This window comes from Mugil cephalus, chromosome 3 (assembly GCF_022458985.1).
Source record: "Mugil cephalus isolate CIBA_MC_2020 chromosome 3, CIBA_Mcephalus_1.1, whole genome shotgun sequence".
NCBI lineage: Eukaryota > Metazoa > Chordata > Actinopteri > Mugiliformes > Mugilidae > Mugil > Mugil cephalus.
In genome coordinates, this window is record NC_061772.1 from 29,087,752 (window position 1) to 29,210,347 (window position 122,596).

The 122,596-nt window shown below is 41.3% G+C and overlaps 9 protein-coding genes and 1 long non-coding RNA gene across 12 annotated transcripts; 6 read left to right on the forward strand and 4 right to left on the reverse strand.

Moving 5' to 3' along the window:
• Positions 1-19,479: 19,479 nt before the first annotated feature.
• Positions 19,480-20,790, forward strand: LOC125005867. Its single transcript, XR_007112496.1, has 4 exons — positions 19,480-19,561; positions 19,686-19,733; positions 19,889-19,960; positions 20,746-20,790. It is a non-coding gene; the product is annotated as an uncharacterized LOC125005867 (long non-coding RNA).
• Positions 20,791-21,454: 664 nt separating this feature from the next.
• Positions 21,455-34,275, forward strand: psmd13 (proteasome 26S subunit, non-ATPase 13). Of its 2 annotated transcripts, XM_047581568.1 has the most exons (14): positions 21,455-21,530; positions 28,574-28,675; positions 29,284-29,362; positions 29,877-29,911; positions 30,004-30,059; positions 30,149-30,192; positions 30,275-30,361; positions 31,627-31,798; positions 31,889-31,968; positions 32,059-32,184; positions 32,352-32,414; positions 33,225-33,305; positions 33,421-33,537; positions 33,907-34,275. In XM_047581568.1, exons 2-14 carry the CDS (start codon positions 28,575-28,577, stop codon positions 34,000-34,002), a joined length of 1,137 nt encoding a protein of 378 aa, XP_047437524.1. In that variant the 5' UTR covers positions 21,455-21,530; position 28,574; the 3' UTR covers positions 34,003-34,275. The 2 variants fall into 2 exon arrangements, with proteins under 2 accessions (XP_047437524.1, XP_047437522.1); XM_047581566.1 differs by lacking the exon at positions 21,455-21,530 and having other exon boundaries at positions 28,469-28,675.
• A 5,409-nt stretch (positions 34,276-39,684) lies between these two features.
• On the forward strand, positions 39,685-57,399 carry jph3a (junctophilin 3a). Its single transcript, XM_047580306.1, has 5 exons — positions 39,685-41,066; positions 47,421-48,201; positions 49,271-49,395; positions 51,151-52,403; positions 55,705-57,399. The coding sequence occupies exons 1-5, from the start codon at positions 40,685-40,687 to the stop codon at positions 55,783-55,785; spliced, it is 2,622 nt and encodes an 873-aa protein (XP_047436262.1). The 5' UTR covers positions 39,685-40,684; the 3' UTR covers positions 55,786-57,399.
• A 1,614-nt stretch (positions 57,400-59,013) lies between these two features.
• LOC125005195 (zinc finger protein 319) lies at positions 59,014-63,781 on the forward strand. Its single transcript, XM_047580308.1, has 2 exons — positions 59,014-59,367; positions 60,376-63,781. Exon 2 carries the CDS (start codon positions 60,571-60,573, stop codon positions 62,329-62,331), a length of 1,761 nt encoding a protein of 586 aa, XP_047436264.1. The 5' UTR covers positions 59,014-59,367; positions 60,376-60,570; the 3' UTR covers positions 62,332-63,781.
• Positions 63,782-66,659: 2,878 nt separating this feature from the next.
• LOC125005927 (casein kinase II subunit alpha'-like) lies at positions 66,660-77,322 on the forward strand. Of its 2 annotated transcripts, none has more exons than XM_047581587.1 (13): positions 66,660-66,892; positions 69,356-69,735; positions 69,838-69,949; positions 70,774-70,875; positions 71,018-71,068; positions 71,240-71,299; positions 71,509-71,592; positions 72,268-72,378; positions 72,829-72,930; positions 73,759-73,859; positions 75,171-75,319; positions 75,442-75,531; positions 77,215-77,322. In XM_047581587.1, the coding sequence occupies exons 2-12, from the start codon at positions 69,629-69,631 to the stop codon at positions 75,513-75,515; spliced, it is 1,053 nt and encodes a 350-aa protein (XP_047437543.1). In that variant the 5' UTR covers positions 66,660-66,892; positions 69,356-69,628; the 3' UTR covers positions 75,516-75,531; positions 77,215-77,322. The 2 variants fall into 2 exon arrangements, with proteins under 2 accessions (XP_047437543.1, XP_047437542.1); XM_047581586.1 differs by lacking the exon at positions 66,660-66,892 and adding an exon at positions 68,670-68,738.
• A 4,452-nt stretch (positions 77,323-81,774) lies between these two features.
• On the reverse strand, positions 81,775-92,585 carry kiaa0895l (uncharacterized protein KIAA0895-like). Its single transcript, XM_047579763.1, has 7 exons — positions 92,381-92,585; positions 90,347-91,119; positions 90,132-90,275; positions 89,761-89,893; positions 85,638-85,943; positions 84,590-84,687; positions 81,775-82,647 (listed from the first exon to the last, which is right to left on the reverse strand). Exons 2-7 carry the CDS (start codon positions 91,070-91,072, stop codon positions 82,486-82,488), a joined length of 1,569 nt encoding a protein of 522 aa, XP_047435719.1. The 5' UTR covers positions 91,073-91,119; positions 92,381-92,585; the 3' UTR covers positions 81,775-82,485.
• A 5,259-nt stretch (positions 92,586-97,844) lies between these two features.
• LOC125005966 (beta-1,3-galactosyltransferase 1-like) lies at positions 97,845-100,098 on the reverse strand. Its single transcript, XM_047581657.1, has 2 exons — positions 99,962-100,098; positions 97,845-99,852 (listed from the first exon to the last, which is right to left on the reverse strand). The coding sequence occupies exon 2, from the start codon at positions 99,843-99,845 to the stop codon at positions 98,685-98,687; it is 1,161 nt and encodes a 386-aa protein (XP_047437613.1). The 5' UTR covers positions 99,846-99,852; positions 99,962-100,098; the 3' UTR covers positions 97,845-98,684.
• Positions 100,099-100,429: 331 nt separating this feature from the next.
• LOC125005968 (beta-1,3-galactosyltransferase 5-like) lies at positions 100,430-102,572 on the forward strand. The gene is made up of 2 exons (XM_047581659.1): positions 100,430-100,602; positions 100,749-102,572. The coding sequence occupies exon 2, from the start codon at positions 100,756-100,758 to the stop codon at positions 101,914-101,916; it is 1,161 nt and encodes a 386-aa protein (XP_047437615.1). The 5' UTR covers positions 100,430-100,602; positions 100,749-100,755; the 3' UTR covers positions 101,917-102,572.
• A 4,335-nt stretch (positions 102,573-106,907) lies between these two features.
• On the reverse strand, positions 106,908-108,860 carry LOC125005967 (beta-1,3-galactosyltransferase 1-like). Its single transcript, XM_047581658.1, has 2 exons — positions 108,769-108,860; positions 106,908-108,630 (listed from the first exon to the last, which is right to left on the reverse strand). The coding sequence occupies exon 2, from the start codon at positions 108,604-108,606 to the stop codon at positions 107,446-107,448; it is 1,161 nt and encodes a 386-aa protein (XP_047437614.1). The 5' UTR covers positions 108,607-108,630; positions 108,769-108,860; the 3' UTR covers positions 106,908-107,445.
• A 7,539-nt stretch (positions 108,861-116,399) lies between these two features.
• Positions 116,400-118,407, reverse strand: LOC125005970 (beta-1,3-galactosyltransferase 1-like). Its single transcript, XM_047581660.1, has one exon. It carries the CDS (start codon positions 118,387-118,389, stop codon positions 117,286-117,288), a length of 1,104 nt encoding a protein of 367 aa, XP_047437616.1. The 5' UTR covers positions 118,390-118,407; the 3' UTR covers positions 116,400-117,285.
• Positions 118,408-122,596: the final 4,189 nt, after the last annotated feature.

The window sequence follows — 122,596 nt, forward strand, 5'->3', positions numbered from 1 at the left end:
ACCATAAAATGATCACCTTACTGAGAGACTCAGCTGGTTCCCAGTCAATCATCAAGGACGGTGTCTTACCTTTGTCATCTACTACCTCCTGTCAGTCTAGTGTTAAAGTACGGGTAGTCGGGTTGGTTAATGTGCTTGCTCCACTACACAGAATCCATCTCCAGTGTCCTCTACTTAGTGGGTGGTTCGACGTAACAGTTCTCCCCGACTTGCCCATTGCAGGTGTTGATTTCCTCCTTTGTAATGACATTGCTGGGGGAAAAGTGAGTCCATCTCCAGTGATAGTGAAGGGTCCTGATGCACTCAGCACTTCTTGTGACAGCCAAGAATCTCTTGAAATTTTTCCAGCTTGTGTAGTCACCAGGGCTCAGACAAAGAAATATGGAACGGGCCTGGCTGACTCCTTATTTGTAGATCAGCCGGCTGGTACTGAAACTCCAGAGTCTGAGGATCTGCCAGTGTTCCAAGCCAATCATGAGCAATTCGGTTTCTCAAGTACAAAGGCAGTGGAGCTGCCGGCCACGAGAGAGGAGTTTATGTCAGCCCAACAAAGTGATAAAACACTAAAAAACTGTTTGTCTTCTGTTCTTGGTATTAAAGAAGCAAAGGGGAAGAAAGTGGCCTACCTCATGGACCCTTGATTGCTGGTCCGCCGTTGGAGTAGTGATGTCTCGGATGGGGGAGACTGGAATGTAACTTATCAAATTGTGGTCCCAACAGAATGTCGCTCTCAGGTACTGTCCCTGGCTCATGACAATCTGTGGGCTGGACATTTAGGTGTCAAAAAGACTTATGATAGAGTCCTTAGACATTTCTTCTGGCCATGACTCAAGTCTGATGTGGTGCAACTTGCCGCTCGTGTCACGTATGTCAGGTAACTGGCAAGCCACACCAAATGGTTCCTCCTGCGCCACTCTGTCCCATACCCGTGATGGGTGAACCGTTCGAAAAAGTCAATGTTGACTGTGTGGGCCCGTTGCCAAAGACTAAATCTGGCAACCAATTTCTTCTCTTATGTGTGTTTCCACTTGGTTCCCAGAGGCTGTTCCGCTACGGAAGATCACCGCTCCAGTTGTCAGTAAGGCACTTATGAAATTCTTTACAGTTCCAGGATGTACAACACTAACTACCGCTTAATGCGTTGGTCCCTGATTGCGCAAAACTACAACCTGGAGATTGTTCATAAAAAGGGGTCTGAGAATGTACTTGCTGATGCCTTGTCTCATGCATTATAGGCAGGATTAGTTAAATTGTCCAAACTTTTGGTTGGACTTATATGGGTGGGGGTGTTATGTGTATAGATTTGTGTGTGTCTTTCTCTTGCTCTCTCTGCTGTAGTCCTGCAGGTGAGAGGCGGAAGGTTGGATGCCAGCCTGTTGATCGGCTCATACTCCAGCCAATCAGAGAAAGAGGGACATTTGAAAAGCTTCAGTTGTGTTTCTCTCTCTCTCTGACTTCTTTGTTGGATAGGTAGGTTTGTGGTGGGGACTAGGGACCAAGGTAAGACCGGGATACCCTCTACATCTGCACACGTAGACGGACGATGTTATCACACTAGGTCATGAGTTGCTGCCATGACTGTATTTTTATTATTTTTGGATGTTTTGTAGCTCGTACAGTCAGGTCTTTTGTTTTCTTTTATTTTCACACAGAGATAGTTGAGCTAGGCTCATTTTGATTGTAATTTGTCTATTTTATTTGGCACAAGCCCCACCGGTCCCTCTCTACCCCCACATTGTTTGGAACCTGCATCTGTTGTGTAGCTTTTCATTTAAGTATTGTAAATAAATCTCTTTTCTTTAACTGTCTCCCATCATCTCTGAGTTTTTCTTTGTTGGTTGTCAGCGTTACCGTTTCCAAATAAATGGAAACGTAACATATGAACGATCCTGCTCAGTATCTTCGGATGATTGACACCGTTTACCATGCTTCTTTGAGGTTCATTACTAATTGTAAGACGTGCACTCACCATTGTGAATTATACTCTCGAGTAGGATGGCCTGCTCTGGCCACTCGAAGGGCTAGTCATTGGTACACATTTATAAGGCAATGTTGAAAAAAAAAAAAAAATTTGAAAAAATGGTTCGACAGAAACAGATTAAATTTGAGTAAGACTAAAATAATGTTGTTTGGTCAATGTACATTAAATATTCAGGCAATACTTGGAGTTGAAATAGAAAGAGTTCATGAAATTAAATTTTTGGGGGTAATCATAGATGATAGAATCAACTGGAAATCACACAACATGTACAAAGTAAAGTCTCAAGAGCCATTGCAATAATAAATAAAGCTAAAAAGATTTTGGATCAGAAATCACTCCACACTCTTTACTGTTCTCTGGTCTCACTGTATTTTCAAAACTGTGCAGAAGTTTGGGGCAACAACTACAAAACATCTCTACGGCCACTAACTATCATGCAAAAAGTGTCAGGCCGAGACTCAAAGCAGGACTCAGGACTCAGAACGCAGAGATGACAAAAGGCTTTATTTGGATTCCTCAGAGATCCCTCATAGAGGGACAAACAAATGGCCACAAAAAACCTAGACGTTAATCTGACTACTGAAAACAAAAAAACTCTCCAGAAGGAGGAAAACTCAAATCAAAGTATCAAATCAAAAAAATAACACAAAACACTCCGAATGGAGGAAAACCTCAGGACTGAGGAACTAACTAAGAAAAGACTAAAACAAAAACTCTCGAGAGGATTCACAGGCTTACTTGAAACTTCTTTGGTTGAAGACATGAAGCAAGGCACGAGAACAGGTCGAAGACGACACTCTGGCACGAGGCAAGGGGAACACAGACTACTTAAACACATGGAGGGAAATAGGGGACAGGTGGACACAATCAGGAATCAGGGAAGACAATCAGACTGGTGACACATGAGGAAGGGCAAGTGACCTGAAACGAGGGGAAAGTTACTTTTCAAAATAAAACAGGAAATGACAGGACAAAACAACCCCAAGACAAGACACCCTCACCACGGTGTGACAGAACCCCCCCCCTTAGGACCGGCTACCAGACGGTCCAGGCTGTTCAGGATGGTCGTGGTCGAAGTCAGCAATAAGGGTACGGTCCACAATGAACCGTGATGGGATCCACTGTCTCTTCTCCGGATCGTACCCCTCCTAATCCACCAGGTACTGTCTGCTCCGGCCCCTGTTGCGTACAGCCAGCAGCCGTTTAACCTTGTAGACCGGACCCCCGTCAAACCCTTTGACCTGGCTGGTATGCAGGTGCGGGTCGCCTCTTGCGGTCCGCCGCTTTCTTGGTCCGGTCCCCTTGGCGGATAAGCACTTGCCGTGCAGCGGCCCAGATGCGTCGGCAGCGGCGGATCATGGCGTGGCCGGATGGGACCGTGACTTCAGGCTCCTGGGCAGCGAACACAGGAGGTTCATAACCATAAACACACTTGAAGGGCGAAAACCCTGTGGCAGACGTAGGCAGGGAGTTGTGGGCGTACTCGACCCAGACCAGGTGTTTGCTCCATGTCGAGGAGTTCTGGGACACTAGACAACGGAGGCCGGTTTCCAACTGCTGGTTAAGGCGTTCGGTCTGGCCGTTAGCCTCCGGGTGGTAGCCCGAGGTCAGACTGGCCTTAGCGCCGATGAGCCGGCAAAATTCCCTCCAGAACCGTGACACGAACTGGGGCCCCCGGTCTGAGACGATGTCCTTGGGAAACCCGTGAATCTTGAAAACATGGTCAATCATAATTTCAGCTGTTTCCTTGGCTGAAGGCAGTTTGGGCAGGGCAATAAATCTGACCATTTTAGAGAATCTATCCACCACAGTGAGGACTGTGGCGTTACCTTGAGAGACCGGGAGCCCCGTGACGAAATCCATCGATATATTGGCCCATGGTCTGGAGGGGATAGGCAGTGGTTGCAGAAGTCCCATACGTGACCTCCGATTCCATGGATGGCCACCAGAACCTCCGAGAGATGGCGAACACCGTCCGCCGAACTCTCGGATGACAGGAAAGCAGCGAGGAATGGGCCCAATGAATCACCTGTGGGCACAAATCGACAGGGACAAACAATCGATTCTCGGGGCACCCACTAGGTGGCGGAGCCTCACCATTAGCTTGCTTAACCTCATTTTCTATCTGCCAAGTCACCGCTCCAACCACACAGGTCAGTGGAAGGATAGGCTCTGGTTCTTTGGCTACAGGCTCAGGGTCGTATAGACGTGACAGGGCATCAGGCTTGACGTTTCGGGACCCCGGCCTGTAAGAAAGAGAAAAAGAAAAGCGGTTAAAGAACAGCGCCCACCTGGCCTGGCGAGAACTGAGTCTCTTTGCCCTGCGTATATATTCCAGGTTCTTGTGGTCAGTCCAAACGATGAACGGGTGCTCAGCTCCCTCCAACCAGTGTCTCCACTCCTCCAACGCCACCTTAACCACCAACAGCTCCCGGTTGCCGACATCGTAATTCCGCTCCGCTCTGGACAGTCGTCGCGACAGGAAGGCGCAGGGATGCATCTTCCCATCCTGCTCTGACCGCTGTGAAAGGACGGCCCCTATACCCTCGTTGGAAGCATCCACCTCTACAACGAATTGCCGCTGTGTGTCCGGCATGATGAGGATGGGCGCCGTGGTGAAGCGGGACTTCAGCTTCTGGAAGGCAGCTCCTGCCTCTGGTGACCAGGAGAAATAAACCTTCGAAGAGGTGAGTGCGTGCAGAGGAGCCGCTATTGCGCTGAAGCCTCTGATGAACCGCCTGTAAAAATTAGCAAAACCAAGGAATTGCTGAACTTTTTTGCGGCTATCAGGAGTGGGCCAATTGACCACAGCGCTAACTTTAGCCGGATCCATCTGCACCCTTCCAGGGGCTACGATGAAGCCCAGGAAGGAGACGGTATCGGCGTGAAACTCGCTCTTTTCAGCTTTGACGTAAAGTTTATGGTTTAATAGTCTCTGTAATACAGCTGCTACCTGTTTTTTTATGGGTGTCCAGGTCAGGTGAGTAGATGAGAATGTCGTCAAGGTAAACATACACAAAATGGTCAAGGAAGTCCCTTAGCACGTCATTAATCATGGCCTGGAACACAGCAGGAGCATAAGTGAGCCCGAACGGCACAACCAGATATTCATAATGACCGCTAGGGGTGTTGAACCCCGTCTTCCATTCGTCCCCCTCCCTGATCCTGACCAGATGGTATGCATTTCGAAGGTCTAGTTTTGTAAATATTTTGGCCTGTTGTAGTTGATCAAACACAGATGACATGAGGGGCAAAGGGTAGCGGTTCTTGATAGTAATGTCATTGAGGGAGCTGTAGTCAATACATGGTCTTAAGGTCCCATCTTTCTTGTTTACAAAGAAAAAACCAGCTCCAGCAGGTGACGAAGACGGACGAATGAGTCCCGCCTTTAGAGAAGACTCTATGTAGTCTTTCATGGCCTGCCGCTCGGGCCCTGACACAGAGTACAGCCGCCCCTTGGGAATGGTGGACCCGGGGATGAGGTCGATGGCGCAGTCATATGGTCTATGAGGTGGAAGTGACGTGGCCTTGATTTTATTAAAAACCTCCTTGAGGTGGTGGTAACAGGTGGGTATCGAAGTCAAATCGGGGTACTTGGAGTCTGTCACAGGGTGAGCAGAAACAGAATTTATGACAGTGGTAGCCTTCTCCTGTGTCTTGTCCCGCAGACACTCTTTCTCACAAAGCTCCCCCATCCCAAGATCTTGCCCGTAGGCCAGTCTATATGGGGGTTGTGGCGCGTGAGCCATGGATGTCCCAATACCAGGGTGCGTGTCGGTGATTTAAACAGATAAAAGTTCATTAATTCGCTGTGGTTATCTATGGTAATGCTATGGGTTCTGTGATGTGGGCCATAGTAAACAGAGCATTACCATCTAAGGCCCTTGCCAGGATGGGTTGTGAGATAGCCTCAGTTTTCAATCCCAGTTTCTTGGCTAATCCCCAGTCCATTAAACTCTCATCAGCCCCAGAGTCAATTAAAACATTCATCTCCATGACTGTGGTGTTGTGTTTTACCTTTATGGCGGTCAAACTGCGTGAAGGAGAACCTGAGGTTGAGAACCTCAGTTCAGTTTGGTTCAGCCTCTCCTGCCGTGGATAAGGAAGGAGGACGTTCGGGAGTCGGGCCCCGGGCTTCCTGCCCACCCCGAACCAGCGGTTGTCGGTACCTCTCCCACGATGGTCGGCCCTTCTGATGCCGATGTAGTTCTTGGATCCGGTTATCAGTCCGGATGACTAGGGCGATGAGGGAATCCAGGTCCGCAGGCAGGTCCAAGGGCACCAGTAGCTTCCGTATGGGAATAGACAGTCCATCCAAGAAAGCATCATAGAGGGCTGTGGAGTTCCATCCGCTCTCCATTGCCAGGGTGCGGAAGCGGATGGCGTAGTCGCTTACCGAGTCGTTTCCCTGCTTCAACCCGCTCAATTCCCTAGCTTTCTCTCTGTCCGTTGACACCGGATCAAAAGTCTTCTGAAGAGCGGTTTGAAACTGTCGAAGCGAGTGGCACAGTGAAGAGTCACGCTCCCATTCCGCTGTGGCCCATGCTCTTGCTCTTCCGGTCAAGTGAGACATCATGAAGGCGATCTGTGGTAAATGCAAGGGGGGAATGTTCAAAGTGAATGGCACAGTCCGAGAAAAGCCTTACAAGATCCTGGTTCTCCGGAAAAGCGCTCCGGGGGTGCCAGCCTGATCCCTGCTCTGGCAATGGGTACCGTCTGAACAGGAGCAACTGCTGTGACTGGAGGCTCCGGCACAATTGGCGGGTTGTGGGTCTGTTGTAGGTGTCCAAGCAGATCCTGCACTTGGGATGAAAGTTGACCCAACTGCGTGACTACTGTTACGTCCGACCTAGGGGAACCGAATGTAACATGGAAAGGACGCCCCCCTCTCTCTCCCACTCCCAAGGAAGACCATACAACAGAGCTGCAGACCAACAAAAATTATTTATTTAATCAACAATGGTAGTGATAGGCTTCAGGGTGAGCATGGCCCAAAACAACAAACAAAAAAAACACTGTGCCCCCAAGCTGACTTACCTAATCAAAAATAAAGGAAATCAAAATACAGGTTTCTAACCTGACTCCCTATAAAAATAAACAGGAGAAAAAGGTCCCAACCAAAAAGAGCTACTCACCCTTACTACTACCTGGTCTGCTAACAAATACAAATTGCCAAATCACACACAAATGCCTGGTTCAGTTGGGAGGAGGGTCAAGAGGAGAGGAAGAACTCCAAAACGACGGCCATTTTATAGGGTTTCCTCCCGCCCATTCACCAATTGCCAGCCAGCACCTGGAGACCAACAGAGGTGGCACCACCCTCAGGCAGGGAGGAACAGCACATGGAAAAGGGGGAAAAAAAAAAAAAAAAAAAGCACAGACAAGTCATACATCCAAAAACAAATATTACACAATGACCCTGGGTCATAACACCCCCCCATCTAAGAACAAACATTTCCTCTCCACAGGACATGTTTGATGCACTAAGTCCTGGACAGCGCATCGGCCATGACATTGTCTAACCCCTTTTTATACCGAATGTTTACATTAAAGTCCTGGAGCAACAAGGACCAGCGCATGAGGCGCTGATTGCTATTCTGCATCCTATTGAGGAACACGAGCGGATTGTGGTCAGAGAAAACAACGGTTGGCTCAGCATTAGACCCAAGGTACACTTCAAAGTGTTGCAACGCTAACAGTAAGGCTAAAGCCTCTTTTTCGATCGTGCTGTAGTGCAGTTGGTGCTTTTTGAGCTTTTTGGAAAAGTAGGATATGGGATGGTCAATGCCACGCCCATCTTCCTGGAAAAGCACTGCACCGACGCCAAGTGCACTGGCATCCACCTCCAGTTTGAAGGGATGCCCGAAATCTGGGGCGGCAAGTACAGGCGCACTACAGAGGAGAGCTTTAGCGGCCTCAAAAGAAAACTGACATTCCTCTGACCACTGGAAGGGAACTTTGGGGCTTGCTAAACTTGTCAGTGGAGCCACTACATCTGAGAAGTTTTTACAAAACCCACGGTAGTATCCAGCCATACCCAGAAAACGCCGGAGCTCACGGCGCGTTCGGGGGGCTGGAAAATCTACGATGGCCTGCACCTTGGCAGTCACGGGACAGACACGTCCTTGTCCGACTATCTTACCTAGATAGGTAACAACAGCCTTCCCAAACTCACATTTGGCCAGATTGAGAGTTAAGGAAGCTTTACACAAACGTTCAAAAATCTCCGAAAGGGTTTTCACATGTTCAGTCCAGTTGGATGAATAGGCCACAATGTCATCCAAATAAACCTCAGTTTCTCACCCCGCAAAGAACTGTGCTCATGAGCCTCTGGAAAGTGGCTGGGGCGTTTCTCAGACCAAAGGGCATAACAGTGTACTGTAAGAAATGGTCGGGGGTGACAAACGCACTTATCTCAGAGGCGCGTGGGCTCAGGGGGACCTGCCAATATCCTTTTAGAAGATCTAACTTACTGACATATTTAGCTGAACCCACCCGATCGACGCAGTCCTCCATGCGAGGAAGTGGAAAGGAGTCTGGTTTAGTCACGGCATTTACCTTACGGAAATCATTACAGAAACGGGGAGTTTGGTCAGATTTAGGAACCAGGAGCGAGGGAGAGCTCCATGGACTAGTACTCGGCACAGCAAAACCATTTTCAACAAGGTATGATGCTTCTTGTCGCATGATGGCACGTTTTGTTGGAGGCACCCTGTAGGCGTGCTGTTTTATCGGGGGGTGATCTCCCACATCAATATCATGATATAACACCGTAGTTTGAGTGGGGATGTCGCCAAATAGGGTTGGGTAACTTTTTACCAGTTTGCTAATATCAGATCTGGCAGAGTCAGACAGGTGCGCCAAATGGGTCTCTAGATTTGACAGGATTTCGGAGTTTCTCAGGTGCGCGCAGGCAAAGGAGCTGTGTCTGTCACTCAGCCCGTCATCACAGGGATCGTATGGAGGCTGTGCAACCGACACTGCGGCAACAGGCGTAACCATGGGAGGTGGAACACTCTTCTCACGGTCAACATAAGACTTCAGCATGTTAATGTGACACACGCGAGTCTTCTTTCTGCGATCGGGAGTGTGGATTACATAATCGGTCTCGCTGAGCTTCCGGTCAACCACATATGGACCACAGAACTTTGCCTGTAGACCAGAACCAGCAAGAGGTAGGAGAACTAGTACGCGCTCACCAGGGGCGAAGGTCCGCGCAACAGACTTTTGGTCAAAACGCGTTTTCATTTTGGACTGAGCAGTGGAGAGTGAATCACGGGCCAAATCACAAGCGTGATGCAATCTCTCCCTAAAGGAACTAACGTAGTCAAGGATGTTTTCACTTGAACTAGTTTTGTTTGAGAGAACTTTCTCTCGCAACAGACGGAGAGGGCCGCGCACGGTGTGGCCAAACACCCAATCGACTGGGCTAAAACCTAACGCTTCCTGCAACGTTTCCCTCACAGCGAACAACAACAGGGGCAGTCCCTCATCCCACTCACGATTGTTCTCGGTACAATATTTGCGGAGCATAGCTTTCAGAGTTCGATGAAAGCGCTCTAACGCACCCTGACTTTCAGGATGATAGGCGCTGGAAGTGTGGTGTTTCACGTTTAGCTCTGACATGACCTGGGTGAAAATTTTTGACATGAAATTCGATCCCTGGTCACTTTGGATGCGCCTTGGAAGGCCGAATGTGGAAAAAAACTTGACGAGCGCTTTTACAATGGCGCGCGCTTTTAAGGAGCGCAACGGGACACCCTCAGGGTAACGGGTCGCGGCACACATCACAGTGAGGATGTACTGATTTCCAGACTTTGTTTTTGGCAGAGGACCCACGCAGTCCACGATGACATGTTCGAATGGCTCTCCAACAATAGGGATTGGCTTTAATGGAGCTACAGGGATTACTTGATTGGGTTTTCCTGAGACCTGACATGTGTGGCATGAACGGCAAAACTTCGCAACATCTGACTTAAGCCCTGGCCAAAAGAAATAACGGATGATACGGTTGTAGGTTTTTCTGATACCTAAATGACCGGACATGCGATGGTCATGAGCCAAACCTAGCACCTGGGAACGAAACTGCTGTGGCACTACAACCTGAGTCACAGACTCATATGCTGGACCAGGATGAGGGGACCAGCGGCGCATCAGAACTCCATCAGCTATCAGGTAGGACCCAGACTTATCACATTTTGGATCTGTTGCAGGAGAGAAACATGGAGACAAAGTGGGATCAGTTTTCTGTGCTTTGATTAGTTGTTCTCTGTCTATTGAAAGTGTGAGGGTTTCAACATCTGGCTGGAGCTCAACAACAACATTCTCTTTAGCATCTGAGAGAGAATCTGTGGGGTCAGAGGACATAAAAGAGTCACTGAGATCCACCAAGTCTCCAAGTTTCCGGGCCTGAGCACGGGTTACAGCACACACAGGAAATAAAGGAGGTGAACCGGGTGCAGCAGAGCTGGAAACGCACAAATCTGTTACTGGGTTTTCAGTTACCTCTGGGGATGGAAAAACCTTACCACCTGCCAAATCATTGCCAAGGATCAGATCAATACCAACTATTGGCAGCTGGGGTCTCACAGCGACTTTGAATTTGCCTGACACAATCTTGGAGGTGAGCTGAATGAAATGCAATGGGGCCCGCACAGCACTTAGCTTAACCCCCCATGCTATGATGTCAGAACCACAGTATGACTGAGCTGAAAAGGGAAGAATGCCTTCACACATAAGGGACTGTTTTGCACCGGTGTCCCGAAGGATAGTGATAGGAACTGGTTTATCTACTCCCTCAAGAGAAACAGACCCTTGAGTTACAAATGGTTTGAAATCCTCATCAATTCCATCTACTACATCCAATTGTTGCTGGTGATGTGGCTTGGTGTGTATGAAACTGATAGGGGATGGTGATTTGACATTCTTAGATTGGTCTTTTCTTCGAAGAGTGGGACAGACCGCAATGAGGTGACCCTGCTCATGGCAGTAGAAACACTCTCGTCTCTCAGTGTCACCAGAAGCAGCAGTGGAGTTACGACGGGAGTTTTTGAGTGGTCTAGGGCTCCGGCCACTGGGGACTGGTTCACGGCACACTGGGGGAGAAAAAACACTTGTGTGTTAACAAAAATTCATCAGCAAGCACAGCAGCATCAGTGAGTGAGGTGACTTTTTGCTCATTCAGATAAATAACAATTTTCTCAGGTAACCGGTTTTTAAATTCCTCCAGCAAAATGAGCTCCCTCAAATGATCAAAAGTAGTTACCTTACTGGCCTGACACCACTTGCCAAACAGAGCACTCTTCTCCCTCGCAAACTCAACATGTGTCTGGTTGGCAGTTTTTCCACAGTTCCTGAATTTTTGTCTATATGCCTCTGGTACCAATTCATAGGCTCTAAGGACAGTGGCTTTAACTGAGTCATAATTGAGGCTGTCTTTAATAGACAAAGAGTTGCACACTTCCTGTGCTTTCCCAACTAGCTTACACTGAAGTAGCAGAGGCCACACACTCTTTGGCCAATGTAGTGTAGCAGCGATGCGTTCAAATGCACTAAAATATGAATCGACTTCAGATTCCCTGAATGGAGGAACTAGTGCAATGTGCCTGCTCACATCAAAGCTGTCATGGGGACTGGGCGTGGTTGTCTGCGTGGGTACAGGGCTGGCAGTTACAGCAGTTCCCCGCTCTAACTCCAGAGCCCTTACTCTCAGGTGCATAGTCTCCACCTCCAGCTGTCTCAACTCAACCTCCTTTATACGCAGGGTGAGCCTCAGCTCCTCTGCATTCATGCCAGCTTGGGCCTGGGCGGTTGGGAGTGGGGCAGAAACACCTGCAAGATCACCTGGCTCAGCTCCGACCATGGGAGCTGGCCCGCCGATTAATCCCCTCTCACTCAGCTTCACATAGAGTAGATCATGTATCTCCTCTTTCTTTGCACCAGTTGGCACATGCACCTCAAACGAACTGGCAATAAGGCCCAAATCAGCCTTTTTACACCTTCTTAAAACCTCTGCGGTTGGATTAGCCACAAACTCCTCCAATTTGAACTCCATTCCACTTACACATCTGCCCCCACCACAAAAGAAAACTGCCAAACAGACAAGCAGAGACCATGAGAGAGAAAAGGTCAATTCACTTTACACAACAAAACAGAGAAAGAACGACGAGCCCCCATTCATGTTACGTCCGACCTAGGGGAACCGAATGTAACATGGAAAGGACGCCCCCCTCTCTCTCCCACTCCCAAGGAAGACCATACAACAGAGCTGCAGACCAACAAAAAATATTTATTTAATCAACAATGGTAGTGATAGGCTTCAGGGTGAGCATGGCCCAAAACAACAAACAAAAAAAACACTGTGCCCCCAAGCTGACTTACCTAATCAAAAATAAAGGAAATCAAAATACAGGTTTCTAACCTGACTCCCTATAAAAATAAACAGGAGAAAAAGGTCCCAACCAAAAAGAGCTACTCACCCTTACTACTACCTGGTCTGCTAACAAATACAAATTGCCAAATCACACACAAATGCCTGGTTCAGTTGGGAGGAGGGTCAAGAGGAGAGGAAGAACTCCAAAACGACGGCCATTTTATAGGGTTTCCTCCCGCCCATTCACCAATTGCCAGCCAGCACCTGGAGACCAACAGAGGTGGCACCACCCTCAGGCAGGGAGGAACAGCACATGGAAAAGGGGAAAAAAAAAAAAAAAAAAAAAAAAAAAAAAAAAAAAAAAAAAAAAAAAAGCACAGACAAGTCATACATCCAAAAACAAATATTACACAATGACCCTGGGTCATAACACTACCGCCACCTGAAACTCCTCCTGGCGGGAGAGTCGGGTCTCGTGAGCGTGGAGCGCGGCCGTTATCGGGTCAGTCTCTGCTGAGTCCATACTGGCCAGAGTGTACTGTCAGGCCGAGACTCAAAGCAGGACTCAGGATGCAGAGATGACAAAAGGCTTTATTTGGATTCCTCAGAGATCCCTCACAGAGGGACAAACAAATGGCCACAAAAAACCTAGACGCTAATCTGACCAGTGAAAACAAAAAAACTCTCCAGAAGGAGGAAAACTCAAATCAAAGTATCAAATCAAAAAAATAACACAAAACACTCCGAATGGAGGAAAAACTCAGGACTGAGGAACTAACTAAGAAAAGACTAAACAAACAAAAACTCTCTCTTCAAGAGGATTCACAGGCTTACTTGAAACTTCTTTGGTTGAAGACATGAAGCGAAGCACGAGAACAGGTTGACGAAGACAACACTCTGGCACAAGACAAGGGGAACACAGACTACTTAAACACATGGAGGGAAATAGGGGACAGGTGGACACAATCAGGAATCAGGGAAGACAATCAGACTGGTGACACATGAGGAAGGGCAAGTGACCTGAAACGAGGGGAAAGTTACTTTTCAAAATAAAACAGGAAATGACAGGACAAAACAACCCCAAGACAAGACGCCCTCACCACGGTGTGACAAAAAGGGCAATACGAATAATTCACAATGCTGACTACCAGGAACACACAAACTCATTATTCCTAAAGTCCAAATTACTAAAATTTACAGACATCGTGGGCTATCAAACAGCTCAAGTAATGTTTAAAGCAAAAAATAATCTGTTCATGAGGGGACATATAATTTAAGGGGTAAAAGTAACTTTAATTTAACATTAATTTGCACAAACAGGAAAGGTTTTTGTGTTTCAGTCAGCAGGGTGAGACTATGGAACAAGTTGAAGCAATGTCCAAATATGAAACAGTTTAAAATAAAGTACAAAGACACTATTTTTCAGAAGTACAGGGATGAGGAAGATGTTTGGGTGCACCAAGTGTGATGAGATACGGTGTTTACTTATTTTTTCTTTTTATACTGGTTAGTATCTTGTGTTGTTGTTTTGTTTTGTTTTCTCTGTTTGTATACGTGTTGTGTGTTTGTGTATGTACAGTATGGATATGTGTGCCTATGTATGTATACATATAAGTAAGTACTGGTATGTATGTATGTGTGTATGTATTTATACGTGTATGCGTGTGTGTGTGTGTGTGTGTGTGTGTGTGTGTGTGTGTGTGTGTGTGTATAATTACTGTGTATAGGTAATATTCATGTTTTCGTAACATAAAACAGATTTAGACAAGGATTTGAGTTCGTCATATTTAAGGAGAGGGGCTGAGAGTTTTTAAGTTTTACTTCTTCTCACTCCTTTTCAAATATGTGCTCTCTTTCTCATGTTTGTCTTATTGTCTTTTTTTATAATGTTGTTTCATATTTGAAATAAACACTTAAATCAAAAAGAAAATCAATGTCATCTAATGGCTTTGTAGTACATGCATTTCTCACCAATATAACACTTTATGTTTCCCATGCAGCAGTGCAGGTTCATCAGTGTCCTCCACTGACCAAGATGTCGTCCCAATGGAGGTAGATGAGCAGAACAACTGGTATGTGAATAATGGCTAGAGCCTAATAGAGTTTAATATGGCTGATTTGAAATGACCTTCCCCAAAGGCCCACGATGCAGCAGCTGAACAAAACATGGAAACAAAATGTGCAAACGTTGAGAATATAACATATAAAAAATATATCCTGTATATACAAAATAGACTAAAAAAAGAGACATGACATAGTGGATGACAATATACAACATACATGAAGTGACTGATACAATCCTGAGTTGAATGGTGCAGAATTGGTGGAGAGAATGAATTTATACATATATACACAGTATGACATAGATGTCATTGATGAACTCTGAGGCATAAATGAGAGCGGTTACTGTGACCAGTAAAGTCCAGAGAGAAGTGAAAGTAATTTTCAGAGGGAAGTGAAAGTAATTTTCAGAGGGAAGTGACAGTAATGTTCACAGAGGTGCTGGACATTCCTGCTTATGGAAATGTATTAGTGATTTTAGGTTTAGTATTTGATACATGCATGTCTCACCAATATAACGTTTTATGTTTCCCATGCAGCAGTGCAGGACCATCAGTGTCCTCCTCTGATCAAAATGCTCGTCCCATTGGAGGCGGATGAGCAGAGCAGCAGGTACATAATCAACAACTCCAAGGTTCATTTTGCTGAGAGATCTGTAAACATTTACATGCACCCTTTGTGTTATATGATGCATATAGCACATTCAGAACATGCATCTCAGTTGGAGTTTGTTGGAGCTCAATGCACTGGTTTATGTTTAAAGTGCCAAGACCAAAGAAATTATATTAATTATATTGTGTGATTTAAATCCTCAACGTGTGATTTTAATCAATATGTGAACTTCAAATACTAAATAATCAATCATTTGTTTTATATTGGATTTACAGTCGAATTTCTCTTCTTCATGTCTTTCAGCTCTCCGCCTTCGGCTGCGCAGGAGAATTTAATGATTTTCCTATCAGTTTGTTGTTGTTTTTTGTTTTTAATTAAATAAAAACAACAAACTGAGACATTTTTACTGTTGTGTAATTTATTTTAATATAGAAAAGGTCAACAAAGTGACCTGCCCTTATGCAGCAAGTTTATGTGTAAGAAATACAAAAAATGAAAAAGATAATGAGAAAGCAGATGAGAAAATGTAAAATGTATTCTTCTTCTTCTTCTTCTTATTATTATTATTATTATTATTATTAGTATTATTATTATTGCACAGGATTGAAAGCAACTCTCAATTTGATGGGAAATTCATGTGTAAATTTCATGTGTGAAGAGTTAGTGAAAATGTTGAACATGATCATGAAATGTAAATAAGAAAAGGAAAGAAAGGAATTTAGAAATCATTATTATTGTTGTTGTTATTATTATTGCACAGGATTGAAAGCAACTCTCAATTTGATGGGAAATGTCTGACAGATAAATTTCATGTGTGTAGAGTTAGTGAAAATGTTGAACATGATTATGAAATGTAAATAAGAAAAGGAGAGAAAGGAATTTAGAAACAGAATACGTGAATTACAGCGTTGATGGAGTCTGAAAGAGATTTTAGGAATAAGTGAGGAACTTGAACTTTTTGAAAGTTACAAGTTTAGGGAAAGTTTTTTTTAAAACAAAACAAAACATTTTATTACATTTAGATTGTAACCTGAAGCTCATCCTGAGATGAGATTACACACTCTACTGCAGTAGGTGGCGATATACAAGGTAATGAGAAAGAAGACGAAGAAGAAAAAGAAGAAGAAGAAGAAGACCCTCCTCCGGAAGTGTCCATAACACAGCAAGGCTACTTGACGTTAGCTAAAAATTCAACAACACTCATCAGTCCACACGTGAATTAAACTTCTTTTGCTACCATGAAAGATGTTGCCGGGTACCTCAAGCAGCAGCAGAGCAACAGCTCCACGCCGGAGATGGCGGCGGTTTGCATGTTCTCCCTGTGTCTGTGTGGGTTTTCTTGCACTGATTGCCCTGTATTGTCTGTTTAAGCTTGCAGAAGCATTCTTTACACCCAGTCCCTTGTATTGCACTTAGTTCTATGTCCTCATGTAGATCCATGGTCCTGGAGGAACGTCCTCTCCATTCACTGTGGACTGCACCTGCTGCTATATATAGAGAAGGCTGCACCAAGGACTGCTGGAGTCAGCTTCTCCACAACAACAGACATTTACACCTCCAGGTGGAGGAGGAGGCCAACCTGCATCAGAAAGGACCCCAGTCACATACACTCTTTTTGTCCCCCTCCCCTCAGGCAAGAGGCTGCAGAGCATAAAGAGCAGGACCACCAGGCTGAGGAAGAGCTTCTTCCCAGAGGCTGCAAAACTGTTAAACTCTGGTGGAGCTGTGTGAACTGAACAAACTCATGCTGCTATGTTGATGTTTTTATTTATCACCTTTTATCTTATTATTTTATCTATACTGTTTTTATTTAGTATCTATATACTATAGTTACTTATGGGAAATAATCTGGGAGTTCATAATTTCGTTCCATCTCACATAAAAATTCTCGAATCCTTGAAATGACAATAAAAACCTTTTTGACCTTTGGCTTGTTTGGGCCAGTCATCCAGGTCATGGTAATCCAAAGCAACTGGACTTGTAGAGTTTCTCGAAGATGTTTCACTATCAGGGAACTCTGGGTAAAACAGACGCTTGTTTGACTTGTTTCAAATTCCATTTGTTATCATTAAAGGAAGATTGTTGTGCCTAAGCTTCACACATGAAATATATTCTGATGAAGCCATTGATTATGATGTGGTTGCAGCGAAAAAAAACACTAACTTCCCTATTCCTTGGTGTCACATCCCATGAATCTATCTACTCATGATACACTTTACACTGGACAGACAGACAGAGACACAGACAGAGACTGCTTTCCTGTGAACATCCACTGTTGTTGGGATACTTCTTAGATCTTCTTTTACATTTAGTTAAATTGTGTCAGAAGTGAACGAGGATAATTAAAAAAACAACAACAAAAAAACAAACATGGGAAACTCCAACTCCGTCTACTTTGATCAGTCTGGGCTTGGGCCAGATTGGAATCAGGACTTTGTGAGAATTAGGACTAACACAGAGAAGATGCCACCGTACAGGTAAGTGGTTTTATATGCTATATACTAATTAGTTTAGCCAGTTTGTTTTCTTTGACCGAGTTTCCCTGAACGGTGGGAAGCTCCTACTCCTTTCTTTCGAACACACAGCTTCAGCACATTCACTTTGGAAAGTTCATACATTTATGGCATAGTTTTCTTGTATATGTTGTGTATCATTCTATTTCATAGACACAAAGACTAATTTATTAATTAGACAAAGCAGTAGAGCAGCCTTGTGTGCCTAATGTATTAAATAATCAAAGCAGTACAGCTGTTAACTGAAAATTACTCAAAAAAAGGAACGTCTTTACAACGTTCCCAGAGTGTTACGATAGTTCTATGGCAACATGAGAACCAAAAATCTGCCATTCTCGAACTATTACAGATTTGTAGAGCTAAGGAAAATGATGACAGAAGCTGGAGTCATTTACTTTTGCACTCTCAATAGGCGAGATTACACTAAACACATGAAAAACAAAGATGGCTCTCGCCCTAGTGCCACGGCGCCATACCAGTATGACGGTACAGCACGTATTACGTAGTATGCAGTGTGCCACATGGGGTACTTAGCATGCCGTACGCATTGCTGCTACAACTGAACACAGCTACAACTCAACCCAAACTTTTCATGGTAAGGATCAAATAGTTCTGTTGTGGTTTATGGAAGAGTTAAAGTGAGGAATGATCAGTCACTGTGTTAGAGATGTTTATTGAGAAACAGGAACAGACACTGACTGGCGAACACTCTGTTGTACATCGGTTAAGAGGCTAGGTTATCGTGTTAGCAGTACGCTATCGTCTTGCATGGTCGTCGTGTTGGTTAATAAGAATAATGTGAATAATAAGCCTGCCATTCATTCATGTCATTCATGAGATCATGAGACATGAGTTGAATAAAATGAGGGAAAAGATTATGAAACAACTTTGTTGACACACGTTCAAAATAACCGACCGATGAGACAATGATGTACAACATGCTTGTCGTTACTTTTGGTGCACGTCTAGTAACAATTCTAATAACAATAATAATAATAATAAGAAGAAGAAGAAGAAGAATAATACATTTTCAGGTATTAGTGAAATAAAAAGGTGAAATACAAAATAAAATAAACTTGAAAACAATAATATATAACGGAACACCAAAATAAGTAATTAAATAAACAAGAACACGATAGTATAGAGAGACCATAAAATCAAGAGTCAGATTGATGGTGGGTAGGTCAAAGTGAATAGATGAGTCTTTAAGGTGGTTTTGAATGTGGTGACTGAGTTAATGTTCTGGATATGGGGAGGAAGATAGTTCCAAAGGCGGGCTGCTGAGTGGCTAAATGATCGGTGGCCGAAGGGCTTTGAAAGTTAGAAGAAGGATCTTAAATGTGATGCGGTAACGGGTGGGTAGCCAGTGGAGTTGCTGTAAAACTGGTGTGATGTGACTGGTGTTGGGAGTTCTGGTTATGATACGGGCTGCAGTGTTCTGGACAACTTGAAGTTTGTGAAGTGATTTGAGGGGGAGACCGGAGAGCAGAGAGTTGCAATAACCAAGACGGGATGTGACTAGCGAGTGGATGAGGATGGCGGTGGACTCCGGTGTGAGGGAGGGGTGAAGGCAATACATGCTTTAATGTGAAAAATATGAAATATTTATGAAATATGTATCAGTGTAAGTGAACATGTGCTCAAAGTTGTGTGCCAACCCCTCAGAGTTGTTGCTTTATGGGGTACATGCACAGCAGGAAATTACACATTACACAAATACTACACATGGTGAGTCCAGAGTAAATATATAAAGAAATATATACAAGTACATGAAAAGAAAGTGAACATGAGTTATTGCACAGTGTCAGTATAAAACAATACTACTGACAATGTAGTGAATATTAGTGATTTTTGGCAGTTTTATGACCTTGTAACTGTTGTTTTATGTTGTATTTCATGTTTGTATTTATCTGCTCAGGCTTTTAAAAGAAAGACGCCAAGCCACCCTGTCACAAGTGACACGGGCCCTGATGCTAAGAGGAGGCGCATAGACCCTGCAGTGAAGGTGCAAGGCCCTAACAGGTTAGTGGAATCTAAGTTATTTCTACATTCAATGTTTGTGTGTGGACTTGATTTTCTTTTTTATTCACATATTATTTCTGTCACTATCTCACACTAATACTCTAACAATATGGTTATACTGTAGGTCCTTCCAGCATGATGGGGATTCTGCTATGGACTGGGAACCTTCTGTGTAAGTGGCCTCAGAATGAAACCTTAGTTTCAGAGTTCCCTTCAGGCCAGTGCTGATAAACTGGACAGTTTAGGACAGTTACTACATGATGTCATCTAATGGCTTTGTAGTATATGCATGGCTCAACAATATAACACTTTATGTTTCCCATGCAGCAGTGCAGGTCCATCAGTGTCCTCCACTGACCAAGATGTCGTCCCAATGGAGGTAGATGAGCAGAGCAGCAGGTATGTGAATAATGGCTAGAGCCCACGATGCAGTACATAGTGTATGACAATATACAACATACATAAAGTGGCTGATACAACCCTGAGTTGAAGAATGGATGGAAATAATGAATATACATATATACATAGTATGACATAGATGCCATTGATGAACTCTGAGGCATAAATGAGAGCAGTGACCAGTAAAGTCCAGAGAGTCTCAAACCCAAACTGGGAGCTGGTTCCACAGGAGAGGAGCCTGATAGCTGAAGGCTCCACCTCCCATTCTCCTTTAAAAAACTCCAGGAATGGTCATGTTCAGAGAGAAGTGACCAGTAATGTCCAGAGAGGTGCTGGACATTACTGCTTATGGAAATGTATCAGTGATATTAGGTTTAGTATTTGATACATGCATGTCTCACCAATAGAACGTTTTATGTTTCCCATGCAGCAGTGCAGGTTCATCAGTGTCCTCCACTGATCAAGATGTCGTCCCAATGGAGGTAGATGAGCAGAGCAGCAGGTACGTAATCAACAACCCCAAGGTTCATTTTAAAGACCTACTGCAGCTCCCTTATGCTGAGAGATCTGTAAACATTTACATGCACAATTTGTGTTATATGATGCATATAGCACATTGAGAACATGCATCTCAGTTGGAGTTTGTTGGAGCTCAATGCACTGGTTTATGTTTAAAGTGCCAAGACCAAAGAAATTATATTAATTATATTGTGTGATTTAAATCCTTAACGTAGGACTTTAATCAATATGTGAACAGTGGAATTTCTCTCCTTCATGTCTTTCAGCTCTCCGCCTTCGGCTGCGCAGAAGAATTTAAAGATTTCTCTATCAGTTTGTTGTTGTGTTTTTTTTAATGAATTTCAAGTAAATGAAAATGACATGCTGAGACATTTTTACTGTTGTGTAATTTATTTTAATATAGAAAAGGTCAACAAAGTGACCTGCCCTTATGCAGCAAGTTTATGTGTAAGAAATATAAAAAATGAAAAAGATAATGAGAAAGCAGATGAGAAAATGTAAAATGTATTCTTCTTATTATTATTATTATTGCACAGGATTGAAAGCAACTCTCAATTTGATGGGAAATGTCTGACAGATAAATTTCATGTGTGTAGAGTTAGTGAAAATGTTAAACATGATCATGAAATGTAAATAAGAAAAGGAAAGAAAGGAATTTAGAAACAGAATGTGTGAATTACAGCGTTGATGGAGTCTGAAAGAGATTTTAGGAATAAGCGAAGAAATGAGAGAGTGTTTTAAGGCTCTTTTGAACTTTTTGAAAGTTACAGGTTTAGGTTTTTAGTTTTTTTTTTACACATTTTATTACGTTGAGATTGTAACCTGAAGCTCATCCTGAGATGAGATTACACACTCTACTGCAGTAGGTGGCGATATACAAGGTAATGACGAAGAAGAAGACGAAGAAGAAGAAGAAGACGAAGAGGAAGACGAAGACGAAGAAGAAGACCCTCCTCCGGAAGTGTCCATAACACAGCAAGGCTACCTGACGTTAGCTAAAAAATTCAACAACACTTATCAGTCCACATGTGAATTAAACTTGTTTCGCTACCATGAAAGATGTTGCCGGGTACCTCAAGCAGCAGCAGAGCAACAGCTCCACGCCGGAGATGGCGGCGGTTTGCATTTTCTCTCTGTGTCTGTGTGGGTTTTCTTGCACTGATTGCCCTGTATTGTCTGTTTAAGCTTGCACAAGCATTCTTTATACCCAGTCCCTTGTATTGCACTTAGTTCTATGTCCTCATGTAGATCCATGGTCCTGGAGGAACGTCCTCTCCATTCACTGTGGACTGCACCTGCTGCTATATATAGATAAAAAGATATAGATAGATATAGAGAAGATTTAGAGAAGGCTGCACCAAGGACTGCTGGAGTCAGCTTCTCCACAACAACAGACATTTACACCTCCAGGTGGAGGAGGAGGCCAACCTGCATCAGAAAGGACCCCAGTCACATACACTCTTTTTGCCTCCCTCCCCTCAGGCAAGAAGCTGCCAGACTGTTAAATTCTGGTGAAGCTGTGTGAACTGCACAAGCTCATGCTGCTTTGTTGCTGTTTTTATTTATCACCTTTTATCACTTATTATTTTATCTATACTGTTTTGATTTAGTGTCTATATACTATAGTTACTTATGGGAAGTAAGCTGGGTGAACATAATTTTGTTCCATCTCATGCTTCTGTGTGGTCATGAGTGACACAGAAAAATCCTCAAATCCTTGAAATGACAATAAAAACCTTTTTGACCTTGGGCTTGTTTAGGCCAGTCATCAGGGAACTCTGTGGGTAAAACAGAAGCTTGTTTGACTTGTTTCACATTCTTGTCTTGTTTCGAATTCCATTTATTATCATTAAAGGAAGATTGTTTTGCCTAAGCTACACCCATGAAATATATGCTGATGAAGCCATTGTTTCCACTTCCCTATTTCACAACATCCCATATGACACACTCTAACCTGGACAGACGGACAGAGAGACAGACTGAGACTGCTTTCCTGTTAATATCCACTGTTTTTGGGATACTTCTTAGATCTTCTTTTACATTTAGTTAAATTGTGTCAGAAGTGAACGAGGATAATTAAAAAAACAACAACAAAAAAACAAACATGGCAAACTCCAACTCCGTCTACTTTGATAAGTCTGGGTTTGGGCCAGATTGGAATCAGGACTTTGTAAGAATTAGGACTACCACAGAGAAGATGCCACCGTACAGGTAAGTGGTTTTATATGCTATATACTAATTAGTTTAGCCAGTTTGTTTTCTTTGACTGACTTCCCTGAACGGTGGGAAGCTCCTACTCCTTTCTTTCGAACACACAGCCTCAGCACATTCACTTTGTAAAGTTCATACATTTATGGCATAGTTTTCTTGTGTATGTTGTGTATCGTTCTATTTCATAGACACAAAGACTAATTTATTAAATAGACAAAGCAGTAGAGCAGCCTTGTGTGCCTAATGTATTAAATAATCAAAGCAGTACAGCTGTTAACTGAAAATTACTCAAAAAAAGGAACGTCTTTACAACGTTCCCAGAGTGTTACGATAGTTCTTTGGCAACATGAGAACCAAAAATCTGCCATTCTCGAACTATTACAGATTTGTAGAGCTAAGGAAAATGACGACAGAAGCTGGAGTCATTTACTTTTGCACTCTCAAGGCGAGATTACACCAAACACATATAAAACATAGACGGTCTCGCCCTAGTGCCACGGCGCCATACCAGTATGACTGTACAGCACGCAGCCCGCAACACGTAGTATGTAGTACGTATTACGTATATGAAGTGCGTAGTCCGTACGTATTACGTAATAGGAAGCGCGACACTATAGATTAGCTCGCATAGCATTTTATCAAGCCCTGTTTAACCGCACACAGCTACAAATTAAGTTTTCATGGTAAGGATCAAATAGTCCTGTTTGTGGTTTATGGAAGAGTTAAAGTGAGGAATGATCAGTCACTTTGTTAGAAATGTTTGTTGAGAAACAGCAACAGACGCTGACTAGGGAACACTCGGTTAAGAGGCTAGGTTATCGTGTTAGCAGTATGCTATCGTCTTGCATGCTTCTCGTGTTGGTTAATAAGAGTAATGTGAATAATAAGCCTGCCATTCATTCATGTCATTCATGAGATCGTGAGACATGAGTTGAATAAAATGAGGGAAAAGATTATGAAACAACTTTGTTGACACACGTTCAAAATAACCGACCGATGAGACAATGATGTACAACATGCTTGTCGTTACTTTTGGTGCACGTCTAGTAACAATTCTAATAACAACAATAATAATAATAATAATAATAATAATAACAATAATAATAATAATAAGAAGAAGAAGAAGAAGAATAATACATTTTCAGGTATTAGTGAAATAAAAAGGTGAAATACAAAATAAAATAAACTTGAAAACAATAATATATAACAGAACACCAAAATAAGTAATTAAATAAACAAGAAGATGATAGTATAGAGAGACCATAAAATCAAGAGTCAGATTGATGGTGCGTAGGCCAAAGTGAATAGATGAGTCTTTAAGGTGGTTTTGAATGTGGTGAGTGAGTTAATGTTCCGGATATGGGGAGGAAGATAGTTCCAAAGGCGGGCTGCTGAGTGGCTAAATGATCGGTGGCCGAAGGGCTTTGAAAGTTAGAAGAAGGATCTTAAATGTGATGCGGTAACGGGTGGGTAGCCAGTGGAGTTGCTGTAAAACTGGTGTGATGTGACTGGTGTTGGGAGTTCTGGTTATGATACGGGCTGCAGTGTTCTGGACAACTTGAAGTTTGTGAAGTGATTTGAGGGGGAGACCGGAGAGCAGAGAGTTGCAATAACCAAGACGGGATGTGACTAGCGAGTGGATGAGGATGGCGGTGGACTCCGGTGTGAGGGAGGGGTGAAGGCAATACATGCTTCAATGTGAAAAATATGAAATATTTATAAAATATGTATCAGTGTAAGTGAACATGTGCTCAAAGTTGTGTGCCAACCCCTCAGAGTTGTTGCTTTATGGGGTACATGCACAGCAGGAAATTACACATTACACAAATACTACACATGGTGAGTCCAGAGTAAATATATAAAGAAATATATACAAGTACATGAAAAGAAAGTGAACATGAGTTATTGCACAGTGTCAGTATAAAACAATACTACTGACAATGTAGTGAATATTAGTGATTTTTGGCAGTTTTATGACCTTGTAACTGTTGTTTTATGTTGTATTTCATGTTTGTATTTATCTGCTCAGGCTTTTAAAAGAAAGACGCCAAGCCACCCTGTCACAAGTGACACCGGCCCTGATTCTAAGAGGAGGCGCATAGACCCTGCAGTGAAGGTGCAAAGCCCTAACAGGTTAGTGGAATCCTAAGAAGTTATTTCTACATTTAATGTTTGTGTGTGGACTTGCTTTTCTTTTTTATTCACATATTGTTTCTGTCACTATCTCACACTAATACTCTAACAATATGGTTATACTGTAGGTCCTTCCAGCATGATGATGATTCTACTATGGACTGGGAACCTTCTATGTAAGTGGCCTCAGAATGAAATCTTAGTTTCAGAGTTCCCTTCAGGCCAGCGCTGATAAACTGGACAGTTTAGGACAGTTACTACATGATGCCATCTAATGGCTTTGTAGTATATGCATGTCTCAACAATATAACACTTTATGTTTCCCATGCAGCAGTGCAGGTCCATCAGTGTCCTCCACTGACCAAGATGTCGTCCCAATGGAGGTAGATGAGCAGAACAGCAGGTATGTGAATAATGGCTAGAGCCCACGATGCAGTACATGGTGTATGACAATATACAACATACATAAAGTGTCTGATACAACCCTGAGTTGAAGAATGGATGGAAAGAATGAATATATACATATATACACAGTATGACATAGATGCCATTGGTGAACTCTGAGGCATAAATGAGAGCAGTGACCAGTAAAGTCCAGAGAGTCTCAAACCCAAACTGGGAGCTGGTTCCACAGGAGAGGAGTCTGATAGCTGAAGGCTCCACCTCCCATTCTCCTTTAAAAAACTCCAGGAATGGTCATGTTCAGAGAGAAGTGACCAGTAATGTTCAGAGAGAAGTGACAGTAATGTTCAGAGAGAAGTGACCAGTAATGTTCAGAGAGAAGTGACCAGTAATGTTCACAGAGGTGCTGGACATTACTGCTTATGGACATGTATCAGTGATTTTAGGTTTTAGTATTTGATACATGCATGTCACACCAATATAACACTTTATGTTTCCCATGCAGCAGTGCAGGACCGTCAGTGTCCTCCACTGACCAAGATGTCGTCCCAATGGAGGTAGATGAGCAGAGCAACTGGTACGTAATCAACAACTCCAACCCCAAGGTTGATTTTAAAGACGTACTGTAGCTCCCTTAATCTGAGAGATCTGTAAACATTTACATGTACAATTTGTGTTATATGATGCATATAGCACATTCAGAACATGCATCTCAGTTGGAGTTTGTTGGAGCTCAATGCACTGGTTTATGTTTAAAGTGCCAAGACCAAAGAAATTATATTAATTATATTGTGTAATTTAAATCCTTAACGTAGGATTTTAATTAATGTGTGAGTTTAATATGTGTGTTTTGTATCACATTTAAAGTCAATTTTCTCTTCTTGATGTCTTTCAGCTCTCCGCCTTCAACTGTGTGGCAGAGGAAGAAGATTTCCTTATCAGTTTCAATTCTCTTTTATTCGGACCAGAAAATGAATAGAAAAGGTCAATGAAGTAACCTGCCCTTATGCAGCAAAACCAAATCCAAGAGGTCCACTGTGCCAGTCGCCAAGGGTCAGCACCGACTTGTCCACCAACGATGGGAGAGTTAAGTCTAAACCACAACTCCTCCCACCTGTAGCCAACCAATCATATTTCTGGGACGTTGGCCAGAAGTCGTGTGGTGGTTTTTCCAGAGGGATTAACGAACGCGCTGTCAAAGATGAAAGTAACATGAGGTGACACTAGAGCAAGTAGTCGTTTGTTCAGATTCAGCTGCGACTGTTATAAATTAGAATAATAATAAGAAAAGTAAATAAATGTAAAACCAAACAAGGAACATTTATGCATTTATTTTGGTTTATTGTAAATCATTAAAACTTTTTGGGCTTCAGTTAATCTTTTTACCAAATCAGTTTTAGAATAAGAGTTTGATTTAAACCCATGTTTTTTAATTTACTTCATGACATGTCTGGTTTCTATTTGGACAATAAAAAAATGCAGATTTCTAATAATTATTTCATATCATGCAAAAAAAATAAATTAAAACAATTATGGAAAGATGAATTACCTCCTTCGTTTAAACTGTTTGTACACCAGCTTACATTTTTTTTCACTTGAAAAGACTGAAAAGTTTTGGTCCATTATTGAATTTGGTTTACCTGGGCTTTTTTCTTTCTTTTTCTTTCGGCATTGTGTGTATGTCTCTACATCCATATGACTGAATAAAAAAGATTTAAAATGAGAGAAATGTTAAGGGATCCATTCATTCATTATACATTATTTTTATTCTTATTATGACACAGGATTGATACTCATGGAAAGGGGGCACCACTTACAGGCATACACTGTATCCTGTAAGAATTCATCAATTAATATTAGCTCAATCTTAATTTCTAGTAATAAATGCATTTCATCATATCTGAGGCGTCAGCTCTCAGTTCAGAGATCATCTATTTCCAGCTCACAAAGACCTTCTGACAACGACTTAAGTGAAATAAGTGGTTTATTTACGACGGTGAATAGTGAATAATAAACAATATAATGAATAATATAACAGAGTAATGGGAAATGATGAGAATACCAAAGTAAATGAGTTTTAACGAAAGTGAGAAGTACGAAAATGAGAACGCAAACCGAACCTAATTTCTTAAATTAGTTATTTATTTATGTTTGTTTAAGGTTGCTTTATTTATCACACGCATCAACTCTGCTCAAATATGAAGGTGATTGTCTACTTATGGAAACTCCTTGGACGCTGCTCTGAACAACTGGATCGGGACCAAACGCTGTCCTGGTGACCTCGATCTTCCACAGCGGTATTGTTGGGGAAACCAGCTGTACTGAAGCGTTGAGAGCAGAGTGAAGGAAAAGGTTACGTAGACAAAGTGGACAAAGTGGACAAAGTGGTTGTCGTGCAGCAGAGTCTGATGGCTTGTGTTGAAAATTGTTTGTCAGTGATGGAATTGAAAAAATACTTCCGATGGCTGATCGAAAATATCTATAAAAATATTATTAGTGTGTGACTGTCTTGACAGTTAAAATAAAATTCACCTTGTACTTTGAAAAAGCCGTGCGTTAAATGTCACGAGAATAATTCAAAAATCAACTGGTGGGCAACAGAAACTTTGAGTTGAATGTAAAAAGTATCAGGACAAAAAAAAAAAAAAAAAAAAGAGAGACTCGGAGATGGAGAAAGAACAACTTGAAAGAGATCTTTATCTGCCACAGGTGGTCCAAGACTCCTTTTAGTCTGGTTGTTCTTATATTTGGTGCCAGAATGTGGATTCCGGCGAAGTGACCCCTCTGGTGGGTCAGGGAGGAAAACGATGTTCTCCTACAAAAGCAACCGTCAGTTTGATGGGGAAATGTCTAACATGTTATGTATGTAGAGCCAGTGAAAATGCTGAACATGATCATGAAATGTAGTGAATATGAAAATGGGAGAAAGAAATTTTAAAACTGAATACATTGCAGTGTCCATGGAGTCTGAAAGGGATTTTAGGAATAAGTGAGGAAATGAGAGTGTTTTAAGGCCCTTTTGAACTTTTTAAAAGTTACAGGTTTAGGAAAAGTTTTTTTTTTTTTTTTTTTCCAGAATATATGAATTACAGCGCTCATGGAGTCTGAAAGAAATTTTAGGGAATGCGAGTAGAAATATGGGGGTTTTGTCTTTATCGTTTCATCCTGAGATTACACACTCCCTGCAGTAGGTGGCGATATAAAGGTAATGACGAAGAAGAAGACGAAGAAGAAGAAGAAGAAGACCCTCCTCCGGAAGTGTCCATAACACAGCAAGGCTACCTGACGTTAGCTAAAAAAATCAACAACACTCATCAGTCAACACGTGAATTAAACTTCTTTCGCTACCATGAAAGATGTTGCCGGGTACCTCAAGCAGCAGCAGAGCAACAGCTCCACGCCGGAGATGGCGGCGGAGTGGCACGGACTGGAGGAGCTGTACAACAAGAGGTAAAATAGTCGTTAGCTGCCGGATTAGCTGCCGTTAGCTCCCTCATTCATTGGAATTGACGCTGAGTCATGCGCGAAGCTAACGAACTTAACGCTCGTAACCGGCTATTAATATTAGTTTGTTACCGAATAGATAGTATCAGGTAAGATAAAAAATACTTTGTGTGTTTTAGGTTTGACCTCAGCACCTGGTATTTAAAATAAAATGTATTGGCCTGTCACAAGTTTCCTGTAGCTGCTAGCATGGAAGCTATGCATGAGTTTACATTACTTCACCATAATAATACAAGTCTTAGTATTTTACCGACTAGTATTGGAGTTTGTAGAGCTATTAAATAGGAGACTTATTGTTTTTTTTCACCCATTGACACGTTAAAAACAAAACTTGTTTGCTTGTTAAACAAACTAAAGTCCCAGAATAATCATTAAATCTTAACAGCATGAACTTGTTTACAATATACAGGAGCACATTCAGGATATATGATTCAAATTTAGCTTCTCAGGGCTCTGACTAGTTTGTCAATTCTTGTACTTGCTGATAATGGGAAGTAATTCAGAGAAACTGTTCACTGTTGAAACGCTTTGTTTGCTTGTTTTTTTTCTGACAGGTTGTGGCATCAGTTGACTCTGAAGCTGACAGACTTTGTTAAAGATCCTTGCTTCAAAACAGGAGATGGCCTCATACAGGTACCTGCACCTCGCTCACAGACATTAAAGAGTATACGCTGATTTTTATGCATCCGTTAATATCCGGTAGTGACTTATCTTTAATATATGTGTGCATGTGCTTGTAATTTTCTTATTTTTCTGCTTTTTATTGCTTTTATAAACTGAGTCAAAGTCAATCATTTGACTCGGTTTAGAAGATGTTTGAAGCATAAATATTTATAAATGACCTTATACTGAATCTCGCCATCAAAGCTGTGGTCGAAAAGTAGTGGGTGTAATAATATAGAATTAAATTAGTATGAAACATATCAGATATATCAGAAAGATCAGGGGGTTGTTTGGGTTTGGACACGAGGCAGGAACTCAAAAAAAAAATGCTTCAATTTTCGGTCAGATACTAAACATCAAGTTATTATTTTGTATGTGATCGTAATGACTTCAAAACACGACCATTTAAAAACTAAACGGACTAAAAGTATTGGTTCAGATGTGGAGTATTTTTTTTTTAATTGTCATTTTTTTCTTCTTGCAGCTTTATGAAAACTTCATCAGCGACTTTGAACACAGGTGAGATGAAAACCGTGCGATCAGTCTGAAAATGTAACTGGATCCTGTTGTTCTGCCGCTAATTATTTTTATTTATCGTATTTATTGTACAGAATCAACCCACTGTCGCTGGTGGAGATTATTCTGTACGTTGCCAGACAGATGTCAGGTGAGAACAGGAGGGAACGTTTTCTTTCGGTCATTCTTATTTTCATGTTGACGTTTCATTAAAATTAGTTTTTTCCCTTTAATGTTTAGATCCAAAAGACGCCATCACTTTTCTGGAGAAGACCAAGGAAAAGGTAAGTTCAAAGCCGACAGGACATCTGTTTCTAAACGTACATTTCGTGAACCGTGTTTCTGATCAGACTTTGTCTCCTTCAGGTGAAAAGCAGCGACGAAGCCGTCATCCTCTGCAAGACTTCGATCGGCAGCCTCAAGTTGGAAATCAGCGATCTTCCTGCCACAAAGGTGAAACCTTTTAAACTCTCAGCTCTGTCTTCGTTTGCAGGCTGCTGATGCAAACGCTCTTCACGCCTCATTTAGAAATAACGCTGCGCCGTGATGTTCACACGCGATGCGTCTGTGAAGCTGAGCGCCAAAAAAAAACCAACAGCCGTCAAACACAAAATCACCTCAGATTTACAACTCACACGTGGCTGCGCAACTCGGGCTCCTACCAAAATAAACTGGAGGTGTTGGAACTTCGTTTCCCTTCATATCTGAGATTTTAAACATCAGTCACAGTAGAAACTTGATTGAAGTTGTTCTGCTGCTGTAAACGAGCACATCATGTTTTAATCAAGGTTTAAATAAATCTAAATAATAAATCAGACTTAATTTAGCTCTAGCTTAATTCAGATTTGGTTCTGAGTTGGAGAAAATCCACCCGATTAGAGATTATGTGCAGATTTTGAACCCGTCACAAAACAATTCAATGTTTATTATGTCTAATAACTGGTTTTGATTTAAAAGATGCGATGTTCTAGCTCATTGTGCCTCGACCTGAGTCTCCACAGATCTCTCTCTTACTAGTTTCTTTGACTAAATTCAGTTGTACCAACAAAACGTGAACATTTGCTGTGTCCGAAATTTGCAAAAAAGTAGTGACCATCCCATCGTCACTCAACGGGAGGTGGATATCCCATCATGCATCGTGTCTCCAGCGCCACTAACGCCATTAATGAACATTAGTGGCACCAGTTTCTGGTTGTTACAGAAACAAGTCAAGCACAGATAAGTGGCGAAATGTCCTCAGTCTACAGTTAAAGAAAAATAAAGACAGATATGTCCCAAATTTCCCCAGGAGACTGTTTATTTCCACAGAAAACACAAATGAAGTGATGAATTTTCTCATCAAAATCTGATTCATGAAAAGTACAACAAGGTCCAGACGTCTGTCAGGAAACATTTACACGGATCAAAAAGTATTTTGAAAGTATTTTTTGCTGTGTTTATATGTTGAATACTCGGCAGGAGACACATTTTGAAGTTTTGCTGCTTCTCTTTCATGAACATCACACGCATTTGTTTACAAAATCATCACGTTTTAGTGACGTCAGGTTGCATCGAAGCTCCTCTAACTGAACCGTATCAAACCGACACAAATCGTTCCTTTTAAAAGTGACTCGTATCTTACCCCGTGTACTGAGATCTATATATACATCAGATCGTCTTGTATTGGAGAGGTTCACCCTCCGCCCCAACTAATAACGTTTCTGCTTCAAAACCTTCAGAAAATCATTGAAGAGGTGGAGGAAATGTTGAACAACTTGCCCGGGGTGACGTCGGTCCACGGCCGGTTTTACGACCTCTCCAGCAAATACTACCGCATCATCGGGAACCACGCCTCCTACTACAAGGACGCTCTGCGCTACCTCGGCTGCGTGGACATCAAAGACCTTCCAGGTGAGCGCGACGGGCGTCAAAACCGATTTAAAAAAAAATAAAAAACCAATACGAAGCACGGTGCTCACATCTCTGAGTTATTCTCCACAGAGACAGAGAAGCAGGAGAGGGCGTTCACACTCGGACTGGCTGGACTCTTGGGAGAAGGCGTTTACAACTTTGGAGAACTGGTGGGTTTTCCTCTGAGCAAAGTGGTTTTTGTGTTGTACAGCTGAAGAGCAGAGTCATAACGGCCACGTTTCTTGTTTTGTCTTTTGCAGCTCATGCATCCTGTGCTGGAGTCTCTGAGGAACACGGACAAACAGTGGCTCATCGACACGTTATACGCCTTCAATGGGGGCAACGTGGAGAAGTTCCAGGGCTTCAAGTCGGCCTGGGGCCAACAGGTGAGTCACGTTATATCAGACTTTCACTCACAGTCCTCTCGTCAAAACAAATAATAAAACTTAGGACTTTTCTGGAGACTTTTGTTTTGGTTGAATGAGCTAAATTTCACTGCTTCCCACACGTGGATCAACCTTTTTAACCGGTTCGTTTTCTCTCTTGAATGCAGCCTGACCTTGCAGCACATGAAGCCAAACTAATGCAGAAGATCCAGCTGCTCTGTGTGATGGAGGTGAGTCACATTTAAGCTTTTTCCTCTCGACCAGTTTTACTCTAGTAATGAGTAGTAATTGCACAGAGGTCGTCTGTGATTTTAATCCTTAAAAATCGAACACAAGCGTCATTTGTGAAGTGAAACTTGCTTGTTACCCAACACATTTATCCTGACTGTTATGAAACAAATCCAGTGAGAAGTTTTATTTTTGAGAATCCTGTTAAATTTCTGCCTCTCTTTATGAATTGTGAAGAGGATGATGAGATTGGTGACGTGCGTGGCAACATGTTTAGATGTGTTGGATTTAATTTAGTGGCGTTTTAATGTGTTCATCACGTCAGTAAAGGTGAAGACCTGATTTAAATACTGTTAGTTTGTAAATTCTCCCCCAGGATCAACACATCATGTTTTTTTTGTTTTAAATCTTTATTGATCAAAAACTGCAAAATAACAAAAGCTGTGAATCAGCCGCTTTATTTCCAGATGCTCGTGCATCATCATCATCAAGTTCTGCCTTGCAGATTTTGTATTGCACATTCTTCTCTTTTATATTTCTGGTGAAATGCTCCCAAACGTTTGAGCTCTGTTGCCAGTTATGACATCTCATGATGCCATTTGGCCACAGCTGCACGACTGCGTAACTGCGTCAAGGCCAGAAACTAAGAAGGTACAGAGGCAGGAAAACAAAGTAAACAATGACGTTGTTCATTAAATTAGTCGATGTAATCGTGGCTGGTCGACTAGTCTGTGCAGCCCCCAGACTGAAGCTCAAATACATTCAGAAGTTCTGATTTGCTGCTAACTGCAGACGTCTCCTCTTCTTCCCAGATGACCTTCACCCGTCCGGCGAATCACAGACAGCTGACGTTCACCGAGATCGGTCAGAGCGCCAAGATCCCCGTTAACGAGGTCACTACGGAGGGAATAATGTCACCGCTCGGTTTCTGATGACGCAGCAGAGCCGATGTCATTTCATCTTTTTCCTCTTTAACTGAAGGCTGCGGTTTATTTTTCATTCCTGCAGGTGGAGCTCCTGGTGATGAAGGCTCTGTCCGTGGGGCTGATCAAGGGGAACATCGATGAGGTGGACCAGAAGGTGCAGATGACCTGGGTGCAGCCCAGAGTACTGGACCTGCCACAGGTTCGTTTTTTTCAGAGGACGTATCACACGTGACATTTGCTGTGTTTCCATTCCCCCCCTGGATGAGAGCGAAACATAAATATCTCGATAAAAAAAAATAGTAAATCCTCTCAAATATCAGTCAACGCTCTCATGAGGTGGTTTTTCCAGACGTATTGATATAAAAGTTTATTGCAAACGTGCAATGGAAACACAGTTCACTGGAGGTGATGCAGGGGGTCATGTGACCAGTTCATTTTGAGGTTCATCTTCCTCAAAGTGACGAGAATTTAAGAGAATTAAAACACCTTTCTGTTCATGTATTTTTATTTATTTATTTCCTCCTGCTCGGCTGCACGTCAGGACTAATAGTTGGCGTCTTGGTTTCAGATCAAAGGGATGAAGGAGCGTCTGGACTTCTGGTGTGGTGACGTGAAGAACATGGCCATGCTGGTGGAGCAGCAGGCCCACGACATCCTCACCTAGACCCGGACCCGGACCCGGACCCGGACCTGGACCTGGACCTGGACCTGGACCCGGACCCGGACCTGGACCCCTCCAGTCCTGACGACAGAGAGCTCACACTTTTTTTTTTTTTCATAATTTACTTTTGTTTTGTTTCTACGCGACGTTCATTCTTCTGTTACTGTCACTGTTTATTACCAATCTGTAAATTACACCGTGGTATTTTACAAATAAACAACGGGTTGGTACATCACTGCATGAGCTGTACAAACGTAATAAAATATCTACAAAAACCACACTCAAGTCTGTTATTATTTCCTATTAATTATTGATTCTCAAGTGTCTTTAAATATGAAACTGTGTTGATACTTGTGCATCTTAATTAATTTATTTGTTTTAATTTGTACTTTACAATTCAAGATGGACGTCCTTCACAGTGCAAACTAAAAAAAGCAATAACACGTAAAAATAAACTGTTTACTTCCTATGTTTTCTACTAGCAAGCTGCTTTGTCTGCTAATGCTAATATCGCATCAACACTTTTTTATCCTTGGTGTTAATTGAACTGCAGCAATTTAAACCTCCAAAAAAATGATCAAAGTTAAAATATTTTCCCAAGTTTATGTGTCCAATGCTTTATATTTGTTGACTACCTAAATAGCTCTTTAAATAAAAATAAAATAATTATAATTATAATAATTGATCTTAAATTGGAGAGAGATATGTTTATGTGACTATATCATTTCTAAGTTCAAATTCTCATCTTTAATATAAGAATAATAACATTATGTCAGGGTCAGTGTCACCGTTAAATAAATAAAAGTAATTAAATATCAAGCACAAAAATTGACTCCAAAGGTAAATAATAGGACGGTTAAAATGTTTTTTTAAATAATCTTATATAGAAGTTATATATTTATTTACTTTTAATCAAGTCATGCACCATTCTTTAAACTTGTAAAAATCTGAAAACCTATCAAGACCAACTCTGAGATCTCAAATAAAATCATCCCACCGAGCAGGAAAGTACAATAATGACTTGTGACGTGGATTCGGTTAAAACAAAGACTTTTTTCTGTGGCGGACTCGTTAAATATTGATGTGTTGTTGAATTTTAAATAAAGCGGCTGCACCGTTGTTAACGCTGGAGGACGGACTTGGTGCCGAGTCCTCTTTCATTAGCGTCACGTAACTACAGACCTGTGCATAAGCTACGGAGGACAAAAAGTGACTTAAATACATGTAGAAATAATTACAAATAATTAAATAAAACGTTGAATCCACATCCCTCCATTTTAATCCCTTTATCTGTTGTCAAGGTATTCTGCATATACACAGATAAGCCATAACATTATGACCGGCTGCCTGATAATGCGTCTGTTCCACTTTTGCCACCAAAGCAGCTCTGACCCATCCAGGTGAGGACTCTGACCCCTAGTGGCCTGTGATGTAATTACAAGGGGTCAGTTAAAATAAAATATTGTTTAAAAAAAAAACTTCATACAAATAGGATTATTTTACTCCCATGTGTCTGAAACCTTAATCTACCTAAACTATAGAGAGTAACAGGACTTTTTATTCTCTATCTACATCTGTTTGACGAGTTTTTGTCGTTTTGTCGACGTTGTTTTTGTCTAGAACATCCAACAAGATGCTGGACTGGATTGAGAGCTGGTGATTGGTTCCCAATGTGTCCCAGAAGACTTTGTTAAAGCATCACGCTGACTCCACTGGTCCACTGCCTTCTTCTCACGATGCATCCTGGTGCCATGTGGACTTCAGGTAACAGGAAGCATCCTCACTGAGACATCCAGTATCTTCTCATCAGTACTCAAACTTCATGAGGGTTGTGATATAGATCCAATGGTAAAAATAAAGCTTTGCCTTGTAGCGCCAGTTTTCCTTTTCACCACAACGTTCTGGCCAGAAGAAACCAACCAACTCGTCACAGACTGGTTCAAGGTTCAAGGAAACTGGAGAATCTTACTGAGAAATTATGCTTAGACAGTTTTATTAAATGGATTTTATATCTTTGTCATTTGTCACCATTGAGCTGTCAGGGAATTTGTGTTCTTGTAATCGTGAGACAAAAAAAGAAGAAGCATGAGACGGTGATAAAGACGCTTGTATTTGCCTTTTAGTGAGTTTGCCTCAGACGTTTTTCTGCATCATTTGCGTCTTTTGGACGTTAACTCGTGTCCTTCATTTGTCCTCATTGTTGATGGACACAAAAAGAGCTCCACTGAGGACTGATGTGCGTTTGTTAAGCTTCAATGGACACCCGCGTCTCGTTCTGCAGAGGATGACTTTTACCAGAGTTTAAATTAAAAAGGGAAATGTCAAACACAAAATGCCAACTGGAAAATGTCACATCTGCGCTAACATCTTAACATTACTCCATGAGCTGATTATCCTCCATAAATATAGTAAAAAAAACAAAACAAACAAACAACCTTTTTCTTTTTATTTAATTCCGGGTGATTCTTCTCCATAATGTCCACATCTGACAAAGATCAGCTGACTTGATTTAATTTGATTTCATGATTTACTACATTGGGTTAATGTGTCTCATGTCCGTCAGTCCTAGAAAATGTGGAAATTGGAAAAGCTAGCAATAATAGTAATGATAAAAAAGCATAAGCATGTGTGTGTGTATATATATATATTTATAATATATATATAATTAATATATCTTATTATATTTATCAATTAAATTGTCATGGCAACTCTGGTCGTCATCATTATGTCTCATCCTATTTGTATAACGTCAAACAACGAACTAAAATTCAAATAATTGTCACCTGAACATTCATCAACATGATATTAACTACGTAAAATGACAGAAACTATTATTGAAAAAAAATAAATAAATCAAATATTTGACGAGTATTTTAGTTTGGTCCAAGTCCCGCCCACTAACATGGAGGAGGCGGGGCTTATTAGTCTCCATGGTTACGCCCACTGAGTGGTAAAAAAGTGACTGTTGAACATGGAGATTAGCAGCATTAGCTTAAATCGTAGATTTTAATGGCGTTTTAGCTGTAAAACTAAATTTTTAAAAAAGGTGAGAGGCTGTTTGTGCGATTGACTGTAGCAACAGATTTGAAAAGCAGCCAGAGATATATTTTATATTTTTACAGGTTATCGAAAGTCAAAGAAAAGAGAAGTAAATGGATCGATGCATTACGGGAAACAACTGGAATCAAGGCACAGAAACCTGCTGTTGTGGTTCATTTAGTGTCAGGTAACGTTAATTTATGCTGTATTTTTTTTTCTTTTGATAAAGTTATACCTTAAGTTATTTCCTAAGTTCTGGAGGGCTGGATATTTGTGATGACTCCTCGTCATCCTTGAAAAGCTACAGTATTGTGTGGCTAACGTTAGCTACTTCTTAGTAAAGCTATTACCTAATTTCCCTACTGGGATGAATAAAGTAATCTATCTATCTATCTATCTATCTATCTATCTATCTATCTATCTATCTATCTATCTATCTATCTATCTATCTATCTATCTGTCTGTCTATTAGCATTAGCATCTTTTATTTGGTGACATTTATTATAAGTGAAAAGACCTAAAACTAACTTAAACTATCTGAAACTGAGGCTAATCCACTTTTCCAAATTCATACTAGTTCTTATGGATCATTGTTGAGTCCAGTTGTCTTTAATTTGATCTGATAATCCACATTTTTTCCCAGTTCTTGCTGTGTTTACTGCTACCATGGAGAGGGAGGAGCTAATGACCTATATTGCAGCCTCCAGCCACCAGGGGGAGCTCTACTTGCTTTGGCTTAGCTTTTGAGGAGCTGTTCCATAGTGACATATATTTATATGTCTTTCCGTCTTTATTTATGTTAATTATGTGCAGCTGTTGCTAGTTTGTCTGCTAACGTCTGCATGTATGACATCTTATTTATTTTATATTTTTTTTCCCCGATCTCTTGCTCCAGAGGAAAAACGGCGTCATTTATTGTGGCGTTATTGTGTACGTTCTGGAGGGCTGGATATTTGTGATCACTCCTCGTCATCCTTGTAAAGCTACAGCATTGTACGGCTAACGTTAGCTACTTCTTAGTAAAGCTATCACCTAAGTTCCCTACTGGGATGAATAAAATTATCTATCTATCTATCTATCTATCTATCTATCTATCTATCTATCTATTAGCGTTAGCATCTTTTATTTAGTGACATTTATCATAGGTGAAAAGACCTAAAGCTAACTTAAACTATCTGAATCTGAGGCTAATCCACTTTTCCAAATTCATACTAATTCTTATGGATCATTGTTGAGTCCAGTCGTCTTTAATTTGATCTGATAATCCACATTTTTACTGCTACCATAGCGAGGGAGGAGCTAATGACCTATATTGCAGCCTCCAGCCACCAGGGGGAGCTCTACTTGCTTTGGCTTTGCTTTTGAGGAGCTGTTCCATAGTGACATATATTTATATGTCTTTCACTCTTAATTTATGTTAATTATGTGCAGCTGTTGCTAGTTTGTCTGCTAACGTCTGCATGTATGACATCTTATTTTTGTTTTTTTTCTCCGATCTCTTGCTCCAGAGGAAAACGGCGTCATTTATTGTGGCGTTATTGTGTACGTTCTGGAGGGCTGGATATTTGTGATCACTCCTCGTCATCCTTGTAAAGCTACAGCATGGTATGGCTAACGTTAGCTACTTCTTAGTAAAGCTATTACCTAATTTCCCTACTGGGATGAATACAATTATCTATCTATCTATCTATCTATCTATCTATCTATCTATCTATCTATCTATCTATCTATCTATCTATCTATCTATCTATCTATCTGTCTATCTATTAGCATTAGCATCTTTTATTTAGTGACATTTATCATAGGTGAAAAGACCTAAAACTAACTTAAACTATCTGAAACTGAGGCTAATCCACTTTTCCAAATTCATACTAATTCTTATGGATCATTGTTGGGTCCAGTTGTCTTTAATTTGATCTGATAATCCAAATTTTTACTGCTACCATGGAGAGGGAGGAGCTAATGACCTATATTGCAGCCTCCAGCCACCAGGGGGAGCTCTACTTGCTTTTGGCTTTACTTTTGAGGAGCTCTTCCATAGTGACATATATTTATATGTCTTTCAGTCTTTTTATTTATGTTAATTATGTGGAGCTGGTGCTAGTTTGTCTGCTTACGTCTGCATGTATGACATCTTATTTTTGTTTTTGTTTTTTCCCCCATCTCTTGCTCCAGAGGAAAACGGCGTCATTTATTGTGGCTGCTGAAGAAGAAGGGTCAGCCCAGGTCTCTGTGGTCTCCAGTGGAAGCTCAGTCAAGTGACAGCTCCAGTCCATTGGTTTACCTTCCAGATGACAGCGAAAAGAGACTAACAACAATTAGCGAGGGAGAGATCAATGATACGTGCAAACCCCCCCACCTCCCCGTTATCAGGGAAAACAGATTGCTGACTGACCAGATTTGAGTCTGGGAAGAAGAGAGCGAGTGAAATGAGGCTGGATAATTAGGAGAAGGAGGCTGAATCCCCGAAGGGAAACGATGCGAGCGAGCAGCTCTGTGCATGCAGCTCATCGCACCATCCCTCCGTCTCTATCTCTTTAAGAGGGAAGGAGTGTGCGTGGGGGAGGGGTATTGGCTGGGGTGGAACAGTCCTGTAATGAGCAGGTTTTAGAGAGAGAGAGAGAGAGAGAGAGAGAGAGGGAGGGAGGGAGAGAGGAAAAAAAACAAGAGGGGGGACAGATGACTTGGTGGAATTGGGATATCACAACAACAATCCGGATTTGAAATGGCGAAGCGGAGAGGACGAGGAAAAGGAGAAGAGGAGTAACGTTGCTGTCCTCCGATTCTGCATCCTCATCCCCTTCAGATCACAGCCGAGCCGAGAGGAGGAGGAGGAGGAGGAGGAGGTGGAGGAGGAGGAGGAAAAAAAAAAACAAAAAAACATAGGAGCCGGAGAGAGATTTTCACACTCCTCACTATGTCTACGTCTGCCGAGGCGTGTGCGTCGGTCTGTGTGTGTCTCTGAGCTTGTTTCCAGGCCATGCTGCTGCTGTAGGGGAATATCTTCAACTTCTCTGTGTTTTTTTGTTTTTTAATGGCGTATGAGTGCAGCAGCAGCAGCAGCAGCAGCAGCAGCAGCATCATCATCCCCGTCCTGTATCCGTCGGGATGTGGGGATGCTCTTAACGTCTGATTGAGCCGAGCTGCTCTTCCGAGGGGCCTTGTGGGACCGCTGGAAAAAGAAGCCTAGGCCTCGCTTGTCTGGAGCGCCCCGACTGCACGGCTGAGGCGACGGGCCTGCACGGCTGCGCGGAGCAGGAAGGTGGAGGAGGAAGTTGAGGAGGAGGAGGAGGAGGAGGAGGAGGAGGAGGTGGTGGTGGTGGAGGATGAGAAGCACTCTGAGCCTGCATGCCCATGGGAAGCAGCATGCACGGTCGCTTCTTCTTCGCGTTTGTCACTCCAGACCTGTCGCTGAGGCTCGGATTGCTTCTTCAATCGTGAGGTGATGCTCTTTACAAAAAAGCCGGCGTTTTACATCCTAAACTGAGAGGAGAGAGGGACAGTCGAGGGAGCCCCCCCCACACCTCCACGCTACCTGCTTCAAACCAGGCCTCCTCCCTCCTCGCTCCCTCTGAGTGAACCGGGAGTTCTTGTTTTTTCTTTTTTTCTTGACGTTCTAAGGATTTGCCCTAAACCTGTTTCATGCATGTCCACTGGAGGCAGGTTTGACTTTGATGACGGGGGGTCGTACTGCGGGGGGTGGGAGCAGGGTAAGGCCCATGGCCGGGGGGTCTGCACGGGGCCCCAGGGTCAGGGCGAGTACGCGGGGGCCTGGAGCCACGGCTTCGAGGTCCTGGGCGTGTACACGTGGCCCAGCGGGAACAGCTACCAGGGCACCTGGGCGCAGGGCAAGCGGCACGGCATCGGCGTGGAGAGCAAAGGCCGCTGGGAGTACAGAGGGGAGTGGACGCAGGGTTTCAAAGGTCGCTACGGGCAGCTGGAGAGCACGGCCAGCGGGGCCCGGTACGAGGGAACGTGGAGCAACGGGCTGCAGGATGGGTACGGCACCGAAACCTACTCTGACGGAGGTAAGAGCCACTTTACACCCCCCCTCCTCCTCCTACCCTCCGTATCCTCCCCCAGCTTCTGTTTCAAGACCTTACACCAGCTCATAGATCAGAGAACCAGACTCACTGCTGCTCCTCGGCCCTGCAAGTGGAGCAACTTGCTTACCTCGCCCACTGCTGGAACCAACTGTAACACATCTCCGATGCAGGCTACATAAATAACATGTAGGTCACATCCACACACACGGATAGATTACTGAAGAGGCCTACCAGGCACAGCACCAGCAGCACCAGGGGGTCAAGCCCTGTTCTGTAGCATCATATATGTGTAGAGGAGTGCCAGTGTGTATCTTCTGTGGCAGGAAGCACTGTGGAACAAATACTGAAGTTATAAGCCACAGTTTTTTCCACCAACAGCAGCACCAGAGGGTTCAAAGCAAAAATAAAAGCCACGACAGACTCCAAAACATCCGTAAAGAGACCAAACTGCTACAAAAAGACGCAAAAAAGCTGAGTGAAATGGCTTCAAAGAGATCCAAAGAATTGCGGGTGAAAAAAAAAATACAAAAAAGAGTCGAACAACCACAAAATAAAGTAAAATGAGCATAAAGAGACTCAAGAGGTTCAAAAGATGCACACAATTACCAGAAAAGAGGCGCAAATAGGTTGAAAACAACCACAAAGTGGCAACAAAAAGACGTAGACACACAAAAGAGACGCCAAAAAAATCTTAATTTCCCCGCTCACAACTCGAAAGTAAAGTACACAGGCTGTAAAGAGACACAAAAAGGCTCAAAATAGAATCAAAAAACACTTCAACTGACAACAAAGGCAAAAAGGAAAAAGAGACACGCAAAGAGACAAAGTAGCAACAAAGAGAGAGTGAAAAATATGTAAAACAGCTACAAAGTTGAATAAAATGACCACAAATAACAGAAAATGTGACTAAAAAGCTTCAGGACAAGCACAAAGAAAATGCAACTGACTATAAAATGAAGTAAAAACACACAAAACAACCACAAAAACTACAAAAAGCAACTAAAAAGGCACAAAAATAAGACAGCACATAAAGTAATGACAAAGACACATAAAACCGATCACAAGAAATCCACAAAGAGATCAAACAAAAAAAAATCAAAATGCAAAGAAACAAAAGCAACACAACTACACGGAAGAAAAAGAACAACTATAAAAGTTGAGTAAAATGACCACAAACACAAATGTCATCAAAAAGGTTCAAGACAACAATAAAGTAATGGATCCGACACACAAAACAACCACAAAAAACTCAACTCTTGAGACAAAGAGACACAAAAAGAATCCAAACAGCGCCAACAACACGTAGAGCGATGACAAGGACACAAAAAATCTGTCAAGAGATAAAACAACTGCAAAGTGGCACAAAGAAAATCAAGACACAAAAATACAAAAACAAACAAAGAGACAAAACAGCAATAGAGAGATGAGAAATCAGTAGAAAAACAAAATGACCACAAAGAGACACAAAAAAAAAACTACAAAAAGACACAAAACAACTTCAAAAAGAAGTCAAATGACAATAAAGATGCAAGACGACAAAAAAGTGATGCAAAGAGGTTAAAAAAAGATTTCAGGTGACAACGAAGAGACGCAAACTGACAACAAAAGATAAAACATATAAGACACACAGACTGACAGAGGGCATTTTGTTGGGTCTCACATGACAGGGGTGTGGCTTCACTTCCTGGTTGCGTTGCATTTCCAGGCGTGGCCCCGGTGGTGACATCACAAAAACAACACAAACGTCTTTAAACGAGGTCGAAATTAAAAAAATCTCCTGTTTATCAAATCACACCTTCCCTCTCCCCCCTCCGCATCACTGTGATGCAGCGTCGCCATGGCAACGCGGAGACAGCAGGTCAGCGTGTCACTAGAGACCAGCTCGCGGCTCTCCTGCTCTCTGATTGGCTCCCCATCCCACCCCCCCCCACCCCCGCCCCACTCCTGGACATAATTGAGGCCGTTTGACAACCGCCTCCAAGGACCCAGATCATGGAGCTCAGTAAATAAATAAATAAATTAATAAATACATGCAGACAGATAATGAAATCACACCACACCTGCATCCTAACCCCCCCCCCAAAAAAAAAGATGGAGAAAAGAGCAAAGAAGAAGAAGAAGTAGAAGAAGAAAAAAAAAAAAGAGACTGCGTCACGGGACAGCTCTGCCTCTCTCTTCCGCTCACGTGGACGACCGCCGACAGATGAATATAGCACGCACGAGCTGACACATTTTCCACAACCCAGTAAATGTGCAGGTTTTCTCCCTCAACACACACACACAAAGTGACGGGCTCATCAACAGAGGAAACGCTCAGTAAAAAACAACAATAAGGAGAAGAACATAGAGTGTTATGCTGCTATATTATAAGAGGTTTCAGCACCACGGAGGTTTCAGCACCACGGACAGCTCCTGGTCCACGAAGCTGTAAATGGAGCTATGGAAGACAGAAGGTGACTTTTAAAATGGTAAACAGGAGTTACATGAATCTGAAAAGAAAGGATGGGATCTTTTTTTGGATAAAACCGACAAAAAGACACTGCTATGAGAGAAACTGGGACTGTTCCAGAGTTTTTGGAGGCTTGACAAAGGTTCCTGATCAATTTGTGTTGATGCTTAAAGAAAGAATGATAATAAAGAAGAAATATAGAAATAACCTGGGTGACACTGGGACACAAAAAGGTTTTATTGGGTAATAAAAGAAGAAAATTGTAAATATTTACAACAATTATATAGAAGAAATATAGAAATAACCCAGTAAATAATAGAGAATAATAAGAAATAAGAAATATAGAAAGTGGTAACTGATAACCCGGGAATGGACTTTGATAAAAAAGAAAGAAAGAAAGAGGAAATACTGAGAGCGAAACTGGGTGCGTTCCAGAGATTCTGGAGGCTTGAGAAAGGTTCCTGATCGATTAGAGTTGGTGCATAAAAGAGAAAATTTTAATATTTACAATAACAATAAAGACAAAATATAGAAATAACCCAGAAAATGCTATTATCAAGAGGCAAACTAGGACATGGAAGGGTTCCTAATATAATAAGTTTGGGAATATTTAAAATAATAATAAATAATAATGAGAGACGTGCATGTCAAAGCAGATAACCTGGTAAAATGTCAGCATTTCAATTTCCCTATTGCCATCAGACTTAGACTAAAAAATGTGGAAACTGTAAACTTGGGCATGGATTTTAATAACAACAATAACAAATACTACGAGTAAAATTGGGTCCATTCCAGAGATTCTGGAGGCTTGAAAAAGGTTCCTGATCGATTAGTGTTGGTGCATATAAGAGAAAATGGAAATATTTACAATAATAATATAGTAGATATATAGAAATAATCCAGAAAACACCACAATCAAGAGTCAAACTGGGACACAAAAAGGTTTCTGACATAAGTAATAAGGAGAGACCTGCAAATAAAAGCAGATAAACTATTCCAGAGCTTTTGGAGGCTTGAAAAACGTTCCTGATCAATTTCGGAATGGGCAAGAAAAGAAAAACTACTATCAAGAGTGAAACTGGGACAGAATAATCTTATTTTATAGCTTCTGGAGGATTGAAACTGTTAGTTGGGAATTAAAATTGTAAATTTAAACGTGTAAATATTCTGAAAGAAAACCTGGTGCAAAGGCAACACAGGAATATTAAGTTTGTTTAACAAGGTGTGATTTTAAAAGTGTTAATTAAAACTGCTCAAAGCTTAAAAGAAGATGTGAAAGAACATCTGTGAATTTTGCTTATTTACATGTGTGGAGTTAAAATAATCAAGCTTTTTAAAAAAATGAATAAATAAACAAATTCCCATATGCAAACTAAAGAAAAAAAAAACAGACGCCTGAAACTGGGTCACAATAAACCTATATTTGGTTGCAACACTACCAATAACAACAGATAATAGGCAGAAGTATGCAAAGATAATAAATAAATAAATAAAATGTTAATAAATCAACATTAGAAGTTTATTGTACAGAGTGAATTCTGTCAGTTTATTGAAAAAGTGCTTTACTGTTATATTATATTGATTTTATTATATGCATCAGTTGCCGCGCAGGACAACTTTTACCTTCAAAAGCATCAACACAAGCGGCTAATTTATTTAAATTTACATTTAATTAGTAAAGTGCAATTACTTTAAAACGTTTAATGAAAGTAAACTGCAGATTACTTTTCTGTTATGATTAAAACCGACCCACCAGTCTCTGTTTTAGAAGTTTTGGAGGCATGAAAATGTCCCTGACAGATGGTAAATGGGAATTAAATAAAAAAAGGAAAAGAAAACATTTAAAATAGTAACAGATGATAATAGTGTTATAGTGTTTGGTTTTACGTTTTAACACCAAAGATCTGATCCAACAAAAAGCTTCAAAATGACGAATTACACTTTTTTAAAATGCATTTTAAGTTTGGATGTAGAATTATCCAAATTTGGATATTTTAAGAGCTTTTGCGTTTCAAAATATTTGTAGTAGATTAGCTAAGAAATTAAACTAAAACATCTAAATATTTACAATAACAGCAGATGATAAGGAAAGTTCTGCAAACATGAACGAAGATGATAGACAAGGGAAAGACGTCCTTCCTGTCCGGAGATTCTTTGGCTCATGTTTCACAATAAATAGGATCATACAAAACAATCATCAGTTTCTTTAGCAGCTAATTGTAAAACGCACTGAGACTGAGGCCAAGAAAACTCCAAACTATTAAGAATTAGAAGACTTGGCTTCGTTTAGTTAGAGTTTTAAAGGCACGTTCATCTCTTTGTGGAGACCAGAGTTTGTCTGAGCCTCTCTGAGCTGGAAGCTAATTGTCTGCGTTGATGACTGTCGAGCTTCCTGCCCAGAAACATGAAACTCTGCCTCACCTCTTGCTCTGGCCACCTCTGGGAATTTGAGGAAGGATGTGAGGACGGCGGCTGGAAGACGTCGACCTACACAAGACCTGCAGTGTTTAAAAGCTTCTCCTGAGAGCTCACCTCCGCTCTGAAGGTCCAAGTGTCCGTTTCAGCCTTTATTTCATCCTATTTGTTGTTGTTGTTGTTGTTGGTGCAGATGGAGACGAGGACGCGGGGAGAAAACGCGACACTCCTCTCTTTGTGTTGTTGTACTTTGTGCTGTTCATCTTCCGCACGCCCCCTCCTTCGAATATGCCAAAACGCTGCGGCTCGGCCTGTTTTCCAACAAAGCACATATGGGCCTTTCTGCCAGATTCCTTGGTTTATTTCAAGTGTTTCATTTATTTATTTTCACAGCTTCAATGTTGAGCCAATATGTGCTTCCAGTTGGTTCTGTAGTATTTCTAACATTTCTAACCCTTCTGAAGAGACTGGCAATATGGCGTCTATCTATACACTTTCAACAAACCAGAATATGTTAAAATGCCCAACGTTTCTAAATGTTCATAGGCTTAATGAATCTCATCTCAATGAGAAAAAAGGTCTTGTTCTGTGGTGTGGTTTGTACTTGTACTTGGCTAGGCCACTACTGCTCAGTGCTGCCCCTGTGGCCAAGCAGCATTACTACAACTGCCATGTGGTAGTAAACAGATTGGATGTTTTTTTTTTGGCAAAAGCACCAAGTGAACAGATTTAACTAAGCGTACTCGATATTGGCTTTTTTTTTGCCGATATTGTCCAACTCTTCATTTCAGATTCGGATATCGGCTGATACCAAAATGTGCAAGCTTTTTTTACACCAAAAATTGTGAAATGAACACAGTCTGCCTAATTTTACTGTGATGTCCTACTGGATGCATTCATAACTTCCAAATGTAAACATTCTCTGTGCAAAATAAGACACAAGCTTCAACATGAGTTATGGAAAACTGATATTTTATTTATTTATTTCAATCGAAAGTGGCTGGTTACACTCCATGATTTTCAGATTGATATCTTTCCACCTCAGATTGTTTTTCTCAGTTAAAGGAAGGGTTGTGTCACTGAAAATTGCAAATTTACCACCCATAGGACACACTTGGAGATAATTCCAACCCAAAGACACAACTTTAGTCGGCCACTGGGTGAGCTAGCTTGTTGTTCCACGTGTTGTTATTGTAAGTGTGTGCTGGTAAACATCATATGCTGCATTCATGGAGGCATCAGCTACAAAACCCAATACCAATATTTCCAGATATTAAATTTTTATGCCAATATAACCTTTATGCACATCATTCCTGTTAAGTTTAGGGATGTAGGCGTCAGGTTTTCCTCAACTCATTATAGTTGTGTCTGAAATTAACCTCCAGTTCACGAACCACTGCTTCACTTATTTCTTTAGTCCAGTATCGATATCATGTCTGACTCTTTCCGATCTCCCTCTATCCGTCTCCCAGGAACCTACCAAGGCCAGTGGCTGGGAGGGATGCGTCACGGCTATGGCGTACGGCAGAGCGTCCCGTACGGCATGGCCGCCGTCATCCTCTTCCCTCTGCGAACGTCCATAAACTCCCTCCGCTCCGAGCACAGCCACGGCCCTCCCGCTGTGCTGGAGGACGGCGCCGCCACCACGCCCACGGACAGCGTGGTGGCCGGGCTGGCGGGGAGCCCAGTGGGCCGGGGAGGGTTCGCCCTGACGGCTCCGAGCGAGGCCGAACGCCAGAGGAAGAGGAAAGGCCGCTTCCGGCAGTCCATCCTGAGCGGCCTGAAGCTTCGGCGGTCGGAGTCCAAGAGCTCTTTGGCCAGTCAGCTCAGCAAGCAGAGCTCCTTCTGCAGCGAGGCCGGCATGAGCACCGTCAGCTCCGCCGCCTCCGACATCCACTCCAACGCCAGCGAGAGCGAGCAGGGCGCCCCCGTCGACGCCACCGTCACCGAGATGTACGCCGGAGAGTGGCGCAGCGACCAGAGGGCCGGCTGGGGCGTGAGTCGGCGCTCGGACGGCCTGCATTACGAAGGCGAATGGGCCGCGAACAAGAGGCACGGGTACGGGTGCACCACCTTCCCAGACGGCACCAAAGAGGAAGGAAAGTACAAGCAGAACGTGCTCGTGAGTGGAAAACGCAAGAACCTGATCCCACTGAGGGCCAGTAAGATCAGAGAGAAGGTGGACCGGGCTGTGGAGGCGGCTGAGAAAGCCGCAGACATCGCCAAGCAGAAAGCAGAGATCGCCATGTCGAGGTAGGATGTTCAGGAAATCAGGAAATTATCAGGTCTTTTTATTGTCTTACAGTTTTTTTATGTTTTAAATATTTAGGACTGAATGGGGTCTGTGGGGGCCCTTTACAAATTCCCCTCTGAAAAGGCTGATCTGGCCGTGTTTTTAAATACTTCTAAAGATATTTTAACCCCAGACATTAAATTGTATCATTGGTTTTTATCCCAGTTACAATTGAACAGCTTTAACAAGGATGGTCTCCACTTATGGAATCATTTCTGTGCCAAGATTCATTAACCTCCTGAGACCGGAGCTTTTATTTGCTATGTGTTTTTAATTCCTCCAAGAGGAAAACTAAGCACCATCTTTGAACAGGAAGTAGTAGTTTTTGGAAAAAAAAAAAAAAAAAGTCCTCATATGTGGACACTGGGATTATGTCATTATTTAAATTATACAAAATACAAAGCTGTTTATTTTAATACCTGAACATGGCTGTGCAAAGACAGAATTGCAAACAGTCCCAACGTCCTCATACGAGTACTTGCTAACTAACAAAAATTGCTAATTTGTTAAATTTGGTTAATAAGCAAGTTTTAGCCTTTGCTAACACTAGATGACAGACTAAAGCGTCCACTAATGAGGACAATCGGTTTAAATGAAGCTGAAATAAGCTGCAATAAAACCCAAAACTTAACGTACCCATATGAGGACGCAGGGTCTCAGGAGGTAAATAAATAAGCCAAAAACAGCAATTCATTATAATTAAAAAACACCATTAAACGTGTCTGTTAATGGCTGAATGTTATGATGAACACACACATTTATCATTGTGCATTTATTCATGGATTTAGGCACAGAAGAGATTCCATACGTTTAGGGTTGGACGGCGAATTTATTTGTTTTTATCTTGATGGGACATTTTTAAGAAAGGAACTTCCATTTACTTCCATTTGTTTAGAGAACCTGAAGTTTGTTGTTCCTTGGTTATAAACAAGGCCAAATAAAGCAGAACTCCACGGATGAGGACGATCAATAAACCCTAAAATGGAAAAGTCCTCTTCTGACCGCAGTGTTTCTACCTGTGCCGTTCAGGATGAGCCACGCTCGTGGGAAGGCGGAGGCAGCTGAAGGGGTGGCGCAGAAAGCCACGGAGGAGTGTCGCCTGGCTCGGATCGCTGCCAAAGAGCTCTCGCCCTCCTTTCACATCTACGGCAATGGTGAGTGGACGAAATGTTACGACATATATGATCAGCGGCAGAGGGTAGGAACAAAAATCTATCAAAATCAACCTTAATATAATATAATATAATATAATATATAAAAACATACATTTATTACACTTAGTAATAAGCCGATATTCTACCTATTGTATGTTTTGTCCATTAGGATTCACAAAAAACAGCTGTGATACCAGAATCTAAGACTAATTTACTTTTCTGGTAGTTTGATTGTTTTAATTACAGCATAATATGAGGTGGTTAAAGCTAAGAAAAATGTAGCATCTTATTAACCAGCTGTGCTAAAAGCTAACTAGCCTAAATAATGTTTTGTTTTGTTTAGCCTATGATAATTAAAATTAAAAATAATTTAAAAAAGTTTTTTTCACATGTTTATTTATTACACTCTCTGCTATGCTACATGCTAATATGAATGAATGAATGAATAATTTTATTTCAAAATAAAAATGTATAAGCAAGAGGAAGTAATGATTATAAACCAATAAAACAAAGTAGTATCATAATTTATTCTTTATAAATATCCATATAAATATATAGCATATGCTTTACATAAATATCTATATAAATGTGCTACATACATATCCATAAATGCTACAACATACTAGCGTATACTAATGCAGCAATGGATAAACTAGCTGGGCTGAAAGCTAATTAGCTAACTAGCTGCAATCGAAGCTCCAGACTTTGTGTAATTTTATTTGAAAAAACCTCATTTGAATGCTACCATTATTAAGCTAGTTCGTTAGATCGAAATAGCAAGAAAGCGATTTAGATTATTTAACTCTCTGTCACACAGTTTGGCTCAAATGGTTCTGTTTGAAATTAATGCTAACGCAATGAATACTGTTATATGCTAACATGCTAATGGACACTACTTTTGTTGTTCCATCTAGATATTTTTTACACACAGAGAAAACGTGTTTAGCAGGTTTAGGCTAATGTTTACCTTATTATAGGTCTTTGCTTAATATGCTAACAGGTGCTAATTTTGTTGTTTGGAAAGTTTAAACGTGATGGAAGCGCTAGAAGAAATGTCTGATGTGTATTTAATCAGTTAAAGCTTTAATTCTATTACACGAACATGAACTAAATTAAATAAAAATGTCATTTCTTATTTGCCAGTTCAGTTTAAATAAACAATAAAGTGTAAATAAACACCAGCATCCTACAAAATACTTACATGCTAATGCTAAGTGTTAGCATAATGAAAGTAAAGTTAATTTCATCATGTTTTTGCAGGTTCAAAAAAAAAAAAAAGTAAATAAAACCTCATAGTTTTACAGTTCAGCCTGAAAACTACAAACCCTTTTTTTGCAGCTTCACTGCTTCTATTACACTGCTTCTATTTTTTTAGTTCCCCACAGAGACCTGCTTTGTAACAATTAGTCACGAGTCGTGACTAAACGATGGAGCTGCACTCATTATCTTAAAGTGAAATCTACATAAACGGATAAGTATCTGAAAGTTAGCACAACAGTCACATGTCAAATATGTGCATTCGCTGCGGAGTGTGCAAACATCCTGATCTCGGAATAAACTACAAAAGGATAAGCCTGAGAGAATTCAAATTAAATCAGTTCAGTTAATCCACAGAGCTCCTCTCTCTTCCCTCCGTTTTGTTCCCGCTGCATGCCAGTAACGCTCAGACACACACACTCGTAGTGGAGTTTTTTTTTTTTTGTTGCTGTGGATCTGAGCCAAATATCACTTCACCGGTTCTCTCTGTTTTCACAGGGCTCGAATGTCAGAGGCCCAAGCACCAGGACGCCAAGGACAAAGACCACGAGGTCATCTCCACGGGAACGGACAGTCCGGAGCTGTGCACTCCGGACACCACGCCGCCCGTGATAACGCCCGATCTCAGCCCGGTGCTGAGCGTGCCCGCCTCGCCCCCCCGCAGCCCCCCCAGACACGCCCACCGCCCCAGAAACGCTTGCTTCATGCGGCAGAGCGCCGTGGACGATCAGGGCGGGGCCGAGATCCAGGTGCTGGTGGAGGGGCGGGGCGTGGACCTGCCGAGGGGAGGGGCCAACAACTGGACGGACGACATGTACCCGGACCGAGGGGGGGGCAGCAGCCGCTCCACCACGCCGTCCCTCCTGGAGGAGCAGGAGGGCCAGATCAACGGCCACGAGCAAGCCCCTTTACCCAACCACAAGCCGCGGGAGAAATCCTCGTCCAATCACAAGTCCACAAGGGAGCACGCTTCCTCCTACCGAGCGTGGGAGCACTCCTCATCCAACCAAAAGCCCTCCAAGCACGCCTCCTCCAACCACAAGTCGAGGGAGTACTCGTCCTCCAACCACAAAACATGGGATCACTCTTCCACCAATCACAAGGCCTGCGGGCATACCTCTTCCAACTACAAGCCGCAGGTGCACATTTTATCCAATCACAAGGCCTTGGAGCATAACATGTCCAATCACAAGACTTCTGAGCATGCTTCTTCCAATCACAAGCCCCAAGACTATATCTCCTCCAATCACAATGCAAAGGACCACGTCTCGTCTAGTTACAGCCCTCGAGAGCATGTCTACTCCAACCACCACCCAAAGCAGCACAACCCCTCCAACCACAAGCTTAGCGAGCATGCTGTTATCGACCAAAGGCTGGACGGCCTCACCGGGGGCTGGACCGCTGAGAGCACCCTGAGGTGGAGCCCCGCCCACTCGCGCCTCACGGAGCAGGACGAGGAGAGGATGAACGACTACACGGTGGACATGAGGCTCCAGTGTCCCGACTCGGGCCGTGACCGGCTGGGTCAGGAGTCCCCGGCGGCCCCCAAAAACAGCCGGCTCCGATCCCGAGGCCTCCGGCCGGTCAGAGAGGGATCCATGGACTCTGTGCAGATGCTGGACAACCTGAATGTGGGGGCGGAGCTGGAGGAGTGGCCGCTGCACAGGGACCTCACCCTCTCCCCGCCCCTCAAGTCTCAGCCCATCACTCTGGAGCAGGAAGGAGAGCATCTCACCCTCAAATCAAACTCAGTGAGTTCAAAAGGCAAAAAGACTGTGATCTAAACCTGCCCTTTAATCCACCCTCAGTCAACTCAACACTCTTCACTTTAGCAGCTTAATAGTAATTACAGTTCAGAGACCTGTTAAAGCCTGAACGTATCGCTGCTCATATGTTAAAGCACGTGGTATTTCAATTACAGTAACTCACTGTGGTTCCTACAAACAGCTCTCTCTTCCTGGGTTTTGCGTCGCTCCCCAATTTGCAGCCAACAGCAGTGATGCTTCATCATTACCGTAATGGCAGCTTTGTTTTTTCCCCAGTGTTCCGCCACACTTTGAATTTTGTGCATCACTGAGTTACGGTAATTCAAATACCGCAAGCTTTTTTTTTTATGTGCAGGTGCAGATGCTCAGGTCATAAAGGGGTTAAGATCTAAAAGCTATAAAAACAAGCTTGTGGTATTTGAATTACCGTAACTCACTGATGCACAAAATTCAAAGTGTGTCTGAATACTGGGAAGTTTTGCTTTCTGGAAAAAAAAGATGCCATTACGGTAATGATGATGCTATTGGGGGGAGACCCAGGAAGAGAAAGTTGTTTGGAGGAATTTGTCGGTAAAAAACTACGTTAGTTAAACCCTTTGAAACTTCCCAGTGTTCAGCCACACTTAGAGTTTTGTCCATTGTTGAGTTACGGTAATTAAAAAAAAAAAAAACACAAGCTTTTTGGGTTCTGAAGGATTAACAACAACATCAAAAATCTAAAGAATTAGGAATTCGCTTTATGTCGTCCATTTTCAGCTGGAAGTATTTTCAGGGCCTGGATGGACACGAGACTCTACTAGTAGTAATTAAACATATAACAAGATAAAGACAAAAGTAAACATAAAAAACAACAACAACCCAAACGCGTTTGTTCAAAAAGGAGTGGGAGGAAGTCGGAACTTTTCTAGTCCCTAGTAATTTTCAAATAATAATACATGAATATTGATCCCTAAGTTACAATCTCTACATTCAGGAATCATTTTATTGTCATTATGTGTGTACATAATGACAAATTAAATGGCAGCTGCTGGCTAAAGTAATGCAACTATTAAAACAGTAGAAAGCACTGGACATAAAATAAATGAAAAAATAAATAAAATAGAGCTGAGACACTTCACAGCTTGTTCCAGAATCAGTCTCATCTCCTTAAGCCTTCACATCCTAATGACTCTCTACCAATAGTCCTGTTTGTGGTTCTGAAACAGCAGCAGAACGTGATTCATTGCTCTTCTGTCGGTGTTTGTTTGCTGACGTAGCAAATAAAAGTGGTGGTGAACACATTTCAAAGCTACTTAAAGCCGGATATTTGTGATCTGAACGCAGATCTGGGGCTTATTCAAACGACAGGGAGCGGAACTGAATGGCAAATATAACGTCGGTGCTAATAAAAAGGTTGAACAACAGATGCTTTTACTGGAATTAGAGCAAAACAGAAAAGAGAGAAGGCGTCTGAGTCGATGTTGTGTAGGAGGCGGAAGCTGCTGAGAGATGTGATCAGTTTATATAGTTTAGTTTCATTTCTGGGCTAAATCTACGTCATATACCTGACGCAAGAGCAAACACCCAGCTTAAAGCCCAACTAATAACTAGCTCTGTTACGACAAACAATTCCCGATCACGTTTGTTCCAAAATGTCTCTCATCTCCCCAAGTCTTCACATCATAACGCACACTCAGCATCAACGCTTTGACACTTGCTTGGACAGTATTTTACACGTTAGTTGTTTCTTAAATAGCAAATAAAGAGCTGGACTCTTATCAGTAATATCAGGTCTGAACATGAGCTCACGTCGGTGCAGCCCAGAAAAAAAAAGAGAAGACGTCCTGAGTTGATGGTGCGTAGGAGGCAGAAGGAAAATAGGAAATGTGATTCGGATCAATTACAGTTGCTGCCATGGTCTGTGTCACGGCTTCTTTTAATTGCATTTCGTGGCTAAACCTGCGTCATATATTTGACACAGAAGTATAAATCTAGTTTAAAACTCAACAAACAACATGCTCCATCGTGGCAACCATCTCCTCATCACTTTAAAACCGCCTTCAGTGTCCTAACACAAACACAACAAATAGCAATGTTAGTGGTTCTGAAACAGCTGCAGATACTGAGCCACTGTTTTCAGATAGAACTGCACATAAAAGGTACAATCTTTGTCCAAAAACTGTGCCTTTTTTTATTTTTAAGGCATTTTGTGACGTGCGAGTTGAACAGAATATTAATTTAAATAATAAAAATACAACTAAGACTAAGAAATAAATGAAGCAATATAAAATAAAGGTGCCGCTAACTCTGCTGACGTGGGATCAAAGACGCTACATCTCTGCTCTGTTAATAAAATGCTTCGTTGGTCAGATGTTGGATCGAATTCCAGGCGTTACCTCCCTTGTTGCATCTTTTAAGGTGACGTTCAGACAAACTTCTGACATTTTAAAGGTTCACTTCCATCCATGCAGCAATAGAGCTAAGGAGGCTAAGCTAATTAAAACCTCACTGGCACCAAATGAAGCAGCCAGATCAGTCTGATTACTACCGATAGAGTCAGCATCAGGACCACCATGGTACCCAGTATCTGAACCCATCCCTAGTCAGGACCCGCGGGTCTGAACAGGGCGAACACAACAAATAGCACGTTCTGTAGCAGCAGCCATGTTTGAACCGGGTCCAGACACATGTTACCGATGCTTTGTTCTGTGTTCTACTGCACATAAAAGGTACAATCTTTGTCCAAAAACTGCGCCTTTTTTTATTTTTAAGGCATTTTGTGACGTGCACGTTGAACAGAATATTAATTTAAATAATAAAAATACAACTAAGACTAAGATAATAAATGAACCAATATAAAATAAAAGTGCTGCTAACTCTGTTGCTGTGGGGTCAAAGACGCTACATCTCTGGTCTGTTAATAAAATGCTACGTTGGTCAGATGTTGGATCTAATTCCAGGTGTTTCCTCCCTTGTTGCATCTTTTAAGGTGAAGTCCAGACAAACTTTTGACAAATGTTTGGCCTTAGACATTTTAAAGGTTCACTTCCATCCATGCAGCAATAGAGCTAAGGCGGCTAAGCTAATTAAAACCTCACTGGCACCAAATGAAGCAGCCAGATCAGTCTGATTGCTACCTATAGACCAGGACCACTATGGTACCGAGTATCTGAACCCATCCCTAATCAGGACCCGCGGGTCTGAACCGGGTCCAGACACATGTTACCAAAGTGTATCTGTTTGTTTGTTTCTTGTTTTTGTTCCCGTCTAACCGCTTCCTCTCTCCTCTCTCTCTTCTCTCCTCCAGGGCTCCAGCTCTATTCTGGTGGTTATGGTCATTTTACTCAATATTGGAGTAGCCATTCTTTTCATTCACTTCTTTATTTAAGCTTATACAGGTATGATCTACTAAGACTTATTGATAACTATATTCTATTGTTACGTGCTGAGACGGACCGGAGCCCGCGGCCTGAGTGACGGACACAGCCGAGCCTTTCTACAGTCACAGCTACTCTGTCTTTTTCCACCATCTGTTGACGCCCATTTCCACCAAAAGCACCGGTTCCTTTTTGCTTATTTTAAGCTTGCGACCATATGGAGATTTAAAAAAACAAAAAAGAAGAAGAAGAAGAAGAAGGAGAAGAAAGGGGGGTGGTTAAAGAGTGCAGCTTTAAATTATCATGGATGGGAGGAGAATATAGCAACTCATGAGGAACCCTCCATCCTCAACCCTTCTTTTTCCTTTTTCCTCCCTTTTTCCAACCAGTTCCTCTATTCGCACTATGCGCTACACAACAGAACTATGCTGCAAGAGTAGATCCATTTTAAAGGGCTCCGTCATTATTCTTTTCTCTTTTTTTTTTGTTTTTTTTGTTTTTTAAATTTTTTTGTCCACCACAAAAACCTACACACAAACACACACACAACCATTTGCATGAGGCTGTGTGAAGTTTTAAAAAGTGCATTTTTCTATCCCTTTAACATCACCATTCTGTTCCCCCCCCCGGATTATTCATCCATCCACGTACTTATTTTAATCCATCCCACCGAGATCGACACAGTCTAGTCTAATCCCGAAATTTATTTATTTATTTACACAAAACATACGTGGGAAATTTTAACGTCGAGCCAACACGAAAACATCCGCACGCAAAAAAAAGACAAAGACACACACTAGAAACACGCTGACATACTGAGGTGGATTCAGCCTTGCCCCTTTGTACAGCCTGGAGACTGTTATGTTATAACCACTAATTCTACTATATACGTGTATGTGTCATTATTATTATTATTATTATTCAGAGTTTGTTACTTTTTTGCAGTTTGCAAGACAGAGAGAATGCTGAGTGCCTCGTATTTATTCATTTTCCGTCTCAAAACTTTATTTGAAAATTTGAAAAACCCCCCCGAGCCTCGACGAAACCCCTGCTGACCCCCCCTACAACCTCCTCCATCCCCCCCCCCCCCCACTCTAAAAACCTCCCCCCCCCCTCCCTCCTGAAGTCCTGACATCCTGAAAATGGCATGCACTGTTTTTGTCTCCCAGTCCAAACGGGAAAAAAAACGTGGGGGTTTCTAACGGTGTCGTTTCCAGACACTTTTTTTGTTTGTTTCGGGCCGGATGAGATTTTTTTCAGCATGTACGTTTAAAGCCTGCTCAACTCTGGTGTCGGTTTGTGAGTTTCTCCCCCCTCTCCCCCCTCTCCCTCTCCCTCTCGTCTCTCTTATCCAGCAACACGAGGCTACGTGAGACACGGAGAGCGGTGTAAAATAAAAAAACGCTAGCTTTTAACTCTCAGTGGATAACAGAAAAACGTCCTTATGAGTTTATGAATGATATTAAAAAGAAACTCTACTGCTACTGTATGTTTTATACTTCGCACCCAGTGGCATCATCATGTTGTGACATCATTGCATGCCCGAGCATGCTCTTTCTTACTCTTTGGTTTATGAGGTTGTTTCGAAGTTAATGTGGAGAAAATAATGAAATGTTTGAAATTAATTAAGTGTCGTGTGGTTATTGCCAAATGATTCGTGGAGAAACGATAAAAACGTTTCTGTTGATGCCGAGCGTAAAGATCAGAGCAGAGCTCCCCCTGGTGGCTGGAGGCTGCAGCACAGGTCATACAAGCCCCACCCCCTTCCATGTTAGTGGGCGGGACTTGGGTCAAACTAAAAACATTAAAATACACTCAAATGATGTTTTTTTTTTCAGGGATGGTTTTTCTGCCATTTCGCTTTGAGGATTTGGAAATAATAGAACCTAATAAGTATAAAAACTAAGCATCGTCTTTGAAAGGGAAGTAGATTTTGAAAGGAATCTTGTCCTCATATGTGGACACGGGGATTATTCCGCTGTATAATAATACAATAAAGTCACCATCATGTGTAAATATAAAACAAATATTATTTGATGCATGTTGATGTGTCAGTTCTTTGTATAAGTTTTAGTTAGTTATTTGACGTACAGTTGGGTCCACATATATTTAGACACTGATACAAGTTTTGTTACATTAGACTTGCAGCTGTAATTTTAGGGTATTTACATTCAAACTGGAGGAAGGGTTTAGAAATTAAATCTCTTTTATATGCAGCCGCCTCTTTTTCAAGGGACCAAAATGTTGACTCAGAAATTATAACATGGGCTGCACGGACTATTCCCCCGTTAATCCTTCAACGTTTAAGCAGGTAAAAGGTCTGGAGTTGATTCCAGGTGTGAACCAATGAAAGCATAACTATCTAAGTTTAGGTTGAAATCAATAGTTTGGTACATTCTGAGAATATAAAGGAGCAGACTGGTGACCTCGGGAAGAGAAAAAAGACCCGGACGTCTACAGCAGTGGATGATCGTAGGATCTTTTCCACTATGAAGAAAAACCCTTCACCACATCCACCCAAGTGAAGAAAACCCGTTCAAGTTTGCTTTTAAACTGTCTTTTAGTATGAAAACAGAAAAGAAGATGTAAATGTGACGACAGTAATATGATATGTAATTTTCTTTATTTAAAATCTCTATTTTCCTTCAACAAAGCGTGAAGTAGTCTCCATAAATTTTAAATTAGAAGAAAGCTACAGCGCACAAGTTAAAGCTATTTGCTTTCTTGCTTCCAGTATTTTCACATTGATTGTAAACTGATAATAATCCAGGTTATGGTCGAGTTACAGTAAAATGCTCTTAGTGCTAAAAGACTACAGTTATTTCTGTATTAATCAGACCTGCAGTTTTCATCGTGTCAAAAAAAAAACAATCATTCTGCACCAGAAAAGGTGCAGAGCCTTTTGCAGATGCATCTATCTGCTGAAGCTGTCTTTAAACACAAAGGTAAACTGTCTTTAAACTCCTTGTAGGGTGTTATGGGTTATGTTAGGGTTATGTTATATGGTAGTTTGGTTAATTTATTGCATTTAAATGCAATGTCTGTTCTCTGCAATGTTCAAATAGTGGTGCATATCAAAGTAACATCCAAAAGCTAAAAAAAAAAAAAGTCTGTAAGGCTTATTTGCTTTCTTGCCTCCAGTATTTTCACATTTTCAAATTTATTTCAGTGAGAGGCCTATAAAGGGTTAATACTAGCGCCCACTGTGTTTATACTGAGCTAAAGGGGAGAAATGCCGCCCCCCTGCCGCCAAACGAGGGAACTGCACTTTCAGATTTCTCAACCAGCTCCATTTCGCTCTTTGTGTTTATTTGTTTGAAAGCTCTGCGAGCAAACTCCAAATTTATGTCCACCCGGGGGCTCGGCTCGCGTTCCTCGGCACTTTCGAGCATGGAGCGGCTGTAGGAGCGGGCTGTAGCGGCGGCGCCTCGCTGCGTGGTGGTTTCCGGTGTCCGTCCGTCTGCAGGAGGATGGCGTCCGGCTTCGACCGCATCCCCTCCACCGCCGGTCCTCCGAGTCCCGAAAACGTCGACGGTTGTGGACCACAGGCCGATTAGCAGCAGCGAAAAGCACTAATAATAAACCAGCCCCTGGTAAGTTGGATGTTAATTATTCTGCTGTTGTGTGGAGGTTGCTTTTATTTTTTCTATTTTTTTTTTTTTTTTTTTTTTTTTTGCCTCCTTTTGCATATGTGCGAGTCTCGGCTGCAGGAGGCGGATTTCGTCCCCCTGCAGCTCCGGGTCCAGGCCTAGTTTGATTCGGGGTCCTAACCAACGGTCAAACGGACCCGCAGACGTTACTGTGGCCTTTCATTAAAAGCGACGTTTAAAGCCGAGCGATGTGGCTAAAAGACGCCGTCCTTTCAAGTCACCACCACGCGTGTTTATTTTAACCACATTTTATATATTTAAATACACACTAAGTCATAATTTTAGTGCGGGATTTCTAGGTGGAGATACCCGGTTGTTATTCAGAATGAGGAAGAATTAGGAAGTCGTTAGCATCGTTAGCCTGAGCTAACGGTTAGCCGTTAGCTTCGACGCAGGAGTGCTACCTACATCCTGGATCTAAAGCACTTTTTACGTTGTGTTCTGTTAAAAAAATATAACATTATCTCAAATAAAACACTCCCGCAGGTGGGAGGTAAACGACGCGTTATAATATCATAACCGCTAAAACTACACATTTAGCCGTTATATCATATTAGTACGAGCCCGGTTTTCAGGAAATAGACCGAGCCCATTAATGCTACATTGGTTTAGAGCATTATATTGGCTTAATTAAAGGCTTTTTTGTGTGTTTTGACTGTTATTATTATTTTTTTTTTAAAGTACATGTTTCGGGGGTTTGTCACTACCTTGTAAGTTTTGTGGAATATCAAAATGGTGTTTAGAATAATAGAGGAACTAGTTTTAGGCCTTTAGCTGTTGTTTCAGTTTTATCCTCACCACAAGCAGGACCTGAAATTAATTCAGGCAGCTTTATTCTGACTCTAAGCCTGGAAACAGAAGTTAAGTTGCAGTCACGCTCCCTTCAGCACCTGCTTTTACTGTGTTTTTAATGTTTACTTAAATCATTTGTTTCTTCTGTTTTCCTTGCAGGTTTTTTTTTTATTTTTATCACCACGGCCTCAGAGGAGGTGTGCAAAGTGAAATATTATCTGCGAGCCCCCTCTAATCAGCGCTGGTTACCAAAAAAAACCACCATCCTGTCAAGAAGTTTGGCACTGAAATCTCAACCCCCCCTCATCCTCCTCCCCTCTCATCTGAGCACCGAGCTCCTGTGGAAGTGGAAGGATGACGGAGGCGTGGCAGCAGCAGCAGCAACATGCCGTGGCTCCACCTTCCGTCGTGCACACGCTGCCCCCGGGGGCCGACAACTCTTTGGGCTGCGCCGTGTACGGCGTCGTCCTGCAGCCCGACACCTCCCTGCAGCAGCCCCAGCACGGCCAGCAGCTCACCGTGCAAGCCCAGCAGCCCTCCCTGCAGGTCGGGGGCGAGAGGGGCCACAAGTGCAGCGCCTGCGGCCACGACATATCCCACCTGGCCAACCCGCACGAGCACCAGTGCATGGTGAGCACGGACCGGTCGTTCCAGTGCACGCAGTGCATGAAGATCTTCAGCCAGGCGACGGACCTGCTGGAGCACCAGTGCGTGCAGGTGGAGCAGAAGCCGTTCGTGTGCGGCGTCTGCAAGATGGGCTTCTCGTTGCTCACCTCGCTGGCCCAGCACCACAACTCGCACGGCAACGGCAACAACCCGATGAAGTGCTCCATCTGCGAGAAAACCTACCGGCCGGGCTCCGGGAACGCCACCCCGACCTCGTCGGCCGCTAACCCCCAGCAGCCCTCCACCGGGGAGACGTCCGGCGGCGCGGCCATCAGCGCCTCGTCTCCGCCCGCGTTCGAGGCGTCCTCCCCGGACCGGCCGTACAAGTGCTCCGTGTGCCACAAGTCCTTCCGGCACCTGTCGGAGCTGACCCGCCACGAGAGGATACACACCGGCGAGAAGCCGTACAAATGCGACACGTGCGACAAAAGCTTCAGCCAGTCGTCGCACCTGGCGCACCACCAGCGCACGCACAGCTCGGAGCGGCCGTACAAGTGCGCCGTGTGCGAGAAGAGCTTCAAGCACCGCTCCCACCTGGTGCGGCACATGTACGCGCACTCGGGCGAGCACCTCTTCAAGTGCAATTTGTGCGAGATGCACTTTAAAGAGTCGTCGGAGCTCCTCCACCACCAGTGCCAGCCGGAGGGCGAGCGGCCTTTCCGCTGCGGCTCGTGCGGGAAGAGTTTCAAGCGGCCGTCCGACCTGCGCCAGCACGAGCGCACCCACTCCGAGGAGCGGCCCTTCCAGTGCGAGGAGTGCCAGATGAGCTTCAAGCAGCAGTACGCCCTGGTCCGCCACCGCCGCACGCACAAAAACCCGGCGGATCGCCCGTTCAAATGCAACCTCTGCGACAAGGGCTTCCTCCAGCCGTCCCACCTGCTCTACCACCAGCAGGTCCACGGCATGGAGAGCCTGTTCAAGTGCGCGTCCTGCCAGAAGTCGTTCAGCCAGTCGGGGGAGCTGCTGCGGCACAAGTGCGGTGGCGAGGTGGAGAAGCCCTACAAGTGCGACGTGTGCGGCAAAGGCTACAAAAAGAATTCGACGCTGCAGCGCCACCAGAACTCTCACTGCACGGAGAAGCCGCTCAAGTGCTCGCTGTGCGACAAGCGCTTCGTGTCGTCGTCCGAGTTCGTCCAGCACCGCTGCGACCCGACGCGGGAAAAGCCGCTCAAGTGCCCCGACTGTGAAAAGCGCTTCAGGTATTCGTCGGAGCTGCAGCGCCACCGCCGCGTGCACACGGGCGAGAAGCCCTTCAAGTGCGCCAGCTGCGACAAGAGCTTCAAGCAGCGCGAGCACCTGGCCAAACACCAGAGCGTGCACTCGCGGGAGACGCAGTTCAAGTGCGTGTGGTGCGGCGAGCGCTTCGTCGACCTGGCGGCGCTGCAGGAGCACACGGTGCAGCACACGGCCGAGGGCGAGAGCTTCTCCGAGGCGCCCTGCATCCAGTGAACACTTGAAGGGCGCGACACGTGCCAGCCACCACCCGCTCACCCGTAAAAGTTCGTAGTTTAATAACACGCGCTCCCATAAATTATGATTATTTAGCATCTTTTTTTTTTGAGTTAACAGAGGGGAAGAAAACTGTAACAATGAATGAAAAAGGTTTTTGTGTCGTGTGTGTGTGTGTGTGTTGGACCCTGTGGTTGCATGTGGTTCGTCTGTTTTTTTGTAACCCGTTGTCGAGAAAGATGGCAGGAACGTCCGACGTATGTGTGTGTGTATGTGTGTGTGTAGGCTCCTCTGAAATCCATGTGCCTTTTTTATTGTTGTTATTATTATTTTTATTGTTTTTTTGTTTTTTTAATCCAGTCACTCATTTTTTCGTGTGTTTAGCCGAACAGAAACCCCTCCTCCTCCTCCTCCTCCGCGGCTGGCTTGTGCAGCAGTTTATATTTTCACATTACTAGATATTAGGTAGTATCATCTGTTTGTGCATGAATATTTATCACACTTTAATATCACTGTTGTATTATAGGTTTGCTTTATTTAGGAAAAACACCCTAAGAAGAAGAAGAAGAAGAAGAAGAGAAAAAAAAAGAAGTGGATTTGTGAAAAATGTATAGCCAGTGTCCTGAACTCTGTGTTGTTGCATCTTTGTATTAAAACAAATGGCATCTAGGTAACTAACCTGATACCTACCGTGTCATACAAACACTTGACATGTGCAATAGAACATGCACAATGTAATATTTATGACTACTGATTCATGGCATAGTCTACTCTGTTATACTATAGATTGTGTGTATACGCTATGTAAACATCGAGAACTGTATAGTGCTTACGTTACCTGCTTTTCTATTCACGACGAATGAGCTCGCTGTATTTTTTGCAGCTTGCGCTTTAGTTTCATTTCTAGAAGGAGGTTAAGAAACCCCCCCGCCCCCGCCCCCCCGCCCCAGAGTCGCCACAAAACTTTAGCCGCATTAGTTACTGTACGATAGGTCTAACAAAAAGTAATATTTTATTTGTTTTATTCCAGAATTGGCCTTGTTATTGTGTTTTTTTGTTTGTTTTTTTTCACATGTTTCTACCCCCCCCCCCCCCCCCCCTCGCTCCGGACGTCCGGATCAGTTCATTAGCCTCAAAATGTTGCCACTTATGTTTATACAGACGAGGGGAAGAGGGGGTGGAAAAAATAATGTGTGTACTTTTAGTTTACTGTGTGGACTTCTATATTCTGTACAATCTTTGCAGTATATTTAAAAGAAGGTTTTTGGAGTTTATAAGTCATGGACAAAGGGTCGGGGGGGTCGTGTGCCATGGTTTAAATCCCGGTGCGTCGGCTTCGAAAGCTCCCGTGGGGAGAACGACGAAGCATCGATTTACAACATATGGATATCAATATAGACTCCTGTTCATACTGTATACAGGCAATTAAAATAAACCTCCCTTACGACAACAACGGCGTAAAATGTTGTGATTCGGTTTTCAAAAAGCAAGTGATGTGATGAATTAAAAAGGAGACTGTCGGCTTTGATTTGAGGGCGTTCGCATCCAGACCGGAGCAGAGGTGGAGAAGCTACAGCAGTTTTTGTACTCTGTCTGTTTTTTTTGTATTTTACGGGGCTTTGGGGGGCGGGTGTCACCTTTTTATCTCTTCAGCGACCAGTAAAAGATGTGGAATTACTTAAGTTAAATATTCTGCAACTATTCGAGTCGGTCACTGGATCGAACTGAAGATCATGATCGAACAATTAAATTAAAACAAATTGAAAGTGAACATCAAGAAATGTTGAGTTAATGAATCGTTCCAGTTGATCATTTCACTTCTATTTGTCTCGACAGCTGAGCAATGATTCAAAGTCTTTGTCTTTTCATATAAATAGATCAACACAAAGAGACAAAATACAGCAACTTCCAACTGATGCAAAAGACTCAAAATTACCACGTAGGCAAGAATTGACCAGTAGAGACTTAAAGCAACCACAACAACACAGAAAGGAAGATGTACAGAGAAGATAGTATAGACCACAACGAAACTAGACAAAAATGACGATAAAAAAATGCAAAACTGGTACAAAGATGCACAAAATCATCATAAATGGACTGATGTGACCCCAAACAGACATTAAACAGTGGAAAAGACGCACAATTAACTATGAAATCATCAAAAACTACAACAAAGACACTCAAAATCAACACAAACGGACAACAAATAGATAAAATTACATGCAAATCCCCTTCCAAGGCGCACAAAATGACCACAAACAATCTAAAACTACTGCAAAGAGACAAAATGACCACGTCAACACTTAAAATGAACAAAAATAATATACAAAGCTTTTTCAAACAGACACAAAATGAGCAACTGCCAATACTACTACAACATTTCTTCAAAGAGACAAAAAATTACCACAAATATACTTAAAACTCCTGCAAAGAAACACAGAATCACTACACACTAACATGACAACACTGAGACTTAAAAGAAGCACAAAATGACTAAAACTAGTACGAAGAGACTTGAAATAAAGAGACTTAAAACAGACAAAAATGAGTAAAAAAAAAAGATGCAAATCCAGTTTTAAGACACACAAATTCACCATAAATGGACCAACAATGACCACAAACTCATATTAAACAATGGCAAAGGGTCAGGACAAACCCTAACACAATTAACTATAAATTCATTCAAAACTAGTACAAAGAGACAAAGTAAAAAATTACTTCAGGTATATGCAAAACTCCTTCCAAGGCACAAAAAGTGACCACAAATATAAATATACTCCCAACGGCTGCATAGAGACAAAATGACAGCAAGGTTTAAAACTAGTGCACGGAGACAAAGAATCAACACAAACACGATTACAAGATTAAAAATGACTTAAAATGGACAAAAATACCTAAAAAAAAAAAATATGCAAAGCTGTTTCAAGTTGCAAGTTATGCAGATTAAATGTAGTATGAGCGATGGTTATTACAGGTGGAAGATCTGGACTCCTCTCTTTGCAGGTTTCCCTCTTCTCAGGAACAATGCTCTGCAGTTTCAGTCCTTTCATTGTGTTTGTGCGTATTACAAAAGTTTGCAACGTCGGCATAAAAGTCTGCAAACTGAGCAATAAACACCTTATATTACCTCTTGCGAAGAGCCCACATCCCTCATCTCTGCAGATGGATCCAAAATCACATCAGACTTTATTTTATTTTTTATTTTCTTTCTTCTTCTTTGGGGGTTTCTCTCTTCTTGAATTCTGAAATTCTGAACGTGCATAAAAACATTTTTATCACAATTTCAAATGTGATAAGTTTGCCTTTCCTTGGTCTATTAACAGCAGCACAACATGTCCTGTGATTCAGTCTCACCGGTGTGATCACAGGCTGCAGAGGTTTAATCATTTATTTCTGATTAGTTCGTTTATTGAAGAGGGACAGTGCACGTCAATAAACATTACTGTAAATGTGAGTTAATCCAAGAGGCTATTTTTCATCTGTAGTCCCCTGGACAGATGTTACAGAGTCACCCTAAAAGCATTATGAAAAGAAGATTAAAATTACAGAGTACTAAGGTCATTTCTAAGCAGCACAAATAATAAAACTAGGGAAAGAAAATAGAAATAGAAAGAACACATTATTAAAAAAAATCATTATTCATGACATCCTTCAAAAATGCATCACAGACTCATAGCACAGGACATGCAAGACAATAGAAACATTAAGATGATGATGGTAAAATAAATAAATAAATAAAATAATAATAACAGGGTAAAAGAGACCATATTGAGGTGCAACTAGAACATGCAAAGGCACAGATACAGAATGCTCCAAAACAACAAAAGCAAATCCATAGTATGACATGCATGCAGGTATATGAGTTGGGTTCTGGTTCTGGTTCTGGAGGTTTTCACGCCAGATTTGTAAAGCACCTTGAGACAGTTTGCATAATTATTTAGGCTATATAAATAAAATTTAATTGAAAAATTAATTAATCATTACTGTAAATTACACAAATTAATTGTTATTGAATGAAATTCTTACAATAAAATGCTATTATTTAATCAAACTAAACTAATAATAAACGTCTGTATATATTTTATAATCAATAATTATTCATATTTATGCGTTATTATAATACGTTAATGCTTGATTATTATAATTAATAATAACTCATAATTAAAATACTACCACTAAAACAGTTTTTACATATCTACATACGTTTATTATTGGTTTAGTTTGATTAAACGGGAGCATTTTATTGTAATTGACCTTCATTTAATAACATTAATTTATTGACGTTATCAAGTAATAAACGTCGATAACGGTTCAGCAGTGATGGAGTTTTCTGCTCCGTTTACTTCCGGGTGATGTTTACTGCAAAAAGGAAGCTCATCCTGGTTCTGCTAACGAACTGCTGCTGGATGTACCACCACCACCCCTCTGACAAAACAATCAAATAAGCGATTCTGTGATTTTTTACGCAGTTTATTTGTAAATTCAGACCCGGTGGAGCCGCAACCGCCGCTCGGACACCAACGTAGCGCCGATGCTAACGAGCTAGCATTTCTACGTCGAGGTTAGCCGCCCCCCCCTTTATTGATTCACAAATGCGATGTGTCGATATAAATGTAAATTTTTTTTCGTAGTTACACGTTTAGTGTACACAAAGATATTAATTAGGCATGTGTATATATCTCTGTCCTGATGCTTCAGCAGTTTATAGGTGAAGATTTTATGCTAACCTGGCTAGCTAGATTAGCGGAAGTAGTTAGCTCGGTATTTAGCGTTTCTGGATTCAAATTCAGAATTATAAAAACTTTATTTGTCCCCCAGGGGTAAGTTAAGGGCAAACTGAGGAGGCAACAACGACATAAGATTGAGTGGGAAAGCTCTGCTAAAAAAAAAAAAAGTAACAGAATAAACAAATTGGAATAAATATATACGTAAAATACATTAAAAAACGATGGTGATGAGCAGTGCAATGGTTGAACATTGTACACAACATGTACATTTGGGTGCAAATTTGGCAATGATGTAGGTAAAGTACGGTGTGCAAAATGGCTTCAGTACAAAGTAAAAGTCCGGTTGATTATGTGTGAGTTTATTGAGTGATGTATGTGAAGGAATGTAAGTGGTAGTGGAGTCTTTAGGTGATGCTAGCTTTAGCCTGTGTTATTTAGCATTTTTAGACCAAACACCACATTTAGTCTTTTTATTTAGAACTGGTTTGTGTTGGTTTTCGTTGGAACTGGTTCAAATAAAACCAGAATGACTGGATTATTGAACAGGTTTCACATTCAGAGGGTCTTAAAATGCCCTGTAAGAGGAAAAAAGAGGGCTAAATAATGTGCAATACTGTTAAACTACACACACTAAATGATCAAGACACATAAAACGCTTTCAAAGAGACAAATGACTTAAAACAGATGCATTAATATTCTAAATACACACGTAGAGATAAATGAGAGACTAAAAAGGATTGCAAAATTAAGCTACAGGGACACAAAACTACCATGAAGAGACAAAAATAATCCCCAAGAGATGCAAAGAGACATAAAGAGTACGACAACTAGCACATTGAGACACTAAACAGCTAAAAGAAAATGCTTAAAACAATGTTAGAGACAAAAATGACCACAAAACCACAGTTTAAATGTATTCATTTATTTATGGTAGAGCAGTTATTATAAATCTTATAAATCTTAATTTTTAAAGATTAAGAAAAGCTTTATATATGCCGCAATGGGGAAATTACTGAGAGATCAGCAACAAATATCAAGAGTAAAAAATGTAGGGTGTGAAAGATAAATAATATAATAAAATAAAAGGTACAATGCACTATACACAGGTTTGAATTTCACAGATGATTGTCAAAAAAAACAACAATATAAATTGTCATAAAATGACCACAGAGACTTAAAGCTACTTCAAAGACAGAAAATTACTCCAGAAGATGCCAAACTAGTACAAAGACCTCAATGCTACCACAGACAAAAAGGATTAACAACTAGAGACAAATGCAAACCTACAGAGACACAAAATGGCCACAAAGACACAATCAAAAATAAAAATAAAATTACAACCATTGCAAAGAGACACAAAATGACTTCAGACAGATGTAAAGCTACACATGACAACCTCAGAGAGACTTGCACATCTGCAAAAAGTGATGACAAAGATACAAGGTGTTACCTAAGAGACATAAAAGAGATGCAGGGCTACAATAAAGACACAAAACTAGTATAGAGCCACTCAAAACCTCCATAAAGTCACTCTACTCAGCACCAAAGTGACTTAAAATAGACTCAGTATCACTGTGAAAAGACACCAGTGACTTAAATCCATCTCTGTTCTCACACAGATTTTTGATGCATTTCTATCTGAACCTGGGATTGAAACATTTCTGCGCCAGTCATGTCAAGGTTTGACACGTTAGAGTCGGTCTAATGTGGTGTGAATGGTTTTTTTCTGATCAAATAAATCTGGAAAATAATCAAATGCATGTTTAAAAAAAAAATCATCTGTAGCTGTTTAGTTTATATATTTATTTCCTTTATTTTAGTTGCTGAATATGCGGGTTTGATCAAGTCTCAGATGATTGGTTTTTATAAATGATTGTTTTATAGGTCAGGAACTGAGCTTTAAATACTCTCCGTGGTGTCTGGCTACAGAATGTTTGTACATAATGTGTTGCCTCTGTGGATCATCCCACGGATACTTGATCAGTTTGGGATCTAGTGGATTTAGAGGCCAGATCAACACCCTGTGCTGTTCATATATTTTTTTTAGTGTTGTTGTGTCTGTGTCAGGCTGCGTCCTGCTGCCATCAAAGAGCGTTGTTGCTTTGAGGTGGAGGTTCCTGTCCTGTTCTGCCTGCTCTCAAATTGTTGCAGCTCTTTTCTTCGATCTTGATTTTATTTGTAGAAGAAAAACAACTGTTTTCAGTTTCCACTCTCCACACAATCCTCTAGCTGCAGCCCCAACATGTGAGATATGATCTCTAACCTTTCCCTGTGTCCTCTGTCTGTCTGTTCTGCAGCTGGCGGCTCTCCACGCCGTCCTACCCAACGTCCTGCTCAGGGGTTTCACCCACTCGGTCCTCGTCGCTCTGTCGTTCTGCTCGGTGGCTGCGTCGGACCAGCCGGGCGCCTTTCATCAGAGGGCACAGTCGGTCAAAGCCGACGCTAAGCAGTGCCCGGGGTTCCTAGAGCCGCGCGTCGTGGAGAGTCGGTGCTCCGCCTTCCAGTATCGAGCCGCCAACAAGTATTCAGAGGGAGGTCGGAGCGTGAGAAACGGAGCCTCAAAGCTAGCGATGCCCGGATCCACGCCGGCCAGCAGCAAGGCTCGGGTCTACACCGACGTCAACACACAGAAGAACCGAGAGTACTGGGACTATGACGCACACGTGCCAAACTGGAGGTACAGCTATACAGTGTATTAGCCAACCACCATGTGGCTGCTCTCAGCTTGCAGCGTTTTAGTTTTTTTTAAAAATACGTTTCTGTTCTCTGTGTCTCTCAGTAATCAAGACAACTATCAGCTGGTGCGTAAACTGGGTCGAGGGAAGTACAGCGAAGTGTTCGAGGCCATAAATGTGACCAACAATGAGAAAGTGGTGGTAAAAATCCTCAAGGTGAGTCTTATCGTTTTATTCTTTTTATTTATATATACATGTATGTCTTCTTCTAAGTTGGTGGAACTGCACAATCAGTCACACATTTTGACATGAGCACAGATTCTACTGGAATTAGAACAGAAGAAGAAGAAGGTGATGATGTGTCTTATGCTGCAGTACATAAATCACTGTCTTTTCTGGAAAAGCTGCTGCTGCTGGAAATAGAACAGAAGAAGAAGAAGAATTTTTTCCTGCATATTTATTGACAACATGCATTTCATTCCAAATGTGGAGCCACATTTTCATATTTTAAAACATCACATTAAGTGTTTATGTGGTTATTAGGAGCTAACATTTTCCTATTAAACAGATTATGGAAGGTTTTACGCCGCCTCTGTTAATCTACTGAAACACAAGATGAGCCGTTTGTATTCTGACAGCTGCATTTAGAGAGTTTAAAATAGTCCTCAGAGGACTCTAAGTTTTGTATTATGCAGAAAATACAAAATGCAGAACATAGATCTATAGACAACCAGTCAAAAGCTTGGACACACTTTCTCATTGAGTTGAAGGTGAAGATGTGTCTTAAACAGGAGCATATTTTGCATTATAGGTCTTTACCAAGTATTGAATTTGTCAGTGGAGTCCTGACCTCATAGCTGAATAAATTTTGTTATTTTGAAAGTAATTTTGGGTCTGTACTTCATGTAGGTCTTAAATTTAACCCATAATGGTCATAAAAAGTCTTAAATTTAACTTGTTCAAACCTGCAGAGACGGGTCAGTGCGTCATTTAGTTCCCACGTACTTCGGTGAACCTGAACCGCCTGTTTCCTCCCGCAGCCCGTCAAGAAGAAGAAGATCAAACGCGAAATCAAAATCCTCGAAAACCTGCGAGGAGGAACCAACATCATCCGTCTGGTGGACACGGTCAAAGACCCGGTGGTGAGTCGAGTCGAGCCGCTGGGCGCTGGGCTGCACGTGGGCATGTCGGCCGCGGTAATCCAGCCGTGCTTGTACCTCTGTGACCGTGATCTCCAGCTACCTGCCGTTAAGCTGCGTTTTTTTTGTCCTCCTCTCTCTGCAGTCCAGAACACCAGCGCTTGTCTTTGAGTGCATCAATAACACAGATTTTAAGGTACATGCAGAACTAGCAGCAGGGTCGCCATCCATGCACAGGCATTGATTGATATCCATTGTTAATAACACGCATAACCCCGTCCGGTTGAAGCTGTATGTGTGTGTGTGTGTAGCTCGTGGGACTAATGCTTCTTCTAAACATCTAACACATCTTCCATCTGGTCCACAGGAGCTTTACCAGAAGCTGACAGACTATGATATCCGTTACTACATGTATGAGCTTCTTAAGGTAATTTCATCTGGTTTACATCACCCCCCCCCCCCGACCTCATCTCAACTTTTAAATACATTACGTTGCCTCATCTACATGACATTTGAGTTAGTCGTAAGGCTTTATGTGGTGATGCACCACATCGATAATAAATAAAACCCGAATCATTGATCCACATCTGCATTAAAAAACCAACCAGTAACGTGAAGTGTGTGTTTTCTTAAAAGGCTCTCGACTACTGTCACAGTATGGGGATCATGCACAGGGACGTGAAGCCGCACAACGTGATGATCGACCACCAGCTGAGGAAGGTAACGCTTGACAACCGCTCTTTGACAATTTGTTTGTGTTCTTGAAGCTTGTACAAAAAAAAATGTGTAGCTCTTCATACGGTGTAAGTGAGATTTAACATTTTGTCTGGTTTGTTTTTAGTGAAACACAAAAACAAAAGAGACATTTCCGATCGAGTGAGCTCATTCGAAGCAGGACAGTGTGAAGTTTCTCAGTCGTCCAGGTTGTGGTAAATCCACAAATCAAACTGGGCTCTTCAGATGTGTTGAAGATGTTTCTTCCCCATGTCGATGTGGGATTGGAGCTGTAATAGAAGCGTCTGTGGTTGCGGCCCACTTGAAAATCCAGTGGCCAGAGTAATTGTGTGAACTGAAGACCAGTGGTTTGAAAGAGTAGCAGGTCAAATCAAATTGTAAAACCCATTTCTGAGCGGGGGAGATCTAATCTACAGTCTGAACATCTGTATGAAAAAGTCTCTCCCTCATTTACCTCATTTACACCTGGAGTTTGAGGTAGAGTTCGATTTACTGAGGAAAATAAACGGCACCCAAACAAAAAAACACCCTCAGGATTAAACCCCAACTCTGCCCCAGTGTCATAAAGACTCGAATTAAGTGTCTTCTAGAAAAACAAAACAATGCATCAATAAAACCTCTTACTAACGTGCTCCTTCTGTTTTTTTTTTTTTGTGGCAGCTGCGTCTTATAGATTGGGGTTTGGCTGAATTCTACCATCCTGCTCAGGAATACAACGTCAGGGTGGCGTCCCGCTATTTCAAAGGCCCCGAGCTGCTAGTGGACTATCAGGTACCACCGTCACTTACACTGCAAAAAACTGAGATATAACTGAGATTAAATGTGTAAAAGTCCAGGTAAAACTGAGAGGGTTCTTCTTACTTGGCCGTTTTTTGACTCATTTAAATGTTTAGGTCCTAAATGCTCTTAATGATCTAGTGTAACTCAGATTTACACGCACAAGTGCAACAACTACTTTGTCGAAGTTCAAATTTCTAATTTCAAGCATCTTCTCTTTTTTTTTACTCGTACAGTTCAGAGCAGTGCAAGTATTTAAAGTCATATTTTGCATGTATTAAAACAAATTTACGTTCTTTGAGGTCAGATCGATTCACTTGATTTAAAAAAAATCTTTCCTGATCTATCAGCTGTTCCACATTTAATTCATTCCCATCATCTTATAAACCTAAATGTGTCTTAGCGACTGATTCTTCCGCTCTTTTTTTTATTCTTTTCTTCCAGATGTATGACTACAGTTTGGACATGTGGAGTCTAGGTTGCATGTTGGCCAGCATGATCTTTCTGAAGGAGCCATTTTTCCACGGCCAAGACAACTACGACCAGGTAAGACGACGCAAATACGCAACTCACGACTATTCACCTGCTTCACATCTCTCAGAATAACGAACAGCTGTGCTGCAGATATTTAAAATGAATTGAAATACAATAAGTGCTGTTGTTGCATTTAACAGACAGGGGGCAGCATGTGACCATGAAAGACTTAAAAATGCCCAATGAGAAGCATTTTTCATCCATTTGTGTTAATGTGTTTAATGTAGCATATTTACATTTAGAGAGTTTATTATCCATTAAATAGAGCTGACTAACAACTGACTGACTCAGTACCACCACATCTAACCCCATAAAACTAATTCAAGAGAAATATTATACTTTTTGTGCATTTATTTAATTCATTTGTTCGTATGTGCGACTTGCAAAAGTAAGTGGACCCTTGTTTCCAGTATCTGCTGTGAGCTCCTTATAATTAAATGTTTCTGGTAACTGCTGATCAGCTGATCTACAGCAGCTTTGGAGTTTCCCTGAGTTTCCTCAGGGTTTTATGGAGTCTGATCTTTATTGGTGGACGACTCCTCAAGCTTCTGAACAGATTGACTCTGATTTGGCCTTGAATTGAACCTTATAATCATCGAGGTGCTATTACTACAGATCTGTAATAACGGCTCAGTTTTCTGAGGTAGCAAATACAAAAGCAGAATATTTCTGTTCCACGTGTTTGACTGTGTTTTCTTTGCCTGCTGTTAGAACCTGTATGAAATTCTGCTGATGTTTGGAGTAATTTTTATGCAGGAAATGATGGACTATGTGATAACTTTTTAAGGGCGCTGCATATTACTCTAGACTTTATGAACCTCTTTTTTTTTTGTTTTGCAGCTTGTCCGCATCGCGAAGGTTCTCGGCACAGACGAGCTCTTCGGTTACCTGCACAAATATCACATAGAACTGGACACTCGCTTCAAAGACCTGCTGGGACAGTGAGTATCCGACTGTTTCCGTTTGAATATCGTCACACTCCAGTAAATGCAGCTCAGGAAGCTGAAGATTCTTCTAACAAACGGCACCTTTAGGCTATTGATGATTAGATCAAAGAACAGATTAGATAAAGAGCTGAATCACACAAGGAACAGGAAGAAGAAATAGTAAATATTGCAGTGTTCTCTGTTATCTAAGGATCTGACTGTTTTATGAAGGTGTGAAACAGTGTTAAGCCCCATTCTGATGCCTTTTTTTTGTTTTTTTGTATGTTTGCCAGTTTTTAAATTCAAACGTTTTCATGATTAACGGAAAACAATATGCAAACCTTAATCATGGCCCTTTTAAAAACGATTTACATTACTTTGTTTGGTATAAATCTTTTCAGCACCACCTCACCTGTGTCATTTTACAATTATCATTTCATTTTTGACAAACTGTATTAACACATTGGACCTAAAACCATAAAATCCCAGTAGGAAAAAGTTAGATTATTCACTGTGAAAACCACAAACATGTTTAACGAACCATTTTTAGAACTTGGAAGTTTTAACACGGGAAGGAAATCACTTTTTCACACATGTAGGTTTGGATTCTTTTTCTCCTTTAACCTCCTGAGACCTGAGCTTTTTTTTGACAGTGGATTTTCATCTTTTTCAAGATATTTGGGATGAGTTGGAAGAACTATAAAGAATAAAAAGCATCATCTTTGATCAGGAAGTCGTTTTTGAAAAACAAATACAATGTAACGCGAATGTGTAACAAAATTTAAAACTATTCATTACCAGAACATTGCTGTGCAAAAACAGGATTGGAAACAATAAAGTCTCACTGTCCTCAAACGAGTACTTGCTAATTAATGACGCTGTTAAAATCTTAGTGTCACATCAAACTAGAGAAGTTAGTAAACAAACAACCATAAAAGTTTGTACTTTGTTCACTTTTGTCTCGTTATCTTCTGCAGAACGAATCCGCTGAAACACTTTCTATCATGTTCTTACACCGACTAGTGTATTGACCCTTTGCTACCACTAGATGGCAGACTAAAAAAATGTCCACTTATGAGGACGACAGGTCTATACGAAGCAGGAATAATCTGCCACAAACCTAAAACCTAACGTCTCAGGAGGTTATAATAAAAACCCTCATTTAAAAACTGGCAAATGCTGTCGCCGCCGCTGTAACTGTTTACGTGTTTCATGGAAATCTCATCTTCTGTAACTGGACACATGGAGAACATGTGAACTCCGGTCGGGCTCAGACCTTCTTGCTCGTGTTTTCTGACACGTCGATCGTGTTATTTTTTGCCTCAGACAAACACGGAAGCGTTGGGAGCAGTTCATCCAGTCAGAGAACCAGCACCTGGTGAGTCCGGAGGCTCTGGACCTGCTGGACAAGCTGCTGCGCTACGACCACCAGCAGAGGCTGACGGCGGCGGAGGCCATGCAGCACCCGTACTTCTGTTAGTACCGGCCGTCTGCACCGTCACTTATCACACAACACACAACACACGGCTTCTTCCAGCTTCTTTCTCAAAGCTCCATCATCAGTTTGCGATAAAGTGACGCTGTGTTTACTCCTCAGATCCTGTAGTGAAGGAACAGGCGAACGCCAACTCAGATGGCACAAAGGCAATAAGCAGCTCCAATGCAACATGATAACCAGAGAGAGCAGGTGATTCACACACACACACACACACACACACGTCCTGTAATGTATTTAAACATGTGTCATGTGTGTCATTCGTGGTTGGATTATGTTCACAGGGACGTGATCCGTTTCACAAATCATTCGTCACTTCAGATAAAGACATATATTAAATAAGACAGACGTCCTGTTAACCAGTATCCAAACACATCAGGGCAACAATGACCCATTGATTTATCTCACTTAATCCTTCGCCAGTCACGCGGTTCGTTCACAGGCGGCTGGGAAACAGCGACTCTAGAGTTATTATATTATACAGTTTCAGTTTAATTTCTACAGCATCAATAAAAATGCAAATTCAATCAGTCAATCACGTTGTATTTAATAATAACACCTTTCACAACAAGTGAATCCCGTTCAAAGTGCTTCACATTGTGACCGAAAATAATTTTTATATAAAAAAAAAACTAATGAGACTAATACACAATGTAATAAAAAGATACGTTAAAATATTAAAAGATCAGTATCAATAAATAATAGATGAATAAAAATATAAAATTGGTGAAATATAAAAAGTACAGTTATAAAATGAGATATAAGAACATTAAAAATAGAATGAAATAAAACATAGAATACGACAAAGAAACACTCAAAATTAAAATGGCAATAAAAATAAATAAAAATGTGAGAATATAAACTAACTGTGACATGAGACAGATTAAAGACGCGTGTTTATCCTACGTTTGTCTAAATTGTCTCACGGTGATTTACATCCGTTAAATTTAACTGAAGCAAATATGAAGAATCTGATAAAAACAGGATGTAGCTGAGGATGTTACAGTTTGAGAAGAGGAAGGCGATTTATTAGCGATCAGCTGATATGGAAACACCAACGGGATCAGATTAGAGCCTCAGCGACGATGCTGTTGTGTTCTAAAAAACATAAAGTACATGTTCAGTGTTTGTGTGAAACTTCTGTCCCATATAAACCGAGCAGGATTTATTTTTTACAGTCACTGAAAACGTATGAGGCTGGATTATCCCCAAAGATGCTTCTGTCATGTTTGTACAATGTTTGTATGCTCAGATTTTGTCATTGAAATCTTTATGAAATATTATTATTATTATTATTATTATTATTATTATGGGATGTGAGATTTTAAACTCAGTGTCAGACTGAGTGACTGTAAAAACGGCGTCTTCTTCCTTTTTGGGGATTTTGTCACTTTTGATTCATTGGTCAAACTACAAGCGTCTGACTCTCTGTTTAATGAATTTCCTAACTTTTTAATGTTTAGTTCGGGATTTTATTGCGTCGTGTCGACGTGTGTTTATGTTGTCGACGTCACGGATGACGAACTTCTCCGCTCAAAGAACCGAAACTCTTTTCGTTGCATGTAAACAGAATAAATAATGTGTAAACACTGATCAGACACAACTGCTGGGAAACGTTCGGCCCCGACCTTCATTCATTCATTCATTCATTAATTAATTAATTCATTTCATTCATTCAAAGACCAGAGTGGTCATAATGTTATGCCTGATCGGGATGTTTTAGGTTAATGACGACAGTCGTGGTGCATTAACATTTGTTTTCCTTCCTAACAGACTAAAACAAAGGTTTGAAGTGGTCTGGTTGTGAATGTTCAGGCCGTCCGAGCGTCTCTCGTTTTCACCGTCTATTTCTTTTTTTGTCTTTCGTCCACTCAGGAAGAATCTTTGTTACCTCAACTTGTGACCTTTTCGTGGCAGAAACCTCTGCCTCCACATCAACAGCCATACTGGAGCAAGATGTCAATTTTGCAGCACACACACACACAAAAAACACGCACGGATCAAACCCAACGAAGGACGGGGGGGAGGACGGGGGGGGAGGACGGGGGGGGAGGACGGGGGGGGGACGGGGGGGGGGAGGGTGAGGGGGTGAGTCTGAGCTGCTCGGTCTGAGTCACAAATAAATAACGTGGATCAAACAAAAACAAATAAAATAAATCAGATCCGGTCCCTCCCTTCTATTCTTCTTCTTCCTCCTCCTCCTCGTCCTTCTTCTCCTCCCTCCTCCTCCTCCCATCACCCTCCACCGGTTTTAAAAAAGAAAAAAGGAATAAAAAACAAAAACAAAAGACAGGTCAAGTGCATCGGTATCAAACCGGTGCTGTTGCTGTACAGACGCTGTGGTGACCTGAGATCCAGTTCCAGGTTTTAGCACTGAGTGGCGTGGAGGCTCCTTTTCTGCTATGGATAGAACAAAAGCTATATTGAAAGAGAATAAACCATTTTTATTTAAAACGCCTGTGTCTGAGTTTTTGATTTCAAACCTTTTACTCCTTCTTCCTTGTCTTCTCTTTGGAGGCGACTCCAGTAAATCATTAATAATTAATGAAGTTAATGTCGTGTGGAAGGTTAACTAATCTGGAAGAAACGTTTCTCTTGTTTTAAACGTTGCAGGGTTCAGTGTTTATCATTGTTTGGTTTCAGTCTTTAACTGGTTTTGTTTGTTTGTTTTTTTTTTTTAGCTACTTTGGGTTTTGGTTTAAGACAAACCTTTCTTTCTTTTACCTTTATTTATTCAGGGAGGGCCAGCTGAGAGCGAGTTCTCTTTTCCAGTGACGCCCTGATTACAAACAATCCATCAGTACAATATATAATACATACAATATAAACGGGAGACATTTAAAAAGTACCGGTAGCATCCAGGATAATATGTTTGAACTAACTAACTGAACTGACATTTGAGATATTAAGAGCTGATGGATTGTGAGCACGAGTGGAAGAACTGAATGTCCTGATAAATAAACTATAAATTATATTGTTCTCCCAGAGTCAATGAAGTGCAGCCGACATTTTTCTCATAAATTAAACCCTAATCTTACAGAATGAATGATTTTATCGTGTCATCATGACTGAGAGGTTAATAAATGTAGTTTTAATGGAAGTCAATGGGACGTTTTTGTCTGCTAAGTAAATTTGAAAGCTGATGCTACACAAAAACTAATGCAATCAAGTCAATATTTTTTTATAATCTTGGTCGAACCGAAGACTGATCTGAAAGAAATTCCCCAGTTACAAAACATTAGTTTAATGGAAAATAGCTCATTTTTCTTTTTTTTTTCTTTTCATAAAAACAACAGTGACTGTGAATGCCAGTAATAAAACCAGCATTTAAAGGGTTAAATTTACTCAAAATTATTGAATTTTTGGTAGTTTTTTAAAGTACTGAAGTGGTTTAAGAGATTTATGCAGAAGAAATCAGAAAAAAAATATTTATGAAGTTTTTATGGGAGTTTTTGGACGTTTTTGTCCACTAAGGTTACAAGAAATTAAAGTTAATTCTCAGCGAAATCCTTTTTTTTGTTTCCTTTTTCAAAGTTTGTGTAGAGACTTTGCTACACAAACTTGTGCCATATGCACCAATCATATATTTGTCTGCATTTAACACCAATTTAAGTTTAAGTCTCAGAGAGGTGACATTTAGTTCCTGCAGAAAACACAGTATTTTTAGCAAGTGGACAAGAGTCTGGTCAGTGGGTTGGTTTGTTGTTGTGTAACATCTTTCAACACTTGCAAACAAGTGTATTTCTGTTTTGTTCGTTGTACTTTTATGTTTATGATTCTGAGATCTGAACATTTAAAAAAAATGTATTCAGGTTGTTGGTCGTTGCCTCTAAAATGATGTAAATTGGGTTAATTGAGTTCCTGAAAATTGATGCAGATATCTGGAAACGGAGGAATCGTAGATTTCACCCAAATAAACGTCCTGAAAACAGACCACACGGAACGTTCAGTGTAGGTGAGTGTGTATATTTTAATAAATAAACTGGAAATTCAAGTCGTTTTCCAGAACATAAAACACTTGTGCAACATTCGTGCGTTACAAATCGGTGCGTTCGTTCGGGGTAAACCCGGCGCCGAGGCTCGACAACCTGTGAAAATTTAAAATCTGCTTCCAGAGTGGCTAAAATTGTAAACACAGCAGAATAAAATCTTCAAATTCAATTCCACATTTAATTTTTTTCAAATCCTAGCGGGTTAAAATGCATCACAGGAGTTCACATTCTGGTCAGAGAGTTTGTTCTTTGTTCTTTGTTGTTGATGGTTAAAGTTAAAAACTCGGACGACGACGGTTCCTATCGGGTTCCTTCTGGGTTTGGCCCAAAGTGAACGCCCTGACTGACATCTGAAGTTTTTAAGAGTCAAACACGGTTACAAAAGGAAAAACAAAAAATGAAAGAAAGCAGCCTACAAACACTTAGCTAGCTACGGCGGATGAGCTCGACACCCATCGAAGGCACGCCCCTGCTTCTTCCTCAGCCAGTGACATTGGCTACTTCACGAAAACAAAATAAACTTAAAAAATAAAAAACTAGCCCAGCAGAGGAAGAAAAGTTTGACATTTTGGGAATGAGCTGCCGGCTTGCAGAGATTTATAACAGTCGCCTGACGAATATAAAACGGTTCTTTAGCGCTAACACAGCCCTGATTGGGGCGTTTAGCTTAGGCTACAGGACAATGCTAATACTTTTAACTTGGCGAGAGGTAAATCTCTCAAAAGTGAGGATGAGCGAATGCGTGGCTGGAGCATTGACTCCCAAAATCTGATCTGTTATTAAAGACCAGTACGGAGATGCTAACATTAGGCAAAAGTTTACTAGCATCCAGGATCCGGGTGCCGCCGGCTAATGATTTGCTCTTTGGCTTTGGAAGAAACTAAAGATGTTTACATGGACGCAGACGGATCAGACTCATCGTTTTTTAGTCAGATGTAGCGGATGTTCGCTCCATGTGGGGTGTTAGTTTGATGCTTATTAGTCTTTTAATTATAGAGGATTTGCACATGACGTCACAGACGGTAAGTCTCATAGGCTTTAATAGCGTCTAAATTGTAGAAATTAAGTTAAAAATGGTGAAGAGCTAATAGTGTGACTGAGTTGGAGGCAGTCGGAGATATATTTTATGTTTTTACAGATATCTGCCAGAGAAAAGAGGAGTAAATGTATCATTGCATTAGAAGAAACAACTGGAATCCAGACACAGAAACCTGGTGTTGTGGTTCACATTTAGTGTCAGGTAAAATTAATTTATCCACTTTTTTATATTAATCCACTTTTCCAAATCCGTACTAGTTCGTATGGATCATTGTTGAGTCCAAATATCCTTAATTTGATCTGATAATCCACATTTTTCCTGGTCTCTCTGTATTTACTGCTACATTTCCCCATGTTTTTGCCCCTCAGGGGGCGTGGCCTCAGGTTGCAGTGACATCAATACAAACCCTCTATTATGTTTAGTAAGTTACATCAATTTTGTGCGTCGTCAAGAAACTAAATAGTAATTTACTTTCACTTTAGACTGTATATAAATATGGACACCATATCTTCTTGGCACTGATGCCCGGGGGACACGGGCATCGATGCCCCGCCCACATTTCCTCCAGACTCATGAAGCCCCGCCCACACTTCCTCCAGACTCCAGATTCGTTTTCATTTAATTAATACTACGCTCTGCTCCACCTCCGTGGGTTACAAAGAAATGTCGGCTTATACGCTGAACTTATTTTAAATTTAAATTTTTTACTCTCACGGTCTCACTTTATGGAGCGGTTGGCATGGCAACTGGTGGTCGCCACTATTTCGCATGCTGTTTCCGTAGCGTTAAATAACGAACTAAAACACAACTTATACAAAAAAAAATTGACACATCAACATTATATTAACTTAATGTATTTTAGTGTTTTAGTTTGGTTAAAGTCCCGCCCACTAACATGGAGGAGGTGGGAGTTTATGACCAACACTGCAGCCTCCAGCCACCAGGGGGAGCTCTACTAGCTTTGGCTTCACTTTCGAGGAGCAGATCCACAGTTTATCTTTATACTGTGTAAAGTTTAGATCAGTTTAATTAAATGTATAAATGTAGCAGATAACTTGAATCCTAACTTCATGGGCTGAATCGATATCAGATTATTTTATTTATTTTATTCTAGCTTTGGGCGAAGAGGAAGGTGCCATTAGTTAACTGATATTTTGGGCGGTTTTGTGAACAACTTCGATCCCACACCCACTGATCCAATCATTTTATTTAGCGTCCATGTAAACAGTTTAGATCCATGTGATCAGTGACTGATCTCTAAACTACTTTAATCCATCCTTAACCTTCATAAACCTTCCCAACCCTTTTTCCGAACTTCTAATCTCCGGCTCCACGTCAATGATGCCGACGACGAACTCTGCGAGGAAGCTTCAGCATCCCAAAATGTTCAACTGCTCCTTTTTAACATTGCAAAAAAAAACAAAAGTTTGGTTTTCACGTCACAGTAGCATATCGATATAGAAAGAAAGAGGGAAAGTCCACCAAGGACGGTTAAGACAACGCTGCTGATTATCTTCCTAATAACACTGATATATCGAAGACTTCCCCCGGGGAAAAGTCCAAACACTGACTGAGTCCGCTGGCACTTGATTTATTTATTTTAGAGATTCATGGCCTCAGCTTCCCCAGGGGTTTGAAATGTTTTGTCCTTGGTGTCCCCCCTCTTTTTTTAATTTTTTTTTTTTGTAATTTTTGTTTTTAAATGCAAACGATCTAAGGCATAAAACAACGCGCTCTAATAAAAAGAAGGTATAAAGCTGATACCAGAGACATTCAGTCTGTTCTGCAAAATAAATAAACAATTGCATAAATAAAGCGTGATTATGAAGGTTTAAACCTGTGATTATGAGTCTACATAGATAACGTCGGTTACATCGCACGGTTGCAGCGTTGAGGTAACGTCTCAGTGGGAGTAAAAGGCGAACTCTGTGGAGCAGAAGCCACAAAAAACATGCATCGGACACAAGTGAAGATGTCGACAGAGGTGTTAGTGTGTGCGTCCCTTTTTGTTCGTTAGAGTTTTATATATATATATATATATAAAAAGAAAAAAATCTCTCTAATACTGGAGGAGATCTGAAGTGATAATGCGGCCGTGGTACAGTCTGTACCCGGTCAGGGCAGCAGCTCCTGCAGCGCCGCGTCGTCCAGCTCGTTGACCGAGACGATGTGGTCCAGATGTTGAAGGTACCGCTCGGGGTCTCGCATGAAATGTGGGATTCGGGTCCGCGGGAGAGTCGCCAGGTGTCGCAGCTTCTCCACGTCCTCGTAGGACACCTGGAGGAGGGAAGGGAACCGGCTGCAGGTCAGTGTCAGGTGGACGACGGGTTCCTTTTTTTAACCCCCCTCCACCACAGGCCTTTAGACTTCAATGAAACATCTTCAAGAACCTTGTTCTCACTTCCTCAAACCACAAACTTTACCCCAAGTCTGGAAACTTAGCGTTAAATTAAACCTCACATGGGGCAATTGGGGAAATTGGGGTGAGTAACGTTTACTGTTAATATGGATGACGTATCAGACCAGCTGACAAGATGTAAAACAGGAAGTGAGGTGGGAAACACTATTGTTAACCTTCCGTATGCTAATGATTAGTGTAACGCTCAGACTTAGAATGAATTATGATGCTAAAAAAGAGCTGTTATAGTTTGTAAACCCGAATTTACATTCGCATTGTTTTATTTGTCAGGTCACCTGTTTACCTGTTTGTAAAAGTTTAAAGTATCTTGGACACATTGTCACTGATGATTTATCTGCACTGCAAAAAAAATAAAAAAAAGAACTTTGTGCTTATTGTAACAATTTTTGTCAAACAAATAAAGTTTAACCCATTAGCAGATTTTTTTTCTTAATACAAGAATGATGTGATTGAATGTAAGAATATTTTGCTTCTTTCTAGTGATGCTGTTTTTGCTGTGATGATGATGACGACATGTTTTGGCGTGTGTTATATACACATGCGTACATTTTTCTGGTGTTCAGACAAAATGAATCTCTGCAGATCTCACTGTACCGCTCTTCATAACACCACTTTGTGGAGTCATTTTAGAAAGTGTTTGCGCTGCACCGGTGTATGACCCCGAAATAAAAACATCCAAGAAAGTTGGTCACAGAAGAAGAAGAAGAAGAAGGTAAACAGAGCTGGTAGAAGAGCCCCCTGAGGGATAGCGCCTTCTATCTGCACCAGAAGAAGCACCAGATTAAAAAAGCTGAACTATTGTCCATCTGGTTGTTGTTTAATGCCGGTGAACGACTTTTGTTTATTATATGATGTAATGGGTCAACCAGAAAGGAGCCTATCACATATCGCCACCTAGTGTGGAGGAGGAGGAGGACATGTTCCCGTCAGTTATTGGATTTTCTGGCATAATTTCATTGTGTTTTTCCGCCCATGTTAATGCACTTTATCCTTCCTGTGTACATAGTGTATATTTACTTCTATTCTCTCTGTATCTCTTGTAAATGTACATATATGCAAATCTTGTACACTTATACTTCATTACTTTAATTTTTTTAACAGCAGTTTTCAAGAGTGATTTTTTATTTTTTTCATGTGTGACTAACAGAGACGAACATAAACCTAATCTCAGTCTAACTGCTGCTTCCTGAGGCTACTGGCATTTTGCATTTGTTTTTATGGCCCCAGGGCGTGTTCATACTTTGCTTTGTGTGTCGCACTCATCTCATGACTCGGCTTGTCAGGCAGGAATTCAGTCATTTATTGCCGCTGTAAAGTCGTTTAAGTAAACCGCACTTCAAATCACCGACGATAATGAAACACTTACACCTTAAGTGGTTTAGTTTAATGTCCTGTGACGAAGTGATTAGTAACTCCTACAAACGGACCGATTGTTTGTTTGTTTTTTCTTTACGTGAAGCAGCTTCGTAGAAGCCGGTGTGATTTATCTCTTCAGTAGAAGCTTTTTCTGACCCCTGCAGCAACACACCGACCTCCTCTAAATGCGGTTTTGTTTTTAAATGAATAGAAATGATTTTAACCACTAGAGTTTTTCTTAACTGCAGGAAACTTCAGATGGATTTAGATTTAACAGAATGTGTGTTTCTCTCTTCTTCTTTAACTTGATGATTCTCAAGCTTTTTTTTATCTGCACCTGCAGGAATGAAGCTTAGTGACTCATTCTGAGTTGAGACCACACACTTGTTGTCAGACCGGTTGTGTTGTTGTTTCATGGTCTGAGGTATCTGGGAACACACAGACCTTTCCTAAAGAAGTCAGCATCTTGAAGTCGATGTTCCTGCGATGGCGAAGAATCCTGAGGATCCCGTCCAAATAAACCTGATCTTTGCTGAAGCAGCCTGAGGCAGAAACACACGACGTATGACAATGAGTTTTTACATGTAGAGAAACAACTTTACATATATAAACATTACCAGCAGCCGACACTAAATCAGAGACGAGGAAGTTAAAAGTAGATTAAAACTTAAACGTGTCAAACACTAAAGAAATGATTATTCATTTTAGGAAGAATCTAAGCAAACCAGCTGCTAACTTCATCCCTGACATGGAGGGGGACAGTGTAGATTCCTACAAATACTTGGGGACTTTTATCATCATTAATTTCTTGGTACCATGGGAGTAAAAGGTAAAACTTCTCTGAACAAAATTGTGAGACTTTTAAATCTAAATCCGTCCACGTGGGAACGAACACCTGATTTCTTATAGAAGCTCTTTTAATATTTACTTTTAATAAGTACTTTTAACTTTGTTGTTCATTTTCTGTTGACACACCTAGCGGTCATGCATTCTTATGAGAGGACGCCTGCATGTTGCCTCTGACGGTGTGAGCGTGGTTTGTGTTATTTTTGTTGAATGTCATGGACGCTGCTTATTGCTGTCGAGCTGAAGTTATATTGAATTGAAAAGACTAAACGTGCTCATCGTCAAAACAAAAAGAGAAAAACTCTCAAACTGAGCTAAAGGCCAAAGAATGAATGAAAATAAGTGTGTCTGGATCTGCCTCATTCACAGAGGGCAATTGTTCCAGAGTTTGGAGGCTGCATGTGATTTCCACCCCGAGCTTCAGCTTTGTTCTTGGGACAATGAGAACACTGGGTTCTACTGACCTGAGTCGCCCTAACGCACCTTAATGAACCTAAGCCGGAGAACCCGGAAATCCTAGGTCAGGACGGGGGGAGGTCTGCATGCACACATGGCACCATGGCAGTTAGAACCTGATTTAAAGGTTGGATTAATACGAGGCGCTGTGTGATTTGTGAACTCGCGTCGTGTGTGTGTGTGTGTTCACCGGGCTGCGAGGTGTCCGTCTGTCCCCTCTTGGCTCGCAGGCAGTACTCCCAGCGGACGTCCGGGTCCTGGACGAAGCGCGCGATGTGACTGAAGAGGCGGCTGAAGCTCATGCTGGCGGCGTGGTACACGGTGTAGTAGAGCAGGGCGGCCCGCCACAGGTAGGGCTGCTTCCGGAGCAGGACGCTGTGCAGGCTGGCCAGGCCCTCCTCCGTGGGGTTGGCTGGTCTCAGGCCAAACTGCTTCCTGCCTTCTGCCGTGGCCCACGGCTGCAGGTTGTTGTTCACGCCTCGCAGATAATGCGTGCCTGGGAGAAAGATAAGCCGCTGCCTCACATGAAAGTGGCACATAACCTAAACAATGCACCTGGCGACACCGGTTATTAGAAGCCACTGTTTATTACTAGATGGATTTTTCATGATGCATGGAGCTAAATGATCAAATATCAGCATGATAACTGGTGTTAGATCGAACCCCTTCCCCTCATACATGATTACTCATACCAATCAGCCACAACATTAAAACCACCGACAGCAGAAGTGGAAAAACATCGACCATCTTGTGACAATTCAGTGTTCGGCTGGGAAACTTTTGGACCCGGTGTTCATTCATGACCAGACCAGACCAGACCAGACCAGACCAGACCAGACACCCCGACCCCATAAAAATGACAGCAACAGCAGGATGCAGCCTGACAAAAAAAGTTCATTTAGTGGCCACTAGAGGGAACAAATCCCCATAGACCCCCATGTTAAAAAGCCCAACTTTACAGCATCATTAAACATGTTTACAGCCTGGAGTAAAAAATGATTTTGGTCTCAATAGTTTATTTCAGTATTCATGACAACTGCATGGGGGGCAAATTTTTTTCTAACTTATTCATTTATTTTTCATTAACCCTTTCATGCATAGTGGTCACTACAGTGGACAGCTACTTTTTTTGTATATGTATGGGTTTTGGTGTTGTAAGTGCGTATCAACCAACACATTGGACGCTTGTGCATCACTCCATACACTTCCACCAATTAGCTCATCAATGGAAGTACAATTGGGAATTTTGTGTAAATGCTATATATATATATATATGTATATATGCATATACTATATGTGTATATATATATATATATATATATATATTATATGTATATTATATATATATTATATATATATATACATATATATAATATATATATATGTATATGCGCTAATATCTAAGAATGAATGTTACTGTTAAAGTTTCCGGATATTTATTTTATACCAGGAGAAATTTGTAATTAATCATGTGAGTGGATACTTTTGTAACTTCATAAAAAATGGGTTCCTGAAAAAAAATTCAATTGCATAATTTTTTTATATGACTAATATCAATTTGTTGATCCACTGATGTCTGTTTTTTTTTTTTTACTGCTATTACTCCCCCAACAAACCACAGCAAAGAACAGGCTACAGACTCTAGTAACTCACTGCACACACTGAAAGACCTGAGCTTCCTGAGAAAGTAGAGTCTACTCAGGTCCTTCTTGTACACAGCATCACTGTTGTCCCCCCAGTCCAGCCTGTTTTCCAGCCCAGCCCAGCCTGTTGTGCCTGGCTGCGTAATACCAGAAACTAAAACAAACGTGTTGTTTAGTTTAGCTAGAAAACAATATGAAGAAATATGAATTTAATTTAAAGGGAGTGGAAATTAATAGAGTGTACGAAATAAAGTTTTTGGGAACTATAATAGATCACAAACTTTGATGGAAACTGCTATTCTCTATAAAACAGAGCATTTATTAACTAAGAAAAGCTTCTATCTATTATATACTTAACGCCATATGATACCATACATGACATACTGTGTAGAGGTTTGGGCAACTGTTTATAAATCAAATTTAGATCCCATAATTAAACTACAAAAAAGAGCTACACAACTAATACATAAAGTGGGTTATTTAGAACCAACTAATAGATTAGTTATCGAATGTGGAACATTAAAATTCTTGGATATAGTTCAGTTAAAAATATTAGAAATAATTTTCCAACCGAAGAATAAAAGCCTGATGGTGTTCAAAATGTTTTACAAATTAAGAGAGGGAAGACATAATTTAATATATTACCATTCTGGACTTTTTGCAGAAAAACGCCTATGTAGGACATACCCAAAGTAAATTAAATGCTGTTCATGAACAGTTTGAAGCTTATGCATGGTATTGATCTCTTTTGAAAGCTAAGACTCTGAACTTTCAGTCACAAAAGTCAGAATCACTCTGAGTTGTATTGTTCTTGAGGAATCAAAGTTGACACACAGTTAAAAATAAGAAGTTGTCGCGTTCGCCTGAATTTTCTTTTGCTATCTGATTCCTTCAGAGGAAACTGAGGACAGATCTCATCTGGATAACACAAGATTATCAGAGCATAAAGTTTTACCAACTTCCAGTTCAAATTGCATATAAAAATGACCAAAACTGAGTTTATTTACCTTTTTTAAGTTAACGAGGTTTCCAAACTGTCATCTCACATTTGAATAAAAAGGCAAACTTTTGAGCTCAACAAACACCAACGTTGAGACCTCTTGTGGATTTTTATGGAACTAAAAGTAGTTTTTGGTGGGGAAATTAATGATCAAAATAAAACAAAGAAAATTAAAAAGGGGGCTTTCTGTGACCAGAAAAACCTAAAAAGGTACAACAAATAAAGCAAGTGGTTGCACGCGAACATGATCATTACATCTTTATCCTCAACTCTCTGCGTCTTTGGTAACCACTAGGAGGTACACTCTGCAGTACCAGTTTGCTGACTTTCTACAAGGATTTTAAAAATGTATCTGCAAATCTGAAGACTAAACTATTAGTCCCTTTGTGTTTGGTTGAATACATTTCACTTCAACAAGGTACCAATAGCAATCACTGACTGATCAAAGTTACAACTTATGCGATGAACCACAGTTACTATTTAACGTTTGAGAAAAAAAAAAGACGAAATCGGAAGGATAAAATTAGCCTGAATCCATGCAGACACACTGTAATGCCGCCAATGCAAATACTGTACGACTCTGGATCCCAGTGATAATAAATTTGACTGAGAAAACTGATGTGACGTTCGGTTTGCATGTAAGAAAATAAAGACGACCAATGGCAGTGTATACAATTAGGACTGATGGAGAGATTTTACTACAGCTTAGAAACAATGATTGTGTGACCCTGTTTAAACCTGGACTGACAGCAATCTGCCAGCTACTAATGCCATATCAGGTCCATGAAGAGAAATTTAACACTGACTAGTCACAGATAAAAACACTGTAATACTTTGCAACAGTGAAATTTATATTCTTGACCTGAATATATATTGTAGCATCTCACACAGCCGACAGCCGACAAACTACTGTCGGCTGTAGTCAACATCACTGGCACGGTGCATTCAGTGACATCAAGGGCAAAAAATAACACCCTCTATAGCCACAGCAACATTGTCAACTAATAAAAGTGAACGTAAACACAAGAGCTGATTAATAACTTTGAGCTGCAGATGTGTTTAGCCTATATACCTCAGCACCATCAGTAGCATTCACTAGTACTCGGCAGCGTGTTGTTAGATGGGATGTACTGCAGCTAAAGGTCAATTAACTTTGGCCTCCTTTATTTGGTGAAGTGTTAACTGCTGTCCAGAGGATTTAAACTGTTCCTCACTGCAGTAGTACTTTAGTTGTATTTCAGGACTGACATGTCACGGTAGTATGGGATTCATCTTTAGTGAAGTATTTCCAGACACTTAACAAAACGCTGCTAGTTTGCTTCATCGACCCACTGGACTCATCGCCTGCCTTCGAGCAGGCGTCCGTAAAACCCCCAGTGCGTCATGACTTGTGGAGATGAGACTTATTTTGGAGCATTGAGAGCTCACACATTATTATTTATGGCAGGAAGGAGCTAAATTCTTCTTCCACAGATCAGCCCTGTTGAGTAGGTGGTCTTTAAAGTGACCCGGGACTCACTGTGTGTTCATGCTACCAAAGGGAGGAGTTCAAATGTGTCCCGGACCACCCATGTGTTCATTTCTGTACTTCAATCTGGACAAGATCTGATCACCGCTCGTTTACATCTAGCGACAAACTCAGAGGGAAGACTGTCTGAGCTGCAGCTTACCGATCTCGTGCCTCAGCATCCCCTCCAGCCAGTGCTGTCGAGCTCCGGCCAGGTTGATGGTGAGAGTGGGACGACAGCTCTCCACCACCATCACTGCCTGAGACAGCAGCTCGTCAGACAGACGCACCACGACCTGAAGGCGCAAACACAATCAACACCAGCACCTGTACCAGACTTGTTCATCCACTCTTGTGAATTTCTGCCAACTTCCCTCTTCTAATCCACACCCTCTTGTGTGTTTAGTTTCTTTACGCTAAATAAGCGTGAAAGAAAGTTATTTATCTGATCAATCTGTGTTGACTCTATGCCTTGCTTATTTGGTACTCAGCATGAATGTGATAAAGTGTAACTCACTTCAGGCATCAACTCACCTCTCCCACACAGCCTTCTTTCTGCAGGTATTTGCGTACAGCTGCCCAGACCTGACTTTTAGGGAGCACGCTGCCACCCGTTACCTCCTCAAAGTTCTCATAGGAGCCAAACTTCCTCAGGACACACTCCATGATTCCCACCGCCTGCAGTCAAAACACAAACATCATGAAGTGAACTCAGAGGCAGGCTGGTCAGACGTTTGATCCTGACGTACCTGCTCGAGGAAGAGGCCCGAGCCTTCTCGGTACTTGTCCAGCACGGCCCTGGGTTCGGGCTGTGCGTACTCAAACTGAGGCTCATACTTGTAGTCAGACTGGAAGAAGGTCTGTTTCTCCTGCTCCAGGTTGAGTGGTCTGAGGGCCACGAGTAGGCAGGGCCTGCCGGATGTAGGTATCGAGGTGCCTCCCACGCCTTTAGCTATGTGAGGCAAGGAGGTGGCGGGTCGCATTTGCCCCCTGCTGGCCCGCATCCCTAGGGAATAGTTGACAGAGCAGGTGCTTTCACTGCGACGCATCCAGCCGCCAGCTCCCAGGCTGGGGCTGGTCAGGCTGCGAGCCGGGGGCGAGGGGGCGGCCGAACCACTCCGCCAAGGAGGCTGCAGGATCCTCCTGTCCGCCATGTGCTCCTGAGACCCTCGAAGGCGTTGGGGCGTCACCTCCAGGCTGAGGGGACGGCGGAGCGGCGGTCTAGGCGTGGGACCACATTTTAACGAGGACGACCTCCTCTCTGCCGGGTGGCTGCTGCTCGTCTGAGTCGGGAGTCCATTGTGGGAAACCTTCTCTCTCTTGGCGACGCTGCTCCTTTTGGACGGTGTAGCGGCCTTGGCGGCGGAGCTGCCGTCGGTTTTGGGTGGATCTGCTCGGACATTTGGCCTCAACAGGTCCCCGACGCTTTCACCCTTAACCTGATCCATGAAGACTTCACCTGAATCCAACACCATCACCTCGGCTGCTGTAGGTCAGGCTGCACCACGCTCCGGGCCTCACACTGATAAAAAAACACAAAGATTAACTGATAATGCTCAATTTATTGGATTTAGCGGCTTTATTTCATCTTGAAATGACAAACACTTGTAGGAACTAAACTCACTGCAAAAACAGAATCACTAGAAAGAAGCAAAACATTTTTTTATAGTAAATCAAATCATCTTGTACAAAGAAAAAAAATCTGCCAATGGGTTAACATTATTTTTGCTTGACACAAGGTTCTTGTCTCTCAACAAAATATAAGATGTATTTCTTTGATACAAGGATTTTTTTGCTTTTTTTGAAGATCTTTTTTTGCAGTCACATCTTAATATAGCTTTTTTGAATTCTTCTTTTTTTTTTTTTTTTATCAGACACTTTTGGTTGTTACCAGAGACTTTTCTGTCCATGCATCAAACAGAACAGAGGTGAAGTTACATTCTGAGCTTTGTGCAGGTCTGCGCGACAATAAATAAGTTAAATAATAACTTTAAGCAGTGAGGGCGACTTTACAACTTGTTCCATCGAAAAACCCAACACCATTTCGCTAGACAGCAGCTGTTTAATATTCTACCAAATGTTTATTTGCAAACTGAGATCAGATCTCAAGAGAAGCATGTGGAGACACATTTTAACACCAGGTAAGACCATGGGTCCTTGAAGCTGGACACCTGCTACATGATTGCCCAGGTTGGACGTTCATACAGGGTGTGAGCGAGACCTTAAAGAACTCCGAATGTCATATTACCACAATGAAACTCTTAACACTGAGGCTTATCACTGGCTCAGAATATGGGTTCAGGAGGCAAACACCCTCTCTGCTTGTATGGTTGGGATTAAAACTTAATTAAATAATCGTTTTAGAAAGGATCTCAAACAGTAAACTAAAAGAACAAAGAAATGTTCTGTTTCTGCCTCATCCTCACCCATACACAGAGGGAATTATTTGGTTTTTTATTTTATTTTATCTTATAAATGTGTGACTGGGTGTTAATACATGTGCTGCTTTAATTAGACCAGAGATGACTTAATGAATGGCAGCAGAGAGCTTCCACGGTGGAGACACAAAAATAGAAGAGCTGTCTGAGGAGACACAAATGAAATAAAACAGCAGTTAAACCGAAATAAACCTCTACACAGACAGCAGTAAAACAGAAATACATTACTTCATAAATAAAAATCACAGTATTTATTTATTTAGTCCTACAGTAAATCTGTTCACCGTTATCCCTTCCTGGCAGGGATCCCTTTTAACTCCACAAACAACTTAAACAGACACTGACCGAGCAGCGGGTCCCGGTTTTCTGCGGAGGATTTCCGTTTTCCAGCCTCTTCATTCACGCATCGTGGCGGAAGCTCCACGCACCGGGACGGGAGCGGAGCCGCTGAACGGAGATAACGGTTTTTAGTCCTGGACCGGAACCTGGACCTGGGCCTGGACCTGGACCGGCCAGGAAGCGGCGGTCGAGTTGGAAGATATGACGCGTTACGCTGTCACGGCGCGCATGACGTCCCGTGCGTCTTTACGCACAAGCGGAAGAGGGTGTATGGAGGTCCAGAGGAGCCATGAAATACAAACCAAAAGGAGATCGAGGAGATGAATGGAATTGTAGATTTATTAAAAAGATAGAAATTCAGTGCCCAATATTAATTACATACAATGTAATAATAATAATAATAATAATAATAATAATAATAATAATAATAATAATAATAATACAAAACTATATTATTTATTATACAGGATAAGATGTTACAATCCTTTATCAGTCCTACATATAGACCCAGTTACTTACAGGTACTTATAGATCTGAACCACATCTGGACCTCAAACCATCATCATCTCATCTCTTTGGTTTTAGCTGCAGAGGTGAGAAGACAGGAAATAATGTGTAAAACATTACACAAAAAATAAATTACCTAAAAAAAGGCAGATAATACTGAAAAAGATCACGAAAAATTAATTTGCTTGCGATGCAGAAAACATTACCAAAAAAATAAAAAAATAATTGTGATGTATGGAAAATACTGCAAAAAATACAATTAAACTGAACTTAATTAGCTTGCAAAGCAGCAGGTGTTCCAAAAAAAACCCTGGAAGATACAGAGCTTATTGTAAAGAAGGAAAGGAAATAAGCATAACATGCAAAAAATACCACAGAATAAGTAAATAGATAAATAGACCTAACGCCTCCAGTACCATTAGTGAGATGCCTGTGAGCGTCATTCAGGAAGCCTCAGCATGGAAAGCACCGAGGAATTTGTTATTGTTTAGCTAAATGTGATGGAAACTAAGCCGTTGGATTTGTTGAATGGCTGCTTCATGCTCCTTGAGACCTCCAGGGCCTACGGTGTCACCTTAAGCCTGACATGGTGGCACTTTTCCCAGATCGATTTCACGCCAGCTCCATCCCCTCTTATGGAGGATGAACATGTCGTTTTTCCCGCGTTAAAGGTCTCACTAGCTTATTATGATGATGGGCTAATGTAAAGCTGAGTTACAACATACAGTATGCTGCAGGTGTGAACTTCTCCAGAGGAGTTCGACTCCAGAAGATCGGATGAAAGAATGTGATCTGCTTTAATAACATCAGCAGGCTCAGTTAAACGGAGGCAGGTATAACCCAAAGAGAACCAAACGCATGTAGAGAGCATCTACACCTTTGAGTCCAAAGATCTTGTGGCCGGTGATGGACGTCAGGTCAACCTTCCAGTCAGCGACGTTGATGTGAATCTTTCCAACAGGTGTGATAAAAAAACAAACAAACAAACAAAAAAACATACACCGATTCATTAAATGTGTGGACAAAGAGCTCTTTCTGAGATGTACCTGCTTCTGTGTGAAACACTGTTTTATTTCACTCACCAACATGTATGAGGAAGTCAGCACACTTTGGGCACAATGCCAACGGGGAAAACAAGACGGAAAAGATAGTTGTCTTATTGGGGGGGACAATTCATGTTTTTCACAAACTGGGTCCCAATTCTGCACCCACGCTCTCTTGCTCATTTTATTTTTCAAATTCGATCCATCGTGCAACGGCCAGACATTTACAAAATTGAGAAACTCAGCATCTGCACGAAAGAAAAATTGAAGGCATACAAGTAGTTAGACGCCTGTAACAGTGTCTTCAATGGACATGTGCAAGATTTGCAATAGATGATGACTTTTATCCATGTAAACACAGAGGGTCTGTCTTTATCAAGCGAAGCTTCTCCTACAAAGACATTACAAGAAGTAAGTGGAGCCACTGTGGATGGGAACGTAGTGAACGCAACTGCAGTTTGTCTGAATCTGAATCTGAACACACCTGAAACATGCAACTAGCGGTTAGCATTAGGTTAACATGTGAGAATCCCCCAAATAATTAATATAATTTCCATCACCACTTATTCTTCCCTTTATCCAGGCTGAAAATGATAAGAAGTGAGAAGAAGATAAGAGCTGGTATGTGACAAAACTTCAAGTTAGTGTTTTTGATTTTTCGGTTTTGGCTCAAATTTTCATGGTCGATAGTGACAGTGTTTGCCTCAAACGTCCCTCTGTTTTGCCTCCAGCTAATGTCGCAGTGACGTAGGCCACGAAGGGGTCGACTGAAGACAAACTACCAAACAACTACAGGATTTAGAATTAGGATTAGAAAACGTTTACTGTATACAAAATAAATAATGGGATAAAAATAGAATAGAACAGGGACAAAATAGTTGGTTCACAATATCTACAAAACATTTAATGTTAATTTGGTATTTTGTAATGATATGGGAATAAAAGATGAAGATTTTAATATTACAGGTGGGGTGGATGATTTGTGTGGTATATATACAAAAAGAAACAAACAACCAAAAGAATATATAAATTATGGGGAACTGCCCATTCACATGTAAATATATTTGCATGAGAATCGTTCTCTGACATGGTGGCACTTTTCCCAGATCGATTTCATGCCAGCTCCATTCCCTCTTATGGACGATGAACATGTTGTTTTTCTTTAATAAGCTAGGTCTCACTGACTTATTATGATGATGGGCTAATGTAAAGCTGAGTTACAACATACAGTATGCTGCAGGTGTGAACTTCTCCAGAGGAGTTCGACTTCAGAAGATCGGATGAAAACCTGCCAACAGATCACTGGAGATGCCATTCTTATAGAATCTGTTTAAATTAAGATGACAGTTAACAAGCATGCATCCTACATGAGAGAGAGAAAAGAAACGTGTGCGTTTTAAATGAAGAGCAACAGCCTAATGAATTATGTTCATTGCTGCATAATAATCACTGTTAACTGGCTCAGTAAATCATAGACATTTCATCATGTTGAATATCACTTTTTGCTGCCTCACTGGTTCTCAAACCTAAGGCTCTGATGTAGAATGTGATCGGCTTTAATAACATCAGCAGGCTCAGTTAAACGGAGGCAGATATAACCCGAAGAACCAAACGCATGTAGAGAGCATCTACACCTTTGAGTCCAAAGATCTTGTGGCCTGTGATGGACGTCAGGTCAACCTTCCAGTCAGTGACGTTGATGTGAATCTTTCCAACAGTTCGAGTCACACCACCATCAAGATACTATCACGAACAACAGACTCATTGACCTAATGGATGGACTTTCACATGGGCTCCAACTTCCAGCCTCCGAGGTAAATGAAACGCGGCACCGGTTCGGTTCTTCCTGGATGATGCTCCCAACGACAGATTTTCACCTTTGACTAAATGGATACAGTTTCACATGGGCTCCAACTTCCGCCTTCCAAGGCAACTGAAGACATACCAGTCATTCCTGAATGATGCCCACGGACGCCTCACTAACAATAGTGGGGGTGTGAGCTCTTCTCTTGCAGGGCTACAGACTGTGGATTGATTCGGCTTTACCTTTTGATGCTGTAAGTCACACTGAGGCCAGAAGTGAAGCTGCCTCGTGGGGACGACGGCGTTTATAGCTTACATGTTTTTTTTTAACAGGAGGTTTTGTTTTATTGCAGCAGTTTGCTTGTGTTGATTTAAATCTGGGAGCTGTTTTTAATGCTTAACTGACAGATTTTCACTTTGAAATTGACTATTTCTGTCAACAACTGGATGAAGGGTGTGATAAAAAAAAAAAAAAAACATACACCGATTCATTAAATGTGTGGACAAAGAGCTCTTTCTTTGACTCTGGAACTGTGGCATTTTATATTTGCATGATGGCAGAGATGTACCTGCTTCTGAGTGAAACACTGTTTTATTTCACTCACCAACGTGTATGAGGAAGTCAGCACACTTTGGGCACAATGCCTACGAGGAAAACAAGACAGAAAGACAATTGTCTTATTGGGAGGGACAATTCATGTTTTTCACAAACTGGGTCCCAATGCTGCACCCACGCTCTCTTGCTCATTTTATTTTTCAAATTCGATCCATCGTGCAACAGCCAGACATTTACACCTAATTGAGAAACTCAGCATCTGCACGAAAGAAAAATTGAAGGCATACAAGTAGTTAGACGCCTGTAACAGTGTCTTCAATGGACATGTGCAAGATTTGCAATAGATGATGACTTTTATCCATGTAAACACAGAGGGTCTGTCTTTATCAAGTGAAGCTTCTCCTACAAAGACATTACAAGAAGTAAGTGGAGCCACTGTGGACGGGAACGTAGTGAACGCAACTTCAGTTTGTCTGAATCTGAATCTGAACACACCTGAAACATGCAACTAGCGGTTAGCATTAGGTTAACATGTGAGAATCCCCCAAATAATTAATATAATTTCCATCACCATTTATTCTACCCCGTGGTTCACAATATCTACAAAACATTTAATGTTAATTTGGTATTTTGTAATGATATGGGAATAAAAGATGAAGATTTTATTATTACAAGTGGGGTGGATGATTTGTGTGGTATCTATACAAAAAGAAAGAAACAACCAAAAGAATATATAAATTATGGGGAACTGCCCATTCACATGTAAATATATTTGCATGAGAATCGTCCTCACAGGTTTTGAGGAATTGACTGGCAGGTGGTTTCTCTCAGGAGCAGGGAACGTTTTAGATCATGGATCATTGAAATAGCTGAATGGGTTTCTAAACCAACTCCACAACCACCCGCAGATGTTTCTGAACAAAAAGTCCCCATCGGAGATTTAGACAAGAACAAGGACATCCTGCGTCAGACGAGCCAGACCAGTATTTAAACAAGCTGCACAAGATCCTAGTCACTGATAAACTTACTGGACAGGATCGAAGTCCTGTCCCTCCACCTTAGACAAATAACCAAATAAGGATAACCTCACTTTAAATTAAAAAAAAGAAGCATTATTGATTTATTGAGGGGTTTATTCTCCAATATTTTAACTTTCAATCCAAACCACAGCTGTAAATGTGCCGTCCAAGTAGTACGCCTGTTTATTAATCATCACTCACAGTTAATGTGTATAATAAAGTGTTCAAGTTAAGATGGTTAAGAGTTATCGCCACACTTTATGATATTGGTGTGTAGCTACTGCCTTCGTCCATTTTTTTGTCAATTCTGAGATTTTTTCTTCTCCAGGAGCCTTTAAGTCTAATCTGTTTTTCCAACTGACTCTGTCGGATGAGCAAATGTGAGGTACAAGAAAAGGAAGTTTTAAAATGAGGGATATACAATTTAAAAGAAGCAAAATGATCGGCCAATAAAACAGGAGAAAACAAGTAAATATATCTAAGCTCAAAGGACCCACAGATAAAACAAACTGGAGTTTTCAGGCTAAAAAACACACACAAAAAAAGATTAGACGACATTTAATCTTAGATTTTATTTTACAGTGCAGGATTAGAAGATGCTTCTGTCTCAAAAAAATCATCTTGAATCATCTTGAAGAAAAATAAATAAAAAACACCCAAATTATTATTTTTTTTTACCCACAAAATAAATTAAAAACAGTTTCAAAACCTCCAGCTCTGGCAACACTGTTATTCTAACACCTCTGCTCCAGTATCTGGTCGTTAGTCGTCACTTTCAGGTCGACACCGCCCCCCAAACCTGAAAACCTCCCCACCACTCAGTTACATCTCAACATTAAACGTGTTAAACTTACACAACTGTATGAGGCTCTCTTTATTAATGTATAACATCCAAGTGAAAAAAAACAGACAAATATCTTTTCATAAGACGAGTTAATGATTACAGAAAATTCGACCCTTAATAAACACACTGAATGTCATTTAATCTGCCTGCAACCATTGTAAAAAAGACACTTCAGAATGCAGAACAGGTTTCTGTTAAAACACCTTGTTAAAAAACACAAAAACAAAAAAATGTTGACCGGTGAGGTCTCTCACTCTGCGTGTCCTTTCAGATGCTGAAATAGATATGCACACACACACAGCATCAGTCCAGAAGAGAAGAGCCATGCTAGTCCTGTGAAGATAAGTAGGAAAGTCATGACTAAGATACTGATCCAGCAGAACCCTCAAACTCCCAGGACCCGAGCTTGAGGAACAATCAACAGGTCTTGAATAGGGATGGGTATGGGTGTAGCTTTTCAGTCTGGTTACTACCGTTACAGTCAGCACCAGTGCCTTTATGTACAGAGTGTCAGTATCCATCCCTAGTCGTGAACGTCTCAGCAGTACGGGCCGGGTCTGTTAAAGTCTTTCCAAAGCCATATTCTGTCCATGTTTTCATTGGTTGTGGTGGCGACTATCTTGGAGAAAGCACAGCGGCTGTACGGCTTCGGAAAGACGTGGAAGTAGTTCCAGCTCGGAGGGTCAGTGGGACGGATCCCTGCATGCTTCATGCACAAACCCAGATACACGTCTTCAATGTAGAGAGCTCTAACGTGTCTGGATGCCTCCACCAGCTTTTTTGGGAGGTCTAAAGATAAAACGTAGCCCAGACCCAGAGCATAACGTGGGTACTGTGATTCAGCGTAAAGTTCCTTAGGTATGTACCACTTAGAGTCTTGGTTTCTCAGGACTCGACCTCCACGTGCTACAAGTCCAGTCATGTAGTTTGTCTTTGGAGCCTTTAGGAGCATCTTGATGAGGTTTGGGACGTTCAGAAACATGTCTGAGTCGATCTTCATGGCGTAAGAGGCGTTGGAGCAGTAAGAGTCCAGCCACTCCAGCATCACCATGGTCTTGATGGTCAGGTTCTTGTAGCAGTCCAGGAAGTCGCTCTGGATCAGGTCTCGGTGCTCTTTGCTCTCCTGCAGCAGCTGCTCTCGCAGCAGCTCGGCCCCGTCTCCGGTCTGGAGCCCCAGCAGGAAGAACAGCCTCAGCTCTTTGCCCAGGACCGAGCTCTGGCCTCCCCAGGTGCTGCGGATCACGTCTCTGTGCTTCCGGTTGTGGGGGGCCACAGGGACCATGAGGACCAAGAAGGGCTTCTCCTGCTCACATCTCTGAGGCTCATTCATGAGGAAGTTGTACTTGTAGGGGTATTCCACTAAGTATGGTCTAAGAGATACATCAGGAACAGCTGGGTTCTGATCCACCACTGAAGGATGTGCAGTCTGCTGTGGTGTAGAGGGGTCGGCCTCCTGTGTTGATGTCATGTTCTGACTCTCAGCAGTAGTGTTGGGCTCAGATGTAGATCTAGGATCAGTCCTGTTGTCTGCAGTAACATTTAATCCATGATTTCTGACTGATTTGGTCCATTTAAGGTCCCACTCAGGCACTACTTCATTTAAGTCCATGTAGTAAAACAGGAAACATGCTCCAAACACCAGAAAAACCACGAAGGAGGATCGATGGGAACAAACACACAATCTCCTGAAGTTCATCATTTTCTCTCTGAGACGACACAATTTATTCAAAGGAAAAAAATATCTCAAATTATTATCAAAGTATTGAGTGTTTATTATTTTAGCTCCAGGAAAAGATCAAATAAAAGTTCACATACCTTTTTCAATATGTTGCAGGAAAAAGAAAAGAAATCCAAGAGAATGATGAATTCATGGCCGAGACTGAAATGTGAGTCTTCTCTTCTAACAAACAAACTATGGTCAAGTGACGACAGCACTGTGTCCCTTTTTTTTTTCCGAAGAGCCACACCTGAGTTTGCCCCACCCTCTCTGTTTCTCTGAGACTTGCGGCAATGACAACAAATAGGTGTTATATACTTTGTTTATCCCTGGTGTTGACCAGTTTTTTTTCCACATATCACTATAAACACATAAAAAATAGAAAATGAGATAATCTAATTGATACACATATATCTAACTATAGATGTAACAATAAGAAGAGTTTTAAATTTAGTATAGTGAGTTGCTCTCATCTTCCCTACTCCTCTGGGGGTTTGGGCAACAACAGAGGGGAGGAGCTATTCTTCTTCAGGTGTGACTATTCTGCAGGTAAAAAAAAAAAAAAAAAAAAAACACACTGATGCATCGGGACCGAGAGTGTTAATGTCTTCACGTTTGTTAGAAGGGAAGACTCACGCCCAAGACATGAATTTATCATTTACTTTTTTTTTTCTCTTTCCTGCTGCAGATTGAAAAAGCAGAACATTTACTGACTGGGGAGTGTTCGCCAAAGCAAGAGGTATGTGAACTTTTATTTAATCTTCTCCTGGAGCTAAAATAAGACTCAAATAAGACAGGTTTTGCAGAGATTATCAGTTTAAACAGTCAATACTTTGATAATAATTTGAGATATTTCTTTCCTTTAAATAAATTGTGTCGTCTCAGGGAGAAAATGATGAACTTCAGGAGATTGTGTCTTCGTTCCCATCACTTCTACTTTGTGGTTTTTCTGGTGTTTGGAGCATGTTTCCTGTTTTACTACATGGACGTAAATGAAGTAGTGCCTGAGTGGGACCATAAATGGATCAAAGCTGTCAGAAATCATGGATTAAATGTTACTGCAGACAACAGGACTGATCCTAGATCTACATCTGAGCCCAACACTACTGCTGAGAGTCAGAACATGACATCAACACAGGAGGCCGACCCCTCTACACCACAGCAGACTGCACATCCTTCAGTGGTGGATCAGAACCCAGCTGTTCCTGATGTATCTCTTAGACCATACTTAGTGGAATACCCCTACAAGTACAACTTCCTCATGAATGAGCCTCAGAGATGTGAGCAGGAGAAGCCCTTCTTGGTCCTCATGGTCCCTGTGGCCCCCCACAACCGGAAGCACAGAGACGTGATCCGCAGCACCTGGGGAGGCCAGAGCTCGGTCCTGGGCAAAGAGCTGAGGCTGTTCTTCCTGCTGGGGCTGCAGACCGGAGACGGGGCCGAGCTGCTGCGAGAGCAGCTGCTGCAGGAGAGCAAAGAGCACCGAGACCTGATCCAGAGCGACTTCCTGGACTGCTACAAGAACCTGACCATCAAGACCATGGTGATGCTGGAGTGGCTGGACTCTTACTGCTCCAACGCCTCTTACGCCATGAAGATCGACTCAGACATGTTTCTGAACGTCCCAAACCTCATCAAGATGCTCCTAGAGGCTCCAAAGACAAACTACTTGTCCGGATTTGTGGAACGTCAAGGTAGAGTGCGTAGAGAGAAAGACTCTAAGTGGTACATACCTGAGGAGCTTTACTCTGAACCAGTGTTGCCACATTATGCTCTGGGTCTGGGCTACGTTTTATCTTTAGACCTCCCAAAAAAGCTGGTGGAGGCATCCAGACACGTTAGAGCTCTCTACATTGAAGACGTGTATCTGGGTTTGTGCATGAAGCATGCAGGGATCCCTCTGACTGACCCTCCAAGTGGGAACTACTTCCACTTTATGCCAGTGCCGTACAGCCGCTGTGATTTCTCCCAGATAGTCGCCACCACAACCAATGAAAACATGGACAGAATATGGCTTTGGAAAGACTTTAACAGACCCGGCCCGTACTGCTGAGACGTTCACAATCTGTTGATTGTTGGAAATAAGTGTTAAACAGAGCACGAAGCAGATGTGGAGCTCCTGTTGTTCAGGTTAAATCTAAATGTAGGAATCTGAGGATAAAACTCAGTCACTGCTGAATAAAGTCAAAACACACACTCGTTCTTTTCTTTTCTTTTTTCTTTTTCTTTTTTTAAAAATAGAGGAATTTGAGGAAAATTTGAAGCTGCAGTTACACATCCATTTGTTTGGCAATGTCAGACATGTCGACAAACAGACACACAGAATGAGAGACCACACCGGTCAACATTTTTTTTGTTTTTGTGTTTTTTAACACGGTGTTTATCAGAAACCTGTTTGCCTCTCCCTGTTCTGCATTCTGAAGTGTCATGCTCCATGTATGTTTTATCTCAGTGTGTAAAATAAACCATCAGAACATCGAGCTCTTACCAGCACCCGGGACAAATGCTTTGTTTTCTTAGATTTTTATCGTTTCTTATACATAACAGGCTCTTTTTACAATGGTTGCAGGCAGATTAAATCACATTCAGTGTGTTTATTAAGGGTAGAATTTTCTATAATCATTAACTCGTCTCATGAAAAGATATTTGTCTGTCGTTTTCACTTGGATGTTATACATTAATAAAGAGATTAAGTTTGATTAAGTTTAATGCCTATTGTGTTTGCATCAGTGTGTCCTTAGTTCACTTTGTCTGAGCTGCCTCTTTCTAAGTCTCCTTGGATAAAAGCTCTAAACCGCAGGTGTCTAAAGTGGCTAATCTGCCTCTAATCCGGCCCTTGTGCATCTGCAAATTTTTTTAAGGAACATAACTGCTCTTCCTAGTAATTTGTCCGCTGTTTTAGTCAGAGAAGTGGACAGAACACGACACTGAGAGCCAGAAGGCGGCAATGAGCCCAAATTCCACTTTGTGTAGTTTTTCTGATTCTTCAGGCTTTTCAGGTCGGTGATTCAGGTCGGTCCAGATGGTTTCCTCTTTGGTTTATGACTCTTTAACATCAACACACTCACTTCTGACCATATGAATCTAAAAAAATCTCACACACTCGCGGCGTAAACCTAAAAAAAACATATTGTTTTAAACCACCATCATTTCCTCAAACAGTAGCCTTTAATAAAACAAAAACATGGATCATGTACAGCATGTTGTCAGTAACAATGAACACAACAACACGAGTGATCTGATTTATTACGGCGTGTGAGGAGGTGGAATGAAGTTATTATCTCATCTCATCTCATCTCCTACAACTGTTTAACCCTCGGTAGAGTCGCAGGGTTCCTGGAGCCTTTCCCAGTTGTCATCAACTTATTAATGAAAACCTAAAGTGCAGCTACATGCTGACACCATGGGGACGTTTAGGGAACTGAACAGGAAACTGAAATCATGAACATGCTCCAGAAAAGAAGTGTAACGCCATCTCGGCCTCCATTCTTTCCAGCGTGAAATGAAATGTCGTGGTGTTTTGTGAAATGTTGTTTGTTTTCTGTAATGTCGTTGTATTTTTCACCATAAAAGGTGGTAGGAATAAAAGAATTTCATGAAAAACATCCCTCAAAGGAGGATGATCTTTATCAACAACGAAATGATCCATTCATGCTACAACACTGTCTCTCTTGCACACACACCATTTATTGCATGGAAAATAATTCAGTTTTTCCATAACTTGGGATTTTCGGACTGGGATTCAAAGGTTAAAACCCTGAAAATGAATGAAATATTGGTAGTTAGAAGTGATTTATGAAAAAAAAGGCTGAAAAACAGAAAAAGATTCTGTATACATCCACCAGTTTAAGACATGGTATTCAAAGAGCATGCAAATTGTATTTTCCTTATTATTTGCTACAACTGTGTTTGCTTTTATAATAGTCTTACTTAAATATGTCACTGATATGGAACTTCTTCATGTTCAGATGTTCAGGCTGTATTGGAAACTGATGGCAGATTATATCAGAGGGGTTTTCCAGTTTGACATAAATGACTTTCTTTGTAACTCCATCAAACCATCTGTCTTCTCTGGTTGAACTGTGGATGTTGTTGTGCTTCGTGCGGACGTGGACAGCTGTATCCTGGTTCTCATGGGTTGAGCCATGCATTTGTTGATGGGATGTTTAGTTTCCCCCAATGCACAAGTCTGCACATTCTTCGCTGCACTTGAATTAACTTGAACAAATGAAAACTGTTCAGATGACTTGGACTCGTGTACATGTTTGTTGAGACAGGTTTGACACTAACGTACAGTCTCTTGCTTCTCCTGATAAGGCCTCAACAGAACGAGTTAGACGAGATGGAGATTTGGCTTTGACTCTTTGAACACCAATCAATAACACTGTGAGAAAAAATAAGAGTGTTAAAGATGTTTGGGCTGGCCAACCGAACCATAACTAAACCACAGTTAATGTTTCACTACTTTTTATTTGCTGACATAGCGTAACTATAAAAACAGGAGGCTGCTGCTGAGCTCCAGCCTGACTCTGCACAAAGACACGCTTTGCTCCAGCTGACTTGAGTCACTGCTGCAGGTAGTGATGGACAAAGTCTTCTGAACTTGTGTTGAAATGGTTCTATGTTTCCAAGCATTCGATACAATTAAATATGGAGACATGTGCTGAATAACCTTCAACACAGCATCGCCATCGGCGTGGATCAATAAAAGGCGAGGTGTCATGAAGCAGTGTGTCACAGTTATGTATGTTTATATACACTTGTGTTATAGTGCGTTTGTGCCATCATGAACGACTGAATGTAATAGAGATTAAGAGAAATATAAAAATTTATGTACTAAGAACAGAAAATGGAGGAAAATCTAGCAAATGCTTGTGCAACCAGGGAATGTTCTGACTATAGTTGTACAAAATGCTGGTGGAGCTGGAAAGGAGATTTGGGAGGTTCAAATGTTTTTTATTCAAGACATGGAACCAAATCTTCCATTCCATCTGCAGTCACGTGCGTTTGGAAAACTTTGCTAGATGGAAGCTGGACACGACGCATTGCTGTATCATACGTCCCGTGGGAACGTTTTGCAGCAGGGTCTTTGAGCTATGCTGAGGAATGGCAGAGTTTGTGAAAAGAGGAAAAACCTGACATGTAAGGCAACGTTGGCATATCCTGCCGACATATTTAAGTTTTCATCCAGCGTCAAAATCACTGCCTTCACGTCAATGAGCCACCACTTCAGCTCATACGTCTCTGATGTGAACACTGACGCCTGGGACTGAGCCGTAAGGCAGGAGAGTGACTGTTCGAGTTATTCTGGTGAGGACCCAAACGTGCTGCAGGTAAGGCAGGACAATCCAAAATACAAAACATCCAAAGGAATCATGAAACTGGCAGGGAGCAAAAACATGGAGACAAGATTAAGGAAAGAAACATCAACAATGAGACAAAGAACAAAGGGAAGGCGGGGCTACAAATACACAAGACACAGGTGAGACACCAGGACAAACTGATTAATAATCACACGAAGGACACAGACAGGAAATCCAGACCTTAACAAAATAAAACAGGAAACTCCAAAACATGATTCACAAAATAAAAGACAGACACAGACCATGAGATCACAGTGATGCCAGAGCAGGAGATTTTGAAATAGTTTTTAATTTATTTTGTGGGCAAAAAAACAAAAAACAAATTGGTGTTTTTTATTTATTTATTCTTAAAGCTTGTTCAAAACTGGTTATTTTGCGACAGTTGCATCTTCTAATGGTTTGTAGATGAACACACACAAGTGCAACAGCCACTTTGTCCAAGTTAGAATGTCTTATTTCAAGCATCTGAACCTTTTCAGCTCATACCATCTTAAAAAACAGACAACTATCAAATGTAATTCATTGTTTTATTGTCAGTCTTACTTACGCCCATAGATGAAATACAGTCCTGAGCAATGGCAGTACTGACTGTAAAGTTACAGCTATTTTTCTCTTCATACTTTTCTTGTATCGACACAAATTTACTTTGTTTTATCTGTGGGTTCTTTGAGCTTAGATGTGTTTACTTGTTTTAATAAGTCACATTCTCCTGTTTTATTATTTTTACATATTCATATATTTTATATATCCCTCATTTGTCTTTTGAACCAAATATTTATTGGCATTCATATGTATTTACACACATTATTTCATTTAGATCAGATTGTTCTTTGATATATACATGTGAAAAATTAAGGTTATACAAGAAATGTGTAGCAGAACAACTGAACCAGTAACAGTTTGACAAACATCTCTGGTTCATTGGATTGAAGCTGATATTTCTCTACACAATTCACAAATACATTTGGACAAAGATCCTGAGATATTTGATTAGAAAGGGAGGGCTCAAGCAGATTAGATACTGGGTTTAGAGAATGGGGGGAAAAAGAGTTTATGGTGATCAACCAGATGATGTTTGGAGGGGAATCTTGTGGTTCTTTAGGCAACTGCAAGATAGTTTGGGTTTGACAAGTAAAGACCTTCATAGGTGTTTGGACGTGAGAAGTTACCTGACGTCACACAAAGAATTGAGTTTAGGAAACAATCAACACCCATAGAAAGGAAAGATGTTAATGTTTTCTCAAGAATCTATACATGTTATTGAAGATGCTGGGAAGATAAGTATTTGAAGAGAGGCATAAAATAACTAGTAGTCCAATGTGGACAGAATTCGATTGAAAATTAAAGACCCTCTCTATGACTGACAAATTTAACAGTAATGTAACAGTACTAAAAGGAACTGGTGCTGGAGGGAACGTCATCAGACACAAGATCACACACACATTTTCTGGGAGTGGCCAAAGTTGAAAAATGTTTGGAAGGGAATTCAGAACGAATTATTTTTGCTACTGAACAGCGATTTACCTTTGAACCCATCATTTTATATTATTGGACCACTCCCTAAGGGAAGAGCGGAGAACAAGAAGCTGTTTTTATTCCATGTCCTACTTTTTATAACCAGGGACATATTAAGTTGTTGAATGTGTCCAATGTTCATCTGGTATCAAGGAATTGACAAGTGTTGTCTTCAGCAGCCGTGCAGCGTATTTATTTAATTTGGTCAAAGTAACAAACACTCAGGTGGAGTGAACATCCACCAGCCTTTGCTGTTGAGCTAACAAACAGAGCAACCCATTTCTTTGGGGAAGTGGCACATCAAAATAAAAGGGCCTTCACAATAAAAACCCTCTAAAGACATTTGAGTCAAAGCGTCATTACTCAATACTTCACATAAGTCCTCCTATTGTAGCTCAGTGACATGAGGGAGTGAGGTTTATGTAATCAATGGTCGTTAGTCGTCACTTTCAGGTCGACACCGCCCCCCAAACCTAAAAACCTCCCCACCACTCAGTTACATCTCAACATTAAACGTGTTAAACTTACACAACTGTATGAGGCTCTCTTTATTAATGTATAACATCCAAGTGAAAACAAAAGACAAATATCTTTTCATAAGATGAATTAATTAAATATGTGTATAGACAGAACAACAGGAGCTCCACATCTGCTTCATGCTCTGTTTAACACTTATTTCCAACAATCAACAGGTTGTGAACGTCTCAGCAGTACGGGCCAGGTCTGTTAAAGTCTATCCAAAGCCATATTCTGTCCATGTATTCATTGATTGTGGTGGTGACTATCTGGGAGAAAGCACAGCGGCTGTACGGCTTTGGAAAAAAGTGGAAGTAGTTCCCACTTGGAGGGTCAGTGGGACGGATCCCTGCATGCTTCATGCACAAACCCAGATACACATCTTCAATGTAGAGAGCTCTAACGTGTCTGGATGCCTCCACCAGCTTTTTTGGGAGGTCTAAAGATAAAACGTAGCCCAGACCCAGAGCATAATGTGGCAACACTGGTTCAGAGTAAAGCTCCTCAGGTATGTACCACTTAGAGTATTTATCTCTACACACTCCACCTTCATATTCCACAAGTCCAGTCATGTAGTTTGTCTCTGGAGCCTCTAGGAGCATCTTGATGAGGTTTGGGACATTCAGAAACATGTCTGAGTCGATCTTCATGGCGTAAGATGCGCTGGAGCAGTAAGAGTCCAGCCACTCCAGCATCACCATGGTCTTGATGGTCAGGTTCTTGTAGCAGTCCAGGAAGTCGCTCTGGATCAGGTCTCGGTGCTCTTTGCTCTCCTGCAGCAGCTGCTCTCGCAGCAGCTCGGCCCCGTCTCCGGTCTGCAGCCCCAGCAGGAAGAACAGCCTCAGCTCTTTGCCCAGGACCGAGCTCTGGCCTCCCCAGGTGCTGCGGATCACGTCTCTGTGCTTCCGGTTGTGGGGGGCCACAGGGACCATGAGGACCAAGAAGGGCTTCTCCTGCTCACATCTCTGAGGCTCATTCATGAGGAAGTTGTACTTGTAGGGGTATTCCACTAAGTATGGTCTAAGAGATACATCAGGAACAGCTGGGTTCTGATCCACCACTGAAGGATGTGCAGTCTGCTGTGGTGTAGAGGGGTCGGCCTCCTGTGTTGATGTCATGTTCTGACTCTCAGCAGCAGTGTTGGGCTCAGATGTAGATCTAGAATCAGTCCTGTTGTCTGCATTAATATTTAATCCATGATTTCTGACAGCTTTGATCCATTTAAAGTCCCTCTCAGGCACTACTTCATTTACGTCCATGTAGTAAAACATGAAACATGCTCCAAACACCAGAAAAACCACAAAGTAGAACCGATGGGAACGAAGACACAATCTCCTGAAGTTCAGCATTTTCTCCCTGAGACGACACAATTTCTTTAAAGGAAAGAAATATTTCAAATTATTATCAAAGTATTTAGTCTTATTTTAGGTTCATATGTCTTCAGGTTTTAGTTAGCGACAACTTCTCTGCTTCTATGACAGAAAAAAAGGAGAAAATGAATCCTCACATACCTTTTTCAGCCCATAACAAGTCACTTTGAAGCATGTTGTCTCCCTTGCTGTCGGACAATGAAAAACTCATGGGACTCAGGTGTGTGTTTTCCCTGACACATGTTTCTTACCTGCAGAAGAGCCACACCTGTGTTTACTCCACCCTTCAGTTTATTGTTTGAGGAAAACCATAAGTCCTCGGAGAAATAAAACTCTTATGCACTTTTATTTCTCACCGTAAAGAATAATTAACCTTTTATAAATAACAGCCACTAAAGGTTTGAATTAATCTTAATCACAGAAAATGGGACCTGTCTGAACTTAAAACTGTTTAACATATGTTAATGATCTACAATGATTTAGACTCTTCCCTTTTTATCTAAAATGTTTTCATCTGATCTTTAGACTAAGACAGACTTTAATGTTCCACAAGGGAAATTTTATTATTTTTATTTATTGTTATTTTATTTATTTAAAGTATTTTTGTAAGCGTTCATTTCTTTTATTGTATTTCTTGTTTCCCAGCTCCTGTTGGTGCCCATTTTTTAAATAAGTTAATTATTACTCATATTATATTGGTATCCTAAAAGAGGTGCAGCTTATAAATGTTTAAATGGTGTCATTGGGCGAAGCTCCATGGCTGTAACATGACCTCAGGTTTATTACGCTTTTCTAGTGAAGCTGTTGACAGATGTAATAACAATAAAATAATAATAAAATAATACTCATTTGCGTGGAGATCTCTGCAGCTCACTCACCTCTGATCTCAGTTACGGAGGACAGTAAATGCAGATAACTTCTTTTTCTTCTTCTTTACTGCCTTACCACCTTCTACGGGGTAAAATGATTTAAACTTTATGTCCTTAATTATTCATAGTTCTTTAAAATCCCTTGTACTGTTGTCGTGAACGGAGAAATTAGCTTTTGTTTGTTCAAGGCTCTAAATATGGACATTGCAAAATATATATCTTATAATGTTTGTACATTTTTTTAGTATTTTAACTGTAGTTTGTAAATCATCCAGACATCTGATGGGCAAATATGTAATAATCGCAAAATAGTAAAGTGAATTTGTTTAATTAATTTTGAGGCTATTTATATGATGTTTTGTTCTCCTATCGTTACAGACCAAGAGACTCCAACATTCGACCACATCTGTAAATCAACTTCCTTCAAGCGACTTCTACAAGAAGCCAAAAGACATAATTTTTTATTGTCAGTGCAGTATGAAATACTTCAGTCACTGTACTCCTGAACCCTGAATTTACATTGGAGCCAAACATTCTTTATTACTCAGTATGAGATGAGATGAAAAAAAAAAAAAAAAAAAAAAAAAAACTCAAGTGAGAGAGGGACCACAGCAGTGACAACAAAATTGCACCTGACGATTTTGCAGCTGAATAATACCATCACACAAACAATGCCAATCTGATGACATATATTCTCATATAACGTGACAACAATAAAAAAACACAAAGCACAACTCACGGCGTGAATGGCACTCAACCAATACACAGCAATCAATATATAAAGTCACCACATACTGTATACCACAACCAAACAGAATGCTGGACAGCTCCACACATTTTATTTTATTTTTATAAAAACATGTATTGTGTTTTCAGAAATGTTGTATTTTGTGAAATGCTGTTTTCTGTAATGTTGTTGTGTTTTCTGTAATGTCGTTGTTTTCAGAAATGTCTTAACCAAAGTAACTAAATTAATTGTGTCCTTTTATCTTTTACCATGAATGTGGGGTATACAACTGTTTTGGAGAGGTGGGATTTTGAAATATGACTACACAGTGTGCTACCAACACTAGACAAAATGCACATACACCGAACAAAACACCACATTCTAAATTCAGCCTCGAGGACTTTCCCCCCTTGGGTCACAGGTCCCGTCTTGTTGGTCGCCACGCTGGAAGTCCTGTGGGCGTCTCGGGCTAATTGAATCAGGACTTTCTTCTTCTTTTCCACTGCAACATCTTCATCTCCGGCCCCACCCCCACCTGTGGCCAGCGGATGGGATGATTCAATAGGCTGCTAAGCCTCAACACCTGGCTGGCTTCGGAGAGTGCCTACCACAATGTTGCTTGTATTTACAATTTTAACGGTTTCTGGGATAGAAAGTGTCTTTTTAGCGCTGACGGTCTCCGCCTCAATAAGTCCAATAGTTGTCAGCTGTCTGCCTGCATTTCATACGGACTGCTACACACCCAGCCACGCCCATCCGATCCATCTACTCCATCCCTCAGTGAAGAAAGGAGTAGGAACTGTCAATCATTAAGAATTCGTTTAACTCAAATGAGGTGTATTTTAACAAATATTCATCATTTGAATATCATGCTCTTTGTTTTTACCAGTTCTCAAATCCTTTGCATTGCAGTATACAGACCGCCCATCATTCCTCCTGTTTTATAAACGAATACTTGGAGCTTTTATCAATCATACACTTGGCTTATAACAGAATCTTAATAACTAGGGATTTTAACTTGCACGTTGATAATGTATCGGATACATTGTCCAGGGACTTTTTTAACATTTTATCCTGTATGGATTTTAAACAAGGCGTCACACAGCCAACTCACAACAGAGGACACACCCTGGATCTGGTCACAACTTATGGCCTGTCCACTGATGTGTCCTCCTGTTGACTTGCCTGTTTCTGACCACTTCTGTGTGTATTTTAATATCACCACTTTTAGCCGCTAGGAGCCCCTGCAGTGAGGAAATACGACCTAACTTCTAACGTGGCTGCAAATTTTATTGAGATTTTACAGAGCACTCCTGCTGAAATTTTACCAACAACTTGTGATTTTATTGTAGACAATTTTAATACCAAAGGTTTAATACTGAGGTCAACACTGGACTCAGTGGCTCCACTTTTAACTAAAACAATAAGAACAAAATCTACACCACCGTGGAGAAATGAAGATTGTAAAAAATTGAAAAACTGAAAATTCCCCACCATCGATGTTTTAAGCAACCCCAGTTTTAATAAACCTCCCAAGAAGCCAACAGACATTGTAGCAAATCATAATGTGATAACAGCTCATAATGTAATAATGGCTCATATTGTCATAAAAGTGTTGTATTATCATCATTTTTACCTCTGTCATTTCTGCAGGGGTGGAAGGAAATGCTTTCACCCCTGTAAATACCTCTGCCCCCACTACATACGTAACAAGGAAGAGAAGCCTAATTGGTCAAACTGCGCACAGTGATAATGAATAAGCACTAGGGGAAGAGGTCTGTGTTTGACTATGATTTGTACATAGGTGGCGTGACAGTAACCAACTCAAAAGCTGGCAGGAGAAGAGGGTCTTTCCTTCCATGCCACCCAAAGAAGAACTTCAAGCTGCTGTCTTAATGCCAGTTAAATAAAGACTTTTAAGCAATGTTTTCCTACATTAAACATATGAGAGCAGCCTGTCAGGCCTGTGTGTAAACACAGATACCCAAGTCAAAACATAAGTCCAAATAAATTTAACTGAACAATGTGCATCTATGATCATAAATTATAGCTGCCAACAAAAAAGTTGTGGGGGCACCATTGGTCAATGACTGTGTCAGTGTTCTTTCAGATCAAGGCTCAATGAGTGAATGGGATTATTTTGTTTTTACTTTTCCGGGTACTCCAGTTTTCTCCCACCTTCCAAAGACATGCTTGTTAGTTTGGTTTGTGATTCTAAATGTTTGTCTCTTTGTTAGCCATGCAATGGACTGATGATCTGTCCAACAGAACAAGCTCCAGCAGACCCATGACCCTAGTGAGACTTCTCTTCTCCTTGAATTGTCACCTTACCGTGGTGGACCCTAGGGGCTATACTGTCGGGGGTATTTTACCCTGAAGGGTCAGACAAAGAAGGGTTCAGGAGACCCTGAAATGGGGGGTCACCAGGGCCCAATCCTGGAGCCAGGCCAGAGGCTGGGGCTCGTGGGCTCTTTGTTTGCCCCCAGACTATCTGCCTGCATGTTGGGATTCTCATGGGTCGACGAAAAAGTTGGTTCCCTGCACCTTTGTGAGGGGAATGGTTCCTGATTGTTGTTTGCACTTATGGGCCAATTGGAGGCCAGAGTACACACCCTTTTTGGAGACCCTAGGATGGACACTGGACTGCACTCTGACTCATGCTCATGTGGGCAATGACAGCATGACCTGGAGGGGTGTGATTGGGTGTGATTGGGAGGAACGGACTGCCTGATCTGAACCTGAAAAGTGTTCAGTTAGTTGGACTTCTGTGTGAGTCACAGTCTGTCCATAACTAACATCATGTTTCAGCACAAGAGTGTTCATTGGTGCTCTTGGCACGATGATGGTCTAGGTTGAAGGTTGGAAGATTGACTCAATAGTCGTATCATCTGACCTACGACCATATGTTCTGGACGCATGGGTGAAGAGAGGATCACATCGCAGACCTAGTAGACCCAAACGAATTGTGAGGGTCTTCTGGGAACGTCTGGTGGAAGAACTTGTCAAGATAGACTGTCTGGACTGTCGATTCTGTCGGAGATGGACCACCTCCAAGAGAGCTTCAGCTGCAAGGTCGCTGGTGCTGCTCGAGGCAATAAACCCCAAACTCGATGGTGGACAACAGAGGTGAGGCGAAGGCTGAAGAAGGAGGCCTACAGGGCGGGGTTGGACTGTGGGTCTCCGGAAGCAGCTGACGGGTACCGGATGACTAAGTGACCCACAGCCAGGGCAGCCACTGAGGCAAAACCTCACATGTGGGAGAAATTCGGTGAGGCTAGGGAATAAGACTATCAGTCGCTCTGAAAAGATTCTGGCAAACCGTCCGGTGCCTCAGGGAGGGTAGTCGGCCACTCAGGAGCTACTGACATTGATTAGGGCTATTGTTGTCACAAATTGTTGTTCAAATAGTCTGCGTCTCCCTTGTCTTGTGCCAGAGTGTTCCTCTTTGTCCTTGTGCAATCACCCCAGCTTCACCACAGCTTTGACCACATTCATTATTTGGATTTTGTCCCGTTACCTCCTGAGTAATTGTTTTTGTTCGTTAGTTTTCTTTGTGAGTTTGCCTTTGGTTTCGACTTAGGTCTTTTGTGCCTTTTCCTCCTTCAGTGGAGCAATTTTTAGTTTAGGTTTTTTCTTGAATTAAGTTTTCTGAGGCTGTTTTTTCAGAGCCTGTTTTGTTTTCTTTGTTTTGAATTTTGAACCAGAGCTTTCTAATTAAGACTGTTATAACAAAGGCTAATTAGTTTTTCCTCTGTTGAGCTCTAAGCGTAAGGTTGTGGATGTTACTACCGCTTGTTCCTGCCGTCATATGATACATGATATGTGCTGGCTGTTCATAGCCACTTTTTCTATGCAGTGTTCTGCAACTCTGCTTGTAATTTAATATATCAGATCTTGAGACTTAAGAATGCTATTTTTCAAAATAAAAGGTCATAAATGTTTTCTTTGTCGTCTATTTAGTTCTTTTTATTTACTCAATAATTTTCCTTGATTGAGAAATCGGTCTGGGCTATTATGGGTTAATCAGTAGCCTGCATGCTAGTGTATGTTCTGTTAACAAACATTTTGATGCACTCCAGGTTCTCTTGCGCATTCGATGACAATTGAATGAAATCATGGGAGGATAGAGGTTTAATAAGTTTTAGAGTATCTAAAGTGAGTGATGGGTTGATAAGGTTAGATATGTTCAATATTTTCTTATCTTCAGACATAATAGTGTAGGAGATGGTTCTTTAGAGTCCAATCAAACTCAGAAGAGTAATTACACCTTAAATTAAATTAATTACAGACGTGAACTTTAAAATTATTGTTTTACTTTATGGCCTTGGTGCCCTGGCTTTTGGTCTTTGTGCACTGGAAAAAAAATGACAACACAAAAGGCCAAGTGGCCTTGCCCCTAAAATGATGAAATTACCGGCCTGAATTGATATATATATCAATTCTTTTCCACAAATTCACCAGAAGTCATCAGCTAAAACACATACTGGTACATCGCACACACATTTTTCTTTAAAAAGGTTGATCAGTATAATCAGTTCGTCTGAAACTCATCCAGTGAGAAACGTTCCGTGGGGCAAAAATAAGTGCGATTAAAACGCACGTTAATTTTTGTGTAGTTAATTAATCTTAATTAACGCATTAAAGTCCTGGGCCTAATCACACTAAATCATTCTTCAGATAAGTCAGGTGAACCGAAGGAGTTCTTTAATTATTTGTCTTTCCCTGTAGGCTGAAGTTGGTAAAATAAAAAATAAATATTCATTTGATGAAGTGATGGTTTATTTATTTTTTGTTCAGTTTTGAACACATTCTCTTTTATTTTTTGACTTTGATTCCGACAGTATTGGGAACTGACACATTGAAACTGTCAAGAATTTAGTTTTGTTAGATTTTCTTATAAACAGTAAAGTAAATAAATATAATTTGCATTTGTTTGTGTCCGTCTAATGCAGCCACAGAAATATTTCATGATAATATTTGAGATTGTGTAAAATTTTAAGGGTGTCCACTGTACACGCTGGGAGGATAAAAGAGGGCCATAAAATAACTAGTATTCCAATGTGGAAAGAATTTGTTTGGAAATTGAAGACCGCCTTTATGACTGACAAATTTAACAGTAATTTAACAGTACTAAAAGGAAATGGTGCTGGAGGGAACGTCATCAGACACAAGATCACACACACATTTTCTGGGAGTGGCCAAAGTTGAAAAATGTTTGGAAGGGAATTCAGAACGAATTATTTTTGCTACTGAACAGCGATTTACCTTTGAACGCATCGTTTTATATTATTGGACCACTCCCTAAGGGAAGAGCGGAGAACAAGAAGCTGTTTTTATTCCATGTCCTACTTTTTATATCCAGGAACATGATAGGTTGTTGAATGTGTCCAATGTTCATCTGGTATCAAGGAATTGACAAGTGTTGTCTTCAGCAGCCGTGCAGCGTATTTATTTAACTTGGTCAAAGTAACAAACACTCAGGTGGAGTGAACATCCACCAGCCTTCGCTGTTGAGCTAACAAACAGAACAACCCATTTCTTTGGGGAAGTGGCACATCAAAATAAAAGGGCCGTCACAATAACATCCCTTTAAAGACAATTGAGTCAAAGCGTCATTACTCAATACTTCACATAAGTCCTCCTATTGTAGCTCAGTGACATGAGAGAGTGAGGTTTATGTAATAAAGATAACAGCACACCTTCATCTTAACATGGACATTTTCTCTATAAGATGGGCTCCTATTAACCAATAAATTTACCAGTATGAATCACTGTCAAACTGTGCTGTCTCAGGATATTTGTCTGAATGTATTTGTGAATTGTGCAGAGAAATATCAGATAGAATCCAACGAACAAGAGATGTTTGCCAAACTGTTATTGGTTCAACTGTTCTGCTACACATTTCTTGTATAACCTTAATTTTTCAAATGTTTATATCAAAGAAAAATCTGAAATAACGTGTGTAAATACATATAAATGCCAATAAATATTTGGTTCAAAAGACAAATGAGGGATATAATACTTAAAATAAGCAAAATGATTGGCCAATAAAACAGGACAAAACAAGTAAACATATCTAAGCGCAAAAAACCCACAGATAAAACAAACTTCCAGAGTTTCAGAGTTTTCAAAAAAATAAACAAACAAACAAACAAACAAAAAAACAAGTAAATTTGTGTTGATACAAGAAAAGTATGAAGAGAATAATAGCTGTAATTTTACAGTCAGTACTGCCATTGCTCAGGACTGTATTTCATCTATGGGCGTAAGTAAGACTGACAATAAAACAATGAATTACATTTGGCTGTTGTCTGTTTTTTAAGATGGTATGAGTTGAAAAGGTTCAGATGCTTGAAACAAGACATTCTAACTTGGACAAAGTGGCTGTTGCACTTGTCTGTGTTCATCTACAAACCTTCAGAGTTGTGCTAGTTCTCATTTTTAAGCATCAACTGAACTAAGAACCAGGAAGAAAAGCGAGTCAAACGCTGTAACACAAAAACTGTCCAGTAAGAAGAATTGTCTTGGTAGAAACACAAAAAAGATTAGACGACATTTAATCTTAGTTAAATTTTATTTTACAGTGCAGGAGATGCTTCTGTCTCAAGACAGTTGAGACAGAACCAGTTTTGAACCAGCTTTAACAAAAATAAAAAAAAAAATTTAACCAACAAAATAAATTAAAAACAATTTCTAAACCTCCTGCTCTGGCAACACTGTATATATATATATATATATATATATATATATATATATATACCATTATTTACACACTCAAATGTTTACAGTTAGAGGTGTTTAGGGATATACAGTGTACAGAGTTTAGAAGTAGCTCCTTATTTTCAGCAGTAGGGTGTGCACACGAGCGTTGAGAAACACCCTAGTTCCTTGTCAGTGCCGTTTCATTCCATGGACCGATGCGCATGTGGGACTTTGTTTTTTTGTTGGATCTACAAATTTTCAATAAAGTTCTAAGGGGACGTTAATTCAAAATTCAGTGGCACCAAAATCTGTGTTGCTTTTCAGCACCGGTACCATAATGTAGTGTGTTAGTATCCATCCCTAGTCTTGAACATCTGAGCAGTATGGGCCAGGTCTATTAAGGTCTTTCCAAAGCCATATTCTGTCCATGTTTTCATTGATTGTGGTGGCGACTATCTGGGAGAAAGCACAGCGGCTGTACGGCTTCGGAAAGACGTGGAAGTAGTCCCAGCTTGGAGGGTCAGTCAGAGGGATCCCTGCATGCTTCATGCAAAAACCGAGATACACGTCTTCAATGTAGAGAGCTCTAACGTGTCTGGATGCCTCCACCAGCTTTTTTGGGAGGTCTAAAGATAAAATGTAACCCAGACCCAGAGCATAATGTGGCAACACTGGTTCAGAGTAAAGCTCCTCAGGTATGTACCACTTAGAGTCTTGGTTTCTCAGGACTGCACCTTCATATTCCACAAGTCCAGTCATGTAGTTTGTCTCTGGAGCCTCTAGGAGCATCTTGATGAGGTTCGGGACATTCAGAAACATGTCTGAGTCGATTTTCATGGCGTAAGAGGCGCTGAAGCAGTAAGAGTCCAGCCACTCCAGCATCACCATGGTCTTGATGGTCAGGTTCTTGTAGCAGTCCAGGAAGTCGCTCTGGATCAGGTCTCGGTGCTCTTTGCTCTCCTGCAGCAGCTGCTCTCGCAGCAGCTCGGCCCCGTCTCCGGTCTGCAGCCCCAGCAGGAAGAACAGCCTCAGCTCTTTGCCCAGGACCGAGCTCTGGCCTCCCCAGGTGCTGCGGATCACGTCTCTGTGCTCCCGGTTGTGGGGGGCCACAGGGACCATGAGGACCAAGAAGGGCTTCTCCTGCTCACATCTCTGAGGCTCATTCATGAGGAAGTTGTACTTGTAGGGGTATTCCACTAAGTATGGTCTAAGAGATACATCAGGAACAGCTGGGTTCTGATCCACCACTGAAGGATGTGCAGTCTGCTGTGGTGTAGAGGGGTCGGCCTCCTGTGTTGATGTCATGTTCTGACTCTCAGCAGTAGTGTTGGGCTCAGATGTAGATCTAGGATCAGTCCTGTTGTCTGCATTAATATTTAATCCATGACTTCTGACTGCTTTGATCCATTTAATGTCCCACTCAGGCACTACTTCATTTATGTCAATTATGCCATTTACATCCATGTAGCAAAATAGGAAACATGCTCCAAACACCAGAAAAAACGCGAAGTAGACTTGATGGGAACAAACACACAATCTCTTGAAGGTCATCATTTTTCCCTAAAACGACACAATTTATTTTTTAAATTTTAATTTTATTATTAAAATATTAAGTCTTATTTTAGGATCACATGTCTTCAGGTTTTAGTTAACAACAGTTTCTCTGCTTCCTTATTTGATATAAAAAAGGAGAAAATGAATCCTCACATACCTTTTTCAGCTCATAACAAGTCACTTTGAAGCATGTTGTCTTCCTCGCTGTCAGACAATGAAAAATTCAGGGCAGACACTCAGGTGTGAGTCTTCCCTGTCCATGTTGACCATGGACCCTGATGTCTCTGCTCCCTGTGAGATCAAGTAACCACGGTGCTCTTGTTCTCTTTTCTTACCTGCAGAAGAGCCACACCTGTGTTTATTCCACCCTTCAGTTTGTTGTTCTGAGGAAAATCAGAAATCTTTCCAGAGAAATAAAACCTCTTCCTTATGCACTTTTATTTCTCTGCGTAAAGAATAATTAACCTTTTTTAAATAACAGCCACTAAAGGTTTGAATTAATCTTAATCACAGAAAATGGGACCTGTCTGAACTTAAAACTGTTTAACATATGTTAATGACCTACAATGACTTAGACTCTTTGCTTTTTTTATCTAAAATGTTTTCATCGGATTCTTCGACTTAGACAGACTTTAAAGTTCCAAGAGAGAAGAGAAATTGTATTATTTTTATGTATTGATATTTTATTTATTTAAAGTTAGTATTTTTGTAAGCGTTCATTTCTTTTATTCTATTTCTCGTTTCCCAACTCCTGTTGGTGCCCCTTATTTTTAATGAGTTACTTATTGCTCATATTATATTGGTATCCTAAAAGCACCAAGAGGTGCAGCTTACATTACATGTTTAAATGGTGTCATTGGGCGAAGCTCCATGTCTGTAACATGGCCTCAGGTTTATTATGCTTTTGATCTCAGTTCTGGACGACAGTAAATGCAGATAACTTCCTTTTCTTCTTCTTTACTGCCTTACCACCTTCTACAGGGTAAAATTATTTAATATTTTTGTCCTTAATTATTCATAGTTCTTTAAAATCGGAGAAATCATGAACGGAGAAATTAGTTTAGAGACCAAAATGTTTTGTTTGTTCAAGGCTGTAAATATGGATGTAACGGGCATTAGTTACACACTCAAATGTTTACAGTTAGAGGTGTTTAGGGATATACAGTGTACAGAGTTTAGAAGTAGCTCCTTATTTTTACCAGTAGGGTGTGCACACGAGCGCTGGGAAACACCCTAGTTATTTATCAGTGCCGTTTCATTCCATGGACCGATGCGGATGAGGACATACACATGCTACGGCAAGATAGTGTTAAGTTGATCAACTACATCATAGGAGTTTTAAAACAACGTTTCAGTTGACATATTGATTCTGGATTGTCGTTATTTACCTGAGGGGAGTTTCGGTCGTCCGAACCTCGCTGCAAGGATATCTGGGTTTATTGAGTGAAACTCCAGTTGGTTTTTGTTGGAGTATTTGATGCATTCAGATGGCAAGCCAGAGCCTAGACTGCCATATTGGGAAAAGCAACCATCAAACCATCTTCATACAGACAAGACATCAACACAAAATAACACTACCCGGGTAGATGGACAATTTCACACACTTTTTCCTCTTTTTTCCTTATTTTTGGACTATTTTCGGGTTATCATTCTTTGTCACTTTAAGCAGTGTTATTGTGCACTGGTTTGCTGTTCAAGTTAGGATTACCAAGTTCTATATTTTAAGTGATACAAAATTTTGATGCTGAAAAGGAAATTCAGTCTACTGAAAAGGTTTTATTCTATGCACTTAAAGGTGACAGTTCTGCCAATAGAGGAAAACATTTGTTTTTTAATCCCTGTCCATGTTCTGCCTATCCTCCTTGAGCATAGTTATGTCTTCCAATTGGCCTTTTTTTCCATGTACTATTAGTTTGTGTTATATCTGCACATTACACATTTTTTGGCGAGCCAGCCAGGAGGATTAATATAATACGGACGCGGTTTTAACACAGTTGAACAGACATTTTACCTTCTTTAAAATTCAATTTGTGAAGAAGCAGCAGCAGCAGTAGAAGAAGAAGGAGCAGCAGAAGAAGAAGAAGAATGGGAAGTGTTGAGTTGAGCTGTCAGCTCCACTGAAATCACGCATATGGGAGCACTTCGGTTTCCCAGTGAACCCTCCGCGTCGTCCATTAATTTCAATGGACACCTGGTTGGGCATTAACCCGCATATACCATGGTCATTTACAAAATAAATAAATATAATGTCAATTATTAATAAGTTAATGTTGTTTTTTTTACAGTTTAAATCATAAGTTTTTCACAAGAAGTGGCTGAGCGGACTATTTAACATCTCCTGTCCGCAGGCGTTGCAGCAGCAGTTACTAATCAGCGGAGGGGAAGAGAGATGATTGCTTAACATTACGTGATACAAAGCATCATTTCAGTAGGCCAGTGCCCTTATTACCCTGTGTGTGTCTAGAGGATCATGCGAAATTTCCAGTTCACAGATTTCCTACATCGTTTTTATTGCAAGAAACATTATCCACCAGTCACTCTAATCATTTAATGTGTAGAGGATCATCTTCTAAATTGTCCTGTTCCTCCGGTGTAACCTTGTGTCGCATCTCCTTCTTCTTTCCATGTTCTCTTCGCTCTTTCTCTTCTGCTGCATCCAAAGCAAAATTATGAAATTCACTAAATAGGTTAAAATTAACTATAAAATAACTAATTTTTTGTCAACTCTATTCCCATTGTGATAAATAAACTGAATAGCATATGTTCTGTTGCCACGGTTACCAAAGCGTTTGAGCCAGCGCAATCATTTAGAACTGTCATCAGGCAATTAAACCGGAAGTTATGGGTGTCCATCATCACTTTTTAATGTACACCCCTCAGTCAGTCAGATTCGAGGATTCACCCAGACCATGGTTTAAGTAAGGGTTAATGCCCAACGGGGTGAAAGTGTGTTTTTTCTTTTCCTATACAAACAAAATGAATGAATGGTATGAAAACCCAAATGCATTTGTTTTATGTTTTATTCTATTTATTTTTTTAACTTTTTAAAACAGGAGATGGTTTTAGTTTTGCAGTTTCTGTTCAAAATAAATGAAAAAAGCTAGTCTTATACATGTCTGGCTTTTTGTTGTACCGAACCGTGACCCCCATACCGAGGTACGTACCGAACCGTGACTTGTGTGTACTGTTACACCTCTAATAAGCAGTAGTAGTGAGTCTTCTGATGAGAGTTTTAACTCTGAACACTGCGCCATACCTTTCATACGTAAAACCAAGACCAAGAAATCTGACCTGCCAAAATTCCTCTCCTCTCCACTTAGCACTCGTGCAGATAAAGAGGTGGTTCAATCTGTATTACCTAAAAAGATTAAAAAGATGAAAACCCTGGAAGTAGAAGATGATGACTTAAACCCATCTGATGTGGTTGATGCAAGGACGCTTGGTCGAGTTTTCTCCCAAGTAAAGCCCACAACCTGATCCAACTCCCACATCACTTCTAAGAACATTTTATGAATTCTTTGAGGAACACATTTTAAATATTGTAAATTACTCTCTTCAGACGGGTGTTTTCTCCACTGCCTTAAAACCGGCAGTGGAGAAACCCCTTCTTAGGAAGAGTAATTTAGACCCCAAGATTTTTTAATAATTACGACCCTTACCATTTTTAGAGAAAAAGAATTGTTTTTAATCAGGTAAACTATTCCTTTATTAGAAACAATATTTTAGAGAAATTTCAGTCTGGTTTTAGGATGTACCACAGCACCGAGACAGCCCTTTTAAAGATTTTAAATGGCATCAGGTGTCACATGGACCCACAAAAGCTCACAGTCCTGGTCTTACTGGATCTTAGTGCTGCCTTTGATACAGTAGATCATCACATTTTATTAAACAGACTCAGAAACCTGGTTGGTATCTCTGGTACTGTTTTTAAATGGTTCAACTCTTATCTCACAGATCGACATTTCTTTGTAAGTTTGGATACATGTTTTTAAGTGTGGTGTCCCTAAGGGTAAATTTTTGATTACTGGTCGTGAGCAGCAAAAAATACGAGAATATCATGGACGACCCAGTTGTTACGTGCCTCTTTAAAGCTTGCATAAGAGACCATAACACTGAT

Bases quoted from the DNA above. Each gene is read 5' to 3' on its own strand.
- psmd13 (XM_047581568.1), top strand. From the start codon at position 28,575: ATGAAAGATGTTGCCGGGTACCTCAAGCAGCAGCAGAGCAACAGCTCC. The intron at 32,415-33,224 runs GTGAGTCACATT...TCTTCTTCCCAG, and splicing joins AGCTGCTCTGTGTGATGGAG to ATGACCTTCACCCGTCCGGC. The intron at 33,306-33,420 runs GTCACTACGGAG...TCATTCCTGCAG, and splicing joins CCAAGATCCCCGTTAACGAG to GTGGAGCTCCTGGTGATGAA.
- jph3a (XM_047580306.1), top strand. From the start codon at position 40,685: ATGTCCACTGGAGGCAGGTTTGACTTTGATGACGGGGGGTCGTACTGC. The intron at 48,202-49,270 runs GTAGGATGTTCA...TGTGCCGTTCAG, and splicing joins GCAGAGATCGCCATGTCGAG to GATGAGCCACGCTCGTGGGA. The intron at 52,404-55,704 runs GTGAGTTCAAAA...TCTCTCCTCCAG, and splicing joins TCACCCTCAAATCAAACTCA to GGCTCCAGCTCTATTCTGGT.
- LOC125005195 (XM_047580308.1), top strand. From the start codon at position 60,571: ATGACGGAGGCGTGGCAGCAGCAGCAGCAACATGCCGTGGCTCCACCT.
- LOC125005927 (XM_047581586.1), top strand. From the start codon at position 68,685: ATGCATTTCTATCTGAACCTGGGATTGAAACATTTCTGCGCCAGTCAT. The intron at 71,593-72,267 runs GTAACGCTTGAC...TTTTTGTGGCAG, and splicing joins TCGACCACCAGCTGAGGAAG to CTGCGTCTTATAGATTGGGG. The intron at 75,320-75,441 runs GTTAGTACCGGC...TTTACTCCTCAG, and splicing joins CATGCAGCACCCGTACTTCT to ATCCTGTAGTGAAGGAACAG.
- kiaa0895l (XM_047579763.1), bottom strand. From the start codon at position 91,072: ATGGTGTTGGATTCAGGTGAAGTCTTCATGGATCAGGTTAAGGGTGAA. The intron at 85,944-89,760 runs GTAAGCTGCAGC...TCTTTCTCCCAG, and splicing joins GATGCTGAGGCACGAGATCG to GCACGCATTATCTGCGAGGC. The intron at 82,648-84,589 runs GTCTGTGTGTTC...TCCCTCCTCCAG, and splicing joins TGCTGACTTCTTTAGGAAAG to GTGTCCTACGAGGACGTGGA.
- LOC125005966 (XM_047581657.1), bottom strand. From the start codon at position 99,845: ATGATGAACTTCAGGAGATTGTGTGTTTGTTCCCATCGATCCTCCTTC.
- LOC125005968 (XM_047581659.1), top strand. From the start codon at position 100,756: ATGATGAACTTCAGGAGATTGTGTCTTCGTTCCCATCACTTCTACTTT.
- LOC125005967 (XM_047581658.1), bottom strand. From the start codon at position 108,606: ATGCTGAACTTCAGGAGATTGTGTCTTCGTTCCCATCGGTTCTACTTT.
- LOC125005970 (XM_047581660.1), bottom strand. From the start codon at position 118,389: ATGGATGTAAATGGCATAATTGACATAAATGAAGTAGTGCCTGAGTGG.